Source organism: Carassius gibelio, chromosome A10, assembly GCF_023724105.1.
Source record: "Carassius gibelio isolate Cgi1373 ecotype wild population from Czech Republic chromosome A10, carGib1.2-hapl.c, whole genome shotgun sequence".
In the NCBI taxonomy this organism is placed as follows: domain Eukaryota; kingdom Metazoa; phylum Chordata; class Actinopteri; order Cypriniformes; family Cyprinidae; genus Carassius; species Carassius gibelio.
Window position 1 is genome coordinate 17527486 of NC_068380.1, and position 128103 is coordinate 17655588.

The 128103-nt window shown below is 37.4% G+C and overlaps 3 protein-coding genes across 6 annotated transcripts; all 3 read left to right on the forward strand.

The window, feature by feature from the left end:
- The first annotated feature begins 443 nt into the window (after window positions 1-443).
- LOC128021424 (SH2 domain-containing protein 3C-like) lies at window positions 444-51087 on the forward strand. Of its 3 annotated transcripts, XM_052608567.1 has the most exons (12): window positions 444-606; window positions 3006-3720; window positions 9095-9134; window positions 38807-38935; window positions 40823-41250; window positions 42019-42119; window positions 43287-43777; window positions 45275-45390; window positions 46591-46762; window positions 46958-47069; window positions 48099-48305; window positions 48435-51087. In XM_052608567.1, exons 1-12 carry the CDS (start codon window positions 588-590, stop codon window positions 48608-48610), a joined length of 2706 nt encoding a protein of 901 aa, XP_052464527.1. In that variant the 5' UTR covers window positions 444-587; the 3' UTR covers window positions 48611-51087. The 3 variants fall into 3 exon arrangements, with proteins under 3 accessions (XP_052464527.1, XP_052464528.1, XP_052464529.1); XM_052608568.1 differs by lacking the exons at window positions 444-606; window positions 3006-3720; window positions 9095-9134 and adding an exon at window positions 14572-14922; XM_052608569.1 differs by lacking the exons at window positions 444-606; window positions 3006-3720; window positions 9095-9134 and adding an exon at window positions 14583-14916.
- Window positions 51088-55231: 4144 nt separating this feature from the next.
- On the forward strand, window positions 55232-65915 carry LOC128021425 (ubiquitin-related modifier 1-like). 2 transcript variants are annotated; one of them, XM_052608571.1, is made up of 5 exons: window positions 55232-55353; window positions 57640-57710; window positions 63698-63779; window positions 64816-64861; window positions 65271-65915. In XM_052608571.1, the coding sequence occupies exons 1-5, from the start codon at window positions 55319-55321 to the stop codon at window positions 65337-65339; spliced, it is 303 nt and encodes a 100-aa protein (XP_052464531.1). In that variant the 5' UTR covers window positions 55232-55318; the 3' UTR covers window positions 65340-65915. The 2 variants fall into 2 exon arrangements, with proteins under 2 accessions (XP_052464531.1, XP_052464530.1); XM_052608570.1 differs by having other exon boundaries at window positions 55264-55353; window positions 64813-64861.
- A 16534-nt stretch (window positions 65916-82449) lies between these two features.
- On the forward strand, window positions 82450-92458 carry LOC128021426 (probable inactive glycosyltransferase 25 family member 3). Its single transcript, XM_052608572.1, has 12 exons — window positions 82450-82783; window positions 84102-84212; window positions 84363-84480; window positions 84758-84892; window positions 85869-86073; window positions 86297-86416; window positions 87687-87763; window positions 87843-87949; window positions 88059-88191; window positions 89196-89323; window positions 89474-89677; window positions 92076-92458. The coding sequence occupies exons 1-12, from the start codon at window positions 82581-82583 to the stop codon at window positions 92308-92310; spliced, it is 1776 nt and encodes a 591-aa protein (XP_052464532.1). The 5' UTR covers window positions 82450-82580; the 3' UTR covers window positions 92311-92458.
- Window positions 92459-128103: the final 35645 nt, after the last annotated feature.

Genomic DNA, 128103 nt, shown 5'->3' on the forward strand with positions numbered 1-128103 from the left:
ATAAATAAAATGAATAAATAAAGTCATGCTGTGATGAAGCAAAAAATATTTATATGCTAAGATTAAAAATATTTTTCAAATGTGAAATTTACTTTGTTGTACCTTTGTACTAAATTTCAGAAGTGGCATATACAAGCTACAAAAAAAACTGTTTTTATAATAAGGTAATGTGAATAAAAGTTGAAAGATATAAAGTATTAAATATCATAGCATAAGGTGATGCACATTTTGTTAGACGTCATTTCATTCAGTCTTAGATTGAGACTGAATGCAGAAACTGAGATACAATGTCACCTTTGACAGAGTGACCCACGAAGCTCTCCCGAATGTCAACATCCAGTGCTATTGAGTAAATATGGCATTACTGGTAAGTACAGATCACATGTATCCGCCCAGCAACCACAGGAAGTCCTTTTGCTGCTGCTGCTACTTACACAGCATCAGCCTTGTGCAGCGGAAGTGCACACTATCTACACACACACACACACACACAGACAAACACACCTACAAGAGCAAGAAGTGAAGACTTGTGGCTCCCCGTCCGGAAAAGACCGTCTGCATCCTGTCGGACACAGGAGAGAGAAACCATGATTAAACGCAAACTAAGTGAGTATATTTGATTGAGCGGCTCCTTCGTACTGCCGTGAGGTTTCTTATTGTGGTTAAAGTCTCTGGTCGGTTAAGCAAGACTAATAAAGATCAAAATGCCTTTAATAATGCCCCAGTGTCCTTGTCGAAGCTATCACTGAGTTAAAAAGGAGCAGTTTGTTGAAATTATTGATTTTTATAATGGCCTTGAAGGCTAATGTTCCTCTTTTATGAAGGTTAGTGTATTTGAAGGCAGTGGTGCATAGACACTGATGCGTTTTTAAGAGGCTTTTTGTCGTTTTGTTTCACATGCCTTGAGGTAAAACCAAAGCCGGGATCATTCCGAGGACAGTGATGGGATATGGGAATACTGTAATGACATTTGGGGATTCAGCTGCACAAAGCAAATGAATGTACTTTAGACTAGATCAATATTAGGCGAAATGAACATCGACCAAGAAAAACAAACTCATGATTGAAATAAAAGTCATTTATATTAGATCCGTTGGAGTATTATAAGGTCAGAGTATATGGGATATATGGGATAAACTGCATCTGAGAGATGTATTATAATATATTGTAAAAGCACAGTCATTAAAAACACACATTGGCAGGAAAAGTGAAAACCACAAAAGAAAAAGATCTCAAATCAGTCATGTATATTCACTGGTAGGTTCTTATGTCTATCATTCCAGAACAACAAAGGGTCTTTAAAGTATAAAACATAACAACTAATTTAAAGAATATTTAAATTACCCACATATGCCAATCTATTCCCAAACAAAATATAGATTATTCATCACATATTTATTGTACTCTTTGCCTTACTTAATGAGGTTAGTTGTCACAATGGAAACTAGAGCTGTCAAATCGATTAATCGCATCCCCCCCAAAATTCTGAAATATTGTTCATCTTAATCACTCAAAATTTGAAGGAATATTAGCTGTAAGTATAACACTGTTCCTTTAACATGTCTAACCACTTGGGCTTCAGCTTTTCCTCAGTTTGACCCAAATAAATTAAACTTGCTCTCATCACTAAAGTGAACTTTGGACCAGTTCTCCTGTCTCCACACAACACGCTCTTCAAGGTTAAGTCGAGTCTTTTGAATTTTTCTGCTGATGAGAGGCTTTGTCACTGCAGAGTGCATTTTTAACCTGACTTCTCTTAAATGTGCCGAGACAGATCCGTGTTCGGTGCTGAACTGGCAAGCAATTCCAGCTGCAGTGTTGAACCGTTTCCCATTGAGAGTCTCTGCATTATCCTATCTTCTTCTGCAGTTGTCTTATGTGGACAACCAGCTTTTTTGGGGGACTTGAATGAATCAGTGTTAGTGATTAATCATTAAACATTTGAAAAGTAACAAGTACATTTTAACAGTATGATTAAATAAATATAGCACATGTAGAAAACATTAAATCTTTATTTTGATTAACAAATATCAGTAATTAATAAATAAATAAAATTACAATATATAAAACACAAAAATATCATTTTCCTGAGAAGATATCTATTCAGTTTGTTTTATTTTTGGCTGTATAGTCAAAATATGTACACGTTGCAATTAGTGAAAATCATTATAAACATTGAAAGTAGATATTTAAATATTTATTCATTCATGTTTAAAGAATGTATGTGCTATTATTATTATTATATTTCACAATGATGTTTTCTTTAATAGACACTTTTATGAATTAACTGTAATCGCATAGTTCAAAATGTAAGTGTAAATAAGATCTGGTATTTTAATTATTCATTTTAAGATTATTTGATTATTAAAAATTAACCGTTTTATCTCACAAAACCTTTTTGATTTTGGATAGCATCATACATTATGAACTATATCACCTTTAACAGTCCCATGTGTTATTAATTTCAATCTGTCTTATATCTAAATATACTCAGTCTGGATCATAACACAAGACCACTTGACAAGAAACAAAACCAGAAAACTTTGACAGTCCCCAGAGAGCTATAGATATTACGATAAATGAACAGAAATGTAAGGCCCTGACATTGAAGATCATGCTAGAAACATTACAAAATACAACTAAGCTTTATTTTAAGAATCGTCCTCTTGTTTTTGCAGTATCTTAATTTCTTCCCAGGTTCATCATTATCACTGCTTTGCAACCTTGACATGTTTTCACCAGAAGGAAATATTCTGGCTTCATTTATGAGAAGCTGAAATCTTCAAATGGTTGTTTTAGGGGCTAAAGAGTCAATGCATTCTTCCCACAGACGAGGTCAGGCTACATGTTTCTTTCTCACATTTAAGGAACTCTTGGTATGATTGGGACCCTAAAGTGTACAGCAAGCCCTATGTGCACCCTAAGCTAATATTATTTATTGTTTTACCAATGAGAGGTTAAGACTGAAAACCGTGCAGAGTTTAACCTGTTTTCTCGTTTCTCAGGCTTCAAGTGGTTTGGTAGTCTCGCCAGCCTCCGGCGAAAATCAGAAAACCAGAAGGACGATGTCAGAGAGGTGTCCACCGACGATATGGGCATGCATCCACGGAGCCCGAGCTACGCCAGCTCCAGTGAGATGTACACGCACATGGGCACCATGCCACGAAACCCGAAAAAGGACAAAAGCTTGAAGAAGAGCAAGTCCAAGGACAAGTGCAGCCTCAATCGGAGTCAAAGCATGAGACCTGCACAGGACCATGTAGTTGATTCCCCACTTCTCAGCGTCCTCTCCGGGAAGGGTCTGGAGGCCCTGGAGAGCCCCATCGCAGAGGACAAGCCAGCTGCAGGAACCAGAGATAATCCCATTCAGAACCGTGAACTTCCACCTCCACCGACTGTGGATGGACACTCAACAAAGCGGGAAGACGAAGAGAAGCCAGTAGATGACTCCAAGCTACATGTTGATCCGGCAAATGCATGTCCGGAAACTTCACCAGATCTGAGTGTGCCAGACATCCAGCCAGTGCTGCCCAAGAAGAGACATAAAGAAGGAGACACCTCCATGAAGCTGGATGCTGAGGAGCTGCAGATGGACAATAACCTGATTCAGCTACCTCCGAAACACGGCAGTCAGATGGAGCAGAAGCAAGCAGCACTGGAAGATGCTAAAATAGGATCAGACTGCAAACAAGACAGTCAGGAAGAAAAAGAGCCGAACAGGTAAGAATCAGCTACTGTACGTTCCTTGATTCTTGAATCTGATCTTCATCGTTTGTTTTTACCCATTGAGTACAGTAGATACATTTAATAATTACAGTACCATTAACATTAAAGATGAAATACCATTCACAATTCATTTTAATTGTATATTATTATGTATATTGAATGTGTGTCATGCTGAAAAAACAACAAATAGAAACCATCACAGAATCTGTAATGGTTTTACAGGTTATAATGGGAATTGTATTGGTTTTAATGGAAAAGGTAAAGGTAGTGTATCTGCCGGTACCGTATTTTCCAGACTATAAGTCGCACTTTTTTTCATAGTTTGGCTGGTCCTGCAATTTATAGTCAGGTGCGACTTATTTATCAAAATTAATTTGACATGAACCGAAAGAAATGAACTAAGAGACATGAACCAAGAGAAAACATTACCATCTACAGCCGCGAGAGGGCGCTATAGACGGTAATGTTTTCTCTTGTTTATGGGTGGTAAATAAATGCAACTTATATATGTTTTTTTTCCTCATCAAGACGTATTTTTGGACTGATGCGACTTATACTCAGGTGTGACTTACAGTCCGAAAAATACTGTAATTTGTCACCTTTCACTGGTGGCTTGTTAAAACCACTAAATCCTAATGGAATACGTCTTGAAATACACAACAGGAAAACAGATTTATTTATTTTTTTTACTGGTTTTAATGGTTAATAGTTGGATGGTTTGTATAATGGTATTTGTAGTGGAAACCATTAGAATTTCTGTCATGGTTTCTATTTTTCAGTAGGGAAAGTGTTTTTAAGAAATGGATTTGTGACTAAATGTTTCAGATGACAGCAATGTAACATGAATGCTATTGTTTCCGACAAACAGCATGACATGCGAATCTGATTTTTACACAACAGTTCAAGAAGTTAATGAACAAACTAACAGTTTAAACAAAATACTGCAGTTAGTTTCTGTATTTTTGCAACGCCATTCGTTCCAAACAAATCCAAAGCTGAATGGACCGGCGAGCAACACACCTGTAGACTAGTGTTTGTTCCTGAATCATTTAGAGTTTACGAACAAATCAACTGAATGAATCACTCGACTTGCTCATAAAGACTATCACTTATCGCCACCTACTGGCATACGGATGTAACCCACAGTAACTGAAAAATATCCCAAGTGAAGTGAAACAAACAATGAAAAGCCCCAGTGCTGTTGGACATTACTGTATATCTGTATATTAATAATGAAGCAAATTGAGACATCAGTGCACTACAGAAACTGCAGATAAATCAGATAGCTGCACTTTAACATCAAATGAGACTAATCCTTGTGTCTGACCACACACCGTGACAGTGTGACTTTATGATACAGTCAATGATGATCCCTGCTTTTTTCTGACACCGGTTCATTGTTCATGTACTACACCAGGACTGAAGTCATGCTTGAGATGTTTTCATGAGATTAAGAGCTGATCTGTGCGTTTACACATGCATTATTATACAGTTTATCTCAGGGGCACTAGACCCCTGTACGGTAATAACAAAAAAGGGAGTTCATTGACGTATGTTTGGGATTGGATATGTGAAAGTTTTTGGGTAATGATGGTGATGGATATTCTCTTTTTACATGAGGCTTGCTCCACTGCTCAGTTCAGCCATGTTTCTGGCTTGAAGGCATGCAAATGGCTAGTAAGGAGGTCACACATCTGGGAATATCTGTTCAGTGAGGTCAAACAGTGTTTCAGCAGTGACCCTCATACATTCAGAATAGTCATATTAGTTGGCAGCAGAGAGCAACAGGGTGAACAGGCATTCAAAGATGTTCCTCTCAGCTTCCCAAAGGGACTCGGCAGACCGTTAGACTTAGACTGGAAAACTGAGTGAACAATTTTAGGAAACGCCTTATTGGGCCTTTTTTAGGAAAACATTTTTTATTGTTGTCTATTCATTTGGAAATATTGTTTGATTTTATAGATGCACAAGGATCTAAGGTGAATTTATCTTTGTTGGTATGTTGTTTGTGTTGCATAGTTTCCTCTAAAATGTTATTTTATTGTAAAAATGTACATATCAATATATATCAGTTTATTTGATTACTTTACTTTGATGACAGTGGTGGCTAAATTGCTTCTTATTTTTTTAGCTTGAATTATATTAGCAATATTCAGTAAATAGAGAACTTAAAAAAAAAAAATGTTCTTTATATCTACACCGTATACTATGAATTCAATATATTAGTTATTATGATAAATTATGATACCTTACTTTGAGATATAGCATGCCAAAATATATATATTATTATGGTATCTTGTCTTGGACAGTGTTTTAGTACAGGGAAACTGCATATTCTACATAACCATTGTCTCATAATAAGACTGTATTCAGTTAGAGCTCATTATAAGCAACACCTGGCTTGTTGTTTGCAAGCATGATATCTTCCCTGTCATTTGTAAATACAGCTGAAGAAGGACAATGATGTGAGGTCAGTCTGCACAGCTAAAGAATGTGAGAAATGTCTTCAGGAAAGAGTGTGTTGAAAGTCTTCCTGCTCTTGTATGCATTGTCAATAAGAGGACACTGCTTCAGCTTCACCTTACTGTGTATTTACCATCTTTCTAAAGACCAAAATCAAGTTACACCATACACTCTTCTGAGGGAGTATACAGTAGTGAACATCTAGATTGCTGACCAGTGCATACTTTGAGTTGTTAAGGGCAGAATAACCATCACATTAATTTTCCTACTTATACTCCAAATGAACATTCATTTGAATAAAAACATATTATAAAATTATATGATTAATTATTATAAATCCAATAATATTAAAATTATACTACTCAACTAATAATAATATTAATATAAAATATATTGATAATATAATGAATTGATAACATTATAAATTGAATAATAATAATATGTTATTATTTAATTAATTAAATATATTGCAACTTTTATATGAATTAAATACGTTTTTTGTCACTTTTAGTTGCATAATAAATTATTTGTAAGTAATCATAATTAAATTAATATAAATACAATAGTATTGATGTATTATTAATAATGAAATTAGAATATATTTTATTAATAACAATGTATGGATAACATAAAAAAATTGATGATAATAATACTAATATTTAATGTTTAAAATGTAATATTTAAAATGTAATATTTAATATTTAATATTTGATTAATTGTATGACCACTTTTTAATCACACGACACACTAAAATAATAATGTTATTATAATAATTATATATATTTTTTCTTTTGTCACTTTCAGTTGCAGAATAAATTGATTGTGGCCTGTAAATAGGGATTTTCTTCTATTTCTTCTATTGCTGCAGCGTGATTCTGCTTCTGCACCACAAGATGTCATTGTACAATTCAAGACCTGAATTGGTGCACCTGAAGGCCCACTGAAAAATATTTTTAAGCGATTTTAACTATTTTAAAATCATTTTAAAATGTTATGGGTATGTTTTTTTTTTCTTTGAGGGATTCCTTTTCAGGGAGCATATGAGCATCTTGGGGACTTATTCATATTTTGGGAGATATTCTGGCTTGGTATGTTCACTTGCATGTTTTCAAAATCATTCTACACACTCCAGTAACACTGCAGGAAATAACAGCAGATTTGTTGAGCATATGTGAAGGACCGTTGATTCATTTCCTGTTTGTATATCTATTCTGCTCTCACACCAGTGTTTCAGAAAAGAAACTTGTGTTTAACACACACTACCTTCTCAGTGTCTTTGACACACTTCTTCTTTTCGGAAACTTTTTTCCCATGCCTGGCCTGATCTGACAGTGAATTTATTGTTGCTCATTTATCAAATAGCCTTGTTAAAAACTCTTTCCATGCTTATAAAAGCTGTCACTGGTGCTTTACCCTTTCAGATAGTACTAATATGTACATTTGATATTCTAATATACCTTTAAGGCACCAATATGCACCCTTTCGGGGTAAATAAATGACAAAATTGTATCTTTTGAAGAGGTACTGCTCCAGTGACATCTTTTGTACTTTTATTCTGAGAGTGCATGGATTTTGACAAAGTACTTTTTGGTGCTGTGCTATACATTAAGATTTGAAATCTTCTTCAGCCGAAACTCTTTCACTTTAAAAATCAGTTATTAAAGCTTTTGAACATAACTGATAACTATTTGCAAGACAGTAACAGTTGTATATGAAGTACAGTCTAAATTAAAAACTAAATAAATCAATCATACATCTGATGTATGTTTATATATATATATATATATATATATATATATATATATATACTGTATATGTATATACTCTTAATGTGTATTATTGGCTGTTTAATGGCTTTTAAAAGTAATATATTTCCTTTTAATAATAAAAAAAAAAAAAAAAAAAAAAAAAAATTCTTGTTGGGAATGTCCTGCTTTGATTGCACCCCAAGTCTTGTCTTGAAATAATAAAGATATTCATATTACTGTGCTCAATTCCTTGTCTCTGCACTTCCTGTTTTTTTGGTTGAACATCATGTGATCCTCATTGTTCTGTTCATTGTTTCTCCTCATTGATGTGGCGTGCAGTAGGAGGAACGTGAACACACTTCTCACTTCCTTTGGTTGTTAAAAAAGGTCAAGTTCCTCTCTGAGTTTTATAAGGCATCCTGTTGCGTAAAAAAAACCAACTTATAAGATGCAATCCATTTGACTTCATATTTCACTGATTCTGTTTAACGTTAAAGTGGCTTTCAATTTTTCATATGCTTAAATATGTATTATTATGCATTTATCTGGAGTACTTGATTCTGATTGGTCAACGACTGCATTCTGTAGTATAATGTTTTTGAATATGGAAACTAAACTGTATTATTTACAACTCCTTAGGTGTTGGCTGAGATAATCAAGCACATGATAAAGAAGTAAAGTGCAAAAGAAGTTTATAACCATAAATCCAGAACAATAGCCACAAGTCCATAAACGAACAGTCACAAATGTTAAGCAACATAAATCCAAATAATAGCAGACCATGAACTTAGGGAAACAGAGGACTTAAATACAGGAGAGAATGGAATCAGTGAGAAAGAGAACAGGTTTGTAGAACTAACTAACAAATGAAAAATCATAGGAACAAACGAGGGAACACTGGCAAAAACAGAGAAACCAAAACACAACCAAACAGAACCGTGACAACTTCATTTGCATGTCAGTTTATTCATTTAGGTTGCGTTGTAAGTAGCTGTGCATGAAGTGGGTTCATTTACGTACACTCAGCCTTGCTTTGGAATTCCTATCAGGGTTTATTTGGCAATTATGAATGATTGAATGACTTTCTGTTTGTTATATATTGCATAATACAAAATCTGATTATTATGTGCTATTAAACAATGTTCTTCTTTTCACAGACAGCTGGACACCACAGACACCCAGGGAGAATATGTACAAGTAAGGCCTTTTTCTCTCTCTTATAACAAGAAGTCATTTATCTACATCTCTCCACCTGGAAGGAATCGTGTTGATACATTTGTGTATTACTTCAATCTGTCTGTTCTTTGATTTAGGCTATATTTCAGGCTCAATCCCTGACAACTTGCTGAATATGGCTATTTCATGCTTAATTAGGCACAATTCCTGTATTCATTAACTAAAAGCACCATTTTGAGATGTAGTAAGAAATTAATCTAATGAGTTCTTTTGGTATGTGCTGATTTAGTGGAAATTAATGTTCTTCCTATCCCTGCCCTTATTTGCAGTCATTAGGATATTGGATTCTGCCTTTAATTGCAGTGTAGTGGATTCTGCTGCCTCTAGGTGGCGCTATAAACTGCTCTTTAATTCCTGAAGCTCTGAAAGGAAAGGTTAGGTGTGGCCAGACTCACATGAACCTTATGCTTCAAAACAGCATTCTCATTTACACACACTGCATAACATATGTGCCCAGAGATAGTGAAACCTCCTCTTTGTCAATGACACATGCACCCTCTTACTCTGGCACACTAATCCATTGGCTTTTTTTCTCTCTTCTTATGGATGGGAATAGTGAGGAATTAAACAATTATTGATTCCTCTTAATGGAGCCATTTAATAGTTATTTTATTACTTTAAGAAAGGAACATTTGTAAGATGCTGACCTATGCAAGTTGTTGCATATTATTCAACATATTAAAGTATGCCATGCTGGGTAGTAAGTAACTGATTACATGTAATCTAGAGTAAGTAATCGGATTACAAAAATGAAGTGCTTTCAGTAAACACACCTTCTGATTCTGATTCTGACAATTGAAAAATAAAGTTCTCAAGAAATTTCTCTCAAAGACCATCAGATTTCTAAAGAAGCCCATTTCCACCAATGAATAAAAAATAAAAAAGGATTATTGCGACTTTTTATCTCACAATTCTATCTTTTTTTTCTCAGAATTGAAAGATTTAAACAAAAAAGTATTATCTTGCTATTCTTTTTTCTTCTTTATTCGCAAGTCTTTTTTCCCCTCAGAATTTGACTTTATATCTTGCAATTACGTGTTTATACCACACACTTTTGAGAAAAAAAGTTTGAATTGTGAGATAAACACGCCGATTGCAAGAAAAAAGTCAGAATTGCGTGATATAAACTTGCAATTGTGAGTTATAAAGACAAACTCAATTCTGAGAAAAAAGCCTAATCTCACAGTTCTTACCTTTTTATCTTGCAATTGTGAATTTATATCCTCCAATTCTGTCTTTATAACTCGCAGTTGTTATGAGATCATATCACGCAATTCCAAGAAAAAGTTCTGCCTTCATTTCTTGCAATTCCGAGTTTATATCTTGCAATTCTGACCTTATAACTCACATTTTGCAAGAATATATCACACAATTCTAAGAAAAAATTCAGTACTGTGAGATGTAAAATTGCAGTTGCAAGGAAAAGTCAGAAATGGATTTCACTTATTAGGCTACATATGGCATGTATTGTTTTTATTATTATTGTGTTGTAGGAATTGAGGCTTTTGTGACTCACTTGTGAAATGTTTAGGCATAATGGGTTTTTGTGTAGTTCATTTATCTAAATTGTTCTAGGATGAAATGTCTCATTCATTGTTGATCTGTTTTAAAATAGAACTTTAAAATAGAATATGGTTTGTGAATGTCTGTTTGTTAGACCATAAATAAGTGCGCCCCCTATGAAAACGAAATTCCCTTTGTTCTTTTTCACGAGTCACTGTGTAGAACCAGGTTTTGATTCCCACATAAATCTTACATTTGATATAAAGTGCCAAAACAGTACCATAGTTGTTTATTGTACTATATTTAGAAGTTTTATTCATAGGTATTAAAGTTTTTGATGCATGTCAAACACCCTGTCCATGTTCGCATTTGTGCTGTAGATTATTGCAGTAGTTCGACGGGATACACAGCCTCCTTTCCCTCCACTTCTTGGATGCCATCTTTCCCTCTCTTCTCCGCCACAATATGAAACTTTAATGGTGTCTGAGTTAAAAATGAATCTCTGCTCTGAATGTTCACTGTAATGGCAAAAGAACTGCTCTTCCAACTGGAAACAGAGATGAACGATAGGTCTTCACTGTAGAGCAGGATGTTCCCAGAGGCCCAGGCACGTGTGATCTCTCGAGGTGTTCGTAATTGCGTTCTTCCATTCAGCTGTTGAAACTGATGTTTATTTTCTGCTGGGTTGTCATGTCATTATCTCGGCTGTTCCTAGACCTCACACCTTTCCCGGCACCTTAGGATTGAACTGTTAACCTTTCTGCTAGCCGCTAACACTACTTAGCAGTTTTCTTCCAGTAATTGTATAACTGAAAATTCTAGTGAAATATACCAAAGCTGATCTGCCCTGGCAGTCCTACAGTACTTATTTTGTACCACACTGTTTTTATATAGTATATCTAAAAGTATTACCAGTAGGAGCAATATTTCATTCAGTGTAATTCTATGGGTGGTTTCGCATGTTTTTTTTTTTTTTTGCGCACCAGGCAAACAAAAATGTAAGTGTAATAGCTCAGTTTTCCTCCACATGGCACATGATTTATGCTCTCATATTCAGGGGTTTTAGAAATTGCAATAGTAATAGTGATGCATAAGAAGACAGAGAACAGCTAGTGAAGAAATGCAGGCCATGAATTGATGTAGACCCATCTTGTGAAAGATAGGGGTTGTGATACCCCTCTTTTCCCCCTCCTTACTGTTTTTCAGTAAACTGTAAATTGGCTAGGCCTCACTTGCTAACATCTATTACTTCTATTACTGCAACAGATCAAACCAAATGACCGAATTGCTTTATTAGCGAAAGCAGCACGACTTGGGCAAAAGCCATACCACATGCCAAAATACCCAGAATTCGAATGGGGCTAAGCACATTAATGTTAATTGGAAGGGGGAGGTAAGGGTGTTTTGGGGCCTGTAGGCACATGGATTTAGAGATGAACCCCATCCACCTCCTCACTGTCAGTTCCCTCACAGAGTCGAGCTCCTCTCCATTAAACCGCTGCACCCTGCCTGCAGGACACTCACTGTGTAATTAATATTTAACTGAGAGAGAGACTGAATGAAAGATTGAGGAGGAGTTGTGAAGGAAAAGACACAACCAGCATAGAAACACACAACAGCATGAGACTGAAAAGACAGAAAGTAGAGAACTAGAACAGAGAAGCAGGAAAGAAGTAGGAAATCAAGATCTCTTTAATGTCCCAGTGGTTTATCTCCTAGCCATGAGATTCAATTTTGCTAAAACTGCTTTTCAGATTTGTTTCTCCTTCAGAGTTTCAGAAGTGATGTGTTCCTGCAACTTAAACACTAGCACCAGTAATACCAAAGTCATGGTTTCAATAGGATAGAACTGGAAGCATAATGACTGTTTTCAAACACATCCCTCCATCTGCCATTGGTGGAGCAAACAGATATTCCCTCCCCACACCATTGGTTGAGCCATTATTGCTGGGTTGGTCTGGTCAGACACTCAAATACAGCAATGCTTTGATAGTACCACAAAGCCATGGCAAGACCAACCAACAAAAAGTCCATCTGAGCAGTAATTTCATCTCTGTCTGTGGTCACCATTTGTTTGTCACCATGTGTGTGATTTCTGAGACTCCTCATCATTTGTGTGGTAATAACATTAAATCCTTTTCTCATTCAATGATCTCATGAGGCAGACACACACACCATAGCACATGCCATCAACCCACACACTAGACTACTCCACATGCTATCTTCTACTCTTTAATAGCATCAACTTGACATTCATCCTCCCATTGTCTCAGGCTGATGAGCGTTCAACATGAAATGAGCATGTTCTTACCGGATTATCTGCAAATGCACAATAGCATCAGTCAGATCTCTTTGCAGAATGGGTCTCGTCTAATTATATCTTTTGTTTTTTCATTGTGTGGCTTCCCTAGGTGATGCTGTAAGCTTCACTGCTCAGTAGCTAAGCTTTTTAGAGAACCAGATATGCACATAGACGCAAAACGCTGATGTGGTTCTTATAGACAGGCAGATGACTTACCAGCTGTCTGGATTTAGAAGATGGTTTTAAAGCAGGAGCGTCCATTCCTGCTCCTGGAGGGCCACTATCCTGCAGAGTTTAAGTCATTATTAAACATATCTAAACCAGCTAATAAAGGTCTTCAGTATCACTAGAAAAATTCCTGGCTGGAAGTGTTGAGGGAGGTTGAAACAAAACCCTGCAGGACACTGGCCCTCCATGAGCAGGATCAACACCCCTGATTTAAAGGGATATCTCACCCAAAAATAAACATTTACTCACCTTTACATCCAAACTTTTATGATTCACCTTCTTTCCATGGAACACAAAAGGAGAAGTTTTAAAGAATACTCAGACTGCCCAGAGAAACAACAAAATTGTAGTCCATTCGACTTGCGTACAGTATTTCACATCTTCTGAAGCCATAAAATTTCCTGTGATGAACAAACTGACATTTAAGTCATTATTCACTGATATTCTTCCTCCTCCACTTTAGTTATTAAATATCAAGTTTTTAGTTATGAGGCAGCCTGCCATGCCATGTCTTGATGCATCAAGTTTGAATATGGAGAAGCACAAATGGGAGCTAAATTTGAGAGCAGAATTCTCTACGAATAACAACTAAAATTTTAGTCAAATTTACATTTTTTAGTAAATAAGAAAATTTTCTTTTTGGGGGGTGGACTGTTCCATTTAAGGATGCTGCTGTCAAAGCTTTGTATTGGTTGCCATAGTGAGGCGTCTATTTTGATGTCACAACAGTCCCCAGGGAGCAAACGCCCCACCCTAGACTACTGCCAGAGTCAGCCTCATTTTATCTGGAGTAAGTATGTGTGCGTGTGTGGGTAGAGTCCGATAGGGAATACTCGAGGACTGAGGCTCATTAGCGGGTTTTTACCACATTCCTAGAAAACATCATTTTATTTCCAAGCACAACTCACATCTAAATAGCTCCTGCTTGCCCAACATCCACTTTGTTAAAAAATTCTCATACACCAATAGTCATCTGTTCCTTGATTTAACTGATTTCCCTGCATGTGCGACTTGATGGGTGTGGGAGTGTGTATGTGCATGTAGTGTGGGTGTCTATAGACTCTTTTTCCCTGACTGCCCCCCCCCCCCCACAAACACTTTTCTTTTGCGGTCTTTCAAACCCAAATAAAAGAGAAAGATTCTTTTGAGTGGGTGCTGAATGTATGCGCCACATACCTCTCGCTCTCTGTCTCTCTCCCCCCAGCATTGTTTGGAGCCCTGGAGGAGGGGGTGGGTGGGGTTTTGGTGCCTGCAAGCATCTCTCTCTTTCTACATCCCTCCCTCTCCCCCTCCGATCCCTCCCCCCACCCATTGCTTTCATCCAAGAGCGATGAGGTCATCCCTGCCAGCGCTGTGAAGCATAGCAAGCGCTAGAGTGAGAGTAAGAGGCAGTGGAACTGAGCAGGAGAGAGATATTGAAAGTCAGAGAGGGAGAGAGAGAGAGAACGAGACATTAAGAGAGAGAGAGGAAGCTGGTGCATATCTGGAATGTCACTGGCTCCGGTGGAACAGTGATAGAACTGATCAGTTGCAGCAGTGGCTTGTGCACGGGTGAACACAAGGGGATAGGGGCATGACCCGGGGCTTCTAGTGGACTCCAGGGGCGGAAGAGCTGAAGACAGGAGGACAGGAGCCATGACGGAGAGATGCAGCCTGTGGAGTGCCCTGTCAGCCGCTGCCTGCTGCTTCTACAGGGGCTCCTTCATGCAGGTGCAGGTGAGAGGGGGGCTAGCCCCTGAATGATTGTGTGTGAGCGTGCAGCTGCAGAGTATGTGCATGTATACACTGTTTAGTGCGTGAGAAAAGGTGTGGATCTGCATTACATCATCTCTAAATGTGCCTTCAGGAGTTCGTGTGTGAGAAGTGGAGGAAGATGTATGTCACATTCTCAGTGTGTGTGTTGTATGTAAGCATACATATCGCTGTGGTTCCATCCAGGGCATCTGCTTGCAGGGTGAAGGGTGCCCCTCAGGGCTATGTGTTTGACCCAGTGCAATTGTGCAACCTCAACAACTGTGTCATTCCACCAGCCTCTGTTATGATATCACTGCACAAGTGTGCGTGTGCATTTATGTGGGTATGTGTGCCGACAGGGCTCAGTTCACTTTGGCTCAGCTGTAACACTAGTGCTGATGATGCACAGTTGGATGAGCAGGCAGGGCTCTGTTGTCACCCTGCGGTTATGTAGTGGATTGTAATGGGCTTAGGAAACAGGAGAATGCATCAAAGTAGTTCTGGAGGTCGTGCTTTTTATATCTGAAACTGTAGATATTTTGTTTCATGCAAGGCTCAGAATACAAAAAACCCTGCGTTACTCTGGTGAGGTCTGATACATGATCTCAGAACAACACATGATTTGAGTGGGGATGCTGGAAAAGGGGAAAGGGTGTTGTCTAATTGTCCTCTATTTTAGCCAACTTGGACTGGTTAAGAACAGTACGATTTTGGCTCTGAGTTTGGGTGGTGCACTAAGAACTATAGAAAAAAGGACAATACTTATCTAATCTACTTTTACCACCCTCTCTGTTTGTTTTCTTTTCTGGTATTTTAAAAGGAAAACAGGGGTGTTCAATGTAATGGAATTCTAGTGTTTTGTTGTCCTGTATTTGCCAGAGTGACACTGTTTCTCACTATAATGCAGAGTTGCAGGTGCAGATGGTTAAAAAGGTATCCCTATAAAAAATGTTTTTTTTTTTACAATACATTTACCATAAGTAATAAACAGTACCCAACAGATACATTTAGGGTACTCTATACCAATATTTAATCTATATGCAGTAAACCAATGTTTGTTTAATTGGAGAAACAATCAATTGTGTGCATGTCTTGAGGGGAAATTACAGTATGTTTACAGTTCTCAGCATTGTGCAGACAAGACATTTGGCTAGTATATATATATATATATATATATATATATATATATATATATATATATATATATATATATATATATAAAGCATGATCTTAGAGAGAGACTTATAAGCCGTATAAACCGTATAAGCACACCTCATACTTATGACAAAATGGCATGTGCAAAGAACAAAATGAAACTACTCAAATCCATGTAGGGGCCATAGAGGTCCATAGACTGTCTGTAATGATGCATGTGTTCGTCCCATTGGCCACCTGAGCTCGGGGCCGCACCAGGAGTAGATGACTGGGTCCCAGCTGCAGATTGATAATAGTCATTCTGACTTAATATTCACATGCAGAAAAACAGACAGTGGTGAATTTCTTTGTGCCTTGAACCTTGTGTGTACCTTTGATTTAAACAGATTTTTGCTTTATGGAATTTAAAAGATAGTGGTATAGGTAGATAGTCCTAAAATCTAGTTTGGATCCATTCTCCCATGTTTCCTTGCATTTTCTGATGTTGTATTGCTTTTTGAGCTGATTCTTCTGTCTCATTAGCAGTAAAGATGGTTGCCATCTTGATTTTAATTGGGCTAGGCTACTGCATGTTTATCAGGGACAACATCAACCCCAAATCCTCCATCTGCCTCTTGCAGTTGCATTTAATTGTTTCATCTTAATCCCCCAATTCTCTGCTGGCTGGCAGCTTGATGGTCCTTTCGTCTATGACCCCACTTGCATATGTGGTCATGCTAGTTTTAACCAGAGGGGATTATTGAACCACATTCACACTGAGGGCCCGCTACTAATACCCTGTTACAATTTACACAGATTGCAGACACATTAAGACTGGTGTTATTGTCTGGTTTGGTGGGTTGTGGTTCTATGCTGGTGCGTGATTCAGTTGCATAGATTTCCCCCATAACCTCTTTCCCTTCCAGTCATTATAAAAAAAATAGACTGTTTTTTTTAATTAATATTCAAATATTTAGGGGTATGACTCCCTCTCCCCTCTTTTGTACTTCTCTTTTTCTTGTGTTTTTCTTTCTATCCTCTCCAAATCCTCTCTGGTGCCTCGGTCTCTTCCCCAGGGCTGCGGCTTAGCAGCTGTTAAACAGAAAAGTTCAAGAGTAAATCTGTCTGTTATTGAATGTGAGGATAACCTAATTACACTGGGCTGTTTTCTTTCCTAATGAACGGCATGCAGAATTGGAGTGCCATGATTTTTTTTGTATACCTCCCCCCAAACTGCTTCTGTACCAATTTTTTTTCTCATCCCTTTGATGAATGTGGCTGAACTAGAAGTCCTTTATAGACTGGATTAGTATCCATTCATATTGTGTATACTTCTCAGACTAATGATGTTTGTTCTGCTTTGGTTATCACGCAAATGAAGATGCTGAAGTTGTCAAAAATGCTAAATTAGACACAGACCATCTGTGCAAAAGTTGGAGGTATGTGTGTATCACACTGCTGTAACAAATGCTTGAAAAACATTTCAAACATTCTAAAGCTGTCTGTTTGATTTAGAACGTTCCATACCGTCATTCACATACTGCCCCAACAAACACCAATAGCAGACCAACTTCCTACATACCTGCTCTAACACACCTGCCTGGAAGGTTCTATTAATTTATCCCAAAGACTCCTTCAAAAACCTTACTTATCTGGTTCATGTGTGTTTAAATGTAGTTTCATAACAAGGTTCGGGAGAAGCACGTCAGATACTTAACCTAATTAGCACAGGTGGAACCACTCAAGATAATCAACCTTAGGGTATAAATACAGCTGAATCAGCCTACCTGTCTCTATTGACGGTTTATCAGCATGCCGGTTCGCTTCGTCTGTCACCTTACCACGGACCCATTTTTCGTACCAACGAAGAGAGCTTCACCGGGGATTTATAAGACCTGCTGCTTTTGCCGGACCCGCGATCTTTCCTACCCAGTCAAACACGACCATTGAGCAGCATTAAGCGTCATCGCGACAGCTGCTCTCCTCGTCAAGCCACAAGTCGTGGCCAATAGACCGTGCAAGCTCCGAGCTCGCTCGCTCGACACAATGATCATGCCGCCCGAGACCGAGCTCTCCTCGAGCTGGAATCCAACCAGCCTGGGCCGCACCCAAGTTCTCACGGCAACAAGGCTCTCACTTCCCGTCGCGACTCAGCCTTTCACACCGGCGTTCCGGCCGAGTTGCAGTTTGACCGCGCGATGTTAACCAACACATTTTCAGGCGAAAACTCTAAAAGCTGGTTCATTGGATTTTACGGCAGTTGGCATCCAAAATGTTGCATCTAAAAGTAGGTTCGCGGCTAAAGTTTGTTAAATGACGTCATGACGCAGTTCCATCTTCTACTAGTGTTTTGTGGTGGTTTTGGCAAACCAGCGTAAAGATGCATTACCGCCACCTGCTGATCTGGAGTGTGGAGTGCGCATAGATTTGGACTACAGATACAAACGTAGATACGTCAGATGATAATGCCACATTTAACCACGAACAAAGGCATTATTTCCAGTCTCCATCCACACTGAAATGTCCAAGACATTACATTTGCCTTACCGAGCACGTTTAAACCTCACTGAAATGATACAATAATGTTCCATAATAAGTAAAAAAAAAAAAAAAAAAAAAAAAAATCTCCATGCAATTTTTCTGGCAGGACCAAATTATTTAGGGACTTATTTAGTGATCACTCAAAATTCATGTAAAACGCATCTGCCCTCGTGTTTTGACACAGGACAGCAAGTGGGAGTAAAATTAATGTTGCCTTTTCAGGACCGTAATATGAAAAACAGGCAAGTAAATATCTTTAGAAACCACTTAGAAGCGAATAGCACATAACTGCTATTAACCCATTCGCTTGCAAGTAGAGTTGTTCCGATTCCGATACTAGTATCGGAAATATCTCCGATACCACAACAAATTCTGGCATCGGCATCGGCGAGTACATGAACCCATATACCGATCCGATACCATTTTCTTAAAAAATACCTAGTTATGACCGCAAGCTTTGCCTAACTGCTGCACGGTTCTTCTTCGCTGCTCAAAATGCATTGAAAACACAGGAAGTTGTGCTGTGTTGCCACAAGCAACCCCTGTTTAGAGCAGCGAAGAAGAAATGAAAACGCGTTAGCAGCCCTGATCTATATATGACTGGATCACTCATCACATTCTAAACTGCCAAAAACAGTGAAGCCGCTTCTATATTATAGATCAGTGGTTAGCAGTATGTCTCTGTAGTACCGGTAGTTACAGACTCTCAAGTATATTCAGTACCGGCAGCTGCGTTCAGTCGCTTCCGTGTAAGTCAAAGCGCAGGGCTCCAGACAGTAGCCGAATATATACTAGTGTCTGTGAATATTAAACTGCAAAATACTATTTAAATATTACTCCCGCAAAATCTACATCTCTGTGGGTGACTGGCACAGATGCGCGAGAGCTCGCTGTTTTGTAGTCTCTGCTGTGTGTCATGAGGACACGAACGCATAAACCGTCACTTCATGAGAATTTACCGTTTCATTTGAGAATACTGTCATATCATAAACACAGACACTCAAAGATCTTCATGGCAGCCCATTAAAATAAATGTTTGGTTTACATGAGTAAATTGACAATATATAAAGCTACTGTTGTAGCCTACAGTAATAATAATACGTCTCTATAATAATAATAATTATGCCTAGATGGTTGCTTGTTTTTTACCTGTTTTGTTGTAAAGAGATTATCTGATTAATAGATCTTTTTTTATATTCCTAGACTTATTTGTTGCAGTTTTTTTATACAGTTATATTGTAAAACTTAAATACCTTTTTTAGTTTGCGGTGTTAGATTTTTGGCTGCATTTGAAGTTCTTTTTTGCATATGAAAATAAATAATACTGTCAAATTCATGTTAGATAATAAAAATACTGTAATAAATACAGTAGTTCACCATGTATTTGTTCATGTTTTATTGAGGGATCTGTCTGAAGCACACCATAAAAAGAATTCTAGCAATTTACACAGGGCTAGTAGTATATACAGCTGTATATACAGATACACACCCAGGTATCGGATCAGTACTCGGTATCGGCCGATACCCTGAGCCCAGGTATCGGAATCGGTATCGGGAAGAGAAAAAGGGTATCGGAACATCTCTACTTGCAAGCATCGCCGACGGCCCCAGTTTATTATTGTTTCACTTCCACAGCACGTTAAACTTCACTCTGACTTGATATGGATAAACCGTGCATCAATTGAAAGTCTAAAGACTCTGGCTTCGATATTTGACCAATATTTCGATAAAACATATTTTCAGTGACAGTTATTTAGTAAATTCTATCAGGAATACGATTCCTATTCCTGAACGGTAAAACGTTGAAGTGTCAGCTCAGGGACAAACGTCGATAATGTATCTAGTCAGAAAGAATCATGAGCAGAAACATTTTTATTTTGGGTATGTAATTTCTGTCTCCATGCAAAATGGGGGGGGACTGGTACGTTACTGCTATAATCATGTCCTCGGGTACAATGTCTTGCAAGACTAAACATGCTTCATCGTTTCCAAAACCCTTTTTTCCACAGTCCATACAACAACGTGAAAACAGCCTTCCAAACGTATCCGCCCGGGAGACCGCCTAAGAGCCCGGAGGCCAAATGAGAGGAAAATATGCTTTTCCAACAGTAACATAATAATGTGGACAATGCTTGAGGAATTGTCAAATCAGGCAACCAATTGCTAAGCTGGTAACACAGTAGGCTACCCATTCATTTTTGCTTGCCCCATCAAATGTTACTAACCCTTTTTACTCTTCCCGCAGCCAATATCTACAGCAGCCAAAAGCAAGTAGCCTTTCCTGTACCTCCTCACTGCCGCAGCTCCCGCAGGAGCCTTTCCCATATCTCCCCACTGCCGCAGCAGTGTCTGCTCCCGCAGGAACCTTTCCTGTACCTCCTCACTGCAGTATCTGCTCACGCAGGAGCTTTTTCCGTATCTCTCCACTGCCACAGCAGCGTCTGCTCCCGCAGGAGCCTTTCCCGTAACTCCTCACTGCCACAGATCTCCCCACTGCCGCAGCAGTGTCTGCTCCCGCAGGAGCCTTTTTTGTATCTCCCCGCTGCCGCAACAGTGTCCACTCCTGCATGAGCCTTGTCTGCATCTCCCGCATTTGGTCTTGCAGCGAGAACTGTTCTAGTAGAGCTCTTACGTTTTCTCTTTTGTCCAGTGAGCATTGGGTCTCTCAGTGGACACAGTGTGAGAAATCTCCCGGTCAAGCTTTCATTTCCCTCTTTCCCATTTTCTCTTTCTGTCCAGCGAGCATTTGGTCTCACAGCGGACGCAGTGAGAACTTTCCCGGTAGAGCACTTACCTTTTCTCTTCCGTCCAGTGAGTATTGGGTCTCACAGCGGACGCAGTGTGAGAAAATCTCCCGGTCAAGCTCTCATTATCTCTTTTTCCTGTTTTCTCTTTCTGTCCAGCGAGCATTTGGTCTCACAGCAGACTCAGCGAGAACTTTCCCGGCAGAGCACTTACGTTTTCTCTTTCGTCCAGCGAGCATTGGGTCTCACAGCGGACGCAGTGTGAGAAAATCTCCCGGTCAAGCTCTCATTTCCCTCTTTCCTGTTTTCTCTTTCTGTCCAGCGAGCATTTGGTCTCACAGCGGACGCAGCGAGAACTTTCCCGGTAGAGCACTTACGTTTTCTCTTTCGTCCAGCGACCATTGGGTCTCACAACGGACGCAGTGTGAGAAAATCTCCTGGTCAAGCTCTCATTTTCCTCTTTCCTGTTTTCTCTTTCTGTCCAGCGAGCATTTGGTCTCACAGCGGACGCAGTGAGAACTTTCCCGGTAGAACACTTACGTTTTCTCTTCCGTCCAGTGAGTATTGGGTCTCACAGCGGACGCAGTGTGAGAAAATCTCCCGGTCAAGCTCTCATTTTCCCTCTTTCCTGTTTTCTCTTTCTGTCCAGCGAGCATTTGGTCTCACAGCGGACGCACCGAGAACTTTCCCGGTAGAGCACTTACGTTTTCTCTTTCGTCCAGTGAGTATTGGGTCTCACAGCGGACGCAGTGTGAGAAAATCTCCCGGTCAAGCTCTCATTTTCCCTCTTTCCTGTTTTCTCTTTCTGTCCAGCGAGCATTTGGTCTCACAGCGGACGCAGCGAGAACTTTCCCGGTAGAGCACTTACGTTTTCTCTTTCGTCCAGCGAGCATTGGGTCTCACAACGGACGCAGTGTGAGAAAATCTCCCGGTCAAGCTCTCATTTTCCTCTTTCCTGTTTTCTCTTTCTGTCCAGCGAGCATTTGGTCTCACAGCGGACGCAGTGAGAACTTTCCCGGTAGAGCACTTACGTTTTCTCTTTCGTCCAGCGAGCATTGGGTCTCACAGCGGACGCAGTGTGAGAAAATCTCCCGGTCAAGCTCTCATTTCCCTCTTTCCTGTTTTCTCTTTCTGTCCAGCGAGCATTTGGTCTCACAGCGGACGCAGTGAGAACTTTCCCGGTAGAGCACTTACGTTTTCTCTTCCGTCCAGTGAGTATTGGGTCTCACAGCGGACGCAGTGTGAGAAAATCTCCCGGTCAAGCTCTCATTTTCCCTCTTTCCTGTTTTCTCTTTCTGTCCAGCGAGCATTTGGTCTCACAGCGGACGCACCGAGAACTTTCCCGGTAGAGCACTTACGTTTTCTCTTTCGTCCAGTGAGTATTGGGTCTCACAGCGGACGCAGTGTGAGAAAATCTCCCGGTCAAGCTCTCATTTTCCCTCTTTCCTGTTTTCTCTTTCTGTCCAGCGAGCATTTGGTCTCACAGCGGACGCAGTGAGAACTTTCCCGGTAGAGCACTTACGTTTTCTCTTTCGTCCAGCGAGCATTGGGTCTCATAACGGATGCAGTGTGAGAAAATCTCCCGGTCAAGCTCTCATTTTCCTCTTTCCTGTTTTCTCTTTCTGTCCAGCGAGCATTTGGTCTCACAGCGGACGCAGTGAGAACTTTCCCGGTAGAGCACTTACGTTTTCTCTTTCGTCCAGCGAGCATTGGGTCTCACAGCAGACGCAGTGTGAGAAAATCTCCCGGTCAAGCTCTCATTTTCCTCTTTCCTGTTTTCTCTTTCTGTCCAGCGAGCATTTGGTCTCACAGCGGACGCAGTGAGAACTTTCCCGGTAGAGCACTTACGTTTTCTCTTTCGTCCAGCGAGCATTTGGTCTCACAACGGACGCAGTGTGAGAAAATCTCCCGGTCAAGCTTCCATTTTCTCTCTTTCCTGTTTTCTCTTTCGGTCCAGCGAGCAATGGTCTCACAGCGGAGAAAGGCACAAACTCACCTGATAAGTCGCTCCAAATTACAATTGCTCCCCGTTGCAGGCCAGCAGGGCCCGTCAGTCCAGGTACAGTGAGCCGCCATCACAGGCCCACTGGACAAACATTCAGACCCTTTCTCGAGATGCCAGCCCGCCAAACGTGGCACTCATTTGGGGGGGTCTTTAGTTCGGCCGGCTGTCCTCCTGCTCTTTAGCTTTTTGGGGGGTACTCTAGGTTCGGGCCATTCCCGAGCTCGGAGCCCCTTCCCCGGACAGCACGCCAAATACGCATTATAATATTCAGTTAATTATATGTAAGTGTGAACTCGTGAACTGGGGTTGGTGTTAAACTCTGAAGGAACATGGCCCTCCAGAATCAGGTTCAGACACCTTTGCCCAACAAGTTCATCACAAAACTCATGAACCTCATTTATTGGGACTAGCTTTGTAAGCTAGCTTTTTGGTCATCCTGAAATTTCATAGATTAGTGGCATATGTTTAAAGCAGTGGCTCCCAACTTTGGTCTTGGAGCACCTCTAACAACAACACATTTTGTGTGAATTTCTTAGCCGATTTCAGGTCGATTTTGGTGTGTTTTATTAGGGATGTGTAGTATTGGGGTACAGGGCTAGAGTTAGGAAACTAATTATTTGATGTGAAATTTGATAATCGATTGCTCTCTTTTATTTTGGAATATGATTTAACAATAATGTGGCTGAGTATTTGATTTGCCTTCACCCTGCCAGTGCACTACATCTAAGAAACTTTGGGCTGGTTGTGTGCTATTTTAGATGTATTTCATATTTAAGTGTTAGTGGAATGAAAGTGGAATTAATACGTTGTTTTTCAATTATCTGAACATAGATCAGAGGGCATTTTTTTCACGGCTGGCCGTCAGAAGGCTTTTATGCTTCTGTCCATTTACGAGATCATAGAGAGCTGAAGAGATACTTTCAGCTCATTTCAGTGCAGATTTCACCAGGTCTGTCTTTCATCCCTCCCTCAACTCATCCTCTCCACTGCTTCAATATCCAATACAATCACGTTGTAAATCCAATAGGTCAGTGCGATTGGTTGTTAGCTCTGAACAGTAAGTGTTTCTGTCTTAGCCGTCCACTATCAGATGCTTCAGTGACAGAGGATTGTCAACACCAGCAGGAATTAATTTCCTCTGAAGTGAAAGATAAGTCGATATCACGGCAGAGAAGTCCTAAAGTTTCAGTCCTTCAGAGGACGTGTTGAGCAGGTGGGTGTGGACCAAAGCAAAGGGGGCTGGGAAGTGGTGTAGGCTAGAGTCAGGTCTGTTTTGTATGTCCACTTGACCTTTATCACAGCTTGACCTCAGGGGTCAATGGGCAGCAGCAGGCCCTTTTTCTAGCAAGAAAAGGTGCATGTAAGTGATGTCCGACCCTGCTTCTGGAGAGCTACAGTCATGCAGATGTCAACACAACTGTCTGTAATTATCAATTGATTAGCTGGTTCAGGTGTATTTGATTGGGATTGATGATGAAATCTGCAGAATGGTAGCTCTCCAGGAGCAGGGCTGAAGACCCATGCTCTAGCTTCTCTTTTAAACAAGGAGGGGGCCTTGTCATTACTTTTTTAGTTTTGGTCACAAGAGAGCAGGCCACTTCAAGGCCATCAGTGGGGCTGCAGACATTAATCTTGATAGGTAGAATCAGTCACGCATGTAGGATGATCGGTGAAGGGGGTTCAAGACACAGCTTGTCCTTTTGAACAGTCTTTTTAATCCTGATTATTCCTAAACAGTGTTCTCTACATGGCCTTATCTAGTGTTGAAAATATGTCCATTACATGACTTGGCATTGTGTCTTTGTAGTCCAATATTCCTTAGTCTTTATAGTTTTTTATGAGGTGATGTTAAATCCATTCATGTCGTTGTTGCCGTGTTTCAAAATGATAGAAATTTGGGTCAGAAATGCATGAGACCAGGCTTATGCTTTCTCTTGTTTGAGCTTTGTTCAAGCTGTTACCATGTGTTTTCTTTAAGCATCATTCTGCATTACCATAGCACCCGTCACTTTAGAAAAGCCACTATAGTGAATTACTATCGACAGCAGAGAATTATGCAACGCTTGATAACACAATACATTAGAACAAGCTCAAAAATGCATTTTTATTGAATAGATACCACCCATCACACAGAAACCAAATCACCCTAAATGACAAAATGACGAGAAGGAAAGATTAGACCGTTAATTAGAGTAAATGAATTCAATTGCATTTCAGCCATACCTTGGCAAAGTGTGATGATAATACAATTTAAATTGCGGCAAAATGGCATAGCAATCTTTTAAGCTTCTTTAGACTGCTGTGTTGTCTGAATTGGATTCCTTATAGACTCATCTAGAGCATATAATCTCCAGTTTTGCATTGTATGTTAAATTGACTTAACCCAGTTTTGCTAGTTGTGTGCAAGGCAGGGGGCTCTACTCGTAGTCATTGGCGCATTGATCAAGGGTGGCTATTAGAAAGGAAGGTGTAGCAGAAAGAGAACTGGGAAATGATGAGCATCCAGAAGAGTGGATATCTCCTTGAAAGTCTTAGAAGAGGCTTGTTCATTCGCCTTTGCAGCAGCTACAGAAAAACAATGACATCATGTTCAGGGTGGAGACTGAGAGCGAGAGAAGAGAGAAATGGACATTGACATCGCAGTGGGATATTGCTGGCTAATACCGAGTGTGTGTGATATGGTTCAGCACATGCTGAGAAGGAATAGTGTACGTCCAGTGGGAGATTAGCTAAGCGGCAACAAACACGCACACAAGCAGTCTGGGGTGTGTTTATCTGTGTGTATGGGAGTTCCCCAGCACTCTTCATCTCCGCTCCCCTCACTCCAGAAGTGCATCATCTGCAGTGTCGCCATGGTGACAGCCTCACGCTCCAGGACAACCCCACCCCGTATCCCAACCCCCACCAGAGACACACTGAATAGGCTGCTCCAGTCATCATGTGGCTGTGTGTAAATGTGTGTGTAATGAATGTGTGAATACTGTTAAACCTGCTGGCGCAGACATTTACGTGTGTGTATTAACAAAGCCCTGCTCTCTACACTTTTGTCCATCATATTATAAACTCCCATTAGCACTTAATTCGAGTGGATATCTGAAGCATCATTGTGCCAGGAGAGTTTAACTGTGTACCGCTACAGTGCGACCCTATCTGAGAGGTCACGGGCCGCCCGCCAATGCGTGCCCCTCCCCAGCTGTACATGAATGAAAGTGAGATCTCAGCACTCCGCCGCCGTCTGCGCTGCCAGCCAATGGCATGCACCGCTGCGGAGCTCTCCGGAAGAGATGACATCATCTCCAGCCAATCGTAGCACCGCTCAAGGGCTGACTGCTGCAGGCTCAACAATGTAATGAAATATACAGAGAACGTGTCTTACTGAGGTGAGATAGAGAGACAGGTGCAGAAATGCAAGGAAGCAAGCCGCGATATCCTTTTCATTCAGTGCAAACACCAGATGTGATGTTGAAATGACCTCAAAGGCATTCTGGCTGCTATCAGGGGTGGATGACAGAAGGGCAGGTGTGTGTTTGTGTGTGCATGTGTGCCTGACAGTGATATCTCTCTGTGACCTGCCAGCCGGCATTACAAGGCAGATCTTCTTGCCACTGTGTGTGTGTGTGTGTATTCCTAGGTCACCCTGATTTTGCCAAGTAAGACATGTTCCTGGATCAACATCTTTTGATAATATGTAATATGTATTGATTATATTAATTGTTAAACCAGGAGATAAAAATCATCAACAGATGTTTCAGCAAGCTGCCTTCATCGTTGTAACAATTCTTTGTCAAGATTTTTGTCATTTTTGAACATATATAGGTCTTGACACCTTACTAGCTGGGAGAGTGCAGTGAATGCATTTAATTTGCAAATTTAAGTATTAAAGCAGCATAGGTTAACTTTTCAGATTTTAATACCTTTCTGCAGTACTTGACATTTAACTCAGTAACTAATTTTAATACTTTTTGAGCAACCTCAGAACCTGCACACAGAATAAGAAAGCACAAATATTTGATTGCTGTGTGAACATAACCATAGTTACACACACACACACACACACACACATCAATAGCATTGTGGCTCCATCAGACAATGATCCGTTAACATTTTCTCAAAGCACAAACACTGCGTGACATGTGCTTCCTAAAGAGCTTTTTTCCTCCACTTCCTGTCATCGTTTCCCCCCTCTATCTTTCTCTCTGAAGGTCTGAGAGATGGATTGAGGATGCAATGGAAGATGCCTGTAAGGTTACACTCATAAATTCACTTGTATTGACCTTTCACTTTAAGGCAACACAGCGATCCATTCATGTCCAGGAGTCCAGAAACGGATGAACTGGTTGAGTTTAGCAGGTTGGATTCATTTTGAATCTGTTGACAGTCAGATGAGTAGGTCCATGTTCAAAGACTTTTTACTTTTATTATATAACTGATGTTTGAAGTCTTTTATTGAACTTGGTTTCCTCATACTTTCAGTTGGTACGTCTTCCAGGCTGGATAATTAATCTATGGCTGACATTTATTGATTAATCAATCGGATGTGTCTTTATATTCCTTTGCCAATTCCCCCTGCTGCAGTTCTCTAATTTGGGGCAGTGCCCAGTGCGGCGCTGTTGGATGTGCGGTTTACTTGAACATAAAACAGCCCTTGGCCTTACTCTTTTACACTAGACTAATACACGGATCTGCTCACACACGCACAAAAGCTGCTACCTTTCATAGACAGAGATGTTGGATTCATAACAGTTTTTGATGGGGTTATATTGGCGTGTCCTAAGATCCCCCAATCCATCAGTGCCTTGACCCTGTGACCCCTCACAGCCTGTAAATCGGCTCTTAATTGGTTGCTCTCTCAGAGAAACAGGAAGCAGGGGTGTCTCTGGATGGCAATGGCTCATTGTGACAGTTCATGAATATTAACAATCGTGCGGTCAGGTAAGGTGGCTGTCAGTGTTGCTATAATATTGCGTCACTGCCTGCACTGTGTTTGGAGCGGGTCTAATGAGTCCATTACCATTAGTGTTTAGAAAAAGAGTTTCTTATTGATATTTACCACTGGAAGTCATTAATTTTTAGATTTAAGGCATTTTTTTTTTTGACAGGAATGCAGCAAAGATGAACAGATTTTGCTCAAAAGTGGCTTGACAACTGATTTCAGTAAAGTTTGGGTTAGCAAATGTTGCTAAGCTAGCAATGTGATGTTAGAATAATCATAATACAGAGTACACGTATATTGGGTAAAAACATTACATTTGTTATGTTTGTTAAAGCATTCCCTTATGAAAATTAATCATGTTTTTACTACAAATAACCCCCCCCCAAAAAACAAACAAAACATAATTACTATAGTTGAACTATGATAACCAGTGTGGTTTTGCTACACTAACCATAGTTTAACCATGGCATTTGTAGTAAAACTGTGGCTATACAAATGGAAGTCAATATGCCAAAAGACTGTGGTAACTGCACTTTTACTGTAATAAAACCTTGGTTCATTTTTGTAAGGGTTCAAGTGTTGAAGTTAACCACCACAATCATTATGTATTTTCCAAACATTGTGTTTTTACTTTGTGGGAGTTAAAATCTTGAATGAGGCTCCCGCTGTTTCTATGATTTCAGCTTTTTGTAGCTGATGTGCTATCTGGCTAATACGGATGCCGTGAATGTCGAGGCATTTATCTGCAGAGATATGTTCCTTCCAAACCCACGATGAAAGATAAGTCATGTGTGTTTTCCTGTGGTACTTGCCCCCCTCTATGACACCATATGCCCAAACCCATCTGAAACACACTTGCTTTGAGCTGCTCCCCAAACACATAGGGACCAAACCACCCGTAGACCCCATATGGCCAGTTTTCTCTTGCTGCCAGTCCTGTGTCTCTCTCTCGTACGTGAGCCTGGAGGGAAGAGGGTAATCAGGATGTTCCTCCTGCGCCTGTCAACATAACAGGCCCATGTGTCAGAGAGCTGCATTAGGAAACCGGCAGAGGCACACAATAGTAGCACACACACACAAAAAAAAAACATTTAAATAAATACACGCAGTCTTATGCATGAGAATTTTTAACTAGGGCGAAATATACCAGTGGAGATTTGTGATTTCAGGCAGTTTATCCTTCTCTTTAGTGGTTTCATCATTATTTTGCTTTTTACATCATTCTATTATTTGGAGTTTGTTTGTTTTTTAACTATATTCTAGGGTTCTAGGGGATCCGTGAGAGAAACAACTGGTTTTACAAGATGTATTTCAGAGCCCACAAAATAAACATAAGTAAATGCAATGGAACACACATTTAATGTATATGCTTTTGATATTATTACAATTAGCAATTTTCGTATTTCCATTTTTTTACAACAACAATAATAGTAATTATTATTATTATTATTATTTTATAATAAAACTTTTTATTATTTACATGTAATACATTTATTTATTTATTGCATTTCTCTTTACCTTTTCGATAAAAATTAAATAAAAAAAAAAAATTAAATACTGTTTAATTTTTTATGATTTTTTCTAAAGGCTATTTGGGAAATAAAGTGAAGGTTTTATTATTATTATTATTATTATTATTATTATTATTATTATTATTATTATTATTATTATTATTATTATTATTATTATTATTATTATATTGACTGCTAAAGTGTAAGAATAAAAAAATAAAAGCCAAATATATGCGGAGGCTCATGTGGAGTCACACATCCTCTTAGACAGCGAGTCACATGCCGTTATCCAACAAAAACTCCCAGATTTCTTCAGCTGAAATAGAAGTGTGGAAGCTAATTCATAATTGATGCTTAATTATGAATCTCATCTGGAACGATCATTACCTATGCATAGGAAATCATTCAGACCCTGAGGCCTGATGGATCGCAGGAAGCACTCAGTCTTTAGAGAAATGCTTGAACTGGAATGTATGTCAGCACACCCAGAATTCCCCACACGCCACAACAGCAGATCGCCGGCCTAATGTTGCAGACAGAACAGCTGGCTGATGGGGTGTCGTCCATATGCACCCACCCTGAATTTCCCCCTCATTCCCCCCAAGACACATCTCACTGCCCTTGAGACGTCCCATCAGAGGGGATCAAGCAGCATTTCCATGACAACAGCACATCCAGGTGTTTGCTCTCCTAGTGTTGAGGTCACAGTCTTGGCACATGAGAAAACTGCCCATTCACACACACACGACCCTCTGGTGAACACGGCAAAGCAAAATGCCCACCGTGGCATGCAGCTGACTGATCAGGTTTGACAGAAGCCAGTGTGTGTGTCTGTGTTTTGACGTGGGACTGGCTGTATCAAAATGCTAAAAAGCGCTGCTTCTTTTTTAATGGGTGAAGAGGGTTGCCAATAACAGGAAATGCAGGGCGGCTTTGAGATGACCTAATTCCTGCTCTGCTGTGAGCTGAGGTCATGCTGTGCTCTTCAAACTTCTGCTGCTAGTTTTCTTTAAAGTGGACTGCGGGTGTATGTGCATCCCTACAGTAGTAACAAAACGTCCCATGGTACAACCAGTGCTGGGGAAAGTTACTTTTAAAAGTTATAAATTACAATATTTCATTACAAAAAAAAAAAGTAACTAATTGCATTACTCAGTTATGGAAAATAAGACATTTAGTTACTTTTGCTTTACTTCTTTCACCTGGGCTGGGCTTTTTTATTTTTATTTGTATATATTCTTTCTATATGTCAACAGTTTTCTCACTTGTGTTTTTTATCTTATGGAATATTAGGAAAAACAAAGTTAATAATTCAATGAAACATAACTGAAGACCCAATTAAGGCTCCAAAGTTTTCGAAACTTTCAAGCAATAACATTTTCAGACATGTTCCACCACGGTAATGGCTTAGAAAAAGTACCTTGGAGTCCCGTGTAAATACAATCAGTGGTACTGCCACAGTCATTTTTTCTTTCATGTTGACGTTGTTTGCAGACCCTTTGGTGAAGCCGATGGAAGCTGTGCAGTTGGCTTCAAGAATAGAGACTTCACAATCAAGAGTCATTGCTCCTAAATTTGTCTGCAAAGCACAAGAGGGAGAAACAAGTGCAGTGAAAAGACAGAACGACACGAACGAACGAATAGAGAAATCTAGGCCTGATGCCAAGCTGGAAATCTGCTGAAACTATACAAGCGGTTAATATGTCACTTTGAACATTTGTAAACCTCGAGTTAACATTCTTATTTGCATATTCAGGAGCTCATGACAAACTGACACAACATTGTTTTAATAATTGCTTGTTCATCTGTGATAATGTCATCGTATTAGTCTGGCCGTTTTAAGCAAATAATACGGTATCTGGTTTATTCCAGTTCAAACGTGCTGTGGTCTCTCAGCCCGAGGTTTAAAAAGATTGTAACCCAGGCTTGAACGCAATTTGAAAAACCCTAATGCATAGATTTGTATACGAGAAATAATTATGGCTAAACACACAACAAAACTATCCTATATCAGAAAAAATTTATATATAAAATACATTTTATGGGGTCTGATATCACACTGAGCTTATGAATTAATTCACAATCTGTGCATTATTCCATACATACTGAATTAATAATTGAGTCTGAGCACTAACCCTGTGCTATAGTTCCTCACGACGCTCCGGGACAGTGAGTCAGACACTCGAAATATGGAGATAAGAACCGTCTTAACTTCATGCTATGTTTATTTACAGTAACTTGTCTTTAAGCTTTACTGAGAGTCTTTGGATACAAGGTTATGTACTGTATTCTTCCATTCAATTCAGTGGAAGTTTAGACTGTTTTGATTGAACCTACAGGTTTGACATAATGAATAGTTACAGACAATTCTGCCATCATCTGCTCATCCTATTGCCGTTCAAAATATATAGTCCTAATTGTCTTCCTGAACATGCAGATTGTTCTTGTCAGTATACTATCCTAAAAAGGCACAAAACCTGTCACTGGGCTGGAACCTCAAAAGCCAATAATATAGGCTATGTACAATTTAGATACAAAAATGAGCACATTTAAGGTACTTGCATGCACCCTTTATATTCAAAGGTTTTATACAGTGACCAAGAGCGACCATGCAGGGAAAATAGATGATGATGATGATTTGTACTGTCATGCTCTAAAAAGGACAAAACGAACCATTAAGTTACCTAAAAAGCAGTCCATGGGCCTACTGCTTGTTTATTACTACTGGCATTCAATCTGCAACTGCAAGTTGAATTTGGTATGAATTTGAGAGCTGTGGCAGATGGGAAGTTTTCAATAAAACTTTGGCTTCAGAAGACTTGGAAAAATAATTTTTCCATAAACGACTGACAATTTTCAATTTGTGGACAAAAGCCGATTGAAAATGCTCTTGATGTCTTCTTTTGTGTTCTGTGTTTTGAGTGAATGATTGAGTAAAGATACGTTTATACAACAACAATGCACTAAAAACAGAAAAGGTTTCCACAAAAATGACAAAAAAAATACTGTAGTATGCATGCCAGACCAGTAGTTGGAGATGTCACTTTAATGGCTGTGCACATAATGGGTCTCATTCATGAAACATTCGTAAATATACGAGTAAATATCTGAGTGATTTGCGCGTAAAGAGAACTTCCCGAAAACTCTTCTCCTGATTCACAAAAACTTCGTAAACGTCAGATGTGATAGTGAAATGTGTGTGTGTGTGTTAATGAATTCCAATCAGTCGTAAACGGGACGCGCGTGCACGCTCACTCTCAAATACCATAAATCCCGCCCATTAAATCCGACTGACAACTATATGTGAGCATCATATTATGACACCAAACGAAGGATTTCAACATGTCTTCTCAAAAGCGACTGAAAAAGAAACATTTCTCAGCTGCAGAAATTGAAGTTTTATTATCAGAAGTTCATTCAAAACGCCATATTTTATTTCAAGCTTACTAGTGGCGTATCAGGTCCTAAAAAAGGAAGTTTGGCAGCATATTACAGATCCTATTACTGGCTCTCATAATAAAAGTTCAAAGAAAAACCGTATGTAATTAATATATATAATATTATTTTCAAAATGCTGGGTAAATATGTACCCGATTAAGGTGAATTAAAATGCAGCCGTATTAATGAGCAAAACGTTCAGACGTTAAACGCACTATTTACGCGTGGCTGGGAGCAGGTGTAGATTTCTTTCGTACCAACTAACATTTGGAAAATACGAACGTTTTAATGAATCCGAAAATTTACGCCAAAACCACTTTACACGCGATTTACACAAAAATTCGTTCTGCTCGTGTTTCATGAATGAGACCCATAGATTGAACATGTAATACGCATGCGCAAAGTTTTGTAGTTTACACGGAGATGATTATGGTACAGTTTTCAAAACTTTGAAATCTGTTTAGAAAGTTTGCATTTTCAGGTCCCCAAAACACTGTTGTCATGTAAACCAACGGCCAATGCACTTCTAAACAAAAGAATCCTGTTTTCAGTTGAATATAGCGTCATGTAAAAGAAAAAAAATTCATCCTTGAATGACCTGTTCCTTCAAGAAATCAATGTCATGTGAACTTTTAGCCTCTTGTATTATAATTAAGGTCATCTTACCGTTCTGAGCTGATCTGAGATCAAAAGTATTTCAATTATGTGGATCTGTGTGTTCATATAAACAAGGTTATCAATTTACATGTCTTAGGTGTGCACATCATCATCTTAGTATTGTTGTTAATAGAGTCATATGAGCTGTAATACCTCATCTGACCTCATATGTGTGTGTTCAGCCGCAGAGAGTGTGTTTGGGTGTGTGTTTGAAACAGAGACAATCCAAGAAACAGAACTCGTTTAAAGATCTAATATGTTGGGATGTAGGCCAGTGATGACAGATATAGGGATTTAGGGAAGATTTGGGTGGTGTAAGACAGCAGGGATAGATGAAGGGATAATGCAAAGATGGTTTTCTGGGAGATAAGGGCATGATAGGGGCATTAAGATGGCTTAAGGTGGGATAAAGGTACAGCAACACCGCATGGGCAGCAGATGGACAACATCTTAAAATCGGGATCCCTGGGTCAACCGGAGGACTGGCTGTATTTGTCAGTGTCTATGTAGAAGGACAGAGCTTAAACCTCAAACATTAACACTTCAAAGTTAAAAAAAGTTATTATTTGCTGCAAACTGTGCATTAAGCATAAACCTTTAAGGGGAATCTTTGTGGGCATGTTAAAGATGGAATACACTACTCTACTCTGAATAGACTGTAAAACGCTAGATATCATACCTACTTTGTAAACAGTCACAGAGGGAAAACTGGCCATCATACACTAAACAATTAAGGATCATATTCTACCAGAGTTGTAAGTCATTCAGATCACAACAAACTGTCTTGTGATCTCTCACTGCATTGGGTCAGTGCTCAGAAGGGCCGACTGGATTAGCTCTACCCCAGAGAGCAGACTCACTGACAGGCGCTGACCTGTGAAGCTTTATCTGCCATATCTGTGGTTGGTGTAAGCCTAATGGTTTTTTGTGTCTATGTCTTTCCTTTCACCCAGAGGAGCAGCTGCACTCACTCAGATCTGGTGGATTAGATGGGTGGGTGTCTTGGTTAAATGGAGCGCCGTGATTGGCCGAAGAAGAGAATGGGGGTATTGAGTGTAATTGGGTGATGCATCTTGCTGGATGTTATTCATGACATGCCATGGGGGTTTGAAGATAAACACCTCTGAATGGGTTGGTGTTTGTGCATGAATTTATGTAGGGATTTTCAGGAAAATGTGTCCCACACGATGCAAAAAAAAAAAAAAAAAACTAGCAGACAATGTTTGAAAACTCATGATGCTATCATGTCAACCTTGTCTAAAATTTCCAAGCATGAGTATTCATAGTAGTACAAATGGAATTATTTAATACAAGTATTTTGTTTCTCAAGACCTTCCATAGTAGATGCCATTTTTAATTTGACAAAAGCACAGGTATGAAGGACACAAGTACAGTTTGCTCAGAGATATTCAATTAAAGTTTTGGGAGGGACAGTCTCTACATAACCTTCTTGGCAAATATGGCTTAAATGCCTATTAAATTAAATGAGCAGTGTGCATTATTGTACATATCCAAGTTGCCAGCAATAGTACTTTGTATAAATGTAAAATAATAAATCCTAAATAGACAAAGTGGTCTCCAAACTGCTGCTTAGTCTAGTAAACATGGTGAAATGTGAATATGTGCAGTTGTTACCAAGTAGCCATTTATAATAGGTAAATACTTATGTATCTACTTTATTTCCAACAGAAATCCATTTCTCTTAAACTTGAGAACACAAAATATATTTATGACAATATTAATCTGTGAGAAATGATTTGAGGTCCAGAGGGAACTGGTTGGGGACTGAATTCTACTTTTTGGTGACTTTTGTTGAAGGTTATGTCTGTGCTTTCTGATGCTTTCTGGTTTATTTGTCCTCTGGAAAACGTGGGAAAGCATATCTGATTGGATTGACATTCAGGTCTCCAACTGCATAACAATTAGACTACACTAAACTCACTGAGAGATGTAGATTTTATATCCCAAAAAGTTTAGTGTCAGTGCTGTCTCTTTGCTGCCTGTGCCCTGTCATGTTCCAGGAAGTATAATTGTTTTTCACAATGCATTGGCCTCTTGCTTTGTAAAATGCTTGAGGTGTGTGTGTGTGTGTGTGTGTGTGTGGTGCATGAGACATATGAAGGCACCAGGCTGACTCACACAATAGGAAGTTTCCATGACAACCAGAGCTTCAGTGCTGGGGGTGTATGTGCAGCATAGGTCCTATCACCCCCTTTCCATCTCTCCTTTTATCTCCTCTGTACCTTGAAATCCGTTCTGTCCTTGTGCATCTGTAGCGGTTGCACTGTGCATTTGTGTGTGTGTGTGTGTGTGTGTGTGTGTGTGTTTGTGCATGTGGTCAGGTCAGGTCATTTCCCCCAGCATGCGCCTCATTAGACTGCCAGAAGTGGTTTCTCTGTGGAAGAAAGAGGGCAGTGAGAAAGACATTTTAGCCCTCCAGGAGCAGCTCTAAGTGGGGCAAGGGGACTTGAAACAGCCCAGGTGTCTCTCTGGAGTCTTCAGACATCAGTGATCGAAAGCAGAACGCAGCTTGCCAATGCATGCTTGCCAAGGCTTATTCTGAACTCTTGTTTCCTTTATCAGATCTTCTGGTGCTCTTGCTTTTGTCTCATCTCATCTCACTTTGTCTTTTTTCTTTCCACTTTTCTCACCTCACTTCTTTATCTCCTGTCTTTTCTTGTCACGTCTCTTCTCATCTTGTCTCTTCTCTCCTTTTCTTGTCTCAATTCACATCTTTGCATGTCGTTTTGTCTCGCTCTCGTCTCATCTCACTTCACGTCGTCTTGTCTCATCTTAACTTTTCTTGTCTCAGTTCACATCTTTGCATCTCATTTTATCTCTTTCTCGTCTCATCTCACTTCACGTCATCTCATCTTAGCTTTTCTTGTCTCAGTCTTGCTCTCGTCTCATCTCACTTCACGTCGTCTTGTCTCATCTTAGCTTTTCTTGTCTCAGTCTTGCTCTCGTCTCATCTCACTTTCACGTCTTGTCTCATCTTAGCTTTTTTGTCTCAATTCACATCTTTGCATGTCGTTTTGTCTCGCTCTCGTCTCATCTCACTTCACGTCGTCTTGTCTCATCTTAGCTTTTCATCTCTTCTCTCCTTTTCTTGTCTCAGTTCACATCTTTGCATCTCATTTTGTCTCATTCTCGTCTCATCTCACTTCAAGTCGTCTTGTCTCATCTTAGCTTTTCTTGTCTCAGTTCACATCTTTGCATCTCATTTTATCTCTTTCTCATCTCATCTCACTTCACGTCATCTCATCTTAGCTTTTCTTGTCTCAGTCTTGCTCTCGTCTCATCTCATTTCACGTCGTCTTGTCTCATCTTAGCTTTTTTTGTCTCAATTCATGTCTTTGCATCTTGTTTTGTCTCGCTCTCGTCTCATCTCACTTTACATCGTCTCATCTTAGCTTTTCTTGTCTCACTCTCGCTCTCGTCTCATCTCACTTCACATCATCTCATCTTAGCTTTTCTTGTCTCAGTCTTGCTCTCGTCTCATCTCACTTCACGTTGTCTTGTCTCATCTTAGCTTTTCCTGTCTCAATTCACATCTTTGCATCTCGTTTTGTCTCGCTCTCGTCTCATCTCACTTCACGTCGTCTTGTCTCATCTTAGCTTTTTCTTGTCTCAATTCATCTAGATTTTTTTCACATTTCTTGCCGTATTTTGTCTCACTTCAAATTATTTGTCCTGTCATTTCTCATCATGTCTCTTCTCATCTCCTCTTCTCATCCCGATTCACCTCTTCTTTTTATATTTTGTCTTGCCTTGCTGCTTTTCTCATCTCACTTAATTTTTTCTCATCTGTTCTCTCGGAAGCACAGTATAGGTGAAACTCACTCCTTGAATAAACTCTAATAAAGTTGGAGGAGAGAATTTCCAAAAACTGGAAAAGGGTCATCTGTCTCTTGTGAGAGGCACCTCTCATAAGTCAATATGAAGTACTCATATCAGCCTAGCACTGTTATCGCTCACACACTGGGTTTTCTCTATGGTCCCAAATCCAGAATATATGACACCAGAATATTGTACCTCTTGGCCATCTTCAAGCAGCAAAAGACAATTACAGACGTCTATATGAAATTACGGAGAGGTCTGGTGAAGCCCAGGTGGTGGATTCAGCCCCTGGAGGCCGAGACAAAAGCAATAACTCCCTACACTTGACCTTGCCTCACTATCTTTCTACACTTTACACACACACGCACACACACACACACACAACCAGTTAAATGACAGTGGAAATCTAGCATCTTTTCCTGTTCCCATGTGTAAAAATCAGTCAAAGAGTGAAAGCAAAAGCAGATGTCTAATCCGTTTACCACAGACAGAGAGAGGAAGAGACCATTAGAGTGACCCAGGATTGTAAAATTGATCCCACATCTCCCATTTTCACCGACTTTGAGCCCTGTTAGTGCCCTAAGCTTTGTCCGTTGTCTTTTTATTGACTTCATTACAATGCCGCCGGTGTTTGGATTAGTTTTCCTGTGTCACAGAGGGTCGAGACCTTCGCCTTGAGCTGTCACACTCATAGATTATGCATTATTTCTACTGGACACAGAGTGCCTTTGTCTAAACAACGCTGTTCTTTGAGTGAGACGAGCAAGCCTCTTCCTGCATTGTGTATTTGTATGCTTTGACTTTAGCAACATGGTTAGATGTTACATAAATTATACAGAAGAATATGTGCAGTGAAGCTCTGTGTGACTCAAATTACTTTTTCATATCTCGTATGGATTGATACGTCAGTTTGATGAGTGAGGCAATAAACCTTGCCATTGTTGTTCAAGAATGTTTCGTTTTTTTTCTCAGGGTGATCAATAGTTTACTGTATCATATATTTGTGTGTTCATGAAGTAGAGCGGTGTGACTTATCTGTTGGTTTTTATGTGTTTTTTTGCAGTTCTCCAAGGAGAAGTACCTCCTGGAGTCACCCCCGGAGAAACTCAGGAAGGAGCTGGAGGAGGAGCTCAAACTCAGTAGCAGTGACATGAGGAGCCACGGCTGGTACCATGGCCATATTCCACGAGAGGTGTGTTTGTGGTACAGTCTCACACAGCCAGAATTTTGACTAAACGCAATAGGGTCTGGTCCACTTTGCAGCCTATTCTAGCACTTAGACGAAAAGAAAATGTCATGTAAAACGACATTTAATTTCGGAAGTTAATTTTGGATTTGGAGTTGGATTTGTGCCAAACTGATTATACCACAATAATAAAACAGTGTACAAAAAATATAGAAGCTTGTTTCTGCCGTTGAATAAAAAAATAAAAATAAAAAAAAAGGTATTTGCAACTTTTCTCATAATTCCGAGCTTTTTTCTCAGAATTGCATGATATAAAGTCGCAATTACATGTTATAAATTCAGAATTGTGAGATATAAACTTGCAACAGTAAGAAAATTGAGTCTTTTTTTTCATCTAAATTGTACTTCAAAATGTTAAAATTGAGAGGTTATATCTCAAGAAAAAAGTCAGAATTGCGGTTCCCATTTTATTTCTCACAACTGCAAGTTTATATCCCGCAATTCTTTAAAGTTGTAAGTTTATATCTCACAATTCTGGGGGAAAAAAGTCAGAATTTAGAATTTTTTTTTTTTTAATTGTGAGTTTATGTCTCACCTCTCACAGTTGCAAATGTATAGCTTAAGGGGATTTTTTGTGTGATTGGCTTTCACCTCTCTGTATTAAACTATGCATGCACAAATGACGCTGTTGTTCTTCAAGATACTTAATTATAATTAGTTTGTAAACATTACTTTATGCACTTTTTTCACAGTCATATTTTCTTATGCTTTGAATAAACGTGCATTAGTAATATTATGCCCAATGCGCCCTCTTGTTGCCTCAGAAGAGAAGCCAAAAGCTTTTCTTCACCCTAACTGAAATGATGCATTTTAAATTCGAAAATAATTTGAATTTTTATAATATTTATTTGCAAATTCGAATTTAGTTTTTCAGTAATTTTCTGCCATCTATGGCTATAACTTCCCAAAATCTCAAACTGTTCTCTCAAACAAATAGAGAAATGTTTTGAAAGTACCAGTGTTTCACTCCTCAGGAAACCGCCTACAAATGACTTCCAGTTGTCTCTGCATATTAAGTGGTAATGGATGAAAGTATTTTAACTTCAAAAAGATTGCACATCTCAACACTGAGAACAATGGATGTCAAAGGGAAGTCCACACTACGATGTCCAAACAAGTGTGCATGTAACTGGAGAAGTTCTTGAATTAAAACCTTCGTTAGCAGTTTTACAGTATTTTTCTATGTGCATTCTATACATAATGTTTTGATGTGTACTGTATATTTGTTGCTTTGGGCATGTTTGGGTTTTTCTGTCAGCATGTGTTTGTGAGAGAGTCTGTTTGTGCCCTTTTTTGCACCATAGAGCCGTCAAACTACAGCCCACGCTGTCTCTACTATGAGAGCAGCCATCTGGGCATTAGCATAATGTATTCCTGCTCAAGCTGGAGTAAAGAGAAACTCCAGCCACCTCTATTAAAAACTATAGCTAGTCGCCATGGTGATACGCCCCCATGCTGCACTCCTGACCTCACCAAATGTACTGTTGTGCCATCTGCTGGAACAGAGGCATGTAGTACATAAAGAATAACATCTGTGGCATTTCATCAAAACTTGTGTAAAGTATGCAAGTTATTCTATGGATTCAGTTGCTAACAGTGATCTAAAAAAAATCAAAGTTTTGATTACCAAAGAAAAATAATTTTAATTTATTTATTTTCATTTAAAAATGTGTTTATTTAAAAAAAAAACACATTTCCACTGGAATGTTCTGGGGGGAAAGTGTCTAAAAAGTAGCATGTTGAGCTGTGGTGCTTATGTGGGAAATGTGGGTTTGAGTCCAGCTCGCAACGTTTCCTTTAATAATGCCTTTTCTTTTATTTGTGTGAACACAGGCCTCAGAAACGTTGGTTCTGCGTAGCGGTGACTTCCTCGTACGGGACTCCCTGTCGACCGCGGGCGACTATGTCCTCACGTGTCGCTGGCAGCAGGAAGTCATCCACTCTCGGATCAGTAAAGTCCTGGTCAAAAGCGGGCAAACCAAAATCCAGTACATGCTGGAGCATGAGAGCTTCGACTCTGTCCCCACGCTGGTCAGGCACCACGCTGGCACGGGACGACCCGTGTGCCCACGCACCGGAGCTCAGCTGCAGTGTCCGGTCAACCGCACGCTGCCTCTGAGGTACCTGGAGGCCACGTTTGCTTTGGCCGGTGGGAGACCGGGATCTGCACATTCACCTTCGACCCCGAGGGGGGCGCACATCAAGAGAAGAAGCGTTACTATGACAGATGGACTGACGACAGAGAAGATCATTCCTCACAGGTAGACCTTCATCATCAGCATCATCAGCATCTTCTTCTTCTCAAATAATAAAGCAGCTAACTCATAGTGCCTTGTTTTGTTTTGTGACCATATTCATGTTTTTTAGTGACCACCAGGAGCTAAACTGGATCAGTCTCAAAATAACATTTTGTTTCGTTTTGATTTATTTATTTATTTTGTATCAGTAGTCATTTTTGTTTTTTAATTGCCCACAAGAGGTCTCAAAATAACATGTTCTGTGACCATATTCATTTTAGTTTTTAATGATCACCAGGCATTCAATTTGTTTAGAGTCTCAATTTTTATTTTTTTTTTGTATACATATATCTTAATCTTGAAAATGTTCAGGTATCTCAGGTCTGAGATCAGGCATATTAACAGGTCAGAGATGCAGGGGTGATGTGCTCATGTAGGATGTCTTGTATTAGCAGTGCGGCCCAGCCTACAGAGCCAGATGAGCCTCAGACAGTCGAGCCGGAGGTGAAACCAGCGGAGGGCAGCAGCTGGTGTGTGTGTGTGTGTGTGTGTGTGTTCACAGCTGGCACAGACCCCCTCCCACTCACTCCTGTTTTCCACACAGATTTGGCCACATGGAAACCCTTCACCTGCTTCTGTGCATGTCATCTCTAGCAGCACTGAATGTGTTTTTTTTTTAGAAATCTTGTAGCTGTGGCTTATAAGTTGTGCACCATGCTTGATTGGTTTGACATGTAAAATGTGTTTTGATATATATAATGAAGGATTTAATAGCATGTTTGTCTTCTCCAGCCCCTCTACAGTGCATCATAAGGATGCGATGAGGAACTGCGCCATGAGCATGGATCAGATCCAAGAGTACCGCTGCCCGCTGTCCCCTGCCTACAGCTCCAGTGAGTCCACACACACATTCTCATGCATCTATCGGAATATTTAAACCCACTGATTCTGTTAGCCCACCCTAATAGTAAAGGATAATATACATCCGGGTGGTTGTTACCGCAAATTAATCCTAGACAGGGTGATCAGGACCTCAACATGAAGTGAATTACTGATTTGATTTGAAATATGTTATTAACTTCTTTGAAGAAATACGTTCTTGGCAAGCTTTAAGCCAAGATGACCAGACAAGTTCAAACATTTAAGGTACTTATTACACATGTTACACAGATGATCAGCACTAACATAATAGCAGGGACATGAAATATTGATTTGAGAAGAAATTTTAAAATCTTACCTATTTATTATATTATAGTGATCCATTCACACAGAACAAATTTTTGCTTTGAAAAAAAAAAAAACAAGAGTTGCAAGCAGTGAAATGGGAAACAAATCCCATGGTTTAAGAACGTTGTGTCCTTGGCAGGATGCAAGACGCAAGACGCAAAAACAATGGTCAAACACATCGATCTAGCACGATTACATGGAAAAGTAGCAGTAATAGAAAAACGCATTCTGTGTGAAGAGCCCCATCTAGTGAGCAAAAATAATCCTTCTGCACAATGAGATCAACACTACAACAATATAACCATAGGCCTACTATTGAGGGCCATTCAGACAGAACTATTGAAATGTTTAACTTTTGAAAAACATGTCTCTTAACCTTGCATTCCACAGACATTGTGTTTTTAACCGCAAATGCGAGACAAAATGGAAAAATCCAAGGTCTATGGACAAGTTGCTTTTATAGTATGCCGTGCCGCTGCAAAAGAAAAATGGTCAAACATGTCCATTTAGCACATGTTTACATAGAAAAACATGGACAGTGGACTGCAAAAATGTCTTTGCATCCCACTTTTGCAGCGTCTCACGCATGGCACAGAATTCTAAAATCACTGAGCTCAGTTTGAAAGAACTTCCTTTTTTTAAAAAAAACACATCCCCTACGATAGACACGAAAGAAGAGCAAGCCTCCAATCCAATACCTTGTTGAACGGTCATTTTTATTGACGACACTCATTATCTGGGAATAATTGAACTCCGAATGTTGCTACTGACCAATCAAAACCAAGCGTTTCAGAGAGGCATGTAAAAGTCTGTTATTTTGTTTGTTTCTCCAGTCTCCCGCCACAGACATGGCTCAGGTGGGCGTGTCCTCGCCGTGATCCCGCCTTCTCCGGTGATGCGGCGCTCCAGTGATCCACATCTTTCACCATCCTCCTCCAATAACAACCTTACCTGCTCAGACTTGCCCCCCAGCTCCCACTCCATGCCTGCCCACAGTTACCCGTCAGAAAGTTCAGAGCAGGACGGCAGCTACTGTGAGCTGAGACCCGGTCAAGCCCCCATTCCTCCCTGCAAGAGCTACGTCGAGAGGCTGAGGGTGGAGGATGGCCAAAGCCCGGGCTCTGGAGCTCCAGAAGAGATGGAGGGCTTCACGCTCCCCCTGGTGGAGACCAGCTCCTCCTTCAAACCTGGAAAATACCAGTCCACTCTTCTGCCAGCCGAGAATAAACCTCTGGAGATGAGTGTGTTGAAGAGGGTGAAGGAGCTGCTGGCGGAGGTGGATCCCAAAACAGCCGCCAAGCACATCACCAAGGCAGACTGCATGGTAAAAAAAATACTATATAATATATATACTACACTATATAACAAATGTTTTAGCTATTGACATTTTTCTGTGTTGCTTCACTGCTTATTAGGAATTCTATACAAAGCAAAGGTTATTGTTAAGTGTTCATAATAAAACAATCAATCCACAAACTGCAGTTCAACTCCATCTGAAACCAATCATAATAATGGGAACAAGTGACACATCAGGCAAAAATCCTGTTCAGAAATATTGAAAAATAACATTAGAATAATCATTTTAAAAAGAGCTCAAAATACACATTTAAACCCTTATCATAATTATCTAACCTTTTCCAGGGTTACATAAGAGTGAATTGACCAAAATGTTGCTTCATAATGATGCAAGTTTGGGTCATTACAGGAATTTTTAGAGTTCCTAAATTTATATTTAAATTTTATACAATACACCTACTGTACAGATGATTTGACGTGAGACACGTTTTTATTTTTATATAATGTTAATGTATTTTTTAAGTAAATGAAAATTTGTATAATTGAGTAAAAATATTATTTATAATTTTTTATTAATTAACGGTTTCTTAATTTCTAGATACATTTTTCAGTTGCTTTGGGTCAAAAACAAACAGATTTTTAACCATATAGCCCAGGTTCAGTTTTTAATATAGATACTTTTAGTTGGATAGGTTTTAGGTGAATGCATATTTGTAATAAATGAAAATTTATAATAATTCTAATAATAATAAATACTGCCTTATTGTTAATTATAGAAAATTATATTTTATATTTATTACAAAATCTAATAAGTCGGTAAGAACTGTACATATCAGTTTCTTGAAGTCTGGTCACGTGGTCTTTGTTTTGGGCCAGACTCAACTTAAAGCCCATATATCTCTGCTATATAATGTCTAGCCCCCTTAAAATGGATAGTTCACCAAAAATGAAAACTCATTTACTCACTCAGAAGATATTTTAAAAAATGTTGACAGTAGCCATTCACTTAGTAAGTGTGTAAGTCAATGGCTACCATCAACTGTTTTGTTACCAATATACTTCACAATATCTTCTTTTGTGTTCAACACAAGCAATAAAGGTTTGGGACAACTTCAGGGTGAGTAAATAATATGCTTTTCAATACCTGACTGATATTGCAAATTATTGTTTATTATTGAATCAATTATTCTTAGATGACCCGGGACAACATTACCAGATCCCATACACATTTACATTCCCAAACACTCCCAAAGAAGTACACAAACAGTAAAACTGCCCGGTAAAGCCCGCGGCAGACGAACAGATACGACATCACGTAAGGCACATGTGAAGCTGACTGATATCAGACTTTCATCAGTGTTGTCTTCCATTAACATTTACACCTTCAGGGTTAATAAACTCTCTCCATCATGTGATGAGTTCAAGGGTAATTAACTGTCTTCTGTTCTGACTGTGATTATGTTGGGATGGAAATAAAGGGGCGGGGCTGAATATAATGCTCTTGTATCTGTGTGGCCATCTGCAGGTTGCTAGGATACTGGGCGTTACCAAGGAGATGCAGAGGATGATGGGAGTGAGCTCGGGGCTGGAGCTGCTGACTCTTCCACATGGACACCAGCTGAGACTGGATCTGCTGGAGAGGTGAGGAGACACTTACACTCATACACACACAAATCATAATCAGGACACAGCCGTTCTCAAGTGAAGGGAGTAACACAGACATCAACAGCCAGTGAAGTCCAGTCAACTCTGTTCCAACCAGCACAACTATCCCTTTCAGCGCATTCACAGAATCACAGATAATGGAAACAATTCAGAAGAAAACCATACAATAAAAATAGAAACAATAAAATAAAATAAAGATGATAACTAATTTTTTTGTTAAGCATATATATATATACTTTTGACGGAACTTTTGACGCTCTAGCGGTTAATAAACAGAACTGCTTGCGTCTTGCGGAAGAACATTGTAGCCGGAACTACTTCTCTCTGTTTATGTCTATGAAGAATCACAAAGGTACTGTGTTACTCCGCCGCGGTACCCCCGAAGCAATCTAAAATAGTCTGAATATAAACACTTATTATAGGTGCACCCTAGTAATTCAGGACAAGCTAAAAACACGGTTTGGAAAATAAATTCAGGGTGTACTCGCTTATTATATAAATTTTTCTACATTTTGAACACAAACAAAGTTAGGGACCGCAGCTCTGATTGGTTGTTTCTTACCGGGAGCGATGGAGTTTCTGCAAATGGCAATAGGAGCACTTGGAGGAGCCAGAGGAGCTTGATTTTTTTCACAGATTATCTGTCTCATATTCTACTGTCAGGACATAATGACAGGTTTAACAAATATGTAACTAATATATTTTTACAAAAGTTACCTACTGCAGCTTTAAGCAAGGATGCAATAAATATATCAACAGTGTCAGTAAAGACATTTATAATTGTCCAAACACATTTACCATAAACATATTAAGCAGCTCAAATGTTTTCAACATTGATAATAATAATATTTATTGTTTCTTGAGCAGTAAATCATCTTATTAGACTCATTTCTGAAGGATCATGTGACACTGAAGACTGGAGGAATGATGCTGAAAATACAGCTTTACATCACAGGAATAAATTACATGTTAAAATAAATAAAAATATGAAACAGTGGTATTATGTAAATAATATTTTGCAATATTACTGTTTTTTACATAAGTTGAAAATGAACACAGCAGTGCTCATTTAAATCCAAAAACATACATGTATCAAACAAGCCATCATGCGTGTTACAGAGATACAGCTAGCAGTATTGAATATATTTGAGTGATCAGCTGTGTCTTGTTCGACAGGTTTTACACAATGTCTATAATGATGGCGGTGGATTTGTTGGGTTGTACGGGCAGCACCGAGGAGAGAGCCGCCCTCCTGCATAAAACCATCCAGCTGGCTGCTGAACTCAAGAGCAACATGGGCAACATGTTCGGCTTCGCTGCGGTCATGAGAGCGCTGGAGCTGCCGCAGGTGACAAGAACACACCTGTCCTCTCAAACCACACGTGCCAATGCTCAATAGCAAGTTTAAAAACAACAGTAATGCATAATTTTGTATATCAGAACAGTATTATTTAGATGTATTATCTGTCGTCTGTAACTAACGCTGATCATTTTCCAGATATACAGTTCTATATTTCTATATCTTCTGTGATGTTTGGTGTAGATCTCACGGCTGGAGCAGACGTGGATAACACTGCGACAGAGACACACAGAAGGCGCCATCCTCTATGAGAAGAAACTTAAGCCATTCCTGAAGGCCATGAATGATGGGAAAGGTAGAACAAGAATCCTCTTTAATGACGAAATACTGTTAATATTCTACACTACAGAACCTTTAATATTAGTGGCATTAGCAACTCCTTGGCAACTTGTAAACAATCACATGGACAATATAGTGTTGTTCTTAATAGTGGTTTAACCGATACATATATCCAAATGCCAATTTTTGGCATTTTTGAATTATCAGTATTTGCCGATAATCGGTATAGTCTCAGAAGCAGCTATTTAATTGACGGCAGTGGGACTTTTATTTTGATAGAGATAAGAACCCAGCCAACACCTGTGTGCACACACTATGCTAAGTTATATCCAGTTTGCCATTATTTCATATTCATGTCGTATGTTATTGTCTTCTGTATGTAAAATGAGAAAATATGATTCCCAGTGCACTCAAACTACTACAATAGGATTGCAGAATCAAAAAGTTGATAAAGCATAAATCCTTTTCTTTTTTACAGATTTTTAGTTATATTTTTTTAATAAAATTAAATCAATATAATTACAGCAATTCTGCATGTTTTTTAAATTAAATTGTGTTAGATAATGTACTGTATATATTTTTTTATTTATTTATGATATTTGTTTTATACACCCTGCTCTCTAAGACCATGAAAAAATAATAATTAATATATATATATATATATCAGTAAACCACTAATTCTTAATATTAATGGATATAATATTCATTACAATTACTGTCATTACAATTAATTAATTACAATTAAGATTAATTGTTTTATTTATTAACTTTACTGTATTTGGATTCATGTTCTTGTGGATTATTTTCCTTTGATAATATTTTTAAATAAATATAATTGATAATAAAAAAAGAAATATAATGATTTTTATAAAAATACATAGAATATTTGGATTTTACTCATTTTATTATTTGTCTTTTATATATTACTCCTCAATCTTTTATTTAATTTGGCACTGGCTATTATATAAATCACAAGTCCCCCAGTAGTTGGAACTCTTTTTAAGGTTTATTTATGTATAACTGTATTTGTTTCTGAATCTTCCAGAGACCTGTGTGCTCTCGAACACCTCTTTCCCTCACGTGGTGCCGGTGCTGTCGCTGCTGGAGCGCGGTGTGGCGTCCGGAGAGGCGCTGGAGTCCTGGGAGAGCGTGGAGTCAGGAGTGGACGTGGTCATGAGTCACCTGGAAGCAGCACGGACCATCGCTCACCACGGAGGACTGTATCGCACCAACACCGAGAGCAAACTACAGGGTAAACTATCAACCTGTGTTACAACTCAGATATAAAATCCAAGCATTTAATATTAGACACAGTTACTAATGCTAGCCTAAAAGGCATGAAGATATATATAACATTCAGGCTTTCTCCGTCTCCACACAGATTTCCAGGAGCGGAAGGAGGTGCTGGAAATCTTCTGTACCGAGTTTCAGATGAGGCTTTTATGGGGCAGTCGTGGCTCTGAAGGAAACCAGGCCGAGCGCTACGAGAAGTTTGACAAGGTCCTCACCGCTCTGTCCCACAAGCTAGAACCTCCTGTACGACACAGTGAATTATAGCACCCCCGCACCCACACATGGTATGATCCCTGACCTTCCTGTCACTCCTACTCCTGGAAAAGACCATGCTTTTTTTGGGGGAGCCGGAGAATATATCAATGAGTGACTCACTCTGCAAAACAAGGCACAATGGGGACAAGCTTTATGCGAGCATGATGGTGCCTCCTGAAGAACGCAGACTGCTGCAGTGGAATGAAATAAAAATCTAAAGCCAAAATATCTTCTTCAGTGGTGATCAAGGGAACTTCGTTTTTAAAAAAGAGAGAATGTGATGAAGTGTAAGTCGACTTTGACCCAAAAGGGTCTGAATCCTGTTTGATGTGAATCCACGATTTAGTTTCCATCAGCTTTCATGTCGATAAAAAGCAAAGATGTCTTGCAGAAGTGACGTGTCTCGATTTATTGCTGGAATAGACTGAACACACACTCACTTTTCAGATGTCTGAATGTAAGTTGCCAAATCATGAATTCAAACAGATGTCTGCTGGATAAAGAGTTTTATTTTTACGCTGGTTTTTTAGGTTCACTTCTCAGTTTTTGATTTTTCGCTATTGTCATTGCTTTAGTGATGGAAAGTGAGGAATTGGGCCTTCATCTTTAATGAGTGTCTAACAGATGCTCACATTCACACTCTCTCCAGGTCTGACAGCATTGCTTCTCAGAGCGCTTTGGCGTCCGAATGTGTTGGAGATGACATACTGTTTAGCCTACTTTCCTCTCTTTTTCTCATTCCGTTTTTTTTATTATTTTTTGTCTAAAGGGGTCATATCATGAGGAACTAAATTTCTTTATTTGCAAATACAGAGTTCATTATAACTATCAGAATTGAAAAAATCAGTGCAAAAAAAAAAAAAGTATTTATTTAAACTAAATTTTGGCATCTGAAACTCAAGGTTGTTAGCATATGGCCACCCACTTTACACATCAACATCACATATCGGGTGTGCATTCATCCTGTTAACACCAGAAGAGCTAATGATAAGAGTAAAATAGTGAAACTAGTTAAACCAACCACTTAATGTGCTGTTTTTGACTCTGCAGATCCTTCTAAAGGATCCCAGTGTTGGAAACAAGTTCATTTTCAGCTCAAATTGTTTTATGAATCCGTTACATGGGGAAGCGCAATCTATATTAGCAACCCCACAGCTCATGTGTTTCTCATATCATATAGCCTACCAAGAAGGGCATTTGCATAAAGTCTTAAAGGCACAGGGTCACAATAACAGCCTATTTAATTCCAACATCAGAAAGAGGGTGGAAATGGACGTGAAAAACTAAATCATTACAGAGAAAAATCATGATATGACCGCTTTAATATCTTTCATGACAGAGGCCATGCTAGTCAGTATGGCCATGGCAATGAGGTTTAGCTGTCTTTTAGATACATAAGGTATATTCTCAATGAGACTGGATCACAATGAATGTCAGTTTGTATTACGTTATTTAAGAGACCCATCTAACCAAACTTTACAGATCAAGTCCGTGTCCAGATCATCTATTGCAAGTCAACAAAGACATTTGATTTTTCATTCAAACATTGAAAAGTAGTGTTATGGCAATAATTCACAAACTAATATATGGAGGATCATTGTGTTAGTATTTATGCTAATGCATATTGATCATATTTAAGATTAGGAGTTTTACTAAAACTGCCTATTTTGATGCATAAATCATCCATTTATCCAACATATATGAATTATACCTCATATTGCACAAATCTGTGAAGGAAAGAGATGACATCCTGGTAGTGACTTTTTCTACGAGTACCATTCACATTTCCATCAGGTTCCTGAAAAACAAAAGATTTCAGCTAATAATAGCAACATTTTCATTAAATTCAAAAACACCTATAATACTGTTTTCATATTCTGGTAGATTCAGCCAAACAAAACCCAAAGTCACATACATATACCTCTATCAACAGTGTAAATGTTCTACCCTTATTTCTGGGTACCATAAACAGAAAAGGTTGTGGGTATCTGGTTCTAACGCGATCTATTGTGTATCATATGCAGGCTGCTATACTTCACACCCAGTCTATAAATGCACATTTCCAGGGATTTTTCTGAAGGTATTTTTTCAGGTAATTTAATAAAGGCAGATCTGAAAGTAGATTATGCTATCTGTCGCAAATAGGGGAGCATTATGGGATGAAAAGTGGATCATATGCAATTTCACTTTTAGCCAGCAGAGGGCTCTGTTTAGTAAGCTAAAAATAATAATAAATGGAAGCAAGTTTTGAGCCTTTTGAACTTTTTTTATTAAGGCCTGCTGGTCTAGGACTGTAACTTGTGTTTGGTTTCTCTACTGTAAAGGTAAATGTGTGACTATTTCGTTTTGTAAATAGTTACCCCTAAACGGTTGATGATATACGAGGTGGACGAGGTCACGTGATTGCATCCTTTTATTATGTGCTGTACATACTGGTATGTCATATGTTTTGCACTTTTTTCAGAAAATAAAATACAGTAAGCTTGCGTTTTGGTGCTTTTGTTTGTTGTTGTTTTTTGCTCTAAATATTAGGTTAGTTATAATCATGTTTTGTTTCTGTCTGCAAAAATTTAGATGCCTACAATTTGCAAGCTATTATTTTCACTGGTCTGTTGATTCATTAAGTGCAAGTCAGCAGGTACCAGGACTTTGAGTCAAAAAAAACCCACACAAAATTCATACCCATGACTCCTGATGATATATTGAGGTGTTATGAATGCGAAATGACAAGTCTAAGAGAACCTGAGCATTATTTACATGATTATTCCTTGAAAGTCTATTACATCCTGACTTAAGATAAATGTCTTCACAGTGTTAAGGTGAAATTACTTGTCTCAGGTTGAAACCCGTCTGTTTCTTAATTTGTAGTCTTAAATACAAACAGATCATCTTTATATATTCATATATATATACACTTTTTTCTCAAGAAATAGAGTTGATGTTATCGTTTGAACAATTGGCATTAAAATTAACAGAGATTCCCTATGATTTTACACGAGGATAGCTATTTCAAAATAAAGGTCAGAGCTCCTTCTGTGACTCTGATGAGTACTCTTGCTGCATACTAATAAATTGCAGTTATTCTGTTAAATACATTGGTAAAGTGAATAAACCAGTCACCAAATTTGAAAAGTATAGTATTTAAGCTTTCAATATATATATATATATATATATATATATATATATATATATATATATATATATATATATATATATATATATATATATATATATATACTGATGGAGATCCATTCTTGCCTCATTAGTTCTGGGAGCTGATGACAAATTTGTGGGCTTCTGCTTGTCCACTCGCCTTTTGAGGACTGACCACAGGTTCTCTATGGGACTGAGATCCGGGGAGTTGCCTGGCCACGGATTCAACATTTCAATATAATGATCTTCGAGCCACTTCTTTATCACTCTTGCTTTGTGACATGCTGCAGAATCATGCTGGAAAATGCAGATTGTTGGAAGAAGTATTTAGCTTAAGCAGCACACTTTCCAAAAAAAATGTCACTGCTAAAACTTTTGGCCATGACTGTAGGCCTATATATAGTTTGTCAAGATTACTTTAGATTTAGAGAATGTTGATATTACTGTTATAAACATGTAATAACAAGTGGGCTCACCGGTGGATCAATAATATATAGATATAGATATAGATATAGATATAGATATAGATATATAGATATGGTTATCTATATCTATATAGTTCCTGGTTTCGGATCACAAACTGAACTGTTTAAACAGTGTAGCTCTAGAGAATGACCACAAGGTGGCAGCAGCGTCGAGCTCCAGCGACACGTAGTGCAGTGACGTCAGCATTCTCAACTCACTGCACTTGACCCTTCTCAATACAACACTTCACTGTGTGTTTGCTGTAGACACAGGTTTAGTAGTGTAATCACTAACTATAAACTACTCAAGGTTGATTATCTTGGTGAATTTCTATAATTTCGCTAAACCTAACCTTTTGAATGCAGTTTTCATTCATAAAACGTGCATATTCTTCAAAGTTAATCAAAGTGCAAAGATGAAAGACACAGTTTGCTTTATCCCTTTGTGTGTGTGTGTGTGTGTGTGTGTGTGTGTGTGTGTGAGGGTGCAGTTGTGAATGCACTGCGACACAGAGCATGCGTGCTGGCTTTGAGTTGTGTTGCGCGTCAGGCTAAAGTGACTTCACCAAGACAAGATGGTGGTTATGGAGGGGGCTGCAGCGAAGCCATGATGCAATCTCTCAGTGTGTGTGTGTGTGTGTGTGTGTGTGTGCGTGTGTGTGTGATGTCCCCCGCACAGCTGTGTCAGTCAGAGAAAGGTCCACCAGGCACTGCTGGCAAAGCGGGCACACTGACAGAGACCCCAGGACATCAATGCCCACTCAGCACACAAAGACACGGCCGAGCTGCCCGTCACACGCCACTGTGCTCAAAATATTGGAGAAATGCAGATGAAAATCTTTTACTGAAGACTGCTTGTGGTCGGTGAACTCAAACGAGGAGCACACACACGCAGTCTGCTCTGAAAGAGAACAGCACTTCAAAGCTGGAATATGGGATATTATATAATATAATAAGAGCAAATTTGTTTGGAGGTTTAGTAAAAATTATAAAGATTTCTTATTAGATTTCACGTCCACAAGACTGAAACCGGAGCTAAAATGTATGATTTATTTTGGTAACTGAGAAGAGTTGATCACCGTAATTTGGGAATGCTGTATTTTTTTTATTATTAAATATTAATACAAATACATATTTTATTTAAAAGTATCAAAGCTAGAATATGAAATGTTATACAATATATTAAGAGCAAATTTGTGTGGTTTTTTTGTGAAAATTAATAAGATTTGTTATGAGATTTGCACTGAAACTGGTGCAAAAATATATCATTTATTTTTGTAACTAAAAAATGTTGATCACCTTTACCCGGGGATACTGAGTTTGATATGTTTCATGTATTTTTTTATTCAATATTAACACAACAGGGTTCTGGGGCTGATATTACGGCTCTGAAATGCCTCAAACTGTGCTAAAGCAGCTCGTTAAAGCTCATTTTTTCCATCTTATTTTGGTCACACGTAATGCTCGGTGTCATAACGTATGTTCAAATATCTTTCGCTCTTTCTCTTTCTTCGGAAGCTGATTTATTTACAGGCGGATCCGCTGGTGACAGCGCAGGAACAACTTGTCATGCCCTGAACAGCTAAGCACATGTAAAGTGACTGGATTACATGTCTTGGTGCTTTAACACTTTGTCATCTAAATCTAGAGCTGATGCGCATCCACACACACACACACACAGCACTGAACTCATATTACTGTCAGTCGTGTACAACCTGCAGTTAACAACCTGCAGTTACAAGTTAACGACTGTGCTTTCAAAGAAAATACAACAGAAGCCAATAAAAGTATATGCATTGCATCCGTTTAGTTAATCATGGCTGTATGTAAAAAAATAATGTAGTTTCAGTGTGCACATACCACTGTGATAGTCCAAATTCATTGTGATCATTTTATTTTTGGACGTCAGTCGGGAGTGTCCCCTCATGTGTCTCTCTGTGGCCCCAGGGCCCCCCTTGTCCCTCGGACTTCATATTAACACATGAATGGCCGGCTGCAAAGGGCCAGTTCAGCCTCGGATGCCAACAGAAGGCAGGAGATTTGCAATTCAATCTGCTCCTGGTCAGGACAGACCTGTCTCCAGTGTGACAGAGGACGAGGGGGTGGGGACCAGCACACATCACAGCACTGCGCCTCACACACTGAAATATTAGACATTATGGGAACATTTAAATAACACTAAAAATAATCATTATACACAGCAATATAATAGCTGGGCTAGCAGGCGTTGTTACACTATATCAGGAAAATTGTCACCTTTGAGCCTGCCATCAAAGTGCCTTTTGAGCAGAATTTAGTGAATTTTAATATATATATATATATTGAAAGATGAAATCACAATATATAAATATAAACAAACACACACACACACACACACACACACACGCATATATATATATATATATATATATATATATATATATATGTGTGTGTATATATATATATATATTGGGTATATAATTGTGAAAAAAACAACTCATGAACTATATATATATATATATATATATATATATATATATATATATATATATATATATATATATATATATATATGTGTGTGTGTGTGTGTGTGTGTGTGTGTGTGTGTGTGTGTGTGTGTGTGTGTGTACACCTACTTAATTATATTTTGGAAACAAATTTGTTCCCAAAGATCGGCTAAACCTGACGAAATCTCCAAAAACCTCCTGTTGAGAACGTCCTCGTTTGTAAAACTGGTATAGAAAATTAGTTATTTTTTTATTTTTTTTATTTAATTGTATGCAATGCAGAAAATGCAGAAGGTGTCCTTTAAGGTGCAGGTTTAGGTGTAGTGTTGGTGTACAGTATAATGTACAATAGCCTATAAAAACCATTATGCCTATAGAATGTCTCCATTTAGAGACACAATTTTTTTTAGATTATTCTTGGAAGGTAAATTTTCAATCAAAACATATTTTAGTTATTTATAATGTATAATAGAGCAAATACACAGGAAAAACCCGAAGCTGGTTTCTTGGAGGTTTCAGTCGACAAACAGAAACGCCCTCTACAGTAAAATGGTCCTCAGAGGAAGATGTCATTTCCGGTGAAGCTGAGTGATTATTTCCGGTTTTAGAGCAACATGGCAGCGCCCTTAGGTCTGCACCTGGAGTTTGGGTTTGTATTGATCGCTTTTTCATGATTCATCGCATTCGCCTTGTATTCCACTGATTACATTAATACACGAAACTGAAGGAAGAGCTTTCAAACCAACTCGACTGAATCTTTATCAAGAGCACGCGGTTGATAAAGACTCGTTTTTCAGCGGTTTAGCGGCTGTAAAGACAATGAAATTAAAAAGTAAAAATGAACATATTAATCGATGTAGACATGCACTCGGTTAGAGAAACGTTAACATTAATAGAAATGAGGTTTGTTCATAAACATGGGCAATGATAACAATGAGAGGGTATTTCAGTACACTGTATACTGTATGTCAGAATAATACCATGGTCATTTATGATAATAGATAACAATAACGTTTCAGCTTATCAGGAAATATGTACTGATAATTTTTATTAGTAATATAGTAGAGAGAGGACGGGAAATTATGTCATATCAATTTCATCATTAACGAACCAGGCTAACTTAAGCACAACTGTAAGTCCTTACAGACTGAGTCATGCTTATTAATAATATATACTTTAACAGAAAAACCAAACAAGAAATGAATCAAATGAAAGTAAAATAAAATGCATACATGCATAAACCTTACAGGGGGTTAAACAAGTATGGCCTTATAGCTTCTAATGATGAGTTGAATTTGGAAAGTTTTCCAGCTGGATTTGAATCATTTAAGCAACACAACTTCACGTGTCACATCATGTGCGCTAACCGCTTGATCACAGCACAGTTTTCTGAATTTCTGAGGAGAAATATAGGCTATGTCTGGAACAGCATGCATTAAAGTATACACTTAATACTGCCAGAACATGAAACAACAATTCAGGTTATCCAACAGTATACTCTTCCAACAATAGTATGTGATTGTCATCACCTCATTGTGCAATTCAGCAAATTCTGCTAAGCTATAAACTTCTTGTGTTGCTTTTTTCATTTGTGTTTAAAGGTTTTAACTCAGACATGCAGCAACATTGTCATGTAATCGGTCATAAAGATGTGTTGAGCACATTGTATTGTGGAATACAGTGTACCGTTTCCCACATAGTGCCATCTGTTGTATACAGCACATTTTGACACTTTGTACTTGGCCATCAGGGTATTCCATGCATACAGAAAAGTTGCAAAAATAAGTATACTACAGAATTAATAAGTGTAGTGAGTAATAAGATTACAGAAGTAATAAATGTAATATGCTCTTCTGAACATAGCCATGGAGCGACAGAGAACGTAGATGGCAGAAAAATTTTGCATTTGGCTTTCGGTCAAAATCATCACTGCTTTCAAGTCGCAACAGAGTCCTGTGTGACTGTCTCTGGACAGAGGTGGTGTTTGTGAGTGGCCTTTCTGAGGCTGGCACACAGGCTGGCTTCTCTCTGTAGCGCTAGAGTAAGGGCATCTGGCCAGGCCGGGCGATCTGGAGGACAACTGGGCTTTCTCCAGGAGATGTGAGCTCTCTTTATTGGGCCTGCACCTGCTACATGAGTCCTACTCTGACTTCATGTCCCTATCGTTTTTTTTCTTCTTCTGACATGCACCTTCTCTCGTTCTTGGATGGATCTCTGTCACTTACTGAGTTGCGTTTATTAAATTCTGCTCGATTACTTAAATGTTGCTTGAATGTATATTGTGATTTTGTCTTCTTTGTGATAAATACGTTGGCCCTCACACCATCTTTTATGTGTTTATGCAAGTTATAATGTAAGTTTTGTACAGATCTTGTTGAAGAAAGTACAGTGTTGATGACATCTTTGCAACCTGGATCTCTTCAAGAGTGCTATCTTGCTTAAAATCATAAAATAAACTTTTTTTTATTATTATAGAAAGAAAAGAAACAGAGTTTTATGGGTGTGTTTTGTCATAGACGGGATGTTAAGCTATGCTAATGTGACTCTGGACAACAAAACCAGTCTTAAGTGTCAATTTTTCTAAATTGAGATTTATATATAATCTGAAAGCTGAATAAATAAGCTTTCCATTGGTGCATGGTTTGTCACGATCTGACAATATCCAGCTGAGATAAGACTATTTGAAAATCTGGAATCTGAGGGTGCAAAAACATCTAAATACTGAGAAAATCGCCTTTAAAGTTGTTCAAATGAATTCATAACAAAGCATTTTACTAATCAAAAATTAAGTTTTGACATTTACGGTAGGAAATGTACAAAATATTTTCATGGAACATGATCTGAACATTCACTGAACATTATTGTTGTTGAAGGTAAACATGAAAAAGGCAATAACGTTTATCATTATGTGCACTGTATATTTTCCCTGTTTTAGAGGAGGGGCTGAACTTCTCTTTGATGGGGTCAAGAATCATCATGTGACCCTCCCTGGCCAATCAGATCCCTGTGAGTATTTAATATATATTTATATATATATACCTCTTCTCTTGTGTTCATTCTGTTGAGGTTGTTAATGTAACTATTACTATTGATCATAATTATAACAAACCACTAACTTTTATTTTTTCACCCGAAAATGACCAGTCATCATTTATATGCTTTAATGTTGTTCCAGAACTTGTATGACTTCATTTTGTGGAATGCTTCAGCTGATTTTGTCCATATAATGAATGCAGAGGGGATCAATATATTGCATGGATAAAACACAGATAACTCTATCAATATAACTTTATTTTTGTTGCACGGAAGAACAAACGTCATGTTTGGAAATTACATGATAACAGAATTTCATTTTTGGGTGAACTGTCCATTTAACATTACATATGCAAACTATCCTGTACCATCTGTATTAGTGACATGCCTCCAATCGTTTGGCTGGTTGAGAATAGGAAGTATCCACCAAGCGCTGCTCCAGACACCACCCAAAACATTCCAGCAACCACATAACAATGTACCATAACACTATACTGTTCTACCAGTTTTGCACAGACAAATGCCACTCAAGTTCTCTTCAGAAAATGGGAAAATCACATTTATATTAGACTTTTCATGTTTTTACAATTGTTTTTTACATTGACCATGAAATATTCTATCATTAAGCTTATAATGCACAGATGTTTGGTTAATACCACAATAAATAAGTTGGGAAATACTGAGAGACTTCAAATGTTTGGCTCTTTTTCTATACCAAGCCAGTGCTTTACCATTCCCAGCACTGATGACTTAATTAGCTCCAAACATCTTCACCCTTTCTCTCCCAGTAGATATTCGGAAGTAGGATTCATTTATTGGCCTTTTGCCCTGCTGGAACTAAAGGATCTCTTTTTTTATCTGGTACTCAATAGAACAAAGTCACACAAATCATACCAAATTATGTGCCTCTTTCTCCACATCTCTCTCTTTTTTTCTGCCTTCCCTCTGCCTGATGCCCTTTTCCCATTTGCCTTCTTTCCTCCCCTGACCTCTCAGAGCCCTGGTTCACACGCTTCCCTGGACACCTTTTCTTCTAGCCAGTCCTGCTTTCACCCTGACATCGGGCCAATGGCGAACCAGTGCCGGCCTGCCATCACAAATCAAGGTTGTTTTTTTTCCCATCCACCCCTCCCTCAGCAACAATGGAGCTGAGCCCCTTCTCCATACATCCCACCTCCCCCTCAACCACCAACATCTGTGAGCCTCCCTGCGCCCAGCCATTCTTCCCCTAACTGCTCCATTATTGTGCCCCTTTCACTTGTAAATTCAGCCAGTGATACTGTTGATGGATCTTTTATGCCTAGTGCTGGGGTCAGAGGAAAGGTATAAAGAATAGAGGGCCAGTAAAGGAGGGAGTGACAATTGTTACAAAGCACTAAGTCCTTTTTTGTGCAGTCATTTTTTGGGATGCCTGACAGAACAAATGCCTTTCTCCTCCAAACACCTCACATTCCTGCAGCTTCCTGGTGGGACATTTGGGTGAAAGTGGTGGGATGTTTAGTTGTGGGGGGAGCACTTGTATTGCCCCCTGTATTTAAACGCAGAGTGGGCAACATGTTCTCTGCCATCACTGGATTGGAAGGCAAGTCATTTGAGAGTCATTAGTGCAACAGATGGATTAGGGAAGCAAGACCTTATACCCCATGAACGTGCTCAGAAGTGCTTGGAAGAATTGTAGATGGCATTTTTGATCAGTAGAGGATGGCGATATCTAGAGAGCAGGGAGGAGATTCCCAAAACTTCAGCTGACTAATCACCGTGTCAGTAGTTAACAGATACAGTATAATCTTTCTTTGAGATTACCATGTGGGTCAGTTTCCACACAGATTTGTTAATGGGTTATAGAACCTTTCTTTTTTTCAGACATAGTCCTGCAAGGTCAACTTGGTAACTCAAGGATGACATAGATGTTTAGTAGTGGGAGAATCTTTTTGGCACAGATGTTCAGAAATTTCTTTGGTAGCCTAGTAGTGGTGCTCTGTATTTATAGCCAGTCACTTTTCCTGCCTGTACAGCGGCCTTAGTCTGTCACTTGGGGTCTGAGATGCATTGAACAGGAACAGAACTTTTGACCAAGTATTTTAATATTTTTGCATCCCTTTCTCAGTTCTGAGGTCGGGAAAATTTGGATATGCTTGTACTTCGGTGGCCTTGCCAAACAAGAGAAGGGTCAAGCTCTGGGGCACCAGAGTATCCACGACAACCTGTCCACAAAAGTGGCCGGTGGGAGGGAATGTGGCCACTGAGACCTCGCAGGGGCCTGGGGGATGACCTGAGAGCGCTTTTGAAGCCCATGGTCCGTATGCATGTTTGTGGGCATGATTTGAGTATGTCACGGATGGCTGGTTGAGATTGCTAAGGCTGACACTGATGCTCTACACTAATCCCTCCTAAATTTTCTGTGCACTGGTCTAGACCCTTTTAAGTGATTGATGAGTAGTGCTGAACGCCCCGCTGCCGGACACACACGCACATGATCGTCATAGAAACACCAGCCCTCATATTCCAAGCAAGATGAATGGCTTCATTCCCTCCCACCCACAGATACTGACGATAATGATGATAGTCATGCAAAGAGAAAGGAAATGGAGAGAGTTAGCCAGCCACTATGCTACATAGACGCCGCCACCCTCCCACGCAGGCTTTATCCCAGCATGCACCTGTCTGCGGTGACGCATACTCCCCCTCCCATCCGCGTGTTCCTTCGTTTTCCTCCTGCCTTACTACAACCTATCCAGTCCTTTTCGTCTTCCATTCTTTCCTTACCCCTACAGGAAAGAGGGCAAAAGAGATGTGGGGCGTCTTGTTGACTCCTCACTCTTTGCCCCTGACACATAAACCATCCTTTGTACGTGAAAACGAAGCAGTAGACGTTCTCTTCGTTTTTTTGAAGTTCCCTCAGTCAATAGACTGACGTGGCTGAAAGTGATCACGTCTGTTTTTTGCCCCTGCTTTTGGTGGCAGTCAATATTCATTGCGGTAGCACTGAGGCAAGCATCACTCTTCTTTATAGGTTCAGGATTGTGGGCTAGCCGAGCTGCAAGGTACAACGATCGTTACACAGCTGAAGACGCTGACAGCGATCCAATTAACCCGAAACAGCCTCTGTTGCTCGACCTCTGCCTCTCGCTGAGAAGAACGCCACACGCTTACAAGCGCATACACTTGCACGCATTGGTGCTGACATCTCTGAAAGGTTCAGTTCTGGTGGACCCTTGCCCAGTCGAGAGTATTGTATAGAGCCACGCTCCAGCACCCACTTGCCCTCTTGTTTCGTCCTCTTTCTAATTTGTCCTGGTCTAATTATACTCTCTTCCATAGCCAGTTAGCTGTAGCACAATGCCATCATGGTCATCATGTCTCCTCAAACTTATCAAGGGTTTCCCAGCCCTCCTTCACAGATTCTCTGGTTCTAGACACCATTTCCAACCTGAGACTTTATATGTTCACCCCTGCTGCTCAAGAGTGTGAGAAGATGGTGTTCAGTGTTGGGGGGGGGGGGGGGGGGGGGTGAAATGCTATTTAATGCATACTGAGTTTTTTACACTGTTAAAGAGTTGGATTCCCATGCTAAGCATGGACAAAGTTTAAAAAATTAAGTTGTACATTTGAAGGAGTATTTTTGTTCCAAAAATACTCCTTCCGGTTTGTCACAAGTTTCGGAAAGTTTTTTTTGAGTATGGCTCTGTGTGACGTTAGATGGAGCAGAATTTCCTTATATGGGTCTTAAGGCACTTCTGCCGGAAGCGTGCACGCTCCCGTATAGCAGAGCACTGAGAGCACAGACATTCACTGATCAGAGCGAGAGCGTCGCGAAATCTCACAAAAGAAGTGTGTTTTTGGTTGCCAGGGCAAGACAACCCTGCACAGATTACAAAAAAAAAAAAAAAAAACGCATTAAGGGACCAGTGGACGGAGTTTATTTTTACAGAGCATCAACGGAGTTGTGCAAGTGTTTTTGTTTGTTCCCTGCATTTTGAAGATGCTTGTTTTACAAACAAGGCCCAGTTTGACGACGGATTTGCGTATCGTTTTTTTCTTAAGGATGATGCAATCCCAACGAAAAAGGGTCACGATCGTGTGTTGGAACCGCAGGCGGTGATTAAAACTGCTTAAAATGTCTCTGCCTCCTTGTCAGTGCGTCTGCCTCCCATGCCGGAGACCTGGGTTCGAGCCCCACTCGGAGCGAGTCGTTGCTGCTGCTGCTCTCGTTCAGTTTCAGCCTCGGGATCTGATTCTGGATCATAAATAAACGGCTGAATCTGACTGTTAGCCATGGTTTGTTTTGGATGATGTTTTTTTTTTTCTCATGGTAATGTCACAACTTCCAAACGCTCTCAACGCAAAAGCCTACTGGCGCTCGTGATTCTTTAGCTCCGCCCACACGTCATGCCTCCAGCGGCTCGTGTTTTTCCGAAAAAAATCGGCACAGACTATTTTTCTCTTATAAATATAATAAAACTAAAGACTTTTTGGAGATATGAAGGATGCAGTACTACTCTATAGGTACCAAGATTAACAGGATATTGAGTGAAAATGAGCATTTCAGCCCCCCTTTAAATGTTGCCAGCCGTCTCAGTTAATGGACCTTAAAAAAATCTTCCCTTATGGGATTTACAGCCGAGATAAATGCTGACACGCATAAGAACACCTACACAGATATTGCCGGCTATCCTGTAATTCCCCTTCAAATATGTCCTAGGATTATATAAAACCAACATTACAGCCTTGTGGTTTAATTTTCATCCTATTTCTTTCCAAATGTTCAGGTGAGCTCTAAATGTTGTGGATGTTTATTTGCACAACAATTAAACATGCACAGGATTATATTGCAGAACAGGGATCAGCAGCAGTATGAAGTTATGCAGGTGAGTCCATGCATGTGTTTGGATAGGGTTAGCAAAGGGTTTTACAAAGCTCTTTCTCTGATGTCACATTTCCAATAAGTGTAATGGCCTTTCATGCAGGCGAACTAGCGATGTTCAAGAATACAAAATACGCTAAGTGCACATTTTGCGTGCCCAGCCTTATCAATGTCAACCACAGAAACTCGCAAACAATAAATGCAAACTCCTCCCCAGATCAAATGAAAACATCTCTATCTCTCTCTTTTCCCTTTTTCTCCCCCCTCTTCCTCACTCTTTCTCCTCCTTTGTCTCCATCACCCCTCTGAGCAGAAAATTGGTACATTCCAGAAATGGATGCTGATGATACAATGTTGATGTTGGACATACCGACTTGTCCGCCATGTTGGGCAGCGGAACTTCATCGCTTACATGTACAACTGTAAAACAATTATCATCCATCTTCACATTTTTTATCGCAGAACACACAGCACCCATCTTGGAAGGCCAAATTTGAATACCCTTCACTTAGTGGAATAACAACCAGTGGCTTTGATTGGATTATATTTGCTTGGCTAAAGTAAATTGCAATCAGAAGCATCACAGCACTCTAAGCAAAATTTTGAAAAACATTTTCACGCAGACATTTTTGTTTATCATCATAGGCTAACAGTGGTTGGCTTTTTTCAATGGGGGGGAGGGGGAAGCGGTGTCCAGAGTCCAGACATCCTAGATTTAATTTGAATTCACATTGGAGCGCTTGGTTTGTATCCATCAGTCATCACCCCCCCCCTCCACCCCCCCCCCCCCACCCAATAGTTATACGGCTATTCGGCACTATCCCTATAACCTACCTATTCCAGTCACGTTTAACTGGTTGGGTTGATACAGCAAGTCAGTAGCGTCTCTGTGTTTACTAATCTGAATTTAAACCACATCACTGCTATATTTCCAACGGTGCGTCCAAATAATGTCAGTGAGCGAGTCTACTCTTGATATACCTCCTTCAAACCTCCCCTCCACCTTGCAGTCGAGGCTTTGTCGCGTCACATCGACCGTGGGGCTGGCTCACTGAACTCTGACCTGTGACCTTTGACCTCTATGGTATTCTTACAGGGGACATGAAGCAGCTGCTTACATGGATCCGAGGGAACATGCTGAAGGAGCGCCCAGAGCTCTTTATGCAGGGCGACACTGTGTAAGTACACACACACAGATGCACAGTAAATACGTTAGCGATGCTGGATGATGCTCAGGCAAATATACACACGCACTTTAGACACACACTCGTAATAAATTCAGCACTGCGCGTTCGATGCAGAATCGCAGTGAGGTCAAGGAGGCAGAATCACACCACACTTCCTGGTGCGACACGGATGTGTTTGGCCAGTGGTAAATTAATTATTTTTTTATGCTTGCGTTGCATTAGAAAAGCAATACAAAATGTTTATTTATATGTGTGTGTGATGTGCTTAGAATTAGTATGGTTACTACAGTCCTACAGTCTTGCTTGCTCATCTCATTCTAAACAGAGGGTGGATTTTAATCTTTTGTAATTCCGATACAATTAATTTATCCCCAAAATTATGCTTTTGCATTCTTCAGCAGGTTTTTTCATCATAAATGACCTTTATTCTTGCCCTGACGTAACTGTAGCATGAAATCAGCTGTGGATAACTGCAGTACGCCTCTGGTACACACTGTAGTCTTCAATGGCGTATAAACCGTACCGTCGACTGTAGCCATGAGGGGCCACCCCGTCACCTACATTAGCACCTCGTACTTAAAATATAAAACACAAAACATTCGATTTTTAAAATGTATTTTCTTTTTTTATATTTTTTGCAGTGCCCGAGTAGGCAGGTATTAATGGACCCATAAAGCTAAATCCAAAGTGATGTTATTGTGTTATATTGTATATTAAGCTGTGTTGTATTAAATTGCATTGATCCCTGTAATTATAAATATAGTGTGGTAATCTGTGTGAGAGGATGTTCAATGTGTAGTCTTTATTGTGTTTCATCTTGCACGTGTATGTTGGTACGAGGGAACCTCGTTCATTTAATGAACTGCAGATGCAAGGGTCTTAGAAAACCGCAGCACTGGTGATTTTCATTGTGTATAAACAGGCTGCATTATATTATCAGAGAGTTGCTTTACTGTGATGTTTTCATTGTAGCTCACATCACTTGCATGAGCTCTTATTTTCTTTTTCTTTTTTACACACACAGTAGACCTGGGATTCTCGTATTGATCAACGATGCAGACTGGGAACTGATGGTAAGAGGGTGTGTGTGTGTGTGTGTGTGTGTGTGTGTACTGTTCCTCAATCACTCCTTCCACTCTCTGTTTTAATGACGTGCTCATTTTAGGTCCAGTGTCAGCTTCTTTTCATTCATCTAATGTACATAAAGGTTGTGCTGTGTTGCTCTTTCAGGAAAACATGTATTGGCATCAAGGTGTAATTTGAAGAAACACAATCAGTGGAAATAGTCATTGTCTCACTAACTGTCAGTGATCGCTAAAACCTGCAAATCGTGTCGATTTAAAGCTCCGACTCCTAGTGTTTTTTACAATTTACATTAAATATATATAGTGTATACATCAGTCCTTAAATGTAGATATTTTTCGAAAATGTTATTTGATTCTTATTTTCTTCTATTGTGAACACATCCATGTCCCTGTGCAGGGTGAACTGGAGTACAAGCTTCAGGACCAGGATAATGTTGTCTTTATCTCCACCCTTCATGGAGGCTAACGGACTCTAAATCAGCACCACACACATTACAGGAGCCCCTCCACCCTCCAAAAGTTAAAAAATCAGATGATCCATCAACAGCAGCATCAGTGGCCGATTTCAATCACAGCCGTGGGTTTCTTGACCACTCACGTGAAAAGACTTATTTAGTTTTAAGTCTAATAAAACGTAATGTCATTGGGAATCTGGCTGTGGAGGGGCGGTTCACTGTCCCCTACACCTTACAGGAGCGTGGTGGGGTTAGGATGGGGAGCAAGGGCTCATTAGGAAGGTCACTCTGTCTAGCCAGTGTCCAGATGGATTCTCCTGAGACGTGGTGGACCGGTTGCCCCATGTCAAATGGCTCAGTTATAATTTTCATTCATTTTCTGTTCAATGCCTTTAGAGCTGTCAATTGTATGTTTTCTATGTAAGTCCTTTTTTTTTCTTTTTCTTTTTTTTTGATCTGAATGCATAAATATTGTCACGATATTGTTTTATTTAAGATTTTATGTGTGCTGCAGAAATGCAAATCCAAATTCTCTTTGTTAGTATTCAAATAAATGTATATCTGCAATAAAATATGCATTAATGTTTAATATTTGTCTTAATATCAACCTGCTAAAATTAAGTATTTATTTGAGATCGAGATTTTTTAATTACCACACTTATATAGACTGCTAGGTTACCTCAAAGTAGTTCTAAATGTACCTCTAAATATTATTTTAAAGCTTTGAGACGACACGTTCAGCATCATCACATCATACAGAAAGAAATGACAGTTCTCTAGCGAGATGACGTATTATTTTTTATGTTGCATATTGATTTGCGTATATTTCCTTGTCCTAGGGTTCACCTATAGAGCATTCATTAGAAGAAACTAGATGATGGCGGGAGGTCGAGCACAAATCTCTCCTGGCTGAAGACTCGATTTGCCACGGAAACCCGTGTGATAATAGTAACACTGATACAGATCCTAATGCTGTCGAAGAAGAAATGCGTGATGTCAGTGTGTGTTTGTGTGTGTAGGGTGAAAGGGGGGATACAGGGCTAAACATGCTTCTCCTGGAGTGTGACCTGTTGGGAGGCCTTGAGACAATTTCTCTTTTATTAAAGACACTTCCTACTGAGAATTAAATGAGGCTTATTTAGGTAATCCGCACTTTTGATTTTCGCCTACTTTTCAAAACGTTATTTAAAAGTATAATTGATGTAACTCATTTTTGTGTAGGAGTTTGTTTTGATTTTTAGCATAAATGTATAAAATAGTATTATAAAATGTATATTTTGTCCTAATTAAATTAATTTCAGCGCAATTAGTTTAAATGTACATTTTTTTAGAACTAGTTTATACGTTGCACACCAAGGTTTATGTATAGATTTTAATATTTCACTCTCTTCCTTTTTTCTTCTTCTCTCATAATAGAATGGATTTATACCGCTTGATTTACCAACCTTTTATTGTTCTAGGGTTTTTATATACAACAATAAAACTATTAATTCTTCAAAATAATATAACATCAAACAAGCCTGGCGAATATGGGATTTATGTAGGCCTAGCTAAATAAAATGTATGTTTTTATTCATAAATGTATAACAATATAGCCTACAACAAGAGTTAGCAACCTCAAAGTAACAGTTTGAATGCTTTAGCTTGTCTTTAATTAATTACCTATTTACAAATAGCCTGTTTGACGAAGTGATTAAATGGCTGCACAGATTTGACCAAATGGAGCAATATAAGCCATCTGCCTAAAAAAATAAAAATACAGACTAGGCCACACAAAAGAAGGAAAAAAAAAACAGAAAAGTGTTTAATAGCCTATATATTGTAATGTAAAATGTATAAATTATTATTTTACTTTTAATGATGCAAATCGTGCAATGACAATTAGACCGAACATTAAAATTGTTTATCGCTCAGGTGTTGAATATCGTAGCAATAAACATAAAATATCTTTCTGTCGGACATTTGAAACTATAAACGACGCAGAGATTGTAATTTTGTAGAACAAATTAAGGAAACTATCTGCCTACTTCTCTATGTAAGCTAGCTTTTTTGTTTATTCTTCAAAGACATTCAAAATTATGATTTCTCGTTCATTCAGTCTATAATTTGATACTTTTCTCGTTTTATGGCCTATAAAGAAACCATTTTTGTGTTGACGCTTTAAGTTCAGGCCTGAATGCTTCAAATAAAGTAGCTAAACATAGTGAATTTTTACTATCTCTTGTTTGAATCCACTAGTCCACCAGGAAACGGTTGTATTAATACATTTTATATTTAATATTCAGCTTGGCTATATAGGCTAGCCTAGGCTATATTTTTGGAAACCCATGCTTCCACCGGAATTATTATGCTAGTTAACGGTTGGACGTCGATGACCGTTATAAAGTGCGCCATCGACAGGCAAAGCAATAGCATACAAGCTTAGCAACACAACAGTGACAGAAAAAATATCAAAGACGTTTATTTTTTAACGTCTAGCGAACACAGTTATGTTGAATTTAATTTAGCATTTATTTACAGCCACAAACTGTTATCTAATATAGAATATTTTGAAGCCCTGCAGGTGAAAAAAATGGCCGCTTCTTTGATTTCACCCTGGTTTATGCAGATTTTGAAATTGCGTAACTTTACGTGATTTATTTTTTCAGTTTAAGGTAGGCCTACTCTTTATAAACCCTTTAAGGCTGGCCTTAGTCATTAAGTTAGAAATAGGCCTATTTAAATTATTATATCCTGTTGCTTAAATGCGTTTATCAAAACTTTTTGTTTTAGTCAGGTTCGTGTTCCAACAGTCTCTATTGGGATTAGATTTCTACTGTCAATATATTACTCTTTATTTTCAGACACTTGATAATTCAAAGATCGTGTGGGTCCCAGCAGGCCCTGTATTTACCGTTGATCACAATCAACAAAACATAAAGATTAATGGTCAAACGAAGGAGTACATTAAAAAAATGGTGTAAAGCGGGTTTCTTTTCAATTAATCTTTATTTTTAAATGATTGCTTTTTAATTTCTCGACCACACGTGGTGCAGATGCAAAGGTTTGATTCGAACTCAAGTCGGTGCTTCCAAACATCAAACAAAATTCCATCCGTTGGTGCTTTTCTGTGTAGGCCTAGTGTTTTTCGTTGTCAAAAACGTCACTGAAACTACTTTGTGGTGAAATTAGCAGTTTATTGATTAACAAGAGGAATGTATAGTTACCAATACAATCAATCGACTGTCTAAAATGGAATATCAAATCAAGGCAAAACAACTATTTACCGTCAGCTACCCTGCTGTTAAACTGCATTTGGCCTAATGATTTTTAAAAAAAAATCAGCATCACCTGCAATTCATTTTTAGTGTTAGTCCTGGAGAATCAGAGAGATGCCAGCACATACACACACACAAGCACACACACACACTTTTTGTCTGACCCTGTGTCTGTGATACAGGCCTGTAGTGTGTTGAAACACAGAGACAGTAAAATGCAAAATTAAATAAAGATAGTAACCAAAAACATTCTTTGCAGTGATGCAAGTAGCGTAATAAATGAGACGAAAAAATAAATCAGTAAATGGCGTTTTAGTTCATGCCGTTTCATTGAAAAGTCCTTCACCATGCAGCTTTGGGCAAAAGATGGCAGTCTTAGTGAATGAGAAACTCAAGCATGCTCAAAGCATTTCCCACCATGCTTTTATAATCAGCGTGACTTTTTATTCATCTACCATACACAATGAGAAGCAAAAATACTATCATGAACAAAACATGAGAAGCCTCACAGTCAACGAATTTCGTTTGGGAAAGTGTTTAAAATATAAATTTAGTAAGCAACATTCTAATAAACGTTACAGTTATACACACATTTATTTTCAGCGAAAATGAACTAAATTAAATTTCCCAGACGAATATCAGCAAGGATGCGAATGCATCAAACAACAGTGTTTAGACAGCTTAATTAATTTATTTTAGAGCGTTTATAGGTAACGGTAATTCAAAGGTTAATGTAAATAACTCATCAAATTATCGTCCCTGTATCATATAACGAGCTTCTTACCTTAAGCGAAACTTTATGAAAATGAATATTTAGTGTAGCTATAAGCAGAAAGCAGGGCCTATCTCCTCCAGAACGAAGATGATGAATCTCCAGCAACAGATGTCCAGGCACAATTCTTGGATTTCAATTATATTTGACAAGAATTGCGTTTGGACAATCAGTCTCTGGGACCCTTTGAAAATGATATTTTTTTTCAACTCCGTGGAAATACATTCTATGCGTAAACCAAAATACAAACTGAAATCTCACTTTTGTCCCTATGGCTTTTGGGCCTACGAGTAGATTTTCACACAATATGTAGCCTAACTTAAAATGTCATAACCCTGTTTAAAATACGTTCGTTCCGCATTTCTCATTATTTAGATGCCCGTAATTTACTTTAAAAGGCAAAAGTGTATCGCGTTGTTTGCTGTAATGAAATAAATTTAAACGAATGTTAGTTTCTAGCCCTGGCGCGTACATTTTAACTCATAATTAACGAATTAAGTTAAAAAAAAAAAAAGTTGCAATCGGTCTTTCAAAAAATAAAAATAAGTCACATATTCCTACATGGCTTCTGACTTCATTTGAATTGAATCCACGTAAAAAAAAGAAAAAAAAATCCTAAATTTCTACTCTAATATTTCCTTTTCGAAAGCTTTTCCTTTAAGAAGAGGGTTAAAAGTTTGACTCGCGTTCAGTGCGCTAGCCGGAATAAACCACACAAGAAATGCAAAACCTCAGCTCGCCACATAAAAATAAACACTTAAAAAAATAAATCAAATCAAATAAACTAAGAAACAGTTTTGTAAAGTCCCGCTTGTTACACAGAAGCAGTTCTTCGCCATTTCTGCACCTGTATGGGCGCACATCCTTGTAGTTCCACCTCTCGACATCAGGCGAAGGAATATCATCTTCTGATACCGGCAAAACCCGAAAAACTACCAAAAACCATTTCCAGTCGACCCATTTCGATACTTTTCTTGGCCGTGATGTGATGGTGTTAGCGCAAAGCCTCTTCTCTCAACGCAGTGCTGATGAAAATGCGCGGAAGCTTCTGTCCTGTGCGCGAGCGCTGTATCCTCACTAACGCAAGCGGAGAAAATTGTCAAATGCGAGAAGGAGGGATGCGTTGGGTCGCTCGAAGATCCCTCACGCCCTCAGTAATGCCTTGATGGGACGGTTCTTATGGAATGGCACGGACCATCACGTTCCTATGAAGGCTTTTCTCAGGCTCCCGTAACAATACCGGTGTTGCCACGACGGACGGCGAGAGGGAGTGGGGATGATCTTCGCTTGGTACTGAATTTGAATAACACCATGGGGTGATAAATGTCCATTGTGCTGTAGAAGTAATGAATCTCCACTGTCTTCTATTGCACACAAGCCAGCAGCTGCGAGCGAGAGACCAGCAGCCTCTTAAAGACACAACAGCCCTATTTTCTCCTCAAAAGTGAACACAATCCGTACACTGTTTATTCTGTCAACACACACTGCATGACGTTTGTTTTCTGGACACCTTTATTTGGGTGAGGAAAGCTAGTACAACGCAGTGACCAGGCACTTACGTAAAACATAACCATTTGATCATTTTGAAACAAATGAAATGTCATATAAAAAACGGGAAAATAATAATATGTTATTATTATTATTATTATTAGACCATTTATTATTATTAGTAGTAGTAGTAGTAGTTTTAATATTAGTATTAAAATGCATTCGTTTAAACACATTTTGCTGCAAGGAATGGTAAACTGAAATACATCTATAGCTTACTAAAAATAGGATTTTAGAAACAGAATATCTTCTATTGTAATACAGTTTAGCAAAACGATTTTGCTTTCCATTACTATGGAGAATTAGGAATATCTCCAAGCACAAAATATACATAAAATGTCTATAGGTGACATCACTGCATATTTTTGTAACAAAACAAAACAAAAAAGATGGAACTTTTTTCTTCACTACCAGAGTTTGTTTGGGTCTTTCTTTCTTTCTTTCTTTCTTTCTTTCTTTCTTTCTTTCTTTCTTTCTTTCAATCTAAAGTGTTTCCTTGGAATTGTGCATAAACCATTCACTAGTTGTTTTTATTAAGTCTATTAAAATTATTAAGCTCTTAAAAATGTTACATTGTGAAGCCTATATGTTTGACTTAAAACAGATATAGGCTACAGACATCAGATATAAACCTATTTCCACTGCTTCACCTCAGAAAGCGCAACAACAATTATTTATTTATTTATTCTAGTATGGATTAGATAAGCGTGTGTTTCTGATCAGATACTTGAAAGGGAAACACATAAATATTACTTATTACTTCTACCGCTCACCCTACAAGACTAAGCAGAATTATTGAGGTATCATATCCCAAACTTATCATGTAAACATTAACTCCCGCTCGAGCGCTCATCCTGTCAGCGTGACTAGCGCGAGCTGAAGGATCCCCTCGCCGTTCCTTTTTCTCCTAATAAATCATGGCCTAACTCCCGCCTCCTTGGCGCTGCTCCTCCCTCCTAAAGTGAAACTGTTTTATCCTTTCGTCCGTCTGTGTGAAGTAAGCGAGTTAACCTCCTCTTCAGTTCCGCGGGGTGTCTCGCCCGCGTGCAATCCGTTGCTCATTTGGCGCTAGAAGAGTATTTCCCGCCACCGCCTTTTCTCAGGCGCTTCGAGTGCCTACTTGAGAGGGTTAACCGCATCCAGAGTACTAATACTCATTTAATAAGAGTATTAATGGAACCCCATTGACGTTTAGACCTAATTTATGGCTTTTGTGTAGTTTAATGGAAGATGTTTATGCTCTGAATTGCATTTTAAAGAGAAAGTCGGTGTTAGATGACAGACTTTTCACGACTTTTCACATGGGCGAATTTTGGGTAGGCTATGTGGTAGGGTTATTTTTGAAAGTCAGTATATATATATATATATATATATATATATATATATATATATATATATATATATATATATATATATATATATATATATATATATGTCTTGACTACAAAATAAAAGCTGTTTAACCTTTACACCAGTTATTGCCTAGTTCACTGGATAATTTATAACTTGGTATGATGACACTCAATACCACTGAAAAAAAGGGTTTCACACAGAAATAGCTCAATCTTTCAATTAATTACAAAGAAACAGCAGGTAACACTGAAATAAATATGACATTTTGAAGTAAAAAGACTGAAATAGTATTTTGTTGTACTTTTTTACAGTAAAGCAGATAGGCTTATTACATAAATTCTAGTTAACAAACACAATCAATAAATAAAAAATACATAAAAAAACACACCAGCAACAAGTTGTTGCTGTTTAGGTTCTGGATTTCTATAGGCTTAAAATGGTTTCAAAAAGTTGTTCTTCACAATTGTTGTACTCAACAAATTTGAAACTCCACAAACCACTAACAGGGAGAAAAATACACAAAGCTCAGGTTGCCCAGTGGGCCAGCTGGGCAGGATATTGTCAAGTCATGCACATCAGGACAGTGGGAAACATTGATTTGTTTTGGCACTGTGCTTTCCCTATTCACAGATAAATGTTTAACCCTGAAGCTGAATGGAGCAGTGGGGGAGAAGAGTCCAGATCCATGGGGTAGGCAATGAAACTGGCCCTCTGAAGAAAAGAGGGAGGAGGAACCAGGGAGATTTTTAAAAAACCAGCCTCATCAAATAAAGGCATCTCCAGCATGCTATATACTCTAAACCAGATAGACTGGATCAATGTACACCTCCGACCATCTGTGCAAAAAAAAATGCTTATAGAGGATTATGAGCTACAGAAACTTTGATAGTTTTTTTACATATCACATCTGGCCATATATTTCCATAAAGGACTATTTGTTTGCTTTCATACTGTTATTGGCCTTTTTCACTTGTATTCATTTACTGAAGGATAAATTCAGCCAACATATCCCACATCATGCAGAAATAAACCATAACTGTAAATCACATCTAATGTGACTGGGTCTGATGATGAAATGTTTTGTTTTTCCCACCAATAATTTTGTGCTGGAAATTATGATGATTGCTGTAGATTTCAGATTTGGTATTTGCTTGTGTTTTATCTAGGTGACTGAAATTGAAGTTGTCACATTTAAGTTATGTGTGTCTAAAAAGGCTCAGTGTTGTTTCCAATAAAACAATATTCTTTGTGCCATTATTATCACCATTTATATTTCATTGCCCGCCATTGGCTTTATTCCATCACTACTGCATTATAGATTTTCTTCACATAAGTGCAATCTATAAATAGTATAGAGTATCTGCCGGGGCTGGATATATTATAAAACAAAACGATGCATACAAAAGCCCCAGGATATCTTCTACATTGACCATCTTCATGACATCTGTGATTTCATAAGAAACATCAATTCCTCAATAGATTCGCAGTACTTCTATGAGTGATGTTTTCACTGTTTAGATGAGTAATAGTTCATTTAGTTGCTAGTTTTCTGTTGTTCTATTGTTTGTCATTTACTTCATTAACTGCATTGCTAAAGCAAATGTCCTTTTTACTATTGCTCTTTTTTTTTTTAAACGCCAGCCTTCAGTATTAAACTTTAGTCCTGCACCACTTGTATTACAGACATTGAGACGTGATATTACTTTTCAAAGCTATTATACCTATTAAAAGCCTATAGACTTTAAACAGACATGGCTGTTTTAATAGACATAAAAGCAGCCAGATCTATGTACAGTATTCTTTACATTACTATTCAGAATTTTAAAAAGTTGTTTTTGTAAAAATATTGTGAAAATTGTCTTTTATTTGAATATATTTTAAAATGTAATTTATTCCTGTGACGCAAAGTTGTATTTTCAGCATCGTTACTCCAGTCTTCAGTGTCACATGATCTTCAGAAATCACTATGATTTGCTGCTCAACAAACATTTCTTATTATTATCAATGTTAAAAAGAGTTGTAATATGTAATATCATTTACATTTTTATTTTCGTAACATAATTTTCCAAAGAACAGCATTTATTTCATTTTTCTATTTATAAAAATGTACATCTAAAAATATATAACTTTTTGTCATATTTTATATTGAACATTAAATAATAAATACAATCTAATTATAATTCCTATATATGCATTATATTTTACTTATTATTTGAATATTTATTATAAAATATGCTAAACTTTAAGATGTGGTTGTAAGACTGACTTTTAACACACCGAGACAATATTGTAAAATTTGGAGATATTGCACAAATCCCTATGTGGGATATTGCGTACATGCCAAAATATTAGAGTGTTAAATATTTTATGACATCATTAAAGATAATGACCTGAAGTGTGTTGCAGCAAAGAAAGTGTGGCGCAGGATTAATTCCTGGTACTCCTCTCGTTTCCAGCATTCCGGACGCTTCTTGTTAACGTCCGGCACCCCATGCTTAGTTGGCAAACTGTGGAGGGGGGTCTGCAAACACACACACTCTCCCTCTCTCACTTTCTCTTGTTGCCCCCTCCACTAAGAGGAAAAAAGGAGCACAAATTCTTTCACTGTGGTTGGCTGGTTGCCAGGCAACATGGACAGTAAGTGAAGCAGCGTTGACTTAGGTTAAAGAGACCACTGGGAAATTCATTCCTCATTGTAGGTTTCACAGAGCCACAAGTACACACATCCACTCTCAATGAAGCCACAACAATAAAGATACTGGCTTTTCAAAATGATTAAAATTATGTCTTAATCGGTTTGCAAGAGTAAACAGTTCACACAAGGTCTATTCACAGAAATCAAAAATTTGCAGTGCAAATAAAACCTCAAAGGAACCATCAACGAAGTGCTTTTATTTTGAAATGAACACTGCTGGACAGTTAATTAAAGCGAACTAGCTTCAACAACTGAAAGGACTTAATTAGGCCATAATTCCATTTGCCAGCTGTTAAATCACAGAGAAATTAATAGAGCAATGGAGAATATGGCACTATTTGGAGCTGTCACAATCACCAGCTGGAGAGCCCTTGATAACCACCAGAGTGCACACCATACCTCTCTCACTTATATTTCCCATGATCCTTTGCCCAGACTCATCAGCATTCATTGTTTGCACCTGTGTCTTGTTAACCCTGTCTGCTCACCATATATATAGTCTGGTTCATTTGTTGATTAATTGTGATGTCTTCCATGTGTTACGTACTGCATTTCTGAGCCGTTAGTTTCTGTTTTCATGTGTCTTAATTTATTCTGTCCCTTGTTCTGGGGCCTGTTTCACTAAGGAGGTTCAACCAACTCTGAGTATAAACTTGAAATCTGAGTTGACTTACCCTGAGATGGGAAACTCTGAGTTTTCAGTTACAGAACAGCTGAAATGAGTTGGTTTAATCAACTCTACATTGACTGACTCTGAGTTAAGCGCGTCCACCACAACTATAAAAAGCCATTATCAATGGAGCGCTGATAATACACTATGGCAACAGCTCCTGCCAAAAAGCCGTCTGCATACTTCAGACTCAATATATACTCAAATATAATTCTTCTCAGTGTTATAATATCACATGTGAAAACTGGCAGAAAGTTAGGTGAATGAACTAATAGCTAATCATTTTATGGTATCTCATGGGCGAAAAATATATAGAAAATAATAATATTAATAATAATATTATAAGTGCATTTTTCTTATTTTACAAATGATCTGCCAATAGAGTAAGAAAAATACGGCAGTGGCTATTTACACTAAGTAGAATTAACATACTTTCTTAGCAATAGATTCTATTTACTGTAGGCTAAGTGCAAGTAGCTCTAGATGCTATCGTACAGTAAAATGTAGAGTGAAAATCGTGATATATTCTATTTACCATGTAAAAGTAGCAGTTCTATACTTTATACTGGCAGATACATACTAGGCCCATGTGCACCTCAGTATTGTTATACATTAACAGTATGTAATAATAACAGATTGTAAATTATTATATTTATCACAATTATAAATAGCTACATCATTATTAAACAATCGTAAGGCACTTTACTCCACATTTTGTTCATTTTTATTGAAAATAAATTCTAATGTGACATGTGATGGGAAAAGTGAGAAGAACGAGGTTGGCAAAAGCCGGACTGTAACCCAGTCAATCACGTTACAAAGTTTTCCATGCCCAAAACCTTACTGCTTACACCATTGAAGCTGTTATTCCCATGTCGTATTTAACCTTATGTTTTGATGGAGGGAAGAGCTACAGTAGATTTGCTCTTAGTAATAGACACTCCAAAAATCTTGTTTTCCGTTTGCATTAAGATTATTTTTATTATCACACTGGCACATCATTTTTCTTAAGTAAAATGCAGTTAATTTAGATCCCTTTCAGAAACGAGCTTGACTTACCCTGCTTTCTCGGGTTTGACAAACCTCCCATTCTGAAACAGAAAACCTAACATACTCCGAGTTTTCACTTAACCTCCTTTGTGAAACAGGCCCCTGGATTACTTTTGTCTGTGTTTCTTGTTATTGTTTGGACTAGTGATGCAAAGTCAGATTCATTACCGTGAACTGATTCTTTTCAGACAGTTGAACCGATTCATAAAGCCGATTCATCAATGATGTCAACTCAGTGCCATGTTGTATCAATGAAGCATTCCAATAAAGAGATTTGTGTCACACATATTGAAACATTCAAATAAAAAGTTATTTGCGTGAATATTGTGGATTATTGCCATGTAATTCACTGAAGTTAAAGGTGTTTGTGGTCACAGTTTCATTTGCGGATCCTTTATGTCAGATTCGACTTACCAATACTGACTAGTCTTGGATAAGATTCCTAAAAGATTTGCACCTACAGCACACATTACAGACACTGATTCACAAACATGGATATGTTCTAAATGTCTCAATTATTTAAAAAAGAATAAACCAGTTGGTTTTGTGAACTGGCTCGACTGGACCTTACCATTGGGAGCTGACAGGGTCTGAATTACTTACTATTAGATAAAGCCTAACTTTAATCTTGGATCGCTTTAATTGGATGTCCTTTAATTTCACTCAGAGTTGTACACTCAGTTGCCGTTTACAGATACCATAGGAATAAATGAGAAATGCCATAATCTGAAAACTGTCACAAAAAGTCAGTGACTTCTCTTATAAAATAGCAACTTTTTTTTTGGTGTAATTATAAATATTGATCAATCCAGAAGTATTGTTTTGTGTAAAACATTTTAAAGATTAACCGATAATCTGTCAATTAATTAAATAACTATATTAAAAAATATATATCCTCTAGAAACCTGTTTATTTAGCTTAGTGAAGGCTCTCCTTCACTGACATCCATTTAATAAGATGTGTGTGTGTGTGTGTGTGAGTAAACCCCTGTGTTCGTCTTGTTCATTGTCAGTCTTTGAACCTGGTGTAAGCTCCTGTTCCGTGTTTCTTGTTTATACTTGTAATAAATCCTACTGCAATGGATCCTATGCCTTGTGTTTCCATGGCTCCGTTGTTACACACATTGTGTTCAAGAAGTACATCTTTCCCGAAGGTTGTAGGGTCGAGTCTCAGGTCTGGCAGGAATTGTCAGTCGGGGGGGTGAATAACCAGCGCTCTCTTTCACCCTCAATACCACAACTCAGTTTGGTGGGTCTCCATTCAACAAAGTTTAAAAACACACTTAAATATGAAAAAGCAATTCTTTGCAGAAGTGTATGTACAGTAAGCAAAGGATGTGCTTTAAAAGGTGTCACTGAATCCCACTCTACTGATGGAACAAAATCACTACAACTGAGATAGATTTATAGAGGCAATTTCGTCTAAGTGCTTTGGTCATCCTGCAGTATTGTCCAAATGGGAACACATGAGCTGCCCAATGGTCTGATTACCAGTCAATTTATCTATACTATCAACACATCCCCTCTAGCTCTCTTTTCTTAAGATGTATCTTTTTGCATTACCAGCCACAAAGGTAGTAAATAATTGAAATGCACTTCACTTTCTCAATAGCGCTGGTGGCATTATTATTAGTCAGACTAACTTTTTTGAGCTTCAGAAAGTATGTTCCAAATTCCATACTACCATACACTGGAAACAAGTTTATGTATAAACTGTTTTCAATCAGAAATTGCAAGTGAATTTTACAAACAATTACAAGGGAGTGGTAATGTGCAAATGCTAAGTGCAATGCATTCAAATAGGTTTTGATAACCTTTTGGCCACGTCTAAAATTGCATGCTCTCTGAGTAGTTACTTCTTTTGAATAATTACTTTCTGCTAAAAAAATACACAATGTGATATATGATGTTTGGATGTGTGTAGTCTGAATGCATATATGATGTGACCTACCAGTCGCTTCACCTCCATTCACAACTCTTCTCCCATGAAGCTAATAATAATAATAAAGTGTTCATCAGATTCTCACTTCAGTATCTAACTGAGAGCAGTAGGACTTCAGGGTACTTTTTGCCTACTGTATAAATACGGTTAATGCAAACATACTACACTTTTCATATGCTGTTTTTCTCCTGCTATTCAGTAGGGAAGTATATGTGATTTCTGGTGCAGCGTAAGTTTTCATTGTCTTAAGATTATTTGAGGAGTTTGCAAAAGTATAAAACTTTTTCATGACAACAGTGAAGCTGTAGATAAATATATTGGATTCCTATTATATAAGGCACAAAGTCATAAAGACATTTAAAAAAAACTAAAAAAAAAAAAAAAAAAAAAAAACATACCATGGACATAATCTTTAATCATTATTTGTGTAAACAAAAATTACATAAGTTATTCATGTTTTAACATCAATTTCAGCTGGAAACTGCAGTAAATTCTATGTATTTGTATGCTTTCTGAGTTTTGCAAAGATGTAGACAGAAAATCAAATATTGTTGCAGTTAGCATGTGACTATTGCAGTGCTTTTACACCATTTGGAACAGAGCTGATGTCTTTTTACAAACCAAACCTCCCAAAACGCTCCAGTGAAGATTCAAACTAATTTCACAAACTGACATTCATTCAGTTTTGTCCTGTCACTTTGCGACTGCTGAGTAAGTTTGCACGATTGAGCTGAGCGTGGGACTGTGAGTGACAGTTATTGAGCTGATGAGCCGTGAGACGTCTGTATGGGGACATGTTATTGATTATCACAACGCTGGACGAAGTTCGAGGCTTTCCCATAGTGTCACAGCTGCCCTTTTGGGGATTTTGACTGACCCAGTAAAAAGGTCTATGGAGATGCTAGGACCAGTGGACCCCCCCTTCACTTTGTATGCCACATGGCTTCGTATATCCATAGGCTCATGGCAGACCCCCCACTGGGCATGGGATAAAGTGGCTTAATCAAAGTTGTCCAGGGGGGTTAATGGCCCCCACCTTCTGAATAAATGTTTGGGCCCAGACTAGTTGTCTTGTGTGCCCCTGACCCCCCGCCACACCCTGCTGCCCTGCTCCTCAGACCTTTGACCCAGCAGTGAAAAGTTAGTTGGGATGTTGGTGAACTCTCTCAGGGTTGGCTGTGCTGAAGGCGCTGGGAAAGTGCCCTCCGAGGGCCAGGGGTTGGACGGGTAGGCGTAGGTACCATGAAACGACACTCCCTTTGACCCAAGTCTCCGGACCCGGTCTGAACACAGCGCTAATTTAATTGTTACGGGCAGTGCGACTGGCCAATGATAGCAGGGCCACTTGAAAGCCTCTGAAATCAGTTTCGCTGGACACCAGGCGTATTCCGTTCACTCTCTCAGCGCCTTTATCTCTTTGTTCTTTGTTGGCTGTTTTCTTTTCTGATTACGCCCTCCAAGGTTTTGCTCTTCAGGAGCATCTCCTCATTGAGGTTCTCGCTTTCATTGGATCTCTCTGTGAGGAGCATCTCAGCATTTATAAAGACAAGAACTCAATAGTGTGGATGGCCAATGATCAATTCTACATTCCTTTGTAGATAAACAACCAGTAAAAGACAGAATCAATATTGAGTTTTTTTAAGTGCTTTGGTTGAGTTAAAGCACAGCAGCATCCTTTTTTTTTTTTTTCTTTTTCTTTTTTTTACAAACCTGTGAAGCATTTATAAGTTTAATGTCATGGCATCTGTAGGTGGTCTAAAAGTTTTGATATCTATCTATCTATCTATCTATCTATCCTTTTAGCTTTTAGGAAAAATAGCTCTTCCAATGTCAAACCAATGGAGACATGTCATATTAAAGGGTTAGTTCACCCAACAATGACAATTCTGTCATAAATTACTTACCTTCGTGTCATTCAAAACCCGTAAGACCTTCATTTACCTTTGGAAACACAAATTAAGATATATTTGATGAACTCAGAGGGCTTTGTCCGTGCATAGACAACAATGCAACTGAAATGTTCCCAGGCCCAGAAATGTAGAGAAGACATTGTTTAAATAGTCCCTGTGACATCAGTGGTTCAACTGTAACATTATGAAGCTACGAGAATATTTTTTATGTACAAAGAAACCAAAATAATGAAATAATTCAACACCTTCTTCTCTTTCAGGTCAGTATCCGCTACCATTCACGAAAGTACCACCTACAGTGTATGTATGTGATGCTCCTGATGCAGGAGCCAACGTTCTGACGTAGAATCTGGATGCACTGAGCCTTGTTTACAAACAGAGGAATGCACACACAAATGCGTCGTGTTAAGCCCAATTTATACTTCTGTGTTTAACCTAAGTCGTAGCCTATGCATAGATGCACAACCTATGACGTAGCCTGACGTGCACCTCTCAAAAAATCAAACGCATCAATTCTACCCAGACCGCAAGCGCTGTGTTTAATCTGCTAGAATCCTTCCCTCCTTATATACTTGAGTTTTGTGTGTGTTTATGTGCACTTTAATATATTTAAATGTTACAGCTTCTTATATAAAATAAAACAAAGCAAAGAACAAGCGTCTATAATGCCTCTCTGACGAGCCACTTCTTCTTCGGCTTTTACCGTGATGCTGCGGGTTACACCAGCAACACACGTAGACACTGCATACTAGCGGTTTGCATGTGTACTGCATGTCGACGTGGACAACAACACAGGTGTATAAATAAAAACTGATGCATAGCCTACGGCGTAGGTCCAACTCAGAAGTATAAACTGGCCTTTATTGTCGTGAATGCGTAACAAAAACCTGAAGCGAAAGAGAAGAAATTGTTGAATAAAGTAGTTATTTTTGTTTTCTTTGCGCACATAGCATTACGGTTGAACACTTGATGTCACATGGACTATTAACTTAACGTTGTCTTTACTACCTTTCTGGGCCTGGGAATGTTTCAGTTGTGTTGCTGACTATGCTCGAATTTCATCAAATACATCTTTGTGTTATCAAGATGAATGGGGGTCTTACGGGTTTGGACTGACATGAGTTTATCAGTAATTAATGACATAATTCTCATTTTTGGGTGAACTATCCCTTTAAAATGCCAGATGGTACATTTGTGAAACAAGCTCAACATGTCCCTCTTGTGGTTGTTCACTGTATTCAAAGGTTTTATGAAAGAAGCAGTTAGTACTTTGTGTGATTGTTTTGTCAAATTAGAAAGTTTTCCATCTAAGCGGTTACATAATGTGTTTTTGCTATGTATTCGTTTTTTAATGTACGATAGCAGATTTATGCTGGCACACTGATGATGTGGTTTCAGTTTGATCAATTTCACATTTTATCAAACTGTTATTTCTTCAATTTGTTCTTTCAGACAGAATGTAAACTTAAAGCGGTTTAAGGAATTAGTAATGTGATCTGGGAACTCGGACTAAACTTGACAAAAATGTCACTGTAGGCTCATCAATCTCAGTGATGTATTTCGACAGAACAATCGCTAAAATGGCAGTGGTTCAGATTCCTTCTTTAGTTGCCACAAAAACGAGAAAAAGAAAGGATGCACACGCATACACAAATGTTGCTCTGTATGACGAAAAAAATGAAAAAGAACGTCACCATACTGTCCTGAAACATATTGGCTACAGTGAAACAATGTAGCAAACGTTAACGCAACATTTAGCATTCTAAAATGTAACAGTAGGGCTTCAGAAAAGAACGTTGATGTGCTCTGGTGAAACATTCTAAATAACAGACAGTCAACGCAAATGTTACAATGACTGAACATACAATGTAACAGTTCTACGAACAAATCCTTACACGGAAGTTGTAACTCAAACCCAGCTAACAGAACACGTTGGCTCCTCCGGGGAGAACGGAGGTTTGAAGGGGAGTGTGAAGTTTAGGGAAGAGCCCTCTTCTGCTGCTGACGCGGATGGGACTGTTTGAGCAACGACGCCGAGGACCACCGAATTCCAGTCATGTTATCTTGGATTAAAAGTGTTTGGACCATTTTAGCGGTAGCACAATGTTACTTTTCAGAGGGAAACTATACTGAAGAGTCAAAGACGCATCCGCCCACAGTCGTTATAGCAATCATAGCACGGAACGCCGCTCATTCTTTACCCTACTACCTCGGAGCCCTCGAGAGATTAAACTATCCTAAAGAGCGCATCTCTATCTGGTTGGTGACTTCCTTCTTTGCCGTTTAAGCTTGTTGATGATCTTATTATTATTTGTAGATGTCAAAATGTCAATCTTTTTTGCATTCAATCACCTCATCCCCTTCACTCTTCCAGCTTTCCCTCAAAAGCAGATCCCCTTCCCCCAGCTAATACTGTTTGGGTTGTATGTTGTGTATTTATGCACTTTAATGCATTTATTTTATTTATAGCGCATACTAAATAAACCAGTTAATAATACTCTACGTAGTGCACGATTTAACGTTTAAAGGTGCTTCAAGTGGTGAATTTTGGTATTAAATGGACAGGAGAAGTCTAAGGCTACATAAAATGAAAAAGTAGTTATTACATGTTCGTGCTGGTAGTTAATTTGTATTACTCAGTATTTAAGACACCGACAAATAAGAGTGCCCAAGTTAAACAAACATACACATATGCCAAGTTGATGTTTTTTTTTTATTTGTTTTAATTTATTTTAATTGTTTTATTTACTCGAAATGTAATGTGAAGTATCTTTCACGAAATACCATATTTTCCTTATTCCTTATGTAAATCATTTTATAATGATAATTATTTTTCAAAAGGTACAAAGTATTTTTTAAAACATCATGAATTGTAAATTCATAAATATCATTCAGTTTTGAGAGGGGTTGCATAACTTGACATTTTACATCCTGGACTAACTTTGCCTTGCCATAAAAAGGTCAAAGTAATAAGGATTTTCTCTATGATATCACTTCCTGTTGTTTTTCCTGTATGTTTATGAATGGCGGTTGCACCACATGACTTCATAGAATATATATATATATATATATATATATATATATGTGCACATAAATGCTCATATACTTATGGAAATCTGTAATGTATGAGGTTTTATTAACAAAGTTCGGGAGGAGCACGATCAGATAATCATCCAATTTGGCACAGGGGCATCTTTTTTAGCTAATCACCTTAACTATCTCAACAGGTGTATAAATATGCAGGCCTCCTACCTCCTGTCCTATAACAGTTTTCCGGCATCCCTCCTCCACCCCAACTCCTCACTTCTAATCTATTTTTATCCCAAATCAGGGATAGGGGGAGTTCTTTGGGTTCGGGCTATGCTCTGGGCCCGGACCCCTCCCCCAGGACAACACGCCAAAATATGCTTACTATTCTCTTTCAGATTAGCTGTAAGGGTGAACTCGTGAAATGTGCATCGTATCATAAAGCGTGGCCAAAAACATAACCATCTTTTGAGTGGTTTCGTATGTTTTCAGGTGGAGGTAATTTACAGACACCAATTAATTCCTGCTCTCTGCTTAATGTTTCCTGTAGGTTGGCGACAGACCACAACATTGACAACACAACAGCAGTCCTGCGAGAATGGCTCACAGTCATGCAAACACAGTATCACTATGTGGAGTGGAGACCTTTAGATAAACCCGTGTGAGATGAACATCACACAACATGAACATACGGCAGATACTTTATCCTGTTAAAGCCACAATTTAATTTTTTTTTTTGAGATCTGTTTTTAAGTTTTTAAAATGTAGGTACTACCAATGAATCTTGCATTGATTTGTTTTATCCACACAGATCCTATGTAGGTGAGCTGGGGCCCAAGCACTGGACTAATGACCGCTATGAGTATGTTATGAAGCTCAAACAGGCAGCGCTGGACTTTGCCAAGGAACGCTGGGCTGACTACATTCTGGTATGACCCAGTTAGAGCCTATACACCCCAATTTTGGATCACACACAGCCAAATATCTATAACAGGAATATAAAAAAATACAACCAGGTCAAAATTCTTTAAAAGATTCAGATCTTATTGGGGCCAGAAATGTGAATTGTGCTGGAATGCACTCAAATAATTTTTGCTCATATCATGTCAGTATCTTTTTATATTTTCTAATATCAAGTCTATCAAATGATATCATTAGGATTGTGTTATCAGATGTCATTCTTTGTGTTTATTTTCTCATCTGCAGTATTCAGACGCAGACAACATCCTGACTAATCCAGACACACTGCATCTCTTGATGTTGGAGAATAAGTCAGTCATTGCCCCCATGCTGGACTCACAGTCAGGCTACTCCAACTACTGGTGTGGCATCACTCCACAGGTACAGTGCAATGAATTTACAGCTGGGGCGAGTGTGTGTGTACATGTGCATGATCTTAAAATAAATGCTGTTCTTGTAAACTCTCTGTTTATCAAAGGACAGAATGATATAAAATAAATAGAATCTATAATACTTAAATTATCGAGCAGTAAATCAGCATATTAGAATGATTTCTGAGGATCATGTGACACTGAAGACTGGAGGAATGATGCTGAAAATTCAGCTTTGATCACAGAAATACATTACATTGTAAAATAGATTTTATTCATTAAATAAATACAAAACATATTAAAAAAACGATAAAACTTTACAATAAGGTTCATTAGTTAACTACTTTAGTTAACTTGAACTAAAAATGACCAACACGTATACAGCATTTATTGATCTTAGTTCATGTTCATTTCAACATTTCCTAATGCATTATTAAAATCAAAAGTTGTGCTTGTTAACAATAGTTAATGCACTGTGAATTAATATGAACTACCAATGAACGACACAATGTATTTTCATTAACTAACATTAAAAAAAATACTGTAATAAATATATTGTTCACCATTTGTTCATGTTAGTTACTACATTAACTAATGGAACCTTATTGTAAAACGTTACCCAAACTTTTCAGCAGTAATTTATGCATACAGTATACCAGTAAAGATTTATTTTTGCAGTAATTTCAATAATTGACCTAGATTTTTATCTGTATTACAGCATTCACTAAATATGTAACTAAATATTATGCTACAAAAACATAAAATGTTGCACTCAAACTTGTGCATGGAAACTTGAATCTGTGATTCATACATTAATTGTCCAAACAAACTGATTTAAATTATTCCCATTTCACAAAGCTATACACAAGGGAGAGCAGATATTGTATATTATATTATAGATATATTCATTATAGGTCTGTTTAGGGTGTGTTTGTTCAAACACTTTGTCCTTTGGCTGTGTTGTTCAGTTTTCTGTTTCGTCTCAGGGTTACTATCGTCGTACTGCTGAATACTTCCCCACAAAACAGCGGCAAAGGCTGGGCTGCTACCCTGTGCCGATGGTCCACTCCACTATTCTGCTGGACCTGCGCAAAGAGGACACCAAGAAAGTGGCCTTTCACCCCCCTCACAAAGACTACTCCTGGCCCTTTGACGACATCATCGTTTTTGCCTTCTCCTGCAGGATATGGGGTATGTTGCCCCCTTCTGGAAGACTCCAGCAGATCTCATTTATCTTATGCAAAATGATGAGTTCAACATTTGGATTTAGTTTGGACGGATTGAGGAAAAATTATTCCCTATGTCCAACTGACTTCATTTTTTTTAGGATTGACGGTCAAATAGCCTTGAAGAGAGTCAGAGTGAGTAAAGTTTCTGACACTGTTCATCTGATATGATTCACTTTCTGAAACAGAGGTGCAGATGTATCTGTGCAACAAGGAGCGTTACGGGTATCTGAACGTACCTGCAAAGCCTCATCAGACCGTGGAGGACGATCGGATCAATTTTGTCCACCTTTACCTGGAATCTCTGAGTGAGTAACACTGACATTTCATTTTGTTATTTTTTTTATTAAATCATATTTTTAGAATAAACTTGTGCGTTAACTTGAAAAATGTATAATGATAAGAGCACTTAAATGAGCTTGTACAGCTCGTGTGAGAAGCAGTGCACTTGAACAGTGCACAGTTATAGTACTTCAAATATTTAAAAAGTATGTTTAAAAAAATTTCTTACTGATTATATAATAATAATGACATAAAAGACCACTTAAAGTGATTATATTTGTTTTATGACACTTTATGACCTTTTTTGGTTTTTAAAGTTTTGGTTACCTGGACTGTAAAGTGAATCCTTTTAAAATAGGTTTTAATAAAAAATATTGTCTTTTTTTTTCAAGGATTTACCAAAGTCTTGAGGTTTTCTGAATAAACTGATTATGTTTTTTTATAATTATTTGTGGATGAACTATCCCTTAAAATACACTTTTATTAAATGCGCATTTCAATTTTGTCATATTGATTTAATTTATTTTAAAATACATTTTACATTATTATGTTTTAATCTTTTGTTTTACGCTCATTTATTTTTATGTTAATAATGCACGTCATGTACTTTATTATAATTCGAACTGTAGTCTTTTATATCATAGTACATTTAATATGTTTTGAATGTATTAAATTGTACAAATAAATTACAACTGTATAATTGTAAATGTATGTAAATACCGGACATTTTAACATGATTTGCAAACATTTTTATTTAATTGCAGTTAACATGGAGTTAAGTGTCTGAACATTTGCACTTAAGAATTGTCTTTTAAAATACATACACACACACAGACACACACACACACAAACACACACACACACACACACACACACACACACATATATATATATATATATATATATACTGTACATATACATGATGTAAGTACATATATAAAGTACATATGAATATACTTTTTCACAAGGGTGGCAACTGACAAGAATATGATAGAAATAGTATTTAAAATAGGATTTTGTGAGGTGAACGTTTAATATGAAATTGAAGTCATACACATGATACAATTGTAAGACATAAAGTCACAATAACAAGATAAGTCACTTATAATAAATAAAGTTACAAGAATCTTTGAGATTTTTTTTGTTTACCACAGCTACAGTATGATCATGTAGCATAAAATATCCCTAAAAGCGTCTCGTGTGATTTTCAGTGTGGTCTCACTGTATTTGAAGAATACACTAACCTTTAGCTCCTTAATCAAGGATTTGTCCTAATTAAAATAATTTCTCCCAAAGTCCACGGGCCGCCAATGTATGTGTCTCGCCATGTCCACGTTCCTCCCAAACAGTCTGATCTCATGGGCTTTGATCAGGTAAAGTTGAGTGCATGCTCTTGTTTTTTTACCATTGCTTTGAGCTACACCATTCAGCGTGTGTGTTTGTTCTCCTTAGATCTACCTGATAAACCTGCGCAGACGTCCAGACCGCAGGGACAGGATGTTACGGTCACTGTATGAGCTAGAGATTGATGCTAAAGTTGTGGATGCTGTTGATGGAGCGTAAGAACAGACATTTACTCTTAAGAGCAATCTTTATTCATTCTTTCTTTATACATGCAAATGATGATAAGAGCAATAATGTTGTTTTTCCACTGGTGTGTGCATGCAGAGCTCTGAACAGCAGCGATATTAAGATTCTAGGTGTTGATCTCTTACCTGGTTACTACGACCCTTTCTCCGGCCGCACGCTGACCAAGGGAGAGGTGGGCTGCTTCCTGAGCCACTACAACATCTGGAAAGAGGTCAGCGGACCCTTAAACTATTGAAATAAAAGCCACTTTTATATATTGTTATTGGTAGCCCTTTACATTAAGGTTCCATTAGATGATGTTGGATAATGTATTAACACTAACGTATGAACAAGACATTGGTTGCAGTATTTATTAATCTTTGTTAATGTTAGTTAATGAATGCACAACTTTTTATGGATGGGTAATGTTAGCTGAGGTTCATTAAATTATATTAGCAGACGTTTGATTAATAATGTGATTAAATGTTTAAATTAGCATGAACTAATGCTTTAGGAGTATCATGGTAGTTATGATGTAGTTAACAAATGGATTCTTTTTTTAGAATACGGTGTCTAATGCATCATGGGTTGCTTTTATTAATGTAGCTAAAATATACATTATATAAATGTATGTTATTATTATTGTTAATATTACTACTATTATTTATTTTGAAATGTACTACTGTGCATTACAACAAATATTTGTAGAAAAGCAGTCATATTATGAAATATGATTACAATTTAAAATAACTGTTTTCTGTTGTGTTGTATTGTAAAATGTAATTTATTTCTGTGATCAAAGCTGAATATTCATCATCATTCCTCCAGTCTTCAGTGTCACATGATCTCCAGAAATCACTATGATATGATGATCTGATGCTTAAGAAACAGCTCTGATTATTATCAATGTTTGTTTTTAATTATCAAAACAATTATCAAAACATTGGATGAGTCATATTTTTGTTGAAATCCTTGATAAAATACTGTACGTGTTCCCCATTCTTTAATGAATAGAAAGTAAAAAGATTATTTATTTGAAACATGCATCTTTTGAAACATCCAAATTATAATTGTGTCGCTGTTACTTTTGGTCAATTGAACCCATCCTTAATTTCTTTGTAAAAAAATAAATAAAAATCATACTGACCCCAAACTTTAACTAAACAGTAGTGTTTATTAAAATAATTAATATATGTCAGTATGTCAGAATGATTTGATCATTGCTATCATTCATAGATGGTAGACATGCAGCTAGACAAGGCGCTGATTTTTGAGGACGATGTGCATTTCCAAGTCAACTTCAAACGTCGCCTGATGCGTCTGATGGAGGAGGTGGAGCAGGTGGAGCTGGACTGGGACATCGTGTGAGTGACACCTGTCTGTCACTAGAACAAACCAGAACCAGAACAATGCAGTTATAAGGAAGCCTTCAGTTTTATTTGTGCAGATTGGTTATGATTTTATAGCATATAAACTCATCAGGTGACTTTAACTGTTGTGGTGATCTGTTGCAGATACCTGGGCAGGAAGAAGGTGTACCCTGAAGAGGAGGTCCCAGTGGAGAATGTGAGGAACCTGGTGTACGCTGATTTCTCCTACTGGACGCTCTCTTACGCCATCTCTCTTCAGGGAGCTCAGAAGCTCCTCAACGCCGAGCCGATATCCAAGATGCTTCCTGTGGATGAGTTTCTCCCCATCATGTATGATAAGCACCCAAAGTGAGTTGCACGCTCAAGTCTTCAGCGTTGAAGCATATTTTATAGGAATAGTTCACCTAAAAATGAAAATATAATCACCCTCAGGTCATTGAAGATGTACATGGGTTTGTTACTTCATGGGGAGAAATTTAGCATTGCATCAAATGTTCACTAATGGATCCTCTGCAGTGAATGGGTGCCGTCAGAACGAGAGGTAAATTCATGTAATCCACACCGCTCCAGTCCATCAAGTAACGACACGTGACGTGAAAAGCTGCATCATTAAGACATTTTAAACGTCAAACTATCGCTTCTGGCTAAAATACAAGTCCTCTATACATAATAATGCTTCCTCCAGTTAAAAAGCCGCCTCATCTGAATCAGGAGAGAAATATGCACAGATCAGACACAGTTAGTTGGTGGGTTTTGATGTGAAAGCTATAAAGGGATGGACTTTTTCACTGGAGAAAGCAATGTTAGGTATAGCGGACTTGTATTTTAGCTGTAAACAATGGTTTAAATAAAAATTTCTTGAAGGATTTATTTCTTAAAGTACACAGCGTTTCTCTTCTCAAGAACGTAACTGATGGACTGGACTGGTGTGGATCATTTGTGGATTATTGTGATGTTTTTATCAGATGTTTAGACACTCATTCTGACGGCACCCATTCACTGCAGAGCACCCACTGCTGAGCAAATTTCTCCAAATCAGTTCAGACAGAAACAAACTCATCTTGGAAGGCCTTAGGGTGAGTACCTTTTTATTTTTGGGTGAACTATTCCTTTAAATGTTAAAATGATTTGTTTGGTTAGAAGAGTGATGTTGCTAATTTTAGTTGACAAAGAATGCATCCTCACCATAAAAACATATGCATTACTCCATTATATTATGAGTACTTCACATTTTTGCAAAGTAGGACTGACTGAAATAGAACACCACAAATGTGCACTTAGGTACGGAGATATGCATAGTTTCTTCACTATGTAATTGTACAAGTCATTTGATTTTTATGGACAGTGTCGAGACTCAAGCCAAGAAATAAACCCAGCTTTGATTCCTCTGTGGATTGGCATGATGCCTCCCTTTAACCCCGTCCGTTTCCTCTCCATCTCTGACTCTTATTCAGTTCCCGCCTGAAGCTCCTCATCCCCACAGAGACAGATCAGAGCAGCGTTCTCCCCGTATTATTCAATCTTTCCAGCTAACCGCGGCTCTCTCGGCAGAATCCAGCGTGTTGCTGCTGCCCCGCTGACGGCTAACCCTTTAAACACCCTGCCCTGTCTTCCCCGTTACGCATTCCAGCTAAATTAGTAGCTACTTTAGCCGCTTTGCTCTCCTTCCAAGTCTGACAAAGCCAAGGGCCCTCATCCAGCTGGCCCAGTACACACGTTTACCCTCAGCACATGAAGTATCTCTACAGGCTTCTGCTGAAAATAACTGATATTTTATTAATTTATTAAGGTAAAGTCGAGCAGCACAAGCCCTGAAATGATTTGCCAGCTCATTCTTGATCCAAAAGAGACATTAAATAGATCAGTGCTGACCTCTTTCCTTTGAAAGGTTGTAAAGCCAGCATCTCTAGTACTTTTTAAAATTGAGATAGAAATCTATTTTTCCCAATTGCTCATACTGAGTCGTAGAAATTTTGTGCCATACAGTATAGGATATCTAATATATTATTAGATAGTTTTATTATATTATTCATTACCTTATTATGTTATATTATCAAATATAGATTCATGTATATTTATAAAATAGGATTAAATAATTTAAGGATACCCACACACACACACACACACACACACACATATATATAAATTATTTTTATTTATTTATTTCATTGCATGTCATTTATATTGCTTATATTTAATATGAATTTATATATTATATTATATTATATTATATTATATTATATTATATTATATTATATTATATTATATTATATTGCTTATACTGAGTGGTAGGAATTATTTAACATCTTAAATTATTTTATTATATTATTTAAAATATGGATATAGTATAAATACATATACAGTATTATTATTATTATATTAATTAACCTGCCTGGTTATTATATTATATTATATTATATTATATTATATTATATTATATTATATTATATTATTGCTTACACTTATGTTTAGGTATTTTTTTAATACTATGTAATAATATTTTTAATTGGAATAAATTATCTATTTGTCCCCCCCCCCCCACCCACACACACACATACATATATTATATATATATGTACATATATATTATATTATATTTTATTTTATTTATTTATTTATTTATTTATTTATTTTTTTGGGGGGGGGGGTCTAGTGACGTCATATGAAAATATTCATAACCTATTTTCTAAAGCATACAATCATAAGTTCAGAGTTCAGCTTCTATTTTGTTGTTTTCTTTCAATAGTGAGGACTACAAATCCCATTTTCCCAATCGGAATCTGAAGGTGTATTCCACACACCCCCTTCTGGTGCAGCCCTGCCATTACGCCGGTGACCCGGAGTGGGTGAGCGACACAGAGACCTCTACGCTGTGGGATGACGACAATGTGCGCACGGACTGGAGGGGCTCGCATAAAACTCTCAAGGGCTCTCAGCCACCGGCCGGCCTGCAGAGCGCCACCCACAAGGACGAGCTGTGAAGTACTGCCCCAAAGCCACAGACATGAACGAGTGAGCAGCTGTCCCTCATCACGGAGACCTCAGACCTGTGGAAGAGACGAGGGAGGCCTGGGACCAATCCTTAGGAGGAGACTACCACTCGTTTTTTCTTGTTTTCCAGTAACAATATGATTTAAAATTAAAAATTAAATTAAATTAAATTTATGCATTTAGCAGACACTTTTATCCAAAGTGACTTACAGTGAATTCAGGCTATCAATTTTTACCTATCATGTGTTTCCTTAGTAAAATAAAAGATATTAATATAAAGATATTAAGACATGTTTTCAGACAATATGAATTAAGTTTGTGGCATTTTTCTTGTTTTAAGTGCAAGTTTAACAGCGAGAAAATTTGAAAATTCTAAAATAGAAAAAAAGAATTCAATGGAAAACAAAAACTGTAAAGAAAACAGGATGCAATAAATCTGATGACTTTTATACTTGACTATGATTCAAGAGGAAAAAAGATTCATTATATATTTGAGGAGAAGGTTTTTGTCCATCTTTTGGTACAGATTAAGGACATTTTCTATCTCTGTTAGGGCATTTTTCTCTATTAACTATATAAAAAAGGACATTTGTTAGTTTTTATGGAAGTAGTGCATTATTAATTTTACTACTGGATTTTATTTGTTAGTTTGAACAGCTGTCGTAAGGACTATCATGCTCAGGCAATCAAACAAACAGAGATTAGTGTGTTTTTGAAAAGTGTGTGTGGTGAGTTTCTTTCTATTTTGGTGCACTTTTGCTGTTCATGTCGAATTTCTCTGTTCCCATCATAATCATTTGTTCTTATTTATTTATCTCCCGTCTTATTCCCTTCTGTGTCTCTCCAAACTGAACAGCAGGGCCATATGAAATATCATGATAAGCGTATGCATTAAAGTTTTGGTAAATTTTGTTGTTGTTTTTTTTATTTTTTTTGGTAAATTTGGTTGTTTTTGAAAAAATAAATAAATAAAATAAGAATAATAATGTTGGATGTGAGTCACATGTATTTTATGCTCAATCATTTAAGGAACAGTATTTGATCTTCAGACCTTTTTTTTTTTTTGAGCATATGGCTTTTCTAGAAAATGAACAAAAAAGCAGCTAGCCGCACACTGAATCCAGTGCAGACTGGAAAAGTTAGCTCTGAAGATAGCAATGTGCTGAAACGTCTGCCTGCTCTTGTTCATTTGTTTTTAATTCGATGCACTTTTTTGCACGATGCAGTTTATAAAGTCTGCATTGGATTTAGTGTACAGCTAGCCACATTTTTATCTTCTTGGTTCTACGCACCTGCAGTAAAAGGATTTATGTTTTCTCATTTGGAGCTTTACACATTTTCTTAAGTTTCTTATGACTTTTCTAACCATACAAGGATATACTGAATGACAGTTAAATCAATCAATAGAAATAAATTCCTAATGTGAAGAATTATGGCAGTAATTTTATAAGTGAAATCACTTGTCTCTCGGATAGATAACAAATGCAGATATTATAAACCCATAGTTAAAACTAGAACATAATAATATGGTGTTAATATGGACTGTTTTATGTCCAGCTGCTGGTTCTAGTGCAGTTCTGTCGCCATCTACTGGTTAGAGTACAACATTACCACAACCACATGTTTGTTTTTCTTGAATGGCCTTGTTTTGAGAAGTTAATCGACCAAGCCCATTTGATTTTTTTTATTATTATTATTTCAAATTGTATATATATATATATATATATATATATATATATATATATATATATATATATATATATATATATATATGTGTGTATATATATATATATATACAGTATTGTTCAAAATAATAGCAGTACAATGTGACTAACCAGAATAATCAAGGTTTTTAGTATATTTTTTATTGCTACGTGGCAAACAAGTTACCAGTAGGTTCAGTAGATTGTCAGAAAACAAACAAGACCCAGCATTCATGATATGCACGCTCTTAAGGCTGTGCAATTGGGCAATTAGTTGAAAGGGGTGTGTTCAAAAAAATAGCAGTGTCTACCTTTGACTGTACAAACTCAAAACTATTTTGTACAAACATTTTTTTTTTCTGGGATTTAGCAATCCTGTGAATCACTAAACTAATATTTAGTTGTATGACCACAGTTTTTTAAAACTGCTTGACATCTGTGTGGCATGGAGTCAACCAACTTGTGGCACCTCTCAGCTGTTATTCCACTCCATGATTCTTTAACAACATTCCACAATTCATTCACATTTCTTGGTTTTGCTTCAGAAACAGCATTTTTGATATCACCCCACAAGTTCTCAATTGGATTAAGGTCTGGAGATTGGGCTGGCCACTCCATAACATTAATTTTGTTGGTTTGGAACCAAGACTTTGCCCGTTTACTAGTGTGTTTTGGGTCATTGTCTTGTTGAAACAACCATTTCAAGGGCATGTCCTCTTCAGCATAGGGCAACATGACCTCTTCAAGTATTTTAACATATGCAAACTGATCCATGATCCCTGGTATGCGATAAATAGGCCCAACACCATAGTAGGAGAAACATGCCCATATCATGATGCTTGCACCTCCATGCTTCACTGTCTTCACTGTGTACTGTGGCTTGAATTCAGAGTTTGGGGGTCGTCTCACAAACTGCCTGTGGCCCTTGGACCCAAAAAGAACAATTTTACTCTCATCAGTCCACAAAATGTTCCTCCATTTCTCTTTAGGCCAGTTGATGTGTTCTTTGGCAAATTGTAACCTCTTCTGCACATGCCTTTTTTTTAACAGAGGGACTTTGCGGGGGATTCTTGAAAATAGATTAGCTTCACACAGACATCTTCTAACTGTCACAGTACTTACAGGTAACTCCAGACTGTCTTTGATCATCCTGGAGGTGATCATTGGCTGAGCCTTTGCCATTCTGGTTATTCTTCTATCCATTTTGATGGTTGTCTTCCGTTTTCTTCCACGTCTCTCTGGTTTTGCTCTCCATTTTAAGGCATTGGAGATCATTTTAGCTGAACAGCCTATCATTTTTTGCACCTCTTTATAGGTTTTCCCCTCTCTAATCAACTTTTTAATCAAAGTACGCTGTTCTTCTGAACAATGTCTTGAACGACCCATTTTCCTCAGCTTTCAAATGCATGTTCAACAAGTGTTGGCTTCATCCTTAAATAGGGGCCACCTGATTCACACCTGTTTCTTCACAAAATTGATGACCTCAGTGAATGAATGCCACACTGCTATTTTTTTGAACACACCCCTTTCAACTAATTCAACTAATTGCCCAATTGCACAGCCTTAAGAGCGTGCATATCATGAATGCTGGGTCTCATTTGTTTTCTGAGAATCTACTGAACCTACTGGTAACTTGTTTGCCACGTAGCAATAAAAAAATATACGAAAAACCTTGATTATTCTGGTTAGTCACATTGTACTGCTATTATTTTGAACAATACTGTATATATATATATAAGTAGTAGTTATTATTCTACAGCTTCTGTCATGATGATTTATGACTTTGACCTTTGACCTTTTGACAGGTTGAACTTCCGGTAACCTTATGATGGATGGGCGGAACTTTCCGACTTCAAGGGTTAACCTATGACCTTTCCCCGCATCGATCATGTGCTTTTGACAGAAAGTTTTACCCTATTGACCTGTTAGTTCTAAATCATGGTTTTGACGGCTAGTTTAAACGGAAGATGAAAGACTCCTCACGCATCGATCATGCGGTTTTGACAGAAAGTTTTACCCTATTGACCTAGTTAGTTTTAAATTATAATGGTACATGAAAGACTCCCCAATCATCGATCATGTGGTTTTGACAGAAAGTTTTACCCTATTGACCTAATTAGTTTTAAATTATAATGGTACATGAAAGACTCCTCACGCATCGATCATGCGGTTTTGACAGAAAGTTTTACCCTATTGACCGTTAGTTTGTTTGAAGTCTGTGCCAGATAACTTGTTTGAAGTTTATCACAGTTAGCTTGTTTGAAGTCTGTGCCAGATAACTTGTTTGAAGTTTGTGTCAGTTAGCTTGTTTGAAGTTTGTGTCAGTTAGGTTGTTTGAACTCTGTGTCAGTTAGTTTGTTTGAAGTTTATCACAGTTATACGGTTATGTGTGTGTGTGTGTGTGTGGTTATAAGGCTTCTCCCCCCTCCCATTACATTTATGAGCGGTGTATAAATGGGATCGGTGTGTTCTACATTTATATATATAAAACACCATATAATTTATATAATCTAAAACACATTTTAATTATTTCACATTCATATATAAAACATTATATAATTTATATAATCTAAAACACATTTTAATAATTTCACATTCATATATAAAACATTACATAATTTATATAATCTAAAACACATTTTAGTTATTTCACTTTCATATATAAAACATTATATAATCTAAAGCGATTTAACTAAGGTTGAAAAACATTCTGTTCTTTTAAAAAAGGTTATAAATGAAACTGTATAAAAAATATACTGAAACCGACTGTTTCAGATAAAACAAGATCCATTTTTCTTTTAGAGAGCAGAAATGAGGTGTTTTCAGAGAGCTGAAGGTCCCTGTGCTTGCACGCCACAGTGCACACTCGTCCGAGTTTACTAACCAATCATAATATCTTCAAAGCCATTTTTTAATTAAAACCAAACGTATCTCATGCGGGAGTACCATGTTTTTGACAGTTTTCTGACGGGTGCATCTATGAATTACGGTGGGCGAGCGGCTAGCATCTCTTTGTACCCCTCTCTCTCCCTCTCAGTCCTTCATTCACATTATACAGTCACAAACAATATAAAACAAAACATTTACATTCGTTTTGTTCATCACTAAAAATATACATTTTACCAGGATCGGGGGAAAAAAATATATAATCGATCAAAGCCTGTTATGCTATTTTTTACAGTCTATGGCGACTTTAAAACCATATTTCATGTCATTCCTGTAATAAAACATGCATCTGTATTTTATCTACTGCTTTATCTCATCTGCTGATAGAGATATTTTAACGCTATAAAGTATGTGTTATTGGACTTAATATCTCCGCGTCTAATGTCCCAATAACCGCCAGACTGTTTTGTATGAAAAAATACTTTTATTTTGAAAATATGACGCCATCCTGTTAAAATACTTTTATTTTGAAAATATGACGACATCCTGTGATGCGTGCTTAGCTTTCCCTGCTACAATGCTATGTATAGAATTTCAGAAAACAAAAAACAAAAAAAAACAATTCTGCTCCGTTAAATCGACGTTTTGCCATCGCGTTATCCGTTTGTCATCTATGAACACGACATCGCGGGCGTGTATGCGCTCCCGGTCAGTAATGCACGGGTCTACCGGTCTTAGTGAAACGGCTTCCTCCGGTGGAATTCATACGCAAGGCATAATACTGATTATTGTATCAGCCCTAAACCCTTCCAACGCGGTAAACGGAACTATAACTGATCTTTTTTCAAAAAGCTGTTTAATTTTTTTTATTTTAACCGTACAGCTACATTACCACCATACAATAAAATGCTGCATGCACGTACACTTTTAAGCGATCTGAATTATGACTAGCCTATAAACTTCATCATAAGCCACATGTACCTCGATATATCACTATAATATCCACTATACAAATTTGTATTCTGATAAACCGGACATGCGCGTGGACATATCAAGTTAAAAAGAGACTTATCTCTATTTTAAACAATATTAAATTATATATGACGGCATGTTACTAAACCGGAACATACATTTTAAACAAGTATTCATCGTTTTTATAAAACACATCGCAGTAACAGACATGTTACTAAACCAAAACAAATCATTTATCATTCATTTTTTAATCATATATTCAATCAATACTTATACAACATATACAAACAAGTTTTAAACATATTTTAAACAAAAACTAATCATAAAATTACAGACATGTACAATCATGCTGATCACATATTATGGGATATTCAGACTTTTAGCCACTAATACGTTTTAGGATAATGAAAAACACCAACGTCTGAGGGGTGTCAAAATATCTCCAGTCCCCAAAACCCACTCAGACTCCAGGGGTTAAAGAATATGAAAATAAATAATTATATAATGACATCATCATCCTAAAACAATTCATTAAACAAAAAAAGTATTCAACATTTAAGTTAATCAAACTTATAAAACACACCATACTCTTCTTTTTAAAAAAAAGATAACTTATTTTAAATGTGATAGCATAGTATATATACAATAAACATTTCTGATGATACATATAAAAATTTATCCCTTACATTTTTAGACCGGTGAGAGATGTCCAAACATGAATGAAATATCCCCAAAATAAAATAATACGAATTAAAAAATAAAATAAAAATGATTAAATCATAAACAGAATCTCACAGGTCCTCGTAGTGAAATGTATGTGAGACCTGAGGGGCTGCTTCACACACACCCCGCGCAGGCGAGGGTGGAGTTCCAGACCGCATGATCTAAGTCAATGGTGTACATTATTTCAAAGCTAACATTAATGTAATGTTTTTTAATAATCAGTACCCCCACTACATCTGATGTAATTTATTACATCTGTTTAAATGTTTCTTAATTCAACAAAATGATGATATATATTACCTAAAATATTTTATATTTTTATATAATATTATATAATAAAAAATTATTTATATCATATTATATCATATTATATATATGATCATATTATATCAGATGCGTCATGCATTAATCACTTTAGATTCTTTAAAGTTCTTATTTTTAGCACCATCTTCAAAGTTTTCATACCATCTCTCTCTCTCTCCCTTACACCCACACACACACACACACACACACACACACACTCTCCCCCCCTCTCTCTCCCTCACACACACACACACACTCTCCCTCTCCCTCTCTCTCCCTCTCACACACACACACTATCTCTCTCTCTCTCTCTCTCTCTCTCTCTCTCTCCCTCTCTCTCTCTCTCTCTCACACACACACACACACACACACACACACACGCACACACAATATGAAACATGATGCCAAAGTCTTTCTGTATGTTTTAAAAATAAAAAATATTGATTTAGCTTTAAATCTATACTTAGGAGCTCGTTTGTTTGTCACAGTATAGACTGTGAAGTTTAGATGAAGTTGTTTTATCTTTTAGAAGAAAGACCCTCGATGGTATTCAACCATTAAAGATGGTTCAGGAAAGACCCCACGCGTCCTAGAGATGTAATTTATGTGCGTTGCTACGGTCGTAAACCTTTCACATATCCACGGTACTTTCAGACACAGAGCAGGAAAGACATTTGCAGGCCCTCTGCTTAGCCGTCCCAAAATACCTCCATTTAAAAGCAAAAATATTAAAATGACCGCCTGTACATCTAACAGGCTGTAGTTCTATTTTATATGTTTTGTATTAAAAGTACTTACTTTTGTATTTAAATCCTTATTTAAAACAATATATTTAACCGACAGTATCCCCCCAACGTGTGTTTTCCATCAGTTGTTTGCCCTTCAGCCTTATTACGTAGTGCTTTTCATTTAGCCTACTGTAAGATCCCTTTACAATAGTCTAATGAAAGTTAACTTTTCTTAAAGTTTATAGTTGTATTTTACTGTATCCCCATCCATCTATCCTGTAGATTGTATGCGTACTGTAAAATAACAAATATACATCTTGCTTAAAGTCACTAAAATAATTTCACCTACAATTTGAAACGTGTTTAAACACATTGTGTGTCACTAAAGCAAGGCACACCGTCTATCGTCTTATTTTTTTAAATAACCCGATGACAAATCGTCTCTTCATATAATTTATCCACCCGAGTGCTTTTCTCACACGAGTAGAAAACTCTTTCTCTTTGGATGCGTTTGCCAGAAACATAATTTCTACATCAGAAAATTTTTAAATGTACGCTGAACTTTTCTCATTCGACAGAAATACTATTTTCAAATTATTTACCCGGCCTATAACACTCGGTGTAAATGTTCTTACCTAGAACAGAAAACATACGCTTTGACTGTTTTGTAGGCATCGTGTAATGTTAAATGGTTTACTAAAAAAATTAAAGCACCGGCAGCTGTGATTTTCAGAATGAAAGAAATGTACGAGCTAAGGATGTTTCAACGATTATCATCATTTCCTTTTGACCCGGATAAAGCGGTTATTAATTTTCTATGCGAGTGACACAATATACAGTTCTCATACTATTTGTGTAAATAGCTGTGCTAAAACATTTATGACTATTTTAGCGCAGGCCAGCAGATCATGTCAAGAGTGTTTCACATGTAAGAATCCCAATGTTTTGTAAATTACATTTTTCTTACACCTCGAGATTTAGCCGTATCAAGATTTTGGAAGGCCTTTCGTGTATTCGAGCGACCAAATCACTAAGAAAGAGAGTATAGCGAGAAAACTAACGTTTACAACGCATATAGAATTCAGAATACAATTGTTAAAGTATTTTTTTTTTTTTTTTTTGTTAAATGTTGATTTGTAAATGATATTTTTATTACTCCGTTAGATTTAGTCATCGGGTTCGGATAGACGATGACACAATTCACATTTTTATTTTTAAGACTCCTGTAAGTTCATGCTAAATCTCGCGTGGGAAAGAGAGCGGGGTGAGCGTATTCTATTCATTTAAGAAAAAATTGCCCAAACTTTTCTATTATTTTGACAAAACACGACACGACGACATTAAAGAATGTTATCAGTTCCTACGGCCATCTTCTTCGATTCAGATAAAGCAACATCTCTAGTGTATGTGCTAAACATCTTTGCTTCTCCACTTCTCCAGATTTGTTAGATGGGCTACCGTTGTAATACAAACACATTTGAGAACTACGACGTTCTCACTTTTGTAACGGTTATAGAAAAATGCCGTACACACTTTTGCATTTCATAATTCAGTGATTTTAGCTGTAATGGTCACATAAGACAAAAAATTGTCAACGTGTGACTCGTAAACATGTATCATTTTATTTATTCATTTATTTTTACCAGAGATAGTCGACCGATCTGTTGACACGTTGTTTTGCAGTTTTCTCAGACTGCGGTCAAACATACACTGCCTGTGCATAGGAATTTTACAGCATAACAATATCGCCCCTACATCTAGAGCTCTTGTTCATATAGCCGATGACCGTATTCAGATTGTTTCAGCATTTGCCGCTTGACATTAAAGAGTAGTCCTATGCGTACTCCCCTTTGGTCGTAAGCATTATCATCTACCGTGCGCTGAGATTTTTCTGTTTTGTCCACTGTTGACGGATTTGCTAGAGGGACTATGTCGCCTTGTTGTAACGTGATTACGTTTAAGATCCATAAGATTGCACTACATTCACCTGAAAAGGTTATAGATATAGTCTTTTATACAGGAAATGTGTATCAGAATAACAATTACCTAATAGTGAAATCCACTCTTCTAAACTATTGTGAAACTTTTAATGTTGATCTGGCCCACCAGCCGTGTATCTTTTTCATTGTTTTTTAGATAAAGACTGTTCTCAGAGTTTGGTCAAACAGACAAAAACATGAACAAAATAGAGTACAAGATGATTAAATGATTTTAAAGAGAGTGTTTAAACTGAGATTGTGATACACTTTAGAGCTTCTTCTGGTCTACCTGTGTCACAAAGACAAATAATAGCCACTACCTCGACTTTTAAAATGAGTCTTACCATCTTCTGTTATGACTCTTATACTTAATACAAACCCATCTACTACACTAAAGTTAGACATTAAAAGTCATGGATGTCATGGATGTGGTATTTTCATCGTATGCGTCTCTAAACAGTACTTCAATAAATAAACCGCTGTTGTTAAGTCGTTCATTTAAGTGAGAGGCGGGATGATTTTGACCGTTTTAGTCATTCGTCGTGCTTAAGGTCTGATCCGGGAAACCGCACTACGACCGGAACTGCGCTGTCACGTCTAAATAAACCGCTCTTCTTTAAGAAAACCGCGAGGCGAACAGTTTCTGACATCTATTAATTCACTTCATTTTTTCACCGCCACAAATATTTTGTTTAGCATACATATTAGTTTTAGGCAGTTACATAGACGTCACGCATTAAGTTTATAGTTATTTTAAATAATTATGATGGAGTTACAGGTTTAGGTTAGTGGGGTGTCTGTAAGCGGTGACAACTTCGAGCATCGGAGACGACGGTGTTACTCAAACAGCCCATATCTTTATCTTTTAACAAAAACTGTCGTATTACGCGTTACTAAGACAAAATCTGTAACAGCGTTCATTAATATGTTGAAATGAAAATAAACACACAAAACTTTATAATGACCGTGAGTTCAATATAGCCTAACACCGCATTGACAAATGTTTGCTCTAACGCTTTCGCCCAAAAATTGCGAGATTTCTTAACGGACGCTAGAGCGAACTGTAAACCACACACTTTCTCATCGCATTATGCTAAGAAACTGCACATGGTTAAAGCTATTACACCATAAACTGTCTAAAGTTGTTAATGTACAAGCACAGTAAACTATTTCTACAAAAAATATCATTGCACTACTGTTTTTGCATATAATACATCGTTCAACAATACTTTTGCACACTCATTCGACTGTATTTATTACCGCCGTTCTCGCGTTCCTGCTGTTCATAATGTATATATAATCCTTCATTGCTCCGTTCATAATGTACATACGATCCCTACATTGTATTCATATTTATATTCTGTATATACTCTGATCAATATCGTATATAGCAACTACGCTGTATATTCTGTATAGCTTTACTTACTCTGCACTTTTATGTATATAAAACACTATATTCTTGCACTTCTGGTTAGATGCTAACTGCATTTCATTAGCTCTGTACTTGTACTCTGCATAATGACAATAAAGTTGAATCTAATCTAAACAAGTACAATCGTACGCTTCCAGGACTTTGCTCATTCTTTCTGTTTAAATTTGTTTAAACGGACTTTCGCATTCTTATCTTATTTTCACCAACTAAGCGTTATTCCTAGGCCTCGCGGATTGTTTTCTAGTTTTGGCCCTCAACCTCTTTGTTCATACGTAGCGATATCTCTGTGAATCTGCTCGATTTCATAAAATATATTTTACGTCATATCATTATACTATCCTAGTTTATATTAGATACAAGTTTGTTTCTTCATATTTCTCTTACATCTACTCCCCTTAGAGTATCCGCGACAGTATACTCATTTGTAAGTCTCTTCGGGCGTATGCTAAATCATTAAAATCCAAAAAATGAACCCGGAGAAAGAATATCCGGTGAAGGGATTCAAACTTTTATTTCAACAAAACAGCGTTGAATTTACAATAAAGTAATGAAGAAAGTGATTAAATTGTTATTACAAACAATAGGGATGACATGACATCACAAGTTATCTAGCCAGAAAAGAAAATCTCGGCAGGCCCTCAACCTCTTTGTTCATACGGAGTGATATCTCTGTGAATTTGCTCGATTTCATAAAATATCTTTTACGTCATATCATTATACTATCCTAGTTTATATCAGATACAAGTTTGTTTCTTCATATTTCTCGCAGGTCAAACCCTAACCAGGGCCCTTCACCCTCCTCCGCTTTTTGAGCGCAACACCCACAACCCATTTTTTGGTCAAATGTACAGAAGATCCACCGCTACTTCCTCGTGACTACGGCTAGTCTTTATCCCCTGTGAGCGGCTGACCTCATAAACTCTGCAGTTATCGCAGGTTTTCTTATGATCTGCGAACAAGGGTTTTTACAGCGCGGTCGACGTAGCCACTGCAACATCTTTTCAATCAAAATATTATCTACGTGGACTGACAGAATCGGCTTCAACGATCAAATTTGTCTGAAACTAATGCACTCTCTAATTTTTCATCTGGTTCGTCGTGGATTTTAAAAAACACTGGATCGTCGTGGATTTAAAAAAACGCTCGGTTTACGTCTTGGAACAAATTCTGAAAAGGATGTCCGCCACTACCAGCGCTGCTGCGGATGATCGAGTGGAGTGCGGCTGTGACGAAGGAAAGATGTGTCCTGTAAAAGCCAACATAGACTCTATGTTTAAACAATGTTACAGAGAGCAAATGATTGATCTGATGCATAAAATCATAGCCGATGCGTCTGATCCGAATCTTGATTGTACGGCGGATTCCAAGCGAGTAACAAATCTCAAGAAAGAAATGGACGTTGTAAGAAGACTGAAAAATAATCCGTGGCCCGATTTGACGAGCTTGTATACGACCAGCAAGGCGCCGATTTGTGTAACGACCAGAAAAATTCTGTATGTGACGGCCGAATGTAGCGCCGAGATGTACATTAACGACACTCTCTGTCTGTGTACGTGCATAACGGATTTGTGTGTGATGTTAGTCGCTAAACATTATGGTTTCGCGATACGTGAAATTATTGAAACCGTCGTCAATTTCATAATAGAACAAAACTTGAGGGCCTGCCGAGATTTTCTTTTCTGGTTAGATAACTTGTGATGTCATGTCATCCCTATTGTTTGTAATAACAATTTGATCACTTTCTTCATTACTTTATTGTAAATTCAACGCTGTTTTGTTGAAATAAATGTTTGAATCCCTTCACCGGATATTCTTTCTCCGGGTTCATTTTTTGGATTTTAATGATTTAGCATACGCCCGAAGAGACTTACAAATGAGTATACTGTCGCGGATACTCTAAGGGGAGTAGATGTAAGAGAAATATGAAGAAACAAACTTGTATCTAATATAAACTAGGATAGTATAATGATATGACGTAAAATATATTTTATGAAATCGAGCAGATTCACAGAGATATCGCTACGTATGAACAAAGAGGTTGAGGGCCAAAACTAGAAAACAATCCGCGAGGCCTAGGAATAACGCTTAGTTGGTGAAAATAAGATAAGAATGCGAAAGTCCGTTTAAACAAATTTAAACAGAAAGAATGAGCAAAGTCCTGGAAGCGTACGATTGTACTTGTTTAGATTAGATTCAACTTTATTGTCATTATGCAGAGTACAAGTACAGAGCTAATGAAATGCAGTTAGCATCTAACCAGAAGTGCAAGAATATAGTGTTTTATATACATAAAAGTGCAGAGTAAGTAAAGCTATACAGAATATACAGCGTAGTTGCTATATACGATATTGATCAGAGTATATACAGAATATAAATATGAATACAATGTAGGGATCGTATGTACATTATGAACGGAGCAATGAAGGATTATATATACATTATGAACAGCAGGAACGCGAGAACGGCGGTAATAAATACAGTCGAATGAGTGTGCAAAAGTATTGTTGAACGATGTATTATATGCAAAAACAGTAGTGCAATGATATTTTTTGTAGAAATAGTTTACTGTACTTGTACATTAACAACTTTAGACAGTTTATGGTGTAATAGCTTTAACCATGTGCAGTTTCTTAGCGTAATGCGATGAGAAAGTGTGCGGTTTACAGTTCGCTCTAGCGTCCGTTAAGAAATTTAGCAATTTTTGGGCGAAAGCGTTAGAACAAACATTTGTCAATGCGGTGTTAGGCTATACGGTCATTATAAAGTTTTGTATGTTTATTTTCATTTCAACATATTAATGAACGCTGTTACAGATTTTGTCTTAGTAACGCGTAATACGATAGTTTTTGTTAAAAGATAAAGATATGGGCTGTTTGAGTAACACCGTCGTCTCCGATGCTCGAAGTTGTCACCGCTTACAGACACCCCACTAACCTAAACCTGTAACTCCATCATAATTATTTAAAATAACTATAAACTTAATGCGTGACGTCTATGTAACTGCCTAAAACTAATATGTATGCTAAACAAAATATTTGTGGCGGTGAAAAAATGAAGTGAATTAATAGATGTCAGAAACTGTTCGCCTCGCGGTTTTCTTAAAGAAGAGCGGTTTATTTAGACGTGACAGCGCAGTTCCGGTCGTAGTGCGGTTTCCCGGATCAGACCTTAAGCACGATCAATGACTAAAACGGTCAAAATCATCCCGCCTCTCACTTAAATGAACGACTTATCAACAGCGGTTTATTTATTGAAGTACTGTTTAGAGACGCATACGATGAAAATACCACATCCATGACATCCATGACTTTTAATGTCTAACTTTAGTGTAGTAGATGGGTTTGTATTAAGTATAAGAGTCATAACAGAAGATGGTAAGGCTCATTTTAAAAGTCGAGGTAGTGGCTATTATTTGTCTTTGTGACACAGGTAGACCAGAAGAAGCTCTAAAGTGTATCACAATCTCAGTTTAAACACTCTCTTTAAAATCATTTAATCATCTTGTACTCTATTTTGTTCATGTTTTTGTCTGTTTGACCAAACTCTGAGAACAGTCTTTATCTAAAAAACAATGAAAAAGATACACGGCTGGTGGGCCAGATCAACATTAAAAGTTTCACAATAGTTTAGAAGAGTGGATTTCACTATTAGGTAATTGTTATTCTGATACACATTTCCTGTATAAAAGACTATATCTATAACCTTTTCAGGTGAATGTAGTGCAATCTTATGGATCTTAAACGTAATCACGTTACAACAAGGCGACATAGTCCCTCTAGCAAATCCGTCAACAGTGGACAAAGCAGAAAAATCTCAGCGCACGGTAGATGATAATGCTTACGACCAAAGGGGAGTACGCATAGGCCTACTCTTTAATGTCAAGCGGCAAATGCTGAAACAATCTGAATACGGTCATCGGCTATATGAACAAGAGCTCTAGATGTAGGGGCGATATTGTTATGCTGTAAAATTCCTATGCACAGGCAGTGTATGTTTGACCGCAGTCTGAGAAAACTGCAAAACAACGTGTCAACAGATCGGTCGACTATCTCTGGTAAAAATAAATGAATAAATAAAATGATACATGTTTACGAGTCACACGTTGACAATTTTTTGTCTTATGTGACCATTACAGCTAAAATCACTGAATTATGAAATGCAAAAGTGTGTACGGCATTTTTCTATAACCGTTACAAAAGTGAGAACGTCGTAGTTCTCAAATGTGTTTGTATTACAACGGTAGCCCATCTAACAAATCTGGAGAAGTGGAGAAGCAAAGATGTTTAGCACATACACTAGAGATGTTGCTTTATCTGAATCGAAGAAGATGGCCGTAGGAACTGATAACATTCTTTAATGTCGTCGTGTCGTGTTTTGTCAAAATAATAGAAAAGTTTGGGCAATTTTTTCTTAAATGAATAGAATACGCTCACCCCGCTCTCTTTCCCACGCGAGATTTAGCATGAACTTACAGGAGTCTTAAAAATAAAAATGTGAATTGTGTCATCGGCTATCCGAACCCGATGACTAAATCTAACGGAGTAATAAAAATATCATTTACAAATCAACATTTAACAAAAAAAAAAAAAAAAAAATACTTTAACAATTGTATTCTGAATTCTATATGCGTTGTAAACGTTAGTTTTCTCGCTATACTCTCTTTCTTAGTGATTTGGTCGCTCGAATACACGAAAGGCCGTCCAAAATCTTGATACGGCTAAATCTCGAGGTGTAAGAAAAATGTAATTTACAAAACATTGGGATTCTTACATGTGAAACACTCTTGACATGATCTGCTGGCCTGCGCTAAAATAGTCATAAATGTTTTAGCACAGCTATTTACACAAATAGTATGAGAACTGTATATTGTGTCACTCGCATAGAAAATTAATAACCGCTTTATCCGGGTCAAAAGGAAATGATGATAATCGTTGAAACATCCTTAGCTCGTACATTTCTTTCATTCTGAAAATCACAGCTGCCGGTGCTTTAATTTTTTTAGTAAACCATTTAACATTACACGATGCCTACAAAACAGTCAAAGCGTATGTTTTCTGTTCTAGGTAAGAACATTTACACCGAGTGTTATAGGCCGGGTAAATAATTTGAAAATAGTATTTCTGTCGAATGAGAAAAGTTCAGCGTACATTTAAAAATTTTCTGATGTAGAAATTATGTTTCTGGCAAACACATCCAAAGAGAAAGAGTTTTCTACTCGTGTGAGAAAAGCACTCGGGTGGATAAATTATATGAAGAGACGATTTGTCATCGGGTTATTTAAAAAAATAAGACGATAGACGGTGTGCCTTGCTTTAGTGACACACAATGTGTTTAAACACGTTTCAAATTGTAGGTGAAATTATTTTAGTGACTTCAAGCAAGATGTATATTTGTTATTTTACAGTACGCATACAATCTACAGGATAGAAGGATGGGGATACAGTAAAATACAACTATAAACTTTAAGAAAAGTTAACTTTCATTAGACTATTGTAAAGGGATCTTACAGTAGGCTAAATGAAAAGCACTACGTAATAAGGCTGAAGGGCAAACAACTGATGGAAAACACACGTTGGGGGGATACTGTCGGTTAAATATATTGTTTTAAATAAGGATTTAAATACAAAAGTAAGTACTTTTAATACAAAACATATAAAATAGAACTACAGCCTGTTAGATGTACAGGCGGTCATTTTAATATTTTTGCTTTTAAATGGAGGTATTTTGGGACGGCTAAGCAGAGGGCCTGCAAATGTCTTTCCTGCTCTGTGTCTGAAAGTACCGTGGATATGTGAAAGGTTTACGACCGTAGCAACGCACATAAATTACATCTCTAGGACGCGTGGGTCTTTCCTGAACCATCTTTAATGGTTGAATACGATCGAGGGTCTTTCTTCTAAAAGATAAAACAACTTCATCTAAACTTCACAGTCTATACTGTGACAAAACAAACGAGCTCCTCAGTATAGATTTAAAGCTAAATCAATATTTTTTATTTTTAAAACATACAGAAAGACTTTGGCATCATGTTTCATATTGTGTGTGCGTGTGTGTGTGAGAGAGAGAGAGAGAGAGGGAGAGAGAGAGAGAGAGAGAGAGAGAGAGAGATAGTGTGTGTGTGTGAGAGGGAGAGAGAGGGAGAGGGAGAGTGTGCGTGTGTGTGTGAGGGAGAGAGAGGGGGGGAGAGTGTGTGTGTGTGTGTGTGTGTGTGTGTGTGGGTGTAAGGGAGAGAGAGAGAGAGAGAGAGAGATGGTATGAAAACTTTGAAGATGGTGCTAAAAATAAGAACTTTAAAGAATCTAAAGTGATTAATGCATGACGCATCTAATATAATATAATCATATATATGATGTATGATATAATATGATATAAATAATTTTTTATTATATAATATTATATAAAAATATAAAATATTTTAGGTAATACATATCATCATTTTGTTGAATTAAGAAACATTTAAACAGATGCAATAAATTACATCAGATGTACTGGGGGTACTGATTATTAAAAAACATTACATTAATGTTAGCTTTGAAATAATGTACACCATTGACTTAGATCATGCGGTCTGGAACTCCACCCTCGCCTGCGCGGGGTGTGTGTGAAGCAGCCCCTCAGGTCTCACATACATTTCACTACGAAGACCTGTGAGATTCTGTTTATGATTTAATCATTTTTATTTTATTTTTTAAGTCGTAAATTTTATTTTGGGGATATTTCATTCATGTTTGGACATCTCTCACCGGTCTAAAAATGTAAGGGATAATTTTTTATATGTATCATCAGAAATGTTTATTGTATATATACTATGCTATCACATTTAAAATAAGTTATCTTTAAAAAAAAAAGAAGAGTATGGTGTGTTTTATAAGTTTGATTAACTTAAATGTTGAATACCTTTTTTTTGTTTAATGAATTGTTTTAGTAGCCTGATGTCATTATATAATTATTTATTTTCATATTCTTTAACCCCTGGAGTCTGAGTGGGTTTTGGGGACTGGAGATATTTTGACACCCCTCAGACGTTGGTGTTTTTCATTATCCTAAAACGTATTAGTGGCTAAAAGTCTGAATATCCCATAATATGTGATCAGCATGATTGTACATGTCTGTAATTTTATGATTAGTTTTTGTTTAAAATATGTTTAAAACTTGTTTGTATATGTTGTATAAGTATTGGTTGAATACATGATTAAAAAATGAATGATAAATGATTTGCTTTGGTTTAGTAACATGTCTGTTACTGCGATGTGTTTTATAAGTTTGATAAACACGTTTAAAATGTATGTTCCGGTTTAGTAACATGCCGTCATATATAATTTAATATTGTTTAAAATAGAGATAAGTCTCTTTTTAACTTGATATGTCCACGCGTATGTCCGCTTGTTTATATGGTTTATCAGAATACAAATTTGTATAGCGCCGTGGATATTATAGTGATATAACAAGGTACGTGTGGCTTATGATGATTAGTCATAATTCAGATCGCTTAAAAACTAATTTTAATTAAAAATGTACGTGCATGCAGCATTTTATTGTATGGTGGTAATGTAGCTGTACGGTTAAAATAAATAATTATACTAATAATTATATAATACTTCCGTTTACCGCGTTGGAAGGGTTTAGGGCTGATACAATAATCAGTATTATGCCTTGCGTATGAATTCCACCGGAGGAAGCCGTTTCACTAAGATCGGTAGACCCGTGCATTACTGACCGGGAGCGCATACACGCCCGCGATGTCGTGTTCATAGATGACAAACGGATAACGCGATGGCAAAACGTCGATTTAACGGAGCAGAATTGTTTTTTTGTTTTCTGAAATTCTATACTATACATAGCATTGTAGCAGGGAAAGCTAAGCACGTGTCAACCGGACGTCGTCGTCTTTTCAAAATAAAAAAAATATTTTTCACAGGATGTCGTCATATTTTCAAAATAAAAGTATTTTTTTATACAAAACAGTCTGGCGGTGATTGGGACATTAGACGCTGAGATATTAAGTCCAATAACACATACTTTATAGTGTTAGAATATCTGTATCAGCAGATGACTGAGTAATCTGCTTAACATGAAGAAAATTACAGGAATGACATGAAATATGGTTTTAAAGTCGCCATAGACTGTAAAAAATAGCATAACAGGCTTTGATCGATTATATATTTTTTTCCCCCGATCCTGGTAAAATGTATATTTTTAGTGATGAACAAAACGAATGTAAATGTTTTGTTTTATATTGTTTGCGAATGTATAATGTGTTTATATTCATTAAAAGAAGAAAATAAGACTTGGAGACGAATGTGTGTACACAGGCATTAGAGGGAGAGAGAGGGAGAGAGAGAGAGAGAGAGAGAGGGGTACAAGAGATGCTAGACGCGCACCAGCCGTAATTCATAGGTGAACCGTCAGAAAACTGTCAAAATCATGGTACTCCCGTGTGAGATACGTTTGGTTTTAATTAAAAATGGCTTTGAAGATATTATGATTGGTTAGTAAATTCCAACGAGTGTGCACTGTGGCGTGCAAGCACTGGGACCTTCAGCTCTCTAAAAGAAAATGGATCTCGTTTTATCTGAAACAGTCGGTTTCAGTATATTTTTTTTATACAGTTTCATTTATAACCTTTTTTAAAAGAACAGAATGTTTTTCAACCTTAGTTAAATCGCTTTAGATTATATAATGTTTTATATATGAAAGTGAAATAACTAAAATATGTTTTAGATTATATAAACTATATAATGTTTTATATATAATGTTTTATATATATATATATATATATATATATATATATATATATATATATAAATGTGAAATAATTAAAATGTGTTTTAGATTATATAAATGTGAAATAATTAAAATGTGTTTTCAACCTTTAATTATTTTTTAGATAATATAAATTATATCATGTTTTATAAATATAAATATATATATATATATATATATATATATATATAATGTAGAACACACTGACCCCATTTATACACCGCTCATAAACGTAATGGGAGGGGGAGAAGCCGTATAACCACACACACACACACATAACCGTATAACTGTGATAAACTTCAAACAAACTAACTGACACAGAGTTCAAACAACCTAACTGACACAAACTTCAAACAAGCTAACTGACACAAACTTCATACAAGTTATCTGGCACAGACTTCAAACAAGCTAACTGTGATAAACTTCAAACAAGTTATCTGGCACAGACTTCAAACAAACTAACGGTCAATAGGGTAAAACTTTCTGTCAAAACCGCATGATCGATGCGTGAGGAGTCTTTCATGTACCATTATAATTTAAAACTAATTAGGTCAATAGGGTAAAACTTTCTGTCAAAACCACATGATCGATGATTGGAGAGTCTTTCATGTACCATTATAATTTAAAACTAACTAGGTCAATAGGGTAAAACTTTCTGTCAAAACCGCATGATCGATGCGTGAGGAGTCTTTCATCTTCCGTTTAAACTAGCCGTCAAAACCATGATTTAGAACTAACAGGTCAATAGGGTAAAACTTTCTGTCAAAAGCACATGATCGATGCGGGGAAAGGTCATAGGTTAACCCTTGAAGTCGGAAAGTTCCGCCCATCCATCATAAGGTTACCGGAAGTTCAACCTGTCAAAAGGTCAAAGGTCAAAGTCATAAATCATCATGACAGAAGCTGTAGAATAATAACTACTTATATATATATATATATATATATATATATATATATATATATATATATATATATATATATATATATATATATATATATATATATATATATATATATATGTATATATATATATATATATATATATATATATATATGTATATATATATATATATATATATATATATATATGTATATATATATGTATATATATATATATATATATATATATATATATATGTATATATATATATATATATATATATATATATGTATATATATATATATATATATATATATATATATATATATATATATATATATGTATATATATATATATATATTAGTGCTGTCAAAATTAGCGCGTTAACGCATTCGATTAATTTGAAATATTTAACGCGGTTGCAGTTTTTTTTATTTCCGGTTGTGGACTATGTGTGTTCAACGTGCAAAGAAATATGGATAAGACCAAGGAAGGACTTTTAGACGGAAAGTTTCAGTATAAAACTCTGCCGGATTACTCTTCAGTCTGCCACAAGAAACATTACTCTTCATTCAGTCTGCCACAAGAAACAGCAACATTAAAATCATGAACTCAAATGTCATTGTTTAAAAAAAAAAAAAAAAACAATGACTGTTGTAACAGTGCGTAAATTAGACCTTTCTGTAACGCTAACGTTAATAAGCTTAAACGAAAATAACGAAATAATTGTGTAGCGGAGTATTTTTTGTACACAGTGCCGCGAACTGTCAATCACTCCTGTGCGCGTGCATCACTGTCCTCCTCAGCTGCAGCAACTTGCGCTCTCTCTCTTCATCAAGCTTTAAAACAAAAAGGGGACAAAAAGATCATATTGTCTTTGTGCATAGGCTATAGATTAATTAGATAAATGAATATCTAAATTTGTGCCTTGCCGTCTACGGTATTTTTTTAGAACTTAGAAAAAAGATGCTGCAGCCAATGAACAGCCAGCGGGGGCTGCAGGACGACTCAACCTCCGCGGACAGTTTTTAATGTTTATCAGACAATAAATACTCAAGATTTTGCTTTAGTATAATTTTCGGGACAATTAGGGCCAGATTCGGGAGTCGGGACAACAGTTTAGATTTCGGGACTGTCCCGAATTTTTCGGGACGTCTGGTCACCCTTCCTGAAAGAGCTGCATTACTTCATTAGCTTGAGTCTGACCTGCAGTGATAGGATTTGAATTTGGTGAGGTGTCAGTCAGCGTATCATCTGATTCTGATCTTGTTCTTGCAGTATTCAGAGTGAAGCCAAGAAAACATATTAAGTGTTGTTGTTAACTGTATTTGTTTTTAACCGAACCGAGCGTTGTGTACACTAATAACGAGTTTCACACACCTTCTCCGGCCGCGTTGAGTTGTTAACACTTAACAGTGGGAAAAGCGACACATGCGCTATTCACTTGTATAACTTAAGGGTGAATGGGTAATGTAGTTACTGCTCTCGGTGAGATGAATTAGGAAGCTTGCATTGTGAAGGGCGCTCTGAAAATCGGCAGTGCAGGTAAAAGATTAAAACCTCTATTAAAACAGATGTCCAAATGAGCGTACCGGTACGCTAAAAGCACGTTCTGGGCGCACGGAGAGGTGGCGGTACGCTCAAGAGCTATATTTGGAAGTGGCAGTACTGAGTACCGGTGTGTACCGGCCCACTTAAAGCACTGGCAATGACTATACTTTGGAATTTTTTTGCAGTCCACTTAGAATTCAACATGGAAATCATTTTTGTTTTTTATTGGCATTGATTGTTTTGAAATTCAAATGGTACTTACATGCCTGTGTTTTTATTTCTGTAATAAATATGGCTTTCAAGCCAACAGTTAATTTGGAGGATATTGATGGTTTATTGCAGGTATGTTGTTTACATGAGAAAATCTGTGTTACAAGTTAAACAAAAATTCCAATAAACAATCATATTTTGAATTTAAATAGTTTCTTTGTCTTGAGTTTACATTAATTATTTACATTTTACATTTACATATCCAAAAAGTTTCAGTCTTTTAATTGCGATTAATCGCGATTAATCGCGATTAATTTTAAAAAATTGTGCGATTAATTAGTTAATTTTTTTTAATCGATTGACAGCACTAATATATATATATATAAAAGAAGCGCTAAGAAATATGTAGATGATGAGGCAGGGCTTCCCTACCACAAAAAAATAAAAAAAAGATTTTTTTCTTTTTCTTTAAGTTTAAGTATGAATTACTAAAATAACTAAAAAAAGATAAAAATGAACATTTAAAGGTTATAGAGGGAAAAAAACGTATACTAGAATATATATAGTATATCAGGGTTCAGCGTCTGTAAGAGTGACATTTCTAAAACACCTTCCTCGTCAGCTGAAGGCGTTCTCCTCACAGCAAAATGCCACTGGATCTAGACTGACATCTGAGCAGTTCATTCTCAGATGACACACTCAGTGGATTTTAAAGATTATTACACACAAACAGCATTTTAAAATGTCTAATCAGATGTTTTTGTCTGTGTATTATCTGTTATGTGAACCTGTTGGTGTGTTATCCAATGTTCTAGTGCTCTGGAGACTGAAAACTGATATGAGTTTTCAAGAAATAATCTGCAATGCCTTAAATATAATTTTTTTTAACAGATTGAAAGTATCTGAATGGATGACTCTCTAAACCTCCTCTGATTGGTTGTTTCAGATGTGTGGCTGAAACAGAGTTTCCAAGCTCTCCGGGATGTTTTTTGTACTTGTGTATATAGAGTTAGGTCAGCCAATAATGGTCAAAGTCCACAGTCTCTGGAAAACAGTGTTATTATTCTGTCTTAAACAAAAGTGACTCCGTTTCTGTCTGTGAAATTGCAAGACATTACATAATCCTGTAATGCACATCTATGTTCTCAATATTTTTCAGAAGCAATGGAGTCTCCGATAATTCAGAATCCTATAACAGTAGAGCATTAACCTATAGATTAATGTAAATGTATAAATCTGTATATATATATACCCACATACTGCATATGAGTATCAGAATAATGTTTGATAAATGTGTATTAAAAAACAACAACTTTTGAATCTCCCCATCTATGAAGGCAATAGGACTAAACAGCACCCAACATCTGCAACAGCGAAATCATTTCTTGTGTTTTATCATTTTTTTTCCTACTGGATTTATTCACCTGACAGGTAAGAAATGCATGCATTGTTCTGGAACTCTCTGAAAACCCTTCAGGCTGTCTCAAACCTAGCTGCCAAGACAGCATTTTTGGAGTGGTGCAGACTCATCCTTTTCTGATGGTGTGAAATGTCCAGTTAAACTGACTGAAAACGTAAATTAAGGCCACTTAGATGTATGTTTGCTCATTCACGCATCTGCTTGGAAGTCTGCCACAGCACAAGCTGTGTTCGTCCACATGCTCAGACAGCAAACAGCCATATTTGAGCACTAGTTGCTCTGTTTATGAAAATAGATAAAAGCAGAAATATGTCAAGTACTTTCAATGTGTTCACATTGCATGAATTGAGAATTGCAAAAATGCTTCACCATAGATTTTGCATCATGTTCTGCAAAGACAAGAGGGACATTATTTGTAGGTGAATGGTTTTGTTGAACAATGCGGGGAGCAAGGCTGCATTTTCTGTGTTCAAAATATTTCACATGACAAAGCTGAACTCATATAGGCTCATTAGAGTAACATAAACTCACGAGAACTGATCGAGAACTGTCCAGTGATGGGTATCCCGGTCAAGGGTGATGATTTGGGCATTGAGAGACTGAAAGCTGTAGAAACGGCTCATGTGTGAATTGTGCAGGTCAGAATGAAGCAGACTTCACCAGCAGAGGGCTGTCTTTGATAATGAAATGCCTTTTAACCAAACGCTGCTCTGAAAGCTTACTGTTTCAAAATCTCCATCACCTATTATTTCATAAAATTATTAATTCTGGAAATTAATTTCTTAATTATGAAATAATGAAAGCTAATTTGAATACACTCTTTACCATAAATGGAAAAAAAAAATCATCTAAACAGATTTTATGTTGTTTCATCTGAATACCAACATTTGTGAGATTAAGTCAGTCAGAACAGTTCTGGTGTTAATTGATTTAATTCTGAGTCTCTGGAAAATAACAGTGACCTTGTAGTATGTTAAATATCTTTTTTTTGAGTGTGTGTGTGTGTGTGTGTTTATAGAGTCCAGCATCCATTACTGATTGATTTTAATGTTGAGATTAAAATATACTGAACCGTTTCACCACTTTTGTATGCATTAATTTAGTTCAGAATAGAATTTTTAGAACAGCTTAAATTTCTTATTGTGTTTGGATTTGAAGTTTGAATTACTCCGGTATGGTTTTGGCATGAAAGCAGCCAAAGAAGCTAGCATGTTGTTAAAATAATAATAATAATAATAATGAATTAAGCTTATTGCATGTTGTGCCCTATTAACTAAACCTAACCTCACCTGTGAAGAGTAGGTCAGGGCTCAGCAATAAGGATGTCTTGATGAGCCAGGCCCAGTTTGAGAGAGTTTCAGGCCACTTGGCCCATCTTTGTGTTAGTTAATTCTCCTCATTTGTTCTGTGTATTTAAGTTCCTCTGTTTCTTCTTTATCCTCATGGATTATCATCTTCTTGGATTCTATTAAACTCTTTGTGTAGACGACCGTCATCTTAGTGTGCCCTTCCTCTACACGTCGCTTGACAGAAATCAAGGAATTGTTCTAAATTAAATGTGTTAGCAAGGAAACCAAAGCAAATGATGTGACACAGGCATTAGTTCGAATTGTGTTAAAATTATAAATAGATGTTTCACACTAGATTGCGGTTTCTTCCTGCTGTGTTGAGTCTGTCCCTCCTTCACTTTTTTTTTTTTTTTTTTTGCTCTTGGTCTGTTTCAAGCCCTATGGAGTCGTCTTGCTCTATTCACTTTACACTGCAGTGGCAAAAAACAACAGAAGCTGTGGCATGAGCACTTAACACACTCCCTCTGTGGATTATGCAACACTGTGTGTGTGTGTATGTGTGTCTGTGTGTGTGTGTGTGTGAGAGAGAGAGGGAAAGTGCTTGTAGTTTGATGCATAGTTGATGACAGCCGTGTTTCTCCTCACAGCTAGTCATCACTGAAACTGAAGATATGAAATGTTTGTCATTCATATGAGGTGCTAGTGAAGCCGATTGACTATTTTGTTCCTTAAGGGTCTGTGAAACCGAGCAATTAATACAACCCCCCCCCCCCCCCCTTATTTAAATCAGAATTAGAATAAACAGTGGACAAAAACAAATCGACAAAAAGATCAAATTATTATTAATATTATTTTTTTTTAAAGAAGCCTCTTATGCTCACCAAGGCTGCATTTATTTGTTCAAAAAAATACAGTAAAAAAGCTTTCTGCCATGGGATAAAAATATAAAGATAACTTTTTTTATTTATAAAAATTTTTATAAAATTTTCTTGTTTTGTTACAATTTTTTTTCCTTCGCAATTCTAAGAAAAAACAACAACAACAGAATAATGAGATATAAAAAAAGTTAACATTCTGTGGCGAAATGATTTCAGATTTGTACACAGAAATAAATTGCATTTGTTTCAAATAGAAAACAGTTCCTTTAAATTGTAATAATATTTCGCAATTAAATAGTTTTTACTGTATTTTTCATGAAAAAAAAAATGCAACCTTAGTAAAAAAAAAAAAAAAGAGTCTTCTTTCAAAACAATTAAAAAATCCTTAATTCTTCCATGCGTTTGAAAGGTAGTGTGTGACTGAGTGTGGCTCATATCATGTGAGATGGAGTCATGTTGTTGTTTAGTAAAGCACCATATGGCTGCTACAAAAGCCTTGTCATACATGAACATAATGAGCTAGTTTTCTTTTGAAGTGTTGATATTTGAACGTATGATGTGAACTTGTTTTTAAATTAAATTTTTTTTTTTTTTTCTAGAATATGCTCAACACCAGGGACCATGATGCATCAGTCTACCTCCGTCTCCAAGGTGCCGCTCTTTCTGTAGGAGGCCACGAACACAACCCCATATTCTGGGATGATGTAAGTTGTAATAACTGTGATTCCAAATAATTGATCCGAGACAAAGAAGTTGTTATTCCTTCCATATTTTTTCTGTAGGTGTGTGTATTTTATTTTCTGTGTTTGATTTGAGTTCCACAACCCAGATTTGAGTTCACATATGCATGATCACACCCCGCTCCTGGGTAGTTTCCACTTTTCAAGATGATTCAATGTGCATTCATGTGTGCGTTAGGTGTGTAACTGATGGTCCATCAAAGTATTTACACAATCTTTCTCATTAGTGATTTACAATGTACCCTAGTGGTCATCGGCTGATATTAATCATTTTAAATTATTAGTGGTCGATATTGGATAATATAAAAATTATTGCATTTACATTTATCCAAAGTGCTTTAAGGCTACACATTTTTTCTTACCAGTATCTGAATTTAATTCGGAATTTAACCCATGACCTTTTGCACTGCTAACGCAATGCTCTATCACTGGGCCACAGGAACATTTATTATTGCACATTTTAATGCGACATTTTTCAGTCCCGTGTGTTTGTGATTGCTTCTGTCTGCAGATATTCCAGGGTAATAATGTCTGGAGATCAGTTTTTTTACCCTGTCACCTCCAGTTTGACCACATTTACACTGTATTGCCTTTGCAATGATCTCCAGCCTTCTGTCAGCTCACGCTTTCACTAGAGAAAGCAACAGTCATGCTATGAAACAGCGGATCAATATCTCAGGGAAGTGTGAACATTTTGAGAAATGTGTTTGTAGAAATGGTGGCAGTCTGAAACTCTTAATGAGACAGTGTGAAGCCTGGCTGGGTTCTCAGCACATGCAGCCTCTACAGTTTTATTTTTACACTTCAGTCTGCTCCACACTGGTCACATATTCTCTCGTTTTTTGCGATCAGCATTTCATCAGCTGTCCGATTGCTCACACCGTCTGCTGCTCCTTTCTTACCCACGGTTTCGAGTTCATTGACAGTCCCCTGTGGCAGTGAGAGAAGACAGTGACAAGAACAGGACTTTGCTTAAACAAAATTACACATTGAGAAGTCTTCATGGTGGAAGCATGCTAGTTGTGCCAAGAAAGTAAAGTTGAAGCTGTGCAGATGGTGGGAGGAGGTTCAGTCTGCTCCGTAAAATTAACCTGCAATCAAAACTGACTCTATAAGAGTTCTTAATAAATGTCTTATTATGCTGTAAAGAATAAAACTTCACTATAGAAGATATAGATGTAATAGATGTAAAACTTAACTATAATAGATATAAAGTTAGAATTTGCAAGATATAAACTCACAATTGCGAAATATAAATGTAGAATTCTGAGAAAAAAAATCTGTATTGAGATATAAAGTCTAGAAGTTAAAATGTCTAGTTAAGTTAAAAGGTCTAAATTGCAAAATGAAACTTTGAATTGTGAGCTATTACGTCAGAATATACTTCAAATCTCCAAATTGCAAGATATAAGCTCCAGATTGTGAAAAACTCAAAATTGAGAAATATAAAGGCTGAATTGCGAGATTTAAAGTCTGAATTGTGAAATGTAACATCTGAATTGTGAGATATAACGTCTGAAATGCGAGATATAACGTCTGAATTGTGAGATATAACGTCTGAAATGCGAGATACAGTATAACGTCTGAATAGTGAGATACAACATCTGAATTGCGAGATACAGTAAAACGTCTGAATTGCGAGATACAGTAAAACGTCTGAATTGCGAGATATAACGTCTGAAATGCGAGATATAACGTCTGAATTGTGAGATATAACGTCTGAAATGCGAGATATAACGTCTGAATTGTGAGATATAACGTCTGAAATGCGAGATACAGTATAACGTCTGAATAGTGAGATACAACATCTGAATTGCGAGATACAGTAAAACGTCTGAATTGTGAGATATAACGTCTGAATAGTGAGATATAATGTCTGAATTGTGAGATATAACATCTGAATTGCGAGATACAGTATAATGTCTGAAAAGTTAGATATAATGTCTGAATTGTGAGATATAACATCTGAATTGCGAGTTATAACTTCTGATTCTGATTCTGTAATTCACTTGGGAATCAAAGAGTCATTTTTACAGGACTATATTTGAACTAAAAAAAAATTATGCTGTATGGTTTTGAATCACTAAAATGAACCAGCTCATAAGAGTTGTTTTTTACTGGAATTAAACTATATTACTAATAAGAGCCATTCTTTAAGGATTCAAACTACACTGGTCATGTTATATGCTTTTGAATCACAAAAAAAGAACCAATGTAAAAGAGTCATCAGTTCAGGAATCAAACTACATTTTTCACGCTGTATATTATTTAATTGCTAAAAATGTCCAGTTCATAAGAATCTTTCATCCAGGAATCAACCTTGACTGTATTAACAGCTCGTAAGAGTCATTTGTTTGCACAGATATGCACAGATATTTTGTTCAGAATAGATGTGATGCAGAGTTGAGGGTATTTCTAAAGTGATTGCTGGTATCTTCATCAGCTCATCACACATACTTTGTGACAGTGAGTTTGATCTCGTTGTGCTCTGCCAGTCCATCTCACAACGTGATTGGCTCACCAGACTGCCAGTCAAATTACTCCGCACTCTGATTGGCTGATTTGTCACCTTTCCAGCTCTCCCCAGAGATTCAGTCAACCTTTACTGGCTGTAATAAGAGATGACAGATGTGAAATGCCGCTAACACACTGTAGTGGCTGTCAGTCACTTGCAGAGAGGTTTCAGGACAGTGGATGAGCGCTTCTCAAATCATTTTAGGAGAGTGGTAACAAAAACTCCATTCATCAACTATTAAAAACGAGATGTTAAGCATATGTATAATTCAGCTCTGCTATCATTGGACTTTACATGAATCCCATTTAACGCATGATAATTATACCTTTAGGCATGACCGCTGGCCATTAACCCACTGGCCATTAACTGCATCCACTTTAGTCAAGAACTACACTTGAAAATCACCCTTACTTGATTAAAACCACCTGTGTGCAGTGGTGTGTCACATGATTTCAGAATAAATGTATGAGTATGTTTGCTGCTCACACTCATGCTGTGTCTCATTGGCCTGCTGTGTCGTGAGTCAGAGGTCTTGATCCACTAAACACTGATGACTCAATTAACTGAGACACCATTATGTGGGTTCACATTAAATATTATCAACAAAATTTCAGGATAATATGATTACTGATATCCTTTGAGATCTGTCCTGGATATTGTTTATTCTTCATTTATGTAAAATTATTGAAATATATAATTCAAAAATGTAATATGTATATATTTTTTTTAATATTGTGAAATATTATAAGAATTTCAATTTAATGTTATATTTAAATGAATTTTAAAATGTAATTTATTCCTGTGATCACAGCCGAATTTTCAGCATCATTATAATTATTCAAATATGCTGATTTGCTGCTCAAGAAACACTTATTATTATTATCAATGTTAGAAACAGTTATTGTTGCTTGATATTTTCATGGAAACTGTGATACATTTTTTTTTCTTTTTCTTTTTTTTATCACTGTGTATTTATTTTTTATTTTTTTACAAAGTATAGAATTTTTATAGATATATTTTATGACTCTATAAGTGTATTTTTAAAAATATATATATTTTATGTAAAGAACATAGTGAAAATATATATTTTTTTTTTACTCATGTTAATAATGTAATTTGTAAAGAAGAAAAATGTTAATGAAACCTTACACCACATTATAAATCTGTAATATTAAATTCATTTAATATTAAGTGTTTTTTATCTAAGAAACAAGATTTTACAGTATCATACAAATAATAAAATAATAATAATTTTGACAGATCTTTCGTTCATAGAAGCACAAGTTGCTATCTTTATCATTCTCAAATCCTGCTCAGTATAATAATATAATAATATAATAACATTACAATAATGCCACAAAAATTATATTGCAATTTGTATTACATTTAAAAAATAAATTCAAAATTAGCAGCATTTTCACTAGTGGTCTAACTTTTGGTCTTCCAATATATATATCAATCAATCCAAATGTGTTGTAATATGAGTTTGTAGCGTTTGATCTCAATTGGATCACGTTTAGTCAGTTCCTCATGTTCTAAAGGCATTGGTTTGCTGTTGTTGAAGTCGTGTTTGACACTATAAGGTGACCTCTGAGGACAGAAGTCAGAGCACTTTGGTCATGTCTCTGTGGCCATAGCTGTGTGTGTGTGTGTGTGTGTGTGTGTGTGGTGATGTATGAATAAGAGCGATGGAGGAGAGGAAGAAGATGGATAAATAAAATATAGCTGCTGCCTCAAAGAGCAAATGATGCTACAGAAGACACTTTCTCATGTGGAGTAATGGAAAAGGTGTGTCTCTGCTCTTCATCTCTCTTTTTCTGTCTCACCTCTCAATCGATCTTGCACTCGTGGCCTTTGTTTTTCCTCGCACTCATTCACCTTTGCATTTCTCTCCGTCTTCGATGCTTTTGAGGGTCATCCCACAGTATCTTACTCCTGAAAGCTTTGACCGTTATGAATAGACCATTATAAGTGAGCGTTCAGCAGCGATACATTTTTAAAGAGCCTCTCAGAAAGATCTGATCTGACCCATGCACCAGCAGCACCATAAGCTTCATTTTCCCACCTCTCACCCTTATTTTATTTCTTTCTGTGCTTTAAAACACCTTATCATAAACTCTCATAGCAATTTTTTTTCCTGAAGTGCTTTTACATTTACATTTAATTTAGTCATTTAGCAGATGCTTTTATCCAAATATAGTGAATGATACTGTGTGTATATATATATATATATATATATATATATATATATAATTTTTTTTTTATTATTATTTTTTTTATGGAAGTGTATTTTATCCCTTTGAATTTCTTCAATGCTGATCTCAAGCTCCTGATGGGTAAAGCACCAGAAGTGAGAGGCTTTTTCCTTGGATGTGGCTTCAACAGTGCAGGTTGAACACACGTACACACACACACCTGTCTCTTCCACAGATGACCAGTGCCAAATTAATTATTTAACCCTGAAACCCTGCAGAGATCACATGCAAAATCCAATCCCATTCTCCGTGTACACGCCACCTACTCGAGATCAACGCAGCTTGATCTCTGACCCCTTCATGTCTCTCTTTGTGTGCGGTGTACAGTGCTTTAATAGTGACTTCACTGGATTGTGAAGTTTCTTCCTGTTTTAACCAGATTTTTCATTGCACTTTATTTGCCCTAATTACATTACATCACGTCTAATTGCAAGATTAAAAATGCAAAGGAATGCATTTTGAGGTGGTATTTTTGGATGCAGATGGCTCGTGGTTTTGAAGGTCAGATGAAACTCAGTCTGGATCTGGAGTAATGCTGATTGTGCTCCGCTTGAGGCCAGGTCACCTTGCAGGCTTCAGACATGCTGACGGTCAACAGGCCGTGATCATGTAAACGGATCAGAATACATAGCTATTGGATTCACAATCAGATATTAGATGCATGCTTGCATTTTTATGACACGTGGATTCCTGACCTCAGCATGCCAGACTTAATATTTCTCTTATGTTTTGAATATCTTGTAAAATGTATTTTATTCCTGTAATCAAAGCTGTATTTTCAGGATCATTCCTCCAGTCTTCAGTGTCACATGATATTCAGAAATCATTCTAACATACTGATCAAAAAACATTTCTGATTATTATCAATGTTAAAATCAATGTTTTGTTGTTTTGTGCATAGTGAAACATTGAAAAGTTTGGAGTAAGTAAGATCATAAAAATTAATATTTGGAGATGAATAATAATTAGAAATTAATACTTTTATTCAGCAAGGATGCATGAAATTGCTCAAAAAAAGTAAAGACATTTATGCTATTACAAAAAATATTTAAATAAATGCTGTTCTTTTGATCTCTCTATTTTTCAAAGAATCCTGAAAATCAGATTCCACAAACATACTGAGTTATAAAAATAAGAAAGAGTATTAATAATTGAGTACCAATAAAAACTAATATTAATTGAGCAGCAAATCAGTATATCAGAATGATTTCTGCAGGATCATGTGACACTGAACAAAATTCACCATCACAGGAATAAATTACATTTTAAAATACATTACAATAGAAAACAGTTCTTTTAAATTGTAATAATATTCTTAGTATTACTGTTTATACTCCGTTTGTCTTTAAACAATGATTTAAATAACTTTTGCTCAGTAGTGTAGGTCATGCAGATTTGGAATGACGTGACGGTGAATAAATGATGACATAATTTTCATTTATAGGTAACTATTCATTTGATGACAAACCATTATATCATGCTGGAACCATTAGCTTAACCATTCAGTCTTGAAAGAAGCACTGAAATCTATGATTATTGCACATCTTTTGCTCTTGGAGAAAAGCGGTGCATTCAAAACTCTAATGAGAAGTGCTCCAAGTGGGTATTAGCCTGGTACTTCTGGCGAAATGTTGATCAGAGAGTCTCCTTGGGATATCATTATGTGTGTGTGTCCATCAGTATGCAAGACCATGGAGGTGTCGTCCTTCCCCACTGCTTCCATCATGTCTGCATGTTTGTCTTCAGTCAGGTTTTTCCATGTCTCAGTTCTCCTGTTCAGTGTTACTTTCACACCATTGCATGGGGACAGACATATATGCAAGTGGAAGTTGTCTTGAAGAGTTTCAGGACTGCTGATTATATGGCCATACTATTGGTGAGTGTGTGTGTGTGCGTGTGTGTGTGTGTGTGTGTGTGTGTGGTAGTAGAAGAGGTCAGTCTGAGGCAGATGGTGGCCCATTTGTGATGTGATTGTTAAGAGCTGCTTCCCTTCTGGAGAAAACCACAGGCTCCTGCTGTGTCTGAATATACCAACTTCCGTTCGGTATAGTAGTCAAACAACAGCAGTATTTCTGAATTCATTGTTTTTATTAGTGACGTGCAAAAATTTTGCCAACTGAAAATATTGGGCTGGTAATGAATATTTGGTTTCGACAGTGCTAAGATCAGTGAAGGAAAATGCGCTCAAGATGGTCGACAAAAGAGCGATGTTTATTTCATAATTAACCAAATAAGTAATAACTAAAAATAGTTTATTGTTTAGTTGCTGCCTACAGCAAATTATTTGAATCTCTTCCCTCATGAGGTTCCATTGTTAAAGAGATAGTTCACCCAAAAATGAAAATTTGATGTTTATCTGCTTACCTCCAGAGGATCCAAAATGTAGGTGACTTTGTTTCTTCAGTAGAACACAAACAGTGATATTTAAAACAAACCGTTGCAGTCTATCACTTTTATACTGTAAGAAATGGATGGGAATCACGGCTAAAACATACAATAAAACAAACAAACAAAAAAAACATACACAAATAAAACCAAATTAAACCCTGCGCCTCGTGATGATACATTGATGTGTAAAAACACAAAACAATTGGTCTGTGCAAGAAACTGGACATTATTTGTAGTTTTTTTTACCTCTGATTCACACAATGTCTGAACTGTTTGAACTCTCCTGAGCACGTCCTGTTGTACACATTCTCAAGCAGGCACATAAGGCATCTTCTTCTTCTTGCTTTATGGCGGATCGCAGACTTGATTGCATTACTGTCACCTATCTATCAAGTGGACCATTGACACTCTATTTACAATCTCAATTAGGAGTGTCAATGGTCCACTTGAGAGATAGGTGGCGGTAATGCACTTATAAGTCTGCAAAACACCATAAAGCAAGAAGAAGACGACGCCTTATGTGCCTGCTTGAGAACGAAGATACAAGATGTTTCATTTTTGTGTGAACTATCCCTTTAAGACCATGATCAGTAGAATAATTTTTGTTCTACACTACAGAAGTAAGAATAGCTGTGCAATTATATACTTTTAGCATTCAGATAGATATGTAATGTGCGCTTTCCTCTCAATATCACAACAAACACACAACAACAAAAATGTAACAAAAATGTGTTACTTGTGTCTGTTAAGAATTACATGTCATAGAAGGCGGAGCCACATAGCCACACCCACCTATTACATAATCGTCATTGATTAATAGCATTTCGAAGATGTTTAACAGCTGGCAGGAAGTTTTCCTGGATGGTTTGTGCTGGCGATATGTTTCAGACCACCAAAACCAGATTTGGTTTGAAATGTGACACATTTCGCTGTCTTCAATGGCAGCTGCCTATATAGACAGTAAACAGCAATGCAGTTCTCCAGGTTTTAAAACAGGGCCATGTACTCTCATGCACCTACACACACATGTATGTGATCTGCATGTTTCATATAGTGCTCTGAAGCTTCCTTCTCTCTTTCATTTTATTTCCCTTCTTTCTTTCTTTCTCATCTCCCCTGACATTTGCAGAAATACCTCTAGTGGTTTGGTCGCTGCTTTGATGAAGAAAGAGAACTGGGGTGTGTGTATCCTCAGAGGAAAATATAGATGGGAAGGTCTAACCACATGGTGGCTTTAACTCGTGCAGTGTTGAACTCTCATTCCTGCCCCAGCAGTTCAGCTGTAGCTCAACTCAGACCAAAGACCTGTGCAGTCATCAGGGAGACTAAAAAAAAAACACTCTCCATAGTATCTTCTTTTATGTTCCACAGAAGAAAGAAAGACAGGTTTGGAATGATTAATTTTGAGTAATTGATGAGAATTTCCATTTTTGGATAAGCTTTATCTTTATCTCAAAAGTGCCTTGAGGAAGTTTCAGGGTTGGGTGGGGAGTACGAAAATGTGAAAAATTTCAAACAGTTCTCAACAGAAACACAATTCTGCATGACGTAAATAGCGCTATGTGCAGGTTCAGAGAGAAAATGTTTTTGCATCAACATGTGCTCCTTTTTTCCAGTTTTTCTAGGTAAACATGCCTTTACATAAACATGTTTAGCCTTTGCTCTTGCATCTTTTGCAGCATCTCATGCATGATACATGCATGCCTCTAAATTATAACTAAATTATAAACTTTGCTGAAAAACCTGTTGTTCACAATCTACTACATGCCTTCTGTCATCTGACTGATAGATTCGACTTTTTTAAGCAAGTAAATGTCCTTGTAGTTTATTCTTAAAAACATCCACTCTACAGTATGTGTCTTTATGCTGTGAAGCCTTCACAGATTTGTATGTATTGTTAGCAATGTTTCAAGATAAATATTTACAGGTCTGAAGAATCTAAGGTTTACTTGATTTTCCATACACCCAGTGATTTTTTTTTAGGAAAATCATGTTAAAATTTAAAGGGATAGTCATTAAATACTCACCCTTGTGTTGTTCCAGTCCCTTAAAACTTTCGTTCATCCTCAGAGCACAATTGAAGATATTTTAATTGAAATCAGAGAGGTTTCTGTTCCTCCATAGACAGCCTTAGCAACTTTAACTTCGAAGGCCCAGAAATGTAGTAA

What these genes read in the sequence shown, in the direction of transcription:
- LOC128021424 (XM_052608567.1), top strand. An exon ending in GTCCCCTGCCTACAGCTCCA is followed by an intron (nt 42,120 to 43,286) that starts GTGAGTCCACAC and finishes TTGTTTCTCCAG; the next exon opens with TCTCCCGCCACAGACATGGC. An exon ending in AGACTGGATCTGCTGGAGAG is followed by an intron (nt 45,391 to 46,590) that starts GTGAGGAGACAC and finishes CTTGTTCGACAG; the next exon opens with GTTTTACACAATGTCTATAA.
- LOC128021425 (XM_052608570.1), top strand. Translation starts at nt 55,319, where the DNA reads ATGGCAGCGCCCTTAGGTCTGCACCTGGAGTTTGG. An exon ending in TTTATGCAGGGCGACACTGT is followed by an intron (nt 63,780 to 64,812) that starts GTAAGTACACAC and finishes TTACACACACAG; the next exon opens with TAGACCTGGGATTCTCGTAT. An exon ending in ATGCAGACTGGGAACTGATG is followed by an intron (nt 64,862 to 65,270) that starts GTAAGAGGGTGT and finishes GTCCCTGTGCAG; the next exon opens with GGTGAACTGGAGTACAAGCT.
- LOC128021426 (XM_052608572.1), top strand. Translation starts at nt 82,581, where the DNA reads ATGTTATCTTGGATTAAAAGTGTTTGGACCATTTTAGCGGTAGCACAA. An exon ending in CTTCTCCTGCAGGATATGGG is followed by an intron (nt 86,074 to 86,296) that starts GTATGTTGCCCC and finishes TTTCTGAAACAG; the next exon opens with AGGTGCAGATGTATCTGTGC. An exon ending in ATCTCATGGGCTTTGATCAG is followed by an intron (nt 87,764 to 87,842) that starts GTAAAGTTGAGT and finishes TGTTCTCCTTAG; the next exon opens with ATCTACCTGATAAACCTGCG.